We start from the raw sequence: 144,179 nt of genomic DNA, 5'->3' as shown, positions 1-144,179 counted from the left end.
AATCGAAATCAATTCTAGCAGGGTAACGATGCATGATACCATACGATGGTCATATTCTAGGAAATCGGAATCTTTCCTCCTCAGAGAATTGATTACAGTTGATGTAGAGAACAACATGAAATTACTGCCTTTCAAGTAGCATTCTTGACTGGCATTATTAGGAACTGAACATCTAAAGGACACTGATCCAGGAAGTATTTTTAACCACATATACACCCTCACACATAAACACACTCCCAGAGTGCCTGTGGTCCATGAATTATAACTATTTTGGAGTAGGTGAATTTCTGGACTTTCATCTAAGAAAAGTACCTTTCAGCAGAACCCATACTTACGAATAGCTGAAAACACTGGTGATGAGGTGAACGTCTTCAAACCTTCACCGCCCGTGCTTTAATGGACTCTTCAGACCAGAGAAGAAATTATGTTAGATCAACAAGTGCCTGTGGTGTGTCTTTAGGTAACCTTTTGCTCCCTTGGCAGTCCACTAGAACCACACCGAGATCACGTATTCAGGATTAGAAGCAGAAAGCATGGCTCCCTCTGCACCACAGCAACGTCCAGGTGTCCTGTTCTGCTTGGTGAGTTCCCTGCACAAATGACACACAGGCCTGTGGACACTAAAAGCTGTGTGGCACGGTAACTTACGCTAGCTGTGAAGAATGGTATCACCTGATTGTGATGTGCTCAGGTCACCCGTTTGCTCCTGCCACGCGTGCCTCGTATCCCTAGGGCCCAGTTAAAAGTGAAGTCTTCCACACAATACAGGGACACCTACCTCCACCTCCTTCCTGCTTGGCTGGCTGCGCTGCCATAGCAACAGGCCAGGCAGGAGCTGCCTCACGATTCTCCCTTTTCCAGGGGCTGTGTTCCCACTGTGACATCACAGCCATGTCTGGTCCTGATTGGTCAGACCACATGAGCACTGCCTCTACGGCCCCTCTCCCAACAGTCTGCAGCCACTTGTGTGAGAGTTTCCTTGGAAAATCTTCTGATCTGGGGAATGCTTTTCTCCACCAGGTTCCCTCCTCAGATCATTCAAGAGTCAACTGCCAGGACATTTCTATCATATTCCAAACTACTCCTAATCCGGACCCCACACTTTGGAGGACAGGAAGACTTTCACGTGGTGAGTACACAAACACCTCAAGCCCTTTGAAGGTAAATCAGTCGGGAAAACTACCTGAGACTTGGATGAGGCAACTTACTCTCAGAACTACATCTCCAACCATCTAGGAGGGGATTCCCTTACGTGGACCCAAAATATCACAGAGTGAGAACCTGGGGCTGTTTTCCAGCCTACTGTGTTCCTACCTTGAACCTAACACACAAATATACACATTGGCTGCCAACAGCCTCAAGGTGACCCCATGAATTCACTTCCTCTCCACACAGAAATTACTTCACTTTGATCTGAGAAATACATAGGCACACACACGCTATAGACTAGGTTTCTCTAGTCAGTGAAATTTTTACCAAGTCTCGGGAGAATGGCAGGTTTCAGAAACACCATAACCTATGGAAGAAGCACGAAACTCTCAGGCAGGACCCTCAAATCTGCAAAGGTTCTACGAGGGACATCACAGTACACCTTCCATTCAGGGAACCGAAGACCAACTCAGAGACACAAAAGGCAGTTCCTCAAGTGACTTGGAGAAGGAATCTAATTTCCATAAATCAGTGATGGCAAAATGAACAACAAATTTCCCACACACATTCACACACACATAATAAGTGATATACTCATACTTATACTGTATGTGAATTTCTTGCATACTATGGAGTTAACTTCAGCTTTGAGCAAGACCAGAAGTTATGGAACATCACACAGCCTTGTTCATTACATCTATTCCACAGAGTTAATGATAGATTTTGATTCCAAGAGACTTCTGCATGCCTATGCAGCACATACACTCAACGAGTGTCAAATAGTTGCTGGTAGGACAATTTATGAGAAACAGCAAAGAAATTAATACATGAAGATACTATAAATATTAAACACAGACACAAAGACAGACACATACACACAAAGATAAACAGACAGAAACACACACACACACACACACACACACACACACACACACACACACAGACACCCAGGAGCAATGCCTGTATTCAAAGCATGTTGAATGTTATCCCCAATGGATGAAATCCTCGCGTTATCCACTGAATGGACACTTTCAGCCCTTGAGAAGGATCAAACTTAGAAAAACACGTGAAGTGACATCGGTTCCACCAATGTCCTTGGAAGGAAGACCTACTACCACCATTATGCCAAGGAACAACTAAAACCTAATCCAGACTCAGTGCCTGAAGCCATCACTTGAATCGAAATCAGTTCTAGCACGATAACTATGCAGGTACATACATCATGATAGCCTGCCATACACTGGCCATATTCAAGGAACACTGAATCTTTTCTCCTCAGACAATTGATTACAGTTTATCTAGGGAATAGTAACACGGAGAAAAAAACGAAATTACTGCCTTTCAAGTAGCATTCCTGACTGGCATTATTAGGAACTGAGCATCTAACGGACACTGATCCAGGAATTATGTTTATCCACACGTGCGCCCCCACACATAAACACACCCACAGAGTGGCTGTGATCCATGACTATGAACTACTTTGGAGTAAGTGCATTTCTGGACTTTCATCTAAAATAGTACCTTTCAGCAGAACCCATACTTAGGAATACTGGCAAACACTGGTGACGAGGTGAATGTCTTCAAACCTTCACTGCCCGAGGTTGAATGAACCCTGCAGACCACAGAAGAAATTTTGTCAGATCAACAAGTGCCTGTGCTGGGCCACAATGTAACCTTTCCCTCCCTTGCCAGTCCACTGGAACCACACCTTGAGATCACGTGGTCAGGATAAGAAGCAGAAACTAAGGCTGCCTGTGCACCACAGCGACATCAGGCAGCCTGTTCTGCTTGGTGAGTTCCCTGCGCAAATGACACAGAAGCCTGTGGACACTAAAAGCTGTGTGGCACGGTAGCTTACGCTAGCTGTGAAGAATGGAATCACCCGATCCTGATGTGCTCAGTTCACCCTTGTGCTCCTCCCACACGTGCCCCGTGTCCCTAGGACCCAGTTAAAAGAGAAGTCTTCCACACAAGACAGGGCCACCTACCTCCAGCTTCTTCATGCTTGGCTGGCTCTGCTACCATAGCAGCAGACCAGGCAGGAGCTGCCTTAGGAATCTATATGTTCCAGGGTCTGTGATCCCACTGTGACACCACAACCAAGTCTGTCCTGATTGGTAAGCCCTTGTAAGCACTGCCTCTACATCCCTCTCCCTCCAGTCTCCAGCCACTTGTGTGACAGTTTCCTGGCAAGATCTCCTGATCTGAGCAATGCTTTTCTCCACCATGTTCCCTCCTCAGATCATTCAAGCTTCAACTGCCTTCACATTTCTATCATGTTCCAAACTACTGCCAATCTGGAATCCACACTTTGGAGGAAAAGAAGGCTTTCACGTGGTGAGTACACCAACCCATCAACCCTTTGAAGGTAAATCAGCCAGGAAAACATCCGTTACCTTGGATGAGGCAACTTCCTTCTCAGAACTACATCTCCCATCATCTGGGAGGGGATTCCCTTATGGGGACCCAAAATATCACAGAGAGAGGACCCGAGGCTGTTTTCCACCCTATGGTGTTCCTAACTTGAACAGAACACGCAAACGCACATAATGGCTGCCAAGAGACTCCAGGTGATCACATGAATTCTCTTCCTCTCGACACAGAAATTACTTCACTTTGATCTGAGAAGTACACAGGCACACACACACGCTATAGCCAAGGAATGCTTAGGTTTCTCTAGTCACTGAAATGCTTACCACCTCTCAGGAGAATGGCAGGTTTCAGGAACACCACAACCTATGGAATAAACATGAAACTTTCAGGAAGGCCATTCAATACTACAAAGGTTCTCTGAGGGACATCACAGTAACCCTTTCATTCATGGATACGAAGACCTAAAGTCAGAGCCTCACAAGGCTGTTCCTCAAGAGACTTTGGGAAGGAACCTCATTTCTACAAATCAGTGATGGCAAACTGAACAACAAATATCCCAAACACACTCACACACACATAATGAATGATATACTAATACTTATCCTGTATGTGAATTTCTTGCATTCTACAGACTTAATTACAACATTCAGCAAGACCAAAAGACATGGAACATCGCACAGCCTTGTTCATTCCATCTATTTCAACAGACTTACAAGGAGACTTCTGCATGCTTATACAGCGGGTACACTCAACGAGTGGGAAATCATTGCTAGTATGACAATTTATGAGAAAAAGGAAAGAAATTAATACATGAAGACACTACAAGTATTGAACAGAGACACAAAGACAAACACACAGAAAGATAAACAGACAGGTAGACAGACAGACAAACACACATACACACACACACACACACACAAAACGCAGACACCCAGGAGCCCTGACTGTATTCAAAGCATGTCGAATGTTATCTGCAACAGCTGAAATGATCACACTATCCTACTAAGTGGACACTTTCAGCACTTGAGAAAGGGTCAAACCCAGAAAAACACGTGAAATGATGTCGGATCCACCAATTTCCTTGGAAGGAAGACATCCGACCACCATTATGCCAAGGAACAACTAAAGCCTAATCCAGAGTCAGTGCCTGCAGCCATCACTTGAATCGAAATCAATTCTAGCAGGGTAACGATGCATGATACCATACGATGGTCATATTCTAGGAAATCGGAATCTTTCCTCCTCAGAGAATTGATTACAGTTGATGTAGAGAACAACATGAAATTACTGCCTTTCAAGTAGCATTCTTGACTGGCATTATTAGGAACTGAACATCTAAAGGACACTGATCCAGGAAGTATTTTTAACCACATATACACCCTCACACATAAACACACTCCCAGAGTGCCTGTGGTCCATGAATTATAACTATTTTGGAGTAGGTGAATTTCTGGACTTTCACCTAAGAAAAATACCTTTCAGCAGAACCCATACTTACGAATAGCTGAAAACACTGGTGATGAGGTGAACGTCTTCAAACCTTCACCGCCCGTGCTTTAATGGACTCTTCAGACCAGAGAAGAAATTATGTTAGATCAACAAGTGCCTGTGGTGTGTCTTTAGGTAACCTTTTGCTCCCTTGGCAGTCCACTAGAACCACACCGAGATCACGTATTCAGGATTAGAAGCAGAAAGCATGGCTCCCTCTGCACCACAGCAACGTCCAGGTGTCCTGTTCTGCTTGGTGAGTTCCCTGCACAAATGACACACAGGCCTGTGGACACTAAAAGCTGTGTGGCACGGTAACTTACGCTAGCTGTGAAGAATGGTATCACCTGATTGTGATGTGCTCAGGTCACCCGTTTGCTCCTGCCACGCGTGCCTCGTATCCCTAGGGCCCAGTTAAAAGTGAAGTCTTCCACACAATACAGGGACACCTACCTCCACCTCCTTCCTGCTTGGCTGGCTGCGCTGCCATAGCAACAGGCCAGGCAGGAGCTGCCTCACGATTCTCCCTGTTCCAGGGGCTGTGTTCCCACTGTGACATCACAGCCATGTCTGGTCCTGATTGGTCAGACCACATAAGCACTGCCTCTACGGCCCCTCTCCCAACAGTCTGCAGCCACTTGTGTGAGAGTTTCCTTGGAAAATCTTCTGATCTGGGGAATGCTTTTCTCCACCAGGTTCCCTCCTCAGATCATTCAAGAGTCAACTGCCAGGACATTTCTATCATATTCCAAACTACTCCTAATCCGGACCCGACACTTTGGAGGACAGGAAGACTTTCACGTGGTGAGTACACAAACACCTCAAGCCCTTTGAAGGTAAATCAGTCGGGAAAACTACCTGAGACTTGGATGAGGCAACTTACTCTCAGAACTACATCTCCAACCATCTAGGAGGGGATTCCCTTACGTGGACCCAAAATATCACAGAGTGAGAACCTGGGGCTGTTTTCCAGCCTACTGTGTTCCTACCTTGAACCTAACACACAAACATACACATTGGCTGCCAACAGCCTCAAGGTGACCCCATGAATTCACTTCCTCTCCACACAGAAATTACTTCACTTTGATCTGAGAAATACATAGGCACACACACGCTATAGACTAGGATTCTCTAGTCAGTGAAATTTTTACCAAGTCTCGGGAGAATGGCAGGTTTCAGAAACACCATAACCTATGGAAGAAGCACGAAACTCTCAGGCAGGACCTTCAAATCTGCAAAGGTTCTACGAGGGACATCACAGTACACCTTCCATTCAGGGAACCGAAGACCAACTCAGAGACACAAAAGGCAGTTCCTCAAGTGACTTGGAGAAGGAATCTAATTTCCATAAATCAGTGATGGCAAACTGAACAACAAATTTCCCACACACATTCACACACACATAATAAGTGATATACTCATACTTATACTGTATGTGAATTTCTTGCATACTATGGAGTTAACTTCAGCTTTGAGCAAGACCAGAAGTTATGGAACATCACACAGCCTTGTTCATTACATCTATTCCACAGAGTTAATGATAGATTTTGATTCCAAGAGACTTCTGCATGCCTATGCAGCACATACACTCAACGAGTGTCAAATAGTTGCTGGTAGGACAATTTATGAGAAACAGCAAAGAAATTAATACATGAAGATACTATAAATATTAAACACAGACACAAAGACAGACACATACACACAAAGATAAACAGACAGATACACACACACACACACACACACACACACACACACAGACACACACAGACACCCAGGAGCAAAGCCTGTATTCAAAGCATGTTGAATGTTATCCCCAATGGATGAAATCCTCGCGTTATCCACTGAATGGACACTTTCAGCCCTTGAGAAGGATCAAACTTAGAAAAACACGTGAAGTGACATCGGTTCCACCAATGTCCTTGGAAGGAAGACCTACTACCACCATTATGCCAAGGAACAACTAAAACCTAATCCAGACTCAGTGCCTGAAGCCATCACTTGAATCGAAATCACTTCTAGCACGGTAACTATGCATGTACATACATCATGATAGCCTGCCATACACTGGCCATATTCAAGGAACACTGAATCTTTTCTCCTCAGACAATTGATTACACTTTATCTAGGGAATAGTAACACGGAGAAAAAAACGAAATTACTGCCTTTCAAGTAGCATTCCTGACTGGCATTATTAGGAACTGAGCATCTAACGGACACTGATCCAGGAATTATGTTTATCCACACGTGCGCCCCCACACATAAACACACCCACAGAGTGGCTGTGATCCATGACTATGAACTACTTTGGAGTAAGTGCATTTCTGGACTTTCATCTAAAATAGTACCTTTCAGCAGAACCCATACTTAGGAATACTGGCAAACACTGGTGATGAGGTGAATGTCTTCAAACCTTCACTGCCCGAGGTTGAATGAACCCTGCAGACCACAGAAGAAATTTTGTCAGATCAACAAGTGCCTGTGCTGGGCCACAATGTAACCTTTCCCTCCCTTGCCAGTCCACTGGAACCACACCTTGAGATCACGTGGTCAGGATAAGAAGCAGAAACTAAGGCTGCCTGTGCACCACAGCGACATCAGGCAGCCTGTTCTGCTTGGTGAGTTCCCTGCGCAAATGACACAGAAGCCTGTGGACACTAAAAGCTGTGTGGCACGGTAGCTTACGCTAGCTGTGAAGAATGGAATCACCCGATCCTGATGTGCACAGTTCACCCTTGTGCTCCTCCCACACGTGCCCCGTGTCCCTAGGACCCAGTTAAAAGAGAAGTCTTCCACACAAGACAGGGCCACCTACCTCCAGCTTCTTCATGCTTGGCTGGCTCTGCTACCATAGCAGCAGACCAGGCAGGAGCTGCCTTAGGAATCTATATGTTCCAGGGTCTGTGATCCCACTGTGACACCACAACCAAGTCTGTCCTGATTGGTAAGCCCTTGTAAGCACTGCCTCTACATCCCTCTCCCTCCAGTCTCCAGCCACTTGTGTGACAGTTTCCTGGCAAGATCTCCTGATCTGAGCAATGCTTTTCTCCACCATGTTCCCTCTTCAGATCATTCAAGCTTCAACTGCCTTCACATTTCTATCATGTTCCAAACTACTGCCAATCTGGAATCCACACTTTGGAGGAAAAGAAGGCTTTCACGTGGTGAGTACACCAACCCATCAAGCCCTTTGAAGGTAAATCAGCCAGGAAAACATCCGTTACCTTGGATGAGGCAACTTCCTTCTCAGAACTACATCTCCCATCATCTGGGAGGGGATTCCCTTATGGGGACCCAAAATATCACAGAGAGAGGACCCGAGGCTGTTTTCCACCCTACGGTGTTCCTAACTTGAACAGAACACGCAAACGCACATAATGGCTGCCAAGAGACTCCAGGTGATCACATGAATTCTCTTCCTCTCGACACAGAAATTACTTCACTTTGATCTGAGAAGTACACAGGCACACACACACGCTATAGCCAAGGAATGCTTAGGTTTCTCTAGTCACTGAAATGCTTACCACCTCTCAGGAGAATGGCAGGTTTCAGGAACACCACAACCTATGGAATAAACATGAAACTTTCAGGAAGGCCATTCAATACTACAAAGGTTCTCTGAGGGACATCACAGTAACCCTTTCATTCATGGATACGAAGACCTAAAGTCAGAGCCTCACAAGGCTGTTCCTCAAGAGACTTTGGGAAGGAACCTCATTTCTACAAATCAGTGATGGCAAACTGAACAACAAATATCCCAAACACACTCACACACACATAATGAATGATATACTAATACTTATCCTGTATGTGAATTTCTTGCATTCTACAGACTTAATTACAACATTCAGCAAGACCAAAAGACATGGAACATCGCACAGCCTTGTTCATTCCATCTATTTCAACAGACTTACAAGGAGACTTCTGCATGCTTATACAGCGGGTACACTCAACGAGTGGGAAATCATTTCTAGTATGACAATTTATGAGAAAAAGGAAAGAAATTAATACATGAAGACACTACAAGTATTGAACAGAGACACAAAGACAGACACACAGAAAGATAAACAGACAGGTAGACAGACAGACAAACACACACACACACACACACACACACAAACACGCAGACACCCAGGAGCCCTGACTGTATTCAAAGCATGTCGAATGTTATCTGCAACGGCTGAAATGCTCACACTATCCTACTAAGTGGACACTTTCAGCACTTGAGAAAGGGTCAAACCCAGAAAAACACGGATCCACCAATTTCCTTGGAAGGAAGACATCCGACCACCATTATGCCAAGGAACAACTAAAGCCTAATCCAGAGTCAGTGCCTGCAGCCATCACTTGAATCGAAATCAATTCTAGCAGGGTAACGATGCATGATACCATACGATGGTCATATTCTAGGAAATCGGAATCTTTCCTCCTCAGAGAATTGATTACAGTTGATGTAGAGAACAACATGAAATTACTGCCTTTCAAGTAGCATTCTTGACTGGCATTATTAGGAACTGAACATCTAAAGGACACTGATCCAGGAAGTATTTTTAACCACATATACACCCTCACACATAAACACACTCCCAGAGTGCCTGTGGTCCATGAATTATAACTATTTTGGAGTAGGTGAATTTCTGGACTTTCACCTAAGAAAAATACCTTTCAGCAGAACCCATACTTACGAATAGCTGAAAACACTGGTGATGAGGTGAACGTCTTCAAACCTTCACCGCCCGTGCTTTAATGGACTCTTCAGACCAGAGAAGAAATTATGTTAGATCAACAAGTGCCTGTGGTGTGTCTTTAGGTAACCTTTTGCTCCCTTGGCAGTCCACTAGAACCACACCGAGATCACGTATTCAGGATTAGAAGCAGAAAGCATGGCTCCCTCTGCACCACAGCAACGTCCAGGTGTCCTGTTCTGCTTGGTGAGTTCCCTGCACAAATGACACACAGGCCTGTGGACACTAAAAGCTGTGTGGCACGGTAACTTACGCTAGCTGTGAAGAATGGTATCACCTGATTGTGATGTGCTCAGGTCACCCGTTTGCTCCTGCCACGCGTGCCTCGTATCCCTAGGGCCCAGTTAAAAGTGAAGTCTTCCACACAATACAGGGACACCTACCTCCACCTCCTTCCTGCTTGGCTGGCTGCGCTGCCATAGCAACAGGCCAGGCAGGAGCTGCCTCAGGATTCTCCCTGTTCCAGGGGCTGTGTTCCCACTGTGACATCACAGCCATGTCTGGTCCTGATTGGTCAGACCACATAAGCACTGCCTCTACGGCCCCTCTCCCAACAGTCTGCAGCCACTTGTGTGCCAGTTTCCTTGGAAAATCTTCTGATCTGGGGAATGCTTTTCTCCACCAGGTTCCCTCCTCAGATCATTCAAGAGTCAACTGCCAGGACATTTCTATCATATTCCAAACTACTCCTAATCCGGACCCCACACTTTGGAGGACAGGAAGACTTTCACGTGGTGAGTACACAAACACCTCAAGCCCTTTGAAGGTAAATCAGTCGGGAAAACTACCTGAGACTTGGATGAGGCAACTTACTCTCAGAACTACATCTCCAACCATCTAGGAGGGGATTCCCTTACGTGGACCCAAAATATCACAGAGTGAGAACCTGGGGCTGTTTTCCAGGATACTGTGTTCCTACCTTGAACCTAACACACAAACATACACATTGGCTGCCAACAGCCTCAAGGTGACCCCATGAATTCACTTCCTCTCCACACAGAAATTACTTCACTTTGATCTGAGAAATACATAGGCACACACACGCTATAGACTAGGTTTCTCTAGTCAGTGAAATTTTTACCAAGTCTCGGGAGAATGGCAGGTTTCAGAAACACCATAACCTATGGAAGAAGCACGAAACTCTCAGGCAGGACCTTCAAATCTGCAAAGGTTCTACGAGGGACATCACAGTACACCTTCCATTCAGGGAACCGAAGACCAACTCAGAGACATAAAAGGCAGTTCCTCAAGTGACTTGGAGAAGGAATCTAATTTCCATAAATCAGTGATGGCAAACTGAACAACAAATTTCCCACACACATTCACACACACATAATAAGTGATATACTCATACTTATACTGTATGTGAATTTCTTGCATACTATGGAGTTAACTTCAGCTTTGAGCAAGACCAGAAGTTATGGAACATCACACAGCCTTGTTCATTACATCTATTCCACAGAGTTAATGATAGATTTTGATTCCAAGAGACTTCTGCATGCCTATGCAGCACATACACTCAACGAGTGTCAAATAGTTGCTGGTAGGACAATTTATGAGAAACAGCAAAGAAATTAATACATGAAGATACTATAAATATTAAACACAGACACAAAGACAGACACATACACACAAAGATAAACAGACAGATACACACACACACACACACACACACACACACACACACACACAGACACACACAGACACCCAGGAGCAAAGCCTGTATTCAAAGCATGTTGAATGTTATCCCCAATGGATGAAATCCTCGCGTTATCCACTGAATGGACACTTTCAGCCCTTGAGAAGGATCAAACTTAGAAAAACACGTGAAGTGACATCGGTTCCACCAATGTCCTTGGAAGGAAGACCTACTACCACCATTATGCCAAGGAACAACTAAAACCTAATCCAGACTCAGTGCCTGAAGCCATCACTTGAATCGAAATCAGTTCTAGCACGGTAACTATGCATGTACATACATCATGATAGCCTGCCATACACTGGCCATATTCAAGGAACACTGAATCTTTTCTCCTCAGACAATTGATTACAGTTTATCTAGGGAATAGTAACACGGAGAAAAAAACGAAATTACTGCCTTTCAAGTAGCATTCCTGACTGGCATTATTAGGAACTGAGCATCTAACGGACACTGATCCAGGAATTATGTTTATCCACACGTGCGCCCCCACACATAAACACACCCACAGAGTGGCTGTGATCCATGACTATGAACTACTTTGGAGTAAGTGCATTTCTGGACTTTCATCTAAAATAGTACCTTTCAGCAGAACCCATACTTAGGAATACTGGCAAACACTGGTGATGAGGTGAATGTCTTCAAACCTTCACTGCCCGAGGTTGAATGAACCCTGCAGACCACAGAAGAAATTTTGTCAGATCAACAAGTGCCTGTGCTGGGCCACAATGTAACCTTTCCCTCCCTTGCCAGTCCACTGGAACCACACCTTGAGATCACGTGGTCAGGATAAGAAGCAGAAACTAAGGCTGCCTGTGCACCACAGCGACATCAGGCAGCCTGTTCTGCTTGGTGAGTTCCCTGCGCAAATGACACAGAAGCCTGTGGACACTAAAAGCTGTGTGGCACGGTAGCTTACGCTAGCTGTGAAGAATGGAATCACCCGATCCTGATGTGCTCAGTTCACCCTTGTGCTCCTCCCACACGTGCCCCGTGTCCCTAGGACCCAGTTAAAAGAGAAGTCTTCCACACAAGACAGGGCCACCTACCTCCAGCTTCTTCATGCTTGGCTGGCTCTGCTACCATAGCAGCAGACCAGGCAGGAGCTGCCTTAGGAATCTATATGTTCCAGGGTCTGTGATCCCACTGTGACACCACAACCAAGTCTGTCCTGATTGGTAAGCCCTTGTAAGCACTGCCTCTACATCCCTCTCCCTCCAGTCTCCAGCCACTTGTGTGACAGTTTCCTGGCAAGATCTCCTGATCTGAGCAATGCTTTTCTCCACCATGTTCCCTCCTCAGATCATTCAAGCTTCAACTGCCTTCACATTTCTATCATGTTCCAAACTACTGCCAATCTGGAATCCACACTTTGGAGGAAAAGAAGGCTTTCACGTGGTGAGTACACCAACCCATCAAGCCCTTTGAAGGTAAATCAGCCAGGAAAACATCCGTTACCTTGGATGAGGCAACTTCCTTCTCAGAACTACATCTCCCATCATCTGGGAGGGGATTCCCTTATGGGGACCCAAAATATCACAGAGAGAGGACCCGAGGCTGTTTTCCACCCTACGGTGTTCCTAACTTGAACAGAACACGCAAACGCACATAATGGCTGCCAAGAGACTCCAGGTGATCACATGAATTCTCTTCCTCTCGACACAGAAATTACTTCACTTTGATCTGAGAAGTACACAGGCACACACACACGCTATAGCCAAGGAATGCTTACGTTTCTCTAGTCACTGAAATGCTTACCACCTCTCAGGAGAATGGCAGGTTTCAGGAACACCACAACCTATGGAATAAACATGAAACTTTCAGGAAGGCCATTCAATACTACAAAGGTTCTCTGAGGGACATCACAGTAACCCTTTCATTCATGGATACGAAGACCTAAAGTCAGAGCCTCACAAGGCTGTTCCTCAAGAGACTTTGGGAAGGAACCTCATTTCTACAAATCAGTGATGGCAAACTGAACAACAAATATCCCAAACACACTCACACACACATAATGAATGATATACTAATACTTATCCTGTATGTGAATTTCTTGCATTCTACAGACTTAATTACAACATTCAGCAAGACCAAAAGACATGGAACATCGCACAGCCTTGTTCATTCCATCTATTTCAACAGACTTACAAGGAGACTTCTGCATGCTTATACAGCGGGTACACTCAACGAGTGGGAAATCATTTCTAGTATGACAATTTATGAGAAAAAGGAAAGAAATTAATACATGAAGACACTACAAGTATTGAACAGAGACACAAAGACAGACACACAGAAAGATAAACAGACAGGTAGACAGACAAACAAACACACACACACACACACACACACAAACACGCAGACACCCAGGAGCCCTGACTGTATTCAAAGCATGTCGAATGTTATCTGCAACGGCTGAAATGCTCACACTATCCTACTAAGTGGACACTTTCAGCACTTGAGAAAGGGTCAAACCCAGAAAAACACGGATCCACCAATTTCCTTGGAAGGAAGACATCCGACCACCATTATGCCAAGGAACAACTAAAGCCTAATCCAGAGTCAGTGCCTGCAGCCATCACTTGAATCGAAATCAATTCTAGCAGGGTAACGATGCATGATACCATACGATGGTCATATTCTAGGAAATCGGAATCTTTCCTCCTCAGAGAATTGATTACAGTTGATGTAGAGAACAACATGAAATTACTGCCTTTCAAGTAGCATTCTTGACTGGCATTATTAGGAACTGAACATCTAAAGGACACTGATCCAGGAAGTATTTTTAACCACATATACACCCTCACACATAAACACACTCCCAGAGTGCCTGTGGTCCATGAATTATAACTATTTTGGAGTAGGTGAATTTCTGGACTTTCATCTAAGAAAAGTACCTTTCAGCAGAACCCATACTTACAAATAGCTGAAAACACTGGTGATGAGGTGAACGTCTTCAAACCTTCACCGCCCGTGCTTTAATGGACTCTTCAGACCAGAGAAGAAATTATGTTAGATCAACAAGTGCCTGTGGTGTGTCTTTAGGTAACCTTTTGCTCCCTTGGCAGTCCACTAGAACCACACCGAGATCACGTATTCAGGATTAGAAGCAGAAAGCATGGCTCCCTCTGCACCACAGCAACGTCCAGGTGTCCTGTTCTGCTTGGTGAGTTCCCTGCACAAATGACACACAGGCCTGTGGACACTAAAAGCTGTGTGGCACGGTAACTTACGCTAGCTGTGAAGAATGGTATCACCTGATTGTGATGTGCTCAGGTCACCCGTTTGCTCCTGCCACACGTGCCTCGTATCCCTAGGGCCCAGTTAAAAGTGAAGTCTTCCACACAATACAGGGACACCTACCTCCACCTCCTTCCTGCTTGGCTGGCTGCGCTGCCATAGCAACAGGCCAGGCAGGAGCTGCCTCACGATTCTCCCTTTTCCAGGGGCTGTGTTCCCACTGTGACATCACAGCCATGTCTGGTCCTGATTGGTCAGACCACATGAGCACTGCCTCTACGGCCCCTCTCCCAACAGTCTGCAGCCACTTGTGTGAGAGTTTCCTTGGAAAATCTTCTGATCTGGGGAATGCTTTTCTCCACCAGGTTCCCTCCTCAGATCATTCAAGAGTCAACTGCCAGGACATTTCTATCATATTCCAAACTACTCCTAATCCGGACCCCACACTTTGGAGGACAGGAAGACTTTCACGTGGTGAGTACACAAACACCTCAAGCCCTTTGAAGGTAAATCAGTCGGGAAAACTACCTGAGACTTGGATGAGGCAACTTACTCTCAGAACTACATCTCCAACCATCTAGGAGGGGATTCCCTTACGTGGACCCAAAATATCACAGAGTGAGAACCTGGGGCTGTTTTCCAGCCTACTGTGTTCCTACCTTGAACCTAACACACAAACATACACATTGGCTGCCAACAGCCTCAAGGTGACCCCATGAATTCACTTCCTCTCCACACAGAAATTACTTCACTTTGATCTGAGAAATACATAGGCACACACACGCTATAGACTAGGATTCTCTAGTCAGTGAAATTTTTACCAAGTCTCGGGAGAATGGCAGGTTTCAGAAACACCATAACCTATGGAAGAAGCACGAAACTCTCAGGCAGGACCTTCAAATCTGCAAAGGTTCTACGAGGGACATCACAGTACACCTTCCATTCAGGGAACCGAAGACCAACTCAGAGACACAAAAGGCAGTTCCTCAAGTGACTTGGAGAAGGAATCTAATTTCCATAAATCAGTGATGGCAAACTGAACAACAAATTTCCCACACACATTCACACACACATAATAAGTGATATACTCATACTTATACTGTATGTGAATTTCTTGCATACTATGGAGTTAACTTCAGCTTTGAGCAAGACCAGAAGTTATGGAACATCACACAGCCTTGTTCATTACATCTATTCCACAGAGTTAATGATAGATTTTGATTCCAAGAGACTTCTGCATGCCTATGCAGCACATACACTCAACGAGTGTCAAATAGTTGCTGGTAGGACAATTTATGAGAAACAGCAAAGAAATTAATACATGAAGATACTATAAATATTAAACACAGACACAAAGACAGACACATACACACAAAGATAAACAGACAGATACACACACACACACACACACACACACACACACACACAGACACACACAGACACCCAGGAGCAAAGCCTGTATTCAAAGCATGTTGAATGTTATCCCCAATGGATGAAATCCTCGCGTTATCCACTGAATGGACACTTTCAGCCCTTGAGAAGGATCAAACTTAGAAAAACACGTGAAGTGACATCGGTTCCACCAATGTCCTTGGAAGGAAGACCTACTACCACCATTATGCCAAGGAACAACTAAAACCTAATCCAGACTCAGTGCCTGAAGCCATCACTTGAATCGAAATCAGTTCTAGCACGGTAACTATGCATGTACATACATCATGATAGCCTGCCATACACTGGCCATATTCAAGGAACACTGAATCTTTTCTCCTCAGACAATTGATTACAGTTTATCTAGGGAATAGTAACACGGAGAAAAAAACGAAATTACTGCCTTTCAAGTAGCATTCCTGACTGGCATTATTAGGAACTGAGCATCTAACGGACACTGATCCAGGAATTATGTTTATCCACACGTGCGCCCCCACACATAAACACACCCACAGAGTGGCTGTGATCCATGACTATGAACTACTTTGGAGTAAGTGCATTTCTGGACTTTCATCTAAAATAGTACCTTTCAGCAGAACCCATACTTAGGAATACTGGCAAACACTGGTGATGAGGTGAATGTCTTCAAACCTTCACTGCCCGAGGTTGAATGAACCCTGCAGACCACAGAAGAAATTTTGTCAGATCAACAAGTGCCTGTGCTGGGCCACAATGTAACCTTTCCCTCCCTTGCCAGTCCACTGGAACCACACCTTGAGATCACGTGGTCAGGATAAGAAGCAGAAACTAAGGCTGCCTGTGCACCACAGCGACATCAGGCAGCCTGTTCTGCTTGGTGAGTTCCCTGCGCAAATGACACAGAAGCCTGTGGACACTAAAAGCTGTGTGGCACGGTAGCTTACGCTAGCTGTGAAGAATGGAATCACCCGATCCTGATGTGCTCAGTTCACCCTTGTGCTCCTCCCACACGTGCCCCGTGTCCCTAGGACCCAGTTAAAAGAGAAGTCTTCCACACAAGACAGGGCCACCTACCTCCAGCTTCTTCATGCTTGGCTGGCTCTGCTACCATAGCAGCAGACCAGGCAGGAGCTGCCTTAGGAATCTATATGTTCCAGGGTCTGTGATCCCACTGTGACACCACAACCAAGTCTGTCCTGATTGGTAAGCCCTTGTAAGCACTGCCTCTACATCCCTCTCCCTCCAGTCTCCAGCCACTTGTGTGACAGTTTCCTGGCAAGATCTCCTGATCTGAGCAATGCTTTTCTCCACCATGTTCCCTCCTCAGATCATTCAAGCTTCAACTGCCTTCACATTTCTATCATGTTCCAAACTACTGCCAATCTGGAATCCACACTTTGGAGGAAAAGAAGGCTTTCACGTGGTGAGTACACCAACCCATCAAGCCCTTTGAAGGTAAATCAGCCAGGAAAACATCCGTTACCTTGGATGAGGCAACTTCCTTCTCAGAACTACATCTCCCATCATCTGGGAGGGGATTCCCTTATGGGGACCCAAAATATCACAGAGAGAGGACCCGAGGCTGTTTTCCACCCTATGGTGTTCCTAACTTGAACAGAACACGCAAACGCACATAATGGCTGCCAAGAGACTCCAGGTGATCACATGAATTCTCTTCCTCTCGACACAGAAATTACTTCACTTTGATCTGAGAAGTACACAGGCACACACACACGCTATAGCCAAGGAATGCTTAGGTTTCTCTAGTCACTGAAATGCTTACCACCTCTCAGGAGAATGGCAGGTTTCAGGAACACCACAACCTATGGAATAAACATGAAACTTTCAGGAAGGCCATTCAATACTACAAAGGTTCTCTGAGGGACATCACAGTAACCCTTTCATTCATGGATACGAAGACCTAAAGTCAGAGCCTCACAAGGCTGTTCCTCAAGAGACTTTGGGAAGGAACCTCATTTCTACAAATCAGTGATGGCAAACTGAACAACAAATATCCCAAACACACTCACACACACATAATGAATGATATACTAATACTTATCCTGTATGTGAATTTCTTGCATTCTACAGACTTAATTACAACATTCAGCAAGACCAAAAGACATGGAACATCGCACAGCCTTGTTCATTCCATCTATTTCAACAGACTTACAAGGAGACTTCTGCATGCTTATACAGCGGGTACACTCAACGAGTGGGAAATCATTGCTAGTATGACAATTTATGAGAAAAAGGAAAGAAATTAATACATGAAGACACTACAAGTATTGAACAGAGACACAAAGACAGACACACAGAAAGATAAACAGACAGGTAGACAGACAGACAAACACACATACACACACACACACACACACAAAACGCAGACACCCAGGAGCCCTGACTGTATTCAAAGCATGTCGAATGTTATCTGCAACAGCTGAAATGATCACACTATCCTACTAAGTGGACACTTTCAGCACTTGAGAAAGGGTCAAACCCAGAAAAACACGTGAAATGATGTCGGATCCACCAATTTCCTTGGAAGGAAGACATCCGACCACCATTATGCCAAGGAACAACTAAAGCCTAATCCAGAGTCAGTGCCTGCAGCCATCACTTGAATCGAAATCAATTCTAGCAGGGTAACGATGCATGATACCATACGATGGTCATATTCTAGGAAATCGGAATCTTTCCTCCTCAGAGAATTGATTACAGTTGATGTAGAGAACAACATGAAATTACTGCCTTTCAAGTAGCATTCTTGACTGGCATTATTAGGAACTGAACATCTAAAGGACACTGATCCAGGAAGTATTTTTAACCACATATACACCCTCACACATAAACACACTCCCAGAGTGCCTGTGGTCCATGAATTATAACTATTTTGGAGTAGGTGAATTTCTGGACTTTCACCTAAGAAAAATACCTTTCAGCAGAACCCATACTTACGAATAGCTGAAAACACTGGTGATGAGGTGAACGTCTTCAAACCTTCACCGCCCGTGCTTTAATGGACTCTTCAGACCAGAGAAGAAATTATGTTAGATCAACAAGTGCCTGTGGTGTGTCTTTAGGTAACCTTTTGCTCCCTTGGCAGTCCACTAGAACCACACCGAGATCACGTATTCAGGATTAGAAGCAGAAAGCATGGCTCCCTCTGCACCACAGCAACGTCCAGGTGTCCTGTTCTGCTTGGTGAGTTCCCTGCACAAATGACACACAGGCCTGTGGACACTAAAAGCTGTGTGGCACGGTAACTTACGCTAGCTGTGAAGAATGGTATCACCTGATTGTGATGTGCTCAGGTCACCCGTTTGCTCCTGCCACGCGTGCCTCGTATCCCTAGGGCCCAGTTAAAAGTGAAGTCTTCCACACAATACAGGGACACCTACCTCCACCTCCTTCCTGCTTGGCTGGCTGCGCTGCCATAGCAACAGGCCAGGCAGGAGCTGCCTCACGATTCTCCCTGTTCCAGGGGCTGTGTTCCCACTGTGACATCACAGCCATGTCTGGTCCTGATTGGTCAGACCACATAAGCACTGCCTCTACGGCCCCTCTCCCAACAGTCTGCAGCCACTTGTGTGCCAGTTTCCTTGGAAAATCTTCTGATCTGGGGAATGCTTTTCTCCACCAGGTTCCCTCCTCAGATCATTCAAGAGTCAACTGCCAGGACATTTCTATCATATTCCAAACTACTCCTAATCCGGACCCCACACTTTGGAGGACAGGAAGACTTTCACGTGGTGAGTACACAAACACCTCAAGCCCTTTGAAGGTAAATCAGTCGGGAAAACTACCTGAGACTTGGATGAGGCAACTTACTCTCAGAACTACATCTCCAACCATCTAGGAGGGGATTCCCTTACGTGGACCCAAAATATCACAGAGTGAGAACCTGGGGCTGTTTTCCAGCCTACTGTGTTCCTACCTTGAACCTAACACACAAACATACACATTGGCTGCCAACAGCCTCAAGGTGACCCCATGAATTCACTTCCTCTCCACACAGAAATTACTTCACTTTGATCTGAGAAATACATAGGCACACACACGCTATAGACTAGGATTCTCTAGTCAGTGAAATTTTTACCAAGTCTCGGGAGAATGGCAGGTTTCAGAAACACCATAACCTATGGAAGAAGCACGAAACTCTCAGGCAGGACCTTCAAATCTGCAAAGGTTCTACGAGGGACATCACAGTACACCTTCCATTCAGGGAACCGAAGACCAACTCAGAGACACAAAAGGCAGTTCCTCAAGTGACTTGGAGAAGGAATCTAATTTCCATAAATCAGTGATGGCAAACTGAACAACAAATTTCCCACACACATTCACACACACATAATAAGTGATATACTCATACTTATACTGTATGTGAATTTCTTGCATACTATGGAGTTAACTTCAGCTTTGAGCAAGACCAGAAGTTATGGAACATCACACAGCCTTGTTCATTACATCTATTCCACAGAGTTAATGATAGATTTTGATTCCAAGAGACTTCTGCATGCCTATGCAGCACATACACTCAACGAGTGTCAAATAGTTGCTGGTAGGACAATTTATGAGAAACAGCAAAGAAATTAATACATGAAGATACTATAAATATTAAACACAGACACAAAGACAGACACATACACACAAAGATAAACAGACAGATACACACACACACACACACACACACACACAGACACACACAGACACCCAGGAGCAAAGCCTGTATTCAAAGCATGTTGAATGTTATCCCCAATGGATGAAATCCTCGCGTTATCCACTGAATGGACACTTTCAGCCCTTGAGAAGGATCAAACTTAGAAAAACACGTGAAGTGACATCGGTTCCACCAATGTCCTTGGAAGGAAGACCTACTACCACCATTATGCCAAGGAACAACTAAAACCTAATCCAGACTCAGTGCCTGAAGCCATCACTTGAATCGAAATCAGTTCTAGCACGGTAACTATGCATGTACATACATCATGATAGCCTGCCATACACTGGCCATATTCAAGGAACACTGAATCTTTTCTCCTCAGACAATTGATTACAGTTTATCTAGGGAATAGTAACACGGAGAAAAAAACGAAATTACTGCCTTTCAAGTAGCATTCCTGACTGGCATTATTAGGAACTGAGCATCTAACGGACACTGATCCAGGAATTATGTTTATCCACACGTGCGCCCCCACACATAAACACACCCACAGAGTGGCTGTGATCCATGACTATGAACTACTTTGGAGTAAGTGCATTTCTGGACTTTCATCTAAAATAGTACCTTTCAGCAGAACCCATACTTAGGAATACTGGCAAACACTGGTGATGAGGTGAATGTCTTCAAACCTTCACTGCCCGAGGTTGAATGAACCCTGCAGACCACAGAAGAAATTTTGTCAGATCAACAAGTGCCTGTGCTGGGCCACAATGTAACCTTTCCCTCCCTTGCCAGTCCACTGGAACCACACCTTGAGATCACGTGGTCAGGATAAGAAGCAGAAACTAAGGCTGCCTGTGCACCACAGCGACATCAGGCAGCCTGTTCTGCTTGGTGAGTTCCCTGCGCAAATGACACAGAAGCCTGTGGACACTAAAAGCTGTGTGGCACGGTAGCTTACGCTAGCTGTGAAGAATGGAATCACCCGATCCTGATGTGCTCAGTTCACCCTTGTGCTCCTCCCACACGTGCCCCGTGTCCCTAGGACCCAGTTAAAAGAGAAGTCTTCCACACAAGACAGGGCCACCTACCTCCAGCTTCTTCATGCTTGGCTGGCTCTGCTACCATAGCAGCAGACCAGGCAGGAGCTGCCTTAGGAATCTATATGTTCCAGGGTCTGTGATCCCACTGTGACACCACAACCAAGTCTGTCCTGATTGGTAAGCCCTTGTAAGCACTGCCTCTACATCCCTCTCCCTCCAGTCTCCAGCCACTTGTGTCACAGTTTCCTGGCAAGATCTCCTGATCTGAGCAATGCTTTTCTCCACCATGTTCCCTCTTCAGATCATTCAAGCTTCAACTGCCTTCACATTTCTATCATGTTCCAAACTACTGCCAATCTGGAATCCACACTTTGGAGGAAAAGAAGGCTTTCACGTGGTGAGTACACCAACCCATCAAGCCCTTTGAAGGTAAATCAGCCAGGAAAACATCCGTTACCTTGGATGAGGCAACTTCCTTCTCAGAACTACATCTCCCATCATCTGGGAGGGGATTCCCTTATGGGGACCCAAAATATCACAGAGAGAGGACCCGAGGCTGTTTTCCACCCTACGGTGTTCCTAACTTGAACAGAACACGCAAACGCACATAATGGCTGCCAAGAGACTCCAGGTGATCACATGAATTCTCTTCCTCTCGACACAGAAATTACTTCACTTTGATCTGAGAAGTACACAGGCACACACACACGCTATAGCCAAGGAATGCTTAGGTTTCTCTAGTCACTGAAATGCTTACCACCTCTCAGGAGAATGGCAGGTTTCAGGAACACCACAACCTATGGAATAAACATGAAACTTTCAGGAAGGCCATTCAATACTACAAAGGTTCTCTGAGGGACATCACAGTAACCCTTTCATTCATGGATACGAAGACCTAAAGTCAGAGCCTCACAAGGCTGTTCCTCAAGAGACTTTGGGAAGGAACCTCATTTCTACAAATCAGTGATGGCAAACTGAACAACAAATATCCCAAACACACTCACACACACATAATGAATGATATACTAATACTTATCCTGTATGTGAATTTCTTGCATTCTACAGACTTAATTACAACATTCAGCAAGACCAAAAGACATGGAACATCGCACAGCCTTGTTCATTCCATCTATTTCAACAGACTTACAAGGAGACTTCTGCATGCTTATACAGCGGGTACACTCAACGAGTGGGAAATCATTGCTAGTATGACAATTTATGAGAAAAAGGAAAGAAATTAATACATGAAGACACTACAAGTATTGAACAGAGACACAAAGACAGACACACAGAAAGATAAACAGACAGGTAGACAGACAGACAAACACACACACACACACACACACACACAAACACGCAGACACCCAGGAGCCCTGACTGTATTCAAAGCATGTCGAATGTTATCTGCAACGGCTGAAATGCTCACACTATCCTACTAAGTGGACACTTTCAGCACTTGAGAAAGGGTCAAACCCAGAAAAACACGTGAAATGATGTCGGATCCACCAATTTCCTTGGAAGGAAGACATCCGACCACCATTATGCCAAGGAACAACTAAAGCCTAATCCAGAGTCAGTGCCTGCAGCCATCACTTGAATCAAAATCAATTCTAGCAGGGTAACGATGCATGATACCATACGATGGTCATATTCTAGGAAATCGGAATCTTTCCTCCTCAGAGAATTGATTACAGTTGATGTAGAGAACAACATGAAATTACTGCCTTTCAAGTAGCATTCTTGACTGGCATTATTAGGAACTGAACATCTAAAGGACACTGATCCAGGAAGTATTTTTAACCACATATACACCCTCACACATAAACACACTCCCAGAGTGCCTGTGGTCCATGAATTATAACTATTTTGGAGTAGGTGAATTTCTGGACTTTCACCTAAGAAAAATACCTTTCAGCAGAACCCATACTTACGAATAGCTGAAAACACTGGTGATGAGGTGAACGTCTTCAAACCTTCACCGCCCGTGCTTTAATGGACTCTTCAGACCAGAGAAGAAATTATGTTAGATCAACAAGTGCCTGTGGTGTGTCTTTAGGTAACCTTTTGCTCCCTTGGCAGTCCACTAGAACCACACCGAGATCACGTATTCAGGATTAGAAGCAGAAAGCATGGCTCCCTCTGCACCACAGCAACGTCCAGGTGTCCTGTTCTGCTTGGTGAGTTCCCTGCACAAATGACACACAGGCCTGTGGACACTAAAAGCTGTGTGGCACGGTAACTTACGCTAGCTGTGAAGAATGGTATCACCTGATTGTGATGTGCTCAGGTCACCCGTTTGCTCCTGCCACGCGTGCCTCGTATCCCTAGGGCCCAGTTAAAAGTGAAGTCTTCCACACAATACAGGGACACCTACCTCCACCTCCTTCCTGCTTGGCTGGCTGCGCTGCCATAGCAACAGGCCAGGCAGGAGCTGCCTCACGATTCTCCCTGTTCCAGGGGCTGTGTTCCCACTGTGACATCACAGCCATGTCTGGTCCTGATTGGTCAGACCACATAAGCACTGCCTCTACGGCCCCTCTCCCAACAGTCTGCAGCCACTTGTGTGCCAGTTTCCTTGGAAAATCTTCTGATCTGGGGAATGCTTTTCTCCACCAGGTTCCCTCCTCAGATCATTCAAGAGTCAACTGCCAGGACATTTCTATCATATTCCAAACTACTCCTAATCCGGACCCCACACTTTGGAGGACAGGAAGACTTTCACGTGGTGAGTACACAAACACCTCAAGCCCTTTGAAGGTAAATCAGTCGGGAAAACTACCTGAGACTTGGATGAGGCAACTTACTCTCAGAACTACATCTCCAACCATCTAGGAGGGGATTCCCTTACGTGGACCCAAAATATCACAGAGTGAGAACCTGGGGCTGTTTTCCAGCCTACTGTGTTCCTACCTTGAACCTAACACACAAACATACACATTGGCTGCCAACAGCCTCAAGGTGACCCCATGAATTCACTTCCTCTCCACACAGAAATTACTTCACTTTGATCTGAGAAATACATAGGCACACACACGCTATAGACTAGGATTCTCTAGTCAGTGAAATTTTTACCAAGTCTCGGGAGAATGGCAGGTTTCAGAAACACCATAACCTATGGAAGAAGCACGAAACTCTCAGGCAGGACCTTCAAATCTGCAAAGGTTCTACGAGGGACATCACAGTACACCTTCCATTCAGGGAACCGAAGACCAACTCAGAGACACAAAAGGCAGTTCCTCAAGTGACTTGGAGAAGGAATCTAATTTCCATAAATCAGTGATGGCAAACTGAACAACAAATTTCCCACACACATTCACACACACATAATAAGTGACATACTCATACTTATACTGTATGTGAATTTCTTGCATACTATGGAGTTAACTTCAGCTTTGAGCAAGACCAGAAGTTATGGAACATCACACAGCCTTGTTCATTACATCTATTCCACAGAGTTAATGATAGATTTTGATTCCAAGAGACTTCTGCATGCCTATGCAGCACATACACTCAACGAGTGTCAAATAGTTGCTGGTAGGACAATTTATGAGAAACAGCAAAGAAATTAATACATGAAGATACTATAAATATTAAACACAGACACAAAGACAGACACATACACACAAAGATAAACAGACAGATACACACACACACACACACACACACACACACACACAGACACACACAGACACCCAGGAGCAAAGCCTGTATTCAAAGCATGTTGAATGTTATCCCCAATGGATGAAATCCTCGCGTTATCCACTGAATGGACACTTTCAGCCCTTGAGAAGGATCAAACTTAGAAAAACACGTGAAGTGACATCGGTTCCACCAATGTCCTTGGAAGGAAGACCTACTACCACCATTATGCCAAGGAACAACTAAAACCTAATCCAGACTCAGTGCCTGAAGCCATCACTTGAATCGAAATCAGTTCTAGCACGGTAACTATGCATGTACATACATCATGATAGCCTGCCATACACTGGCCATATTCAAGGAACACTGAATCTTTTCTCCTCAGACAATTGATTACAGTTTATCTAGGGAATAGTAACACGGAGAAAAAAACGAAATTACTGCCTTTCAAGTCGCATTCCTGACTGGCATTATTAGGAACTGAGCATCTAACGGACACTGATCCAGGAATTATGTTTATCCACACGTGCGCCCCCACACATAAACACACCCACAGAGTGGCTGTGATCCATGACTATGAACTACTTTGGAGTAAGTGCATTTCTGGACTTTCATCTAAAATAGTACCTTTCAGCAGAACCCATACTTAGGAATACTGGCAAACACTGGTGATGAGGTGAATGTCTTCAAACCTTCACTGCCCGAGGTTGAATGAACCCTGCAGACCACAGAAGAAATTTTGTCAGATCAACAAGTGCCTGTGCTGGGCCACAATGTAACCTTTCCCTCCCTTGCCAGTCCACTGGAACCACACCTTGAGATCACGTGGTCAGGATAAGAAGCAGAAACTAAGGCTGCCTGTGCACCACAGCGACATCAGGCAGCCTGTTCTGCTTGGTGAGTTCCCTGCGCAAATGACACAGAAGCCTGTGGACACTAAAAGCTGTGTGGCACGGTAGCTTACGCTAGCTGTGAAGAATGGAATCACCCGATCCTGATGTGCTCAGTTCACCCTTGTGCTCCTCCCACACGTGCCCCGTGTCCCTAGGACCCAGTTAAAAGAGAAGTCTTCCACACAAGACAGGGCCACCTACCTCCAGCTTCTTCATGCTTGGCTGGCTCTGCTACCATAGCAGCAGACCAGGCAGGAGCTGCCTTAGGAATCTATATGTTCCAGGGTCTGTGATCCCACTGTGACACCACAACCAAGTCTGTCCTGATTGGTAAGCCCTTGTAAGCACTGCCTCTACATCCCTCTCCCTCCAGTCTCCAGCCACTTGTGTCACAGTTTCCTGGCAAGATCTCCTGATCTGAGCAATGCTTTTCTCCACCATGTTCCCTCCTCAGATCATTCAAGCTTCAACTGCCTTCACATTTCTATCATGTTCCAAACTACTGCCAATCTGGAATCCACACTTTGGAGGAAAAGAAGGCTTTCACGTGGTGAGTACACCAACCCATCAAGCCCTTTGAAGGTAAATCAGCCAGGAAAACATCCGTTACCTTGGATGAGGCAACTTCCTTCTCAGAACTACATCTCCCATCATCTGGGAGGGGATTCCCTTATGGGGACCCAAAATATCACAGAGAGAGGACCCGAGGCTGTTTTCCACTCTACGGTGTTCCTAACTTGAACAGAACACGCAAACGCACATAATGGCTGCCAAGAGACTCCAGGTGATCACATGAATTCTCTTCCTCTCGACACAGAAATTACTTCACTTTGATCTGAGAAGTACACAGGCACACACACACGCTATAGCCAAGGAATGCTTAGGTTTCTCTAGTCACTGAAATGCTTACCACCTCTCAGGAGAATGGCAGGTTTCAGGAACACCACAACCTATGGAATAAACATGAAACTTTCAGGAAGGCCATTCAATACTACAAAGGTTCTCTGAGGGACATCACAGTAACCCTTTCATTCATGGATACGAAGACCTAAAGTCAGAGCCTCACAAGGCTGTTCCTCAAGAGACTTTGGGAAGGAACCTCATTTCTACAAATCAGTGATGGCAAACTGAACAACAAATATCCCAAACACACTCACACACACATAATGAATGATATACTAATACTTATCCTGTATGTGAATTTCTTGCATTCTACAGACTTAATTACAACATTCAGCAAGACCAAAAGACATGGAACATCGCACAGCCTTGTTCATTCCATCTATTTCAACAGACTTACAAGGAGACTTCTGCATGCTTATACAGCGGGTACACTCAACGAGTGGGAAATCATTGCTAGTATGACAATTTATGAGAAAAAGGAAAGAAATTAATACATGAAGACACTACAAGTATTGAACAGAGACACAAAGACAGACACACAGAAAGATAAACAGACAGGTAGACAGACAGACAAACACACACACACACACACACACACACACACAAACACGCAGACACCCAGGAGCCCTGACTGTATTCAAAGCATGTCGAATGTTATCTGCAACGGCTGAAATGCTCACATTATCCTACTAAGTGGACACTTTCAGCACTTGAGAAAGGGTCAAACCCAGAAAAACACGTGAAATGATGTCGGATCCACCAATTTCCTTGGAAGGAATACATCCGACCACCATTATGCCAAGGAACAACTAAAGCCTAATCCAGAGTCAGTGCCTGCAGCCATCACTTGAATCGAAATCAATTCTAGCAGGGTAACGATGCATGATACCATACGATGGTCATATTCTAGGAAATCGGAATCTTTCCTCCTCAGAGAATTGATTACAGTTGATGTAGAGAACAACATGAAATTACTGCCTTTCAAGTAGCATTCTTGACTGGCATTATTAGGAACTGAACATCTAAAGGACACTGATCCAGGAAGTATTTTTAACCACATATACACCCTCACACATAAACACACTCCCAGAGTGCCTGTGGTCCATGAATTATAACTATTTTGGAGTAGGTGAATTTCTGGACTTTCACCTAAGAAAAATACCTTTCAGCAGAACCCATACTTACGAATAGCTGAAAACACTGGTGATGAGGTGAACGTCTTCAAACCTTCACCGCCCGTGCTTTAATGGACTCTTCAGACCAGAGAAGAAATTATGTTAGATCAACAAGTGCCTGTGGTGTGTCTTTAGGTAACCTTTTGCTCCCTTGGCAGTCCACTAGAACCACACCGAGATCACGTATTCAGGATTAGAAGCAGAAAGCATGGCTCCCTCTGCACCACAGCAACGTCCAGGTGTCCTGTTCTGCTTGGTGAGTTCCCTGCACATATGACACACAGGCCTGTGGACACTAAAAGCTGTGTGGCACGGTAACTTACGCTAGCTGTGAAGAATGGTATCACCTGATTGTGATGTGCTCAGGTCACCCGTTTGCTCCTGCCACGCGTGCCTCGTATCCCTAGGGCCCAGTTAAAAGTGAAGTCTTCCACACAATACAGGGACACCTACCTCCACCTCCTTCCTGCTTGGCTGGCTGCGCTGCCATAGCAACAGGCCAGGCAGGAGCTGCCTCACGATTCTCCCTGTTCCAGGGGCTGTGTTCCCACTGTGACATCACAGCCATGTCTGGTCCTGATTGGTCAGACCACATAAGCACTGCCTCTACGGCCCCTCTCCCAACAGTCTGCAGCCACTTGTGTGCCAGTTTCCTTGGAAAATCTTCTGATCTGGGGAATGCTTTTCTCCACCAGGTTCCCTCCTCAGATCATTCAAGAGTCAACTGCCAGGACATTTCTATCATATTCCAAACTACTCCTAATCCGGACCCCACACTTTGGAGGACAGGAAGACTTTCACGTGGTGAGTACACAAACACCTCAAGCCCTTTGAAGGTAAATCAGTCGGGAAAACTACCTGAGACTTGGATGAGGCAACTTACTCTCAGAACTACATCTCCAACCATCTAGGAGGGGATTCCCTTACGTGGACCCAAAATATCACAGAGTGAGAACCTGGGGCTGTTTTCCAGCCTACTGTGTTCCTACCTTGAACCTAACACACAAACATACACATTGGCTGCCAACAGCCTCAAGGTGACCCCATGAATTCACTTCCTCTCCACACAGAAATTACTTCACTTTGATCTGAGAAATACATAGGCACACACACGCTATAGACTAGGTTTCTCTAGTCAGTGAAATTTTTACCAAGTCTCGGGAGAATGGCAGGTTTCAGAAACACCATAACCTATGGAAGAAGCACGAAACTCTCAGGCAGGACCTTCAAATCTGCAAAGGTTCTACGAGGGACATCACAGTACACCTTCCATTCAGGGAACCGAAGACCAACTCAGAGACACAAAAGGCAGTTCCTCAAGTGACTTGGAGAAGGAATCTAATTTCCATAAATCAGTGATGGCAAAATGAACAACAAATCTCCCACACACATTCACACACACATAATAAGTGATATACTCATACTTATACTGTATGTGAATTTCTTGCATACTATGGAGTTAACTTCAGCTTTGAGCAAGACCAGAAGTTATGGAACATCACACAGCCTTGTTCATTACATCTATTCCACAGAGTTAATGATAGATTTTGATTCCAAGAGACTTCTGCATGCCTATGCAGCAGATACACTCAACGAGTGTCAAATAGTTGCTGGTAGGACAATTTATGAGAAACAGCAAAGAAATTAATACATGAAGATACTATAAATATTAAACACAGACACAAAGACAGACACATACACACAAAGATAAACAGACAGATACACACACACACACACACACACACACACACACACACACACACACAGACACCCAGGAGCAATGCCTGTATTCAAAGCATGTTGAATGTTATCCCCAATGGATGAAATCCTCGCGTTATCCACTGAATGGACACTTTCAGCCCTTGAGAAGGATCAAACTTAGAAAAACACGTGAAGTGACATCAGTTCCACCAATGTCCTTGGAAGGAAGACCTACTACCACCATTATGCCAAGGAACAACTAAAACCTAATCCAGACTCAGTGCCTGAAGCCATCACTTGAATCGAAATCAGTTCTAGCACGGTAACTATGCATGTACATACATCATGATAGCCTGCCATACACTGGCCATATTCAAGGAACACTGAATCTTTTCTCCTCAGACAATTGATTACAGTTTATCTAGGGAATAGTAACACGGAGAAAAAAACGAAATTACTGCCTTTCAAGTAGCATTCCTGACTGGCATTATTAGGAACTGAGCATCTAATGGACACTGATCCAGGAATTAAGTTTATCCACACGTGCGCCCCCACACATAAACACACCCACAGAGTGGCTGTGATCCATGACTATGAACTACTTTGGAGTAAGTGCATTTCTGGACTTTCATCTAAAATAGTACCTTTCAGCAGAACCCATACTTAGGAATACTGGCAAACACTGGTGATGAGGTGAATGTCTTCAAACCTTCACTGCCCGAGGTTGAATGAACCCTGCAGACCACAGAAGAAATTTTGTCAGATCAACAAGTGCCTGTGCTGGGCCACAATGTAACCTTTCCCTCCCTTGCCAGTCCACTGGAACCACACCTTGAGATCACGTGGTCAGGATAAGAAGCAGAAACTAAGGCTGCCTGTGCACCACAGCGACATCAGGCAGCCTGTTCTGCTTGGTGAGTTCCCTGCGCAAATGACACAGAAGCCTGTGGACACTAAAAGCTGTGTGGCACGGTAGCTTACGCTAGCTGTGAAGAATGGAATCACCCGATCCTGATGTGCTCAGTTCACCCTTGTGCTCCTCCCACACGTGCCCCGTGTCCCTAGGACCCAGTTAAAAGAGAAGTCTTCCACACAAGACAGGGCCACCTACCTCCAGCTTCTTCATGCTTGGCTGGCTCTGCTACCATAGCAGCAGACCAGGCAGGAGCTGCCTTAGGAATCTATATGTTCCAGGGTCTGTGATCCCACTGTGACACCACAACCAAGTCTGTCCTGATTGGTAAGCCCTTGTAAGCACTGCCTCTACATCCCTCTCCCTCCAGTCTCCAGCCACTTGTGTGACAGTTTCCTGGCAAGATCTCCTGATCTGAGCAATGCTTTTCTCCACCATGTTCCCTCCTCAGATCATTCAAGCTTCAACTGCCTTCACATTTCTATCATGTTCCAAACTACTGCCAATCTGGAATCCACACTTTGGAGGAAAAGAAGGCTTTCACGTGGTGAGTACACCAACCCATCAAGCCCTTTGAAGGTAAATCAGCCAGGAAAACATCCGTTACCTTGGATGAGGCAACTTCCTTCTCAGAACTACATCTCCCATCATCTGGGAGGGGATTCCCTTATGGGGACCCAAAATATCACAGAGAGAGGACCCGAGGCTGTTTTCCACCCTACGGTGTTCCTAACTTGAACAGAACACGCAAACGCACATAATGGCTGCCAAGAGACTCCAGGTGATCACATGAATTCTCTTCCTCTCGACACAGAAATTACTTCACTTTGATCTGAGAAGTACACAGGCACACACACACGCTATAGCCAAGGAATGCTTAGGTTTCTCTAGTCACTGAAATGCTTACCACCTCTCAGGAGAATGGCAGGTTTCAGGAACACCACAACCTATGGAATAAACATGAAACTTTCAGGAAGGCCATTCAATACTACAAAGGTTCTCTGAGGGACATCACAGTAACCCTTTCATTCATGGATACGAAGACCTAAAGTCAGAGCCTCACAAGGCTGTTCCTCAAGAGACTTTGGGAAGGAACCTCATTTCTACAAATCAGTGATGGCAAACTGAACAACAAATATCCCAAACACACTCACACACACATAATGAATGATATACTAATACTTATCCTGTATGTGAATTTCTTGCATTCTACAGACTTAATTACAACATTCAGCAAGACCAAAAGACATGGAACATCGCACAGCCTTGTTCATTCCATCTATTTCAACAGACTTACAAGGAGACTTCTGCATGCTTATACAGCGGGTACACTCAACGAGTGGGAAATCATTTCTAGTATGACAATTTATGAGAAAAAGGAAAGAAATTAATACATGAAGACACTACAAGTATTGAACAGAGACACAAAGACAGACACACAGAAAGATAAAGAGACAGGTAGACAGACAGACAAACACACACACACACACACACACACACAAACACGCAGACACCCAGGAGCCCTGACTGTATTCAAAGCATGTCGAATGTTATCTGCAACGGCTGAAATGCTCACACTATCCTACTAAGTGGACACTTTCAGCACTTGAGAAAGGGTCAAACCCAGAAAAACACGTGAAATGATGTCGGATCCACCAATTTCCTTGGAAGGAAGACATCCGACCACCATTATGCCAAGGAACAACTAAAGCCTAATCCAGAGTCAGTGCCTGCAGCCATCACTTGAATCGAAATCAATTCTAGCAGGGTAACGATGCATGATACCATACGATGGTCATATTCTAGGAAATCGGAATCTTTCCTCCTCAGAGAATTGATTACAGTTGATGTAGAGAACAACATGAAATTACTGCCTTTCAAGTAGCATTCTTGACTGGCATTATTAGGAACTGAACATCTAAAGGACACTGATCCAGGAAGTATTTTTAACCACATATACACCCTCACACATAAACACACTCCCAGAGTGCCTGTGGTCCATGAATTATAACTATTTTGGAGTAGGTGAATTTCTGGACTTTCATCTAAGAAAAGTACCTTTCAGCAGAACCCATACTTACAAATAGCTGAAAACACTGGTGATGAGGTGAACGTCTTCAAACCTTCACCGCCCGTGCTTTAATGGACTCTTCAGACCAGAGAAGAAATTATGTTAGATCAACAAGTGCCTGTGGTGTGTCTTTAGGTAACCTTTTGCTCCCTTGGCAGTCCACTAGAACCACACCGAGATCACGTATTCAGGATTAGAAGCAGAAAGCATGGCTCCCTCTGCACCACAGCAACGTCCAGGTGTCCTGTTCTGCTTGGTGAGTTCCCTGCACAAATGACACACAGGCCTGTGGACACTAAAAGCTGTGTGGCACGGTAACTTACGCTAGCTGTGAAGAATGGTATCACCTGATTGTGATGTGCTCAGGTCACCCGTTTGCTCCTGCCACACGTGCCTCGTATCCCTAGGGCCCAGTTAAAAGTGAAGTCTTCCACACAATACAGGGACACCTACCTCCACCTCCTTCCTGCTTGGCTGGCTGCGCTGCCATAGCAACAGGCCAGGCAGGAGCTGCCTCACGATTCTCCCTGTTCCAGGGGCTGTGTTCCCACTGTGACATCACAGCCATGTCTGGTCCTGATTGGTCAGACCACATGAGCACTGCCTCTACGGCCCCTCTCCCAACAGTCTGCAGCCACTTGTGTGAGAGTTTCCTTGGAAAATCTTCTGATCTGGGGAATGCTTTTCTCCACCAGGTTCCCTCCTCAGATCATTCAAGAGTCAACTGCCAGGACATTTCTATCATATTCCAAACTACTCCTAATCCGGACCCGACACTTTGGAGGACAGGAAGACTTTCACGTGGTGAGTACACAAACACCTCAAGCCCTTTGAAGGTAAATCAGTCGGGAAAACTACCTGAGACTTGGATGAGGCAACTTACTCTCAGAACTACATCTCCAACCATCTAGGAGGGGATTCCCTTACGTGGACCCAAAATATCACAGAGTGAGAACCTGGGGCTGTTTTCCAGCCTACTGTGTTCCTACCTTGAACCTAACACACAAACATACACATTGGCTGCCAACAGCCTCAAGGTGACCCCATGAATTCACTTCCTCTCCACACAGAAATTACTTCACTTTGATCTGAGAAATACATAGGCACACACACGCTATAGACTAGGATTCTCTAGTCAGTGAAATTTTTACCAAGTCTCGGGAGAATGGCAGGTTTCAGAAACACCATAACCTATGGAAGAAGCACGAAACTCTCAGGCAGGACCTTCAAATCTGCAAAGGTTCTACGAGGGACATCACAGTACACCTTCCATTCAGGGAACCGAAGACCAACTCAGAGACACAAAAGGCAGTTCCTCAAGTGACTTGGAGAAGGAATCTAATTTCCATAAATCAGTGATGGCAAACTGAACAACAAATTTCCCACACACATTCACACACACATAATAAGTGATATACTCATACTTATACTGTATGTGAATTTCTTGCATACTATGGAGTTAACTTCAGCTTTGAGCAAGACCAGAAGTTATGGAACATCACACAGCCTTGTTCATTACATCTATTCCACAGAGTTAATGATAGATTTTGATTCCAAGAGACTTCTGCATGCCTATGCAGCACATACACTCAACGAGTGTCAAATAGTTGCTGGTAGGACAATTTATGAGAAACAGCAAAGAAATTAATACATGAAGATACTATAAATATTAAACACAGACACAAAGACAGACACATACACACAAAGATAAACAGACAGATACACACACACACACACACACACACACACACACACAGACACACACAGACACCCAGGAGCAAAGCCTGTATTCAAAGCATGTTGAATGTTATCCCCAATGGATGAAATCCTCGCGTTATCCACTGAATGGACACTTTCAGCCCTTGAGAAGGATCAAACTTAGAAAAACACGTGAAGTGACATCGGTTCCACCAATGTCCTTGGAAGGAAGACCTACTAGCACCATTATGCCAAGGAACAACTAAAACCTAATCCAGACTCAGTGCCTGAAGCCATCACTTGAATCGAAATCAGTTCTAGCACGGTAACTATGCATGTACATACATCATGATAGCCTGCCATACACTGGCCATATTCAAGGAACACTGAATCTTTTCTCCTCAGACAATTGATTACAGTTTATCTAGGGAATAGTAACACGGAGAAAAAAACGAAATTACTGCCTTTCAAGTAGCATTCCTGACTGGCATTATTAGGAACTGAGCATCTAATGGACACTGATCCAGGAATTATGTTTATCCACACGTGCGCCCCCACACATAAACACACCCACAGAGTGGCTGTGATCCATGACTATGAACTACTTTGGAGTAAGTGCATTTCTGGACTTTCATCTAAAATAGTACCTTTCAGCAGAACCCATACTTAGGAATACTGGCAAACACTGGTGATGAGGTGAATGTCTTCAAACCTTCACTGCCCGAGGTTGAATGAACCCTGCAGACCACAGAAGAAATTTTGTCAGATCAACAAGTGCCTGTGCTGGGCCACAATGTAACCTTTCCCTCCCTTGCCAGTCCACTGGAACCACACCTTGAGATCACGTGGTCAGGATAAGAAGCAGAAACTAAGGCTGCCTGTGCACCACAGCGACATCAGGCAGCCTGTTCTGCTTGGTGAGTTCCCTGCGCAAATGACACAGAAGCCTGTGGACACTAAAAGCTGTGTGGCACGGTAGCTTACGCTAGCTGTGAAGAATGGAATCACCCGATCCTGATGTGCTCAGTTCACCCTTGTGCTCCTCCCACACGTGCCCCGTGTCCCTAGGACCCAGTTAAAAGAGAAGTCTTCCACACAAGACAGGGCCACCTACCTCCAGCTTCTTCATGCTTGGCTGGCTCTGCTACCATAGCAGCAGACCAGGCAGGAGCTGCCTTAGGAATCTATATGTTCCAGGGTCTGTGATCCCACTGTGACACCACAACCAAGTCTGTCCTGATTGGTAAGCCCTTGTAAGCACTGCCTCTACATCCCTCTCCCTCCAGTCTCCAGCCACTTGTGTGACAGTTTCCTGGCAAGATCTCCTGATCTGAGCAATGCTTTTCTCCACCATGTTCCCTCCTCAGATCATTCAAGCTTCAACTGCCTTCACATTTCTATCATGTTCCAAACTACTGCCAATCTGGAATCCACACTTTGGAGGAAAAGAAGGCTTTCACGTGGTGAGTACACCAACCCATCAAGCCCTTTGAAGGTAAATCAGCCAGGAAAACATCCGTTACCTTGGATGAGGCAACTTCCTTCTCAGAACTACATCTCCCATCATCTGGGAGGGGATTCCCTTATGGGGACCCAAAATATCACAGAGAGAGGACCCGAGGCTGTTTTCCACCCTACGGTGTTCCTAACTTGAACAGAACACGCAAACGCACATAATGGCTGCCAAGAGACTCCAGGTGATCACATGAATTCTCTTCCTCTCGACACAGAAATTACTTCACTTTGATCTGAGAAGTACACAGGCACACACACACGCTATAGCCAAGGAATGCTTAGGTTTCTCTAGTCACTGAAATGCTTACCACCTCTCAGGAGAATGGCAGGTTTCAGGAACACCACAACCTATGGAATAAACATGAAACTTTCAGGAAGGCCATTCAATACTACAAAGGTTCTCTGAGGGACATCACAGTAACCCTTTCATTCATGGATACGAAGACCTAAAGTCAGAGCCTCACAAGGCTGTTCCTCAAGAGACTTTGGGAAGGAACCTCATTTCTACAAATCAGTGATGGCAAACTGAACAACAAATATCCCAAACACACTCACACACACATAATGAATGATATACTAATACTTATCCTGTATGTGAATTTCTTGCATTCTACAGACTTAATTACAACATTCAGCAAGACCAAAAGACATGGAACATCGCACAGCCTTGTTCATTCCATCTATTTCAACAGACTTACAAGGAGACTTCTGCATGCTTATACAGCGGGTACACTCAACGAGTGGGAAATCATTTCTAGTATGACAATTTATGAGAAAAAGGAAAGAAATTAATACATGAAGACACTACAAGTATTGAACAGAGACACAAAGACAGACACACAGAAAGATAAACAGACAGGTAGACAGACAGACAAACACACACACACACACACACACACACACACAAACACGCAGACACCCAGGAGCCCTGACTGTATTCAAAGCATGTCGAATGTTATCTGCAACGGCTGAAATGCTCACACTATCCTACTAAGTGGACACTTTCAGCACTTGAGAAAGGGTCAAACCCAGAAAAACACGTGAAATGATGTCGGATCCACCAATTTCCTTGGAAGGAAGACATCCGACCACCATTATGCCAAGGAACAACTAAAGCCTAATCCAGAGTCAGTGCCTGCAGCCATCACTTGAATCGAAATCAATTCTAGCAGGGTAACGATGCATGACACCATACGATGGTCATATTCTAGGAAATCGGAATCTTTCCTCCTCAGAGAATTGATTACAGTTGATGTAGAGAACAACATGAAATTACTGCCTTTCAAGTAGCATTCTTGACTGGCATTATTAGGAACTGAACATCTAAAGGACACTGATCCAGGAAGTATTTTTAACCACATATACACCCTCACACATAAACACACTCCCAGAGTGCCTGTGGTCCATGAATTATAACTATTTTGGAGTAGGTGAATTTCTGGACTTTCATCTAAGAAAAGTACCTTTCAGCAGAACCCATACTTACAAATAGCTGAAAACACTGGTGATGAGGTGAACGTCTTCAAACCTTCACCGCCCGTGCTTTAATGGACTCTTCAGACCAGAGAAGAAATTATGTTAGATCAACAAGTGCCTGTGGTGTGTCTTTAGGTAACCTTTTGCTCCCTTGGCAGTCCACTAGAACCACACCGAGATCACGTATTCAGGATTAGAAGCAGAAAGCATGGCTCCCTCTGCACCACAGCAACGTCCAGGTGTCCTGTTCTGCTTGGTGAGTTCCCTGCACAAATGACACACAGGCCTGTGGACACTAAAAGCTGTGTGGCACGGTAACTTACGCTAGCTGTGAAGAATGGTATCACCTGATTGTGATGTGCTCAGGTCACCCGTTTGCTCCTGCCACACGTGCCTCGTATCCCTAGGGCCCAGTTAAAAGTGAAGTCTTCCACACAATACAGGGACACCTACCTCCACCTCCTTCCTGCTTGGCTGGCTGCGCTGCCATAGCAACAGGCCAGGCAGGAGCTGCCTCACGATTCTCCCTTTTCCAGGGGCTGTGTTCCCACTGTGACATCACAGCCATGTCTGGTCCTGATTGGTCAGACCACATGAGCACTGCCTCTACGGCCCCTCTCCCAACAGTCTGCAGCCACTTGTGTGAGAGTTTCCTTGGAAAATCTTCTGATCTGGGGAATGCTTTTCTCCACCAGGTTCCCTCCTCAGATCATTCAAGAGTCAACTGCCAGGACATTTCTATCATATTCCAAACTACTCCTAATCCGGACCCCACACTTTGGAGGACAGGAAGACTTTCACGTGGTGAGTACACAAACACCTCAAGCCCTTTGAAGGTAAATCAGTCGGGAAAACTACCTGAGACTTGGATGAGGCAACTTACTCTCAGAACTACATCTCCAACCATCTAGGAGGGGATTCCCTTACGTGGACCCAAAATATCACAGAGTGAGAACCTGGGGCTGTTTTCCAGCCTACTGTGTTCCTACCTTGAACCTAACACACAAACATACACATTGGCTGCCAACAGCCTCAAGGTGACCCCATGAATTCACTTCCTCTCCACACAGAAATTACTTCACTTTGATCTGAGAAATACATAGGCACACACACGCTATAGACTAGGATTCTCTAGTCAGTGAAATTTTTACCAAGTCTCGGGAGAATGGCAGGTTTCAGAAACACCATAACCTATGGAAGAAGCACGAAACTCTCAGGCAGGACCTTCAAATCTGCAAAGGTTCTACGAGGGACATCACAGTACACCTTCCATTCAGGGAACCGAAGACCAACTCAGAGACACAAAAGGCAGTTCCTCAAGTGACTTGGAGAAGGAATCTAATTTCCATAAATCAGTGATGGCAAACTGAACAACAAATTTCCCACACACATTCACACACACATAATAAGTGATATACTCATACTTATACTGTATGTGAATTTCTTGCATACTATGGAGTTAACTTCAGCTTTGAGCAAGACCAGAAGTTATGGAACATCACACAGCCTTGTTCATTACATCTATTCCACAGAGTTAATGATAGATTTTGATTCCAAGAGACTTCTGCATGCCTATGCAGCACATACACTCAACGAGTGTCAAATAGTTGCTGGTAGGACAATTTATGAGAAACAGCAAAGAAATTAATACATGAAGATACTATAAATATTAAACACAGACACAAAGACAGACACATACACACAAAGATAAACAGACAGATACACACACACACACACACACACACACACACACACACAGACACACACAGACACCCAGGAGCAAAGCCTGTATTCAAAGCATGTTGAATGTTATCCCCAATGGATGAAATCCTCGCGTTATCCACTGAATGGACACTTTCAGCCCTTGAGAAGGATCAAACTTAGAAAAACACGTGAAGTGACATCGGTTCCACCAATGTCCTTGGAAGGAAGACCTACTAGCACCATTATGCCAAGGAACAACTAAAACCTAATCCAGACTCAGTGCCTGAAGCCATCACTTGAATCGAAATCAGTTCTAGCACGGTAACTATGCATGTACATACATCATGATAGCCTGCCATACACTGGCCATATTCAAGGAACACTGAATCTTTTCTCCTCAGACAATTGATTACAGTTTATCTAGGGAATAGTAACACGGAGAAAAAAACGAAATTAATGCCTTTCAAGTAGCATTCCTGACTGGCATTATTAGGAACTGAGCATCTAATGGACACTGATCCAGGAATTATGTTTATCCACACGTGCGCCCCCACACATAAACACACCCACAGAGTGGCTGTGATCCATGACTATGAACTACTTTGGAGTAAGTGCATTTCTGGACTTTCATCTAAAATAGTACCTTTCAGCAGAACCCATACTTAGGAATACTGGCAAACACTGGTGATGAGGTGAATGTCTTCAAACCTTCACTGCCCGAGGTTGAATGAACCCTGCAGACCACAGAAGAAATTTTGTCAGATCAACAAGTGCCTGTGCTGGGCCACAATGTAACCTTTCCCTCCCTTGCCAGTCCACTGGAACCACACCTTGAGATCACGTGGTCAGGATAAGAAGCAGAAACTAAGGCTGCCTGTGCACCACAGCGACATCAGGCAGCCTGTTCTGCTTGGTGAGTTCCCTGCGCAAATGACACAGAAGCCTGTGGACACTAAAAGCTGTGTGGCACGGTAGCTTACGCTAGCTGTGAAGAATGGAATCACCCGATCCTGATGTGCTCAGTTCACCCTTGTGCTCCTCCCACACGTGCCCCGTGTCCCTAGGACCCAGTTAAAAGAGAAGTCTTCCACACAAGACAGGGCCACCTACCTCCAGCTTCTTCATGCTTGGCTGGCTCTGCTACCATAGCAGCAGACCAGGCAGGAGCTGCCTTAGGAATCTATATGTTCCAGGGTCTGTGATCCCACTGTGACACCACAACCAAGTCTGTCCTGATTGGTAAGCCCTTGTAAGCACTGCCTCTACATCCCTCTCCCTCCAGTCTCCAGCCACTTGTGTGACAGTTTCCTGGCAAGATCTCCTGATCTGAGCAATGCTTTTCTCCACCATGTTCCCTCCTCAGATCATTCAAGCTTCAACTGCCTTCACATTTCTATCATGTTCCAAACTACTGCCAATCTGGAATCCACACTTTGGAGGAAAAGAAGGCTTTCACGTGGTGAGTACACCAACCCATCAAGCCCTTTGAAGGTAAATCAGCCAGGAAAACATCCGTTACCTTGGATGAGGCAACTTCCTTCTCAGAACTACATCTCCCATCATCTGGGAGGGGATTCCCTTATGGGGACCCAAAATATCACAGAGAGAGGACCCGAGGCTGTTTTCCACCCTACGGTGTTCCTAACTTGAACAGAACACGCAAACGCACATAATGGCTGCCAAGAGACTCCAGGTGATCACATGAATTCTCTTCCTCTCGACACAGAAATTACTTCACTTTGATCTGAGAAGTACACAGGCACACACACACGCTATAGCCAAGGAATGCTTAGGTTTCTCTAGTCACTGAAATGCTTACCACCTCTCAGGAGAATGGCAGGTTTCAGGAACACCACAACCTATGGAATAAACATGAAACTTTCAGGAAGGCCATTCAATACTACAAAGGTTCTCTGAGGGACATCACAGTAACCCTTTCATTCATGGATACGAAGACCTAAAGTCAGAGCCTCACAAGGCTGTTCCTCAAGAGACTTTGGGAAGGAACCTCATTTCTACAAATCAGTGATGGCAAACTGAACAACAAATATCCCAAACACACTCACACACACATAATGAATGATATACTAATACTTATCCTGTATGTGAATTTCTTGCATTCTACAGACTTAATTACAACATTCAGCAAGACCAAAAGACATGGAACATCGCACAGCCTTGTTCATTCCATCTATTTCAACAGACTTACAAGGAGACTTCTGCATGCTTATACAGCGGGTACACTCAACGAGTGGGAAATCATTTCTAGTATGACAATTTATGAGAAAAAGGAAAGAAATTAATACATGAAGACACTACAAGTATTGAACAGAGACACAAAGACAGACACACAGAAAGATAAACAGACAGGTAGACAGACAGACAAACACACACACACACACACACACACACACACAAACACGCAGACACCCAGGAGCCCTGACTGTATTCAAAGCATGTCGAATGTTATCTGCAACGGCTGAAATGCTCACACTATCCTACTAAGTGGACACTTTCAGCACTTGAGAAAGGGTCAAACCCAGAAAAACACGTGAAATGATGTCGGATCCACCAATTTCCTTGGAAGGAAGACATCCGACCACCATTATGCCAAGGAACAACTAAAGCCTAATCCAGAGTCAGTGCCTGCAGCCATCACTTGAATCGAAATCAATTCTAGCAGGGTAACGATGCATGATACCATACGATGGTCATATTCTAGGAAATCGGAATCTTTCCTCCTCAGAGAATTGATTACAGTTGATGTAGAGAACAACATGAAATTACTGCCTTTCAAGTAGCATTCTTGACTGGCATTATTAGGAACTGAACATCTAAAGGACACTGATCCAGGAAGTATTTTTAACCACATATACACCCTCACACATAAACACACTCCCAGAGTGCCTGTGGTCCATGAATTATAACTATTTTGGAGTAGGTGAATTTCTGGACTTTCATCTAAGAAAAGTACCTTTCAGCAGAACCCATACTTACAAATAGCTGAAAACACTGGTGATGAGGTGAACGTCTTCAAACCTTCACCGCCCGTGCTTTAATGGACTCTTCAGACCAGAGAAGAAATTATGTTAGATCAACAAGTGCCTGTGGTGTGTCTTTAGGTAACCTTTTGCTCCCTTGGCAGTCCACTAGAACCACACCGAGATCACGTATTCAGGATTAGAAGCAGAAAGCATGGCTCCCTCTGCACCACAGCAACGTCCAGGTGTCCTGTTCTGCTTGGTGAGTTCCCTGCACAAATGACACACAGGCCTGTGGACACTAAAAGCTGTGTGGCACGGTAACTTACGCTAGCTGTGAAGAATGGTATCACCTGATTGTGATGTGCTCAGGTCACCCGTTTGCTCCTGCCACACGTGCCTCGTATCCCTAGGGCCCAGTTAAAAGTGAAGTCTTCCACACAATACAGGGACACCTACCTCCACCTCCTTCCTGCTTGGCTGGCTGCGCTGCCATAGCAACAGGCCAGGCAGGAGCTGCCTCACGATTCTCCCTTTTCCAGGGGCTGTGTTCCCACTGTGACATCACAGCCATGTCTGGTCCTGATTGGTCAGACCACATGAGCACTGCCTCTACGGCCCCTCTCCCAACAGTCTGCAGCCACTTGTGTGAGAGTTTCCTTGGAAAATCTTCTGATCTGGGGAATGCTTTTCTCCACCAGGTTCCCTCCTCAGATCATTCAAGAGTCAACTGCCAGGACATTTCTATCATATTCCAAACTACTCCTAATCCTGACCCCACACTTTGGAGGACAGGAAGACTTTCACGTGGTGAGTACACAAACACCTCAAGCCCTTTGAAGGTAAATCAGTCGGGAAAACTACCTGAGACTTGGATGAGGCAACTTACTCTCAGAACTACATCTCCAACCATCTAGGAGGGGATTCCCTTACGTGGACCCAAAATATCACAGAGTGAGAACCTGGGGCTGTTTTCCAGCCTACTGTGTTCCTACCTTGAACCTAACACACAAACATACACATTGGCTGCCAACAGCCTCAAGGTGACCCCATGAATTCACTTCCTCTCCACACAGAAATTACTTCACTTTGATCTGAGAAATACATAGGCACACACACGCTATAGACTAGGATTCTCTAGTCAGTGAAATTTTTACCAAGTCTCGGGAGAATGGCAGGTTTCAGAAACACCATAACCTATGGAAGAAGCACGAAACTCTCAGGCAGGACCTTCAAATCTGCAAAGGTTCTACGAGGGACATCACAGTACACCTTCCATTCAGGGAACCGAAGACCAACTCAGAGACACAAAAGGCAGTTCCTCAAGTGACTTGGAGAAGGAATCTAATTTCCATAAATCAGTGATGGCAAACTGAACAACAAATTTCCCACACACATTCACACACACATAATAAGTGATATACTCATACTTATACTGTATGTGAATTTCTTGCATACTATGGAGTTAACTTCAGCTTTGAGCAAGACCAGAAGTTATGGAACATCACACAGCCTTGTTCATTACATCTATTCCACAGAGTTAATGATAGATTTTGATTCCAAGAGACTTCTGCATGCCTATGCAGCACATACACTCAACGAGTGTCAAATAGTTGCTGGTAGGACAATTTATGAGAAACAGCAAAGAAATTAATACATGAAGATACTATAAATATTAAACACAGACACAAAGACAGACACATACACACAAAGATAAACAGACAGATACACACACACACACACACACACACACACACACACACACAGACACACACAGACACCCAGGAGCAAAGCCTGTATTCAAAGCATGTTGAATGTTATCCCCAATGGATGAAATCCTCGCGTTATCCACTGAATGGACACTTTCAGCCCTTGAGAAGGATCAAACTTAGAAAAACACGTGAAGTGACATCGGTTCCACCAATGTCCTTGGAAGGAAGACCTACTACCACCATTATGCCAAGGAACAACTAAAACCTAATCCAGACTCAGTGCCTGAAGCCATCACTTGAATCGAAATCAGTTCTAGCACGGTAACTATGCATGTACATACATCATGATAGCCTGCCATACACTGGCCATATTCAAGGAACACTGAATCTTTTCTCCTCAGACAATTGATTACAGTTTATCTAGGGAATAGTAACACGGAGAAAAAAACGAAATTACTGCCTTTCAAGTAGCATTCCTGACTGGCATTATTAGGAACTGAGCATCTAATGGACACTGATCCAGGAATTATGTTTATCCACACGTGCGCCCCCACACATAAACACACCCACAGAGTGGCTGTGATCCATGACTATGAACTACTTTGGAGTAAGTGCATTTCTGGACTTTCATCTAAAATAGTACCTTTCAGCAGAACCCATACTTAGGAATACTGGCAAACACTGGTGATGAGGTGAATGTCTTCAAACCTTCACTGCCCGAGGTTGAATGAACCCTGCAGACCACAGAAGAAATTTTGTCAGATCAACAAGTGCCTGTGCTGGGCCACAATGTAACCTTTCCCTCCCTTGCCAGTCCACTGGAACCACACCTTGAGATCACGTGGTCAGGATAAGAAGCAGAAACTAAGGCTGCCTGTGCACCACAGCGACATCAGGCAGCCTGTTCTGCTTGGTGAGTTCCCTGCGCAAATGACACAGAAGCCTGTGGACACTAAAAGCTGTGTGGCACGGTAGCTTACGCTAGCTGTGAAGAATGGAATCACCCGATCCTGATGTGCTCAGTTCACCCTTGTGCTCCTCCCACACGTGCCCCGTGTCCCTAGGACCCAGTTAAAAGAGAAGTCTTCCACACAAGACAGGGCCACCTACCTCCAGCTTCTTCATGCTTGGCTGGCTCTGCTACCATAGCAGCAGACCAGGCAGGAGCTGCCTTAGGAATCTATATGTTCCAGGGTCTGTGATCCCACTGTGACACCACAACCAAGTCTGTCCTGATTGGTAAGCCCTTGTAAGCACTGCCTCTACATCCCTCTCCCTCCAGTCTCCAGCCACTTGTGTGACAGTTTCCTGGCAAGATCTCCTGATCTGAGCAATGCTTTTCTCCACCATGTTCCCTCCTCAGATCATTCAAGCTTCAACTGCCTTCACATTTCTATCATGTTCCAAACTACTGCCAATCTGGAATCCACACTTTGGAGGAAAAGAAGGCTTTCACGTGGTGAGTACACCAACCCATCAAGCCCTTTGAAGGTAAATCAGCCAGGAAAACATCCGTTACCTTGGATGAGGCAACTTCCTTCTCAGAACTACACCTCCCATCATCTGGGAGGGGATTCCCTTATGGGGACCCAAAATATCACAGAGAGAGGACCCGAGGCTGTTTTCCACCCTACGGTGTTCCTAACTTGAACAGAACACGCAAACGCACATAATGGCTGCCAAGAGACTCCAGGTGATCACATGAATTCTCTTCCTCTCGACACAGAAATTACTTCACTTTGATCTGAGAAGTACACAGGCACACACACACGCTATAGCCAAGGAATGCTTAGGTTTCTCTAGTCACTGAAATGCTTACAACCTCTCAGGAGAATGGCAGGTTTCAGGAACACCACAACCTATGGAATAAACATGAAACTTTCAGGAAGGCCATTCAATACTACAAAGGTTCTCTGAGGGACATCACAGTAACCCTTTCATTCATGGATACGAAGACCTAAAGTCAGAGCCTCACAAGGCTGTTCCTCAAGAGACTTTGGGAAGGAACCTCATTTCTACAAATCAGTGATGGCAAACTGAACAACAAATATCCCAAACACACTCACACACACATAATGAATGATATACTAATACTTATCCTGTATGTGAATTTCTTGCATTCTACAGACTTAATTACAACATTCAGCAAGACCAAAAGACATGGAACATCGCACAGCCTTGTTCATTCCATCTATTTCAACAGACTTACAAGGAGACTTCTGCATGCTTATACAGCGGGTACACTCAACGAGAGGGAAATCATTTCTAGTATGACAATTTATGAGAAAAAGGAAAGAAATTAATACATGAAGACACTACAAGTATTGAACAGAGACACAAAGACAGACACACAGAAAGATAAACAGACAGGTAGACAGACAGACAAACACACACACACACACACACACAAACACGCAGACACCCAGGAGCCCTGACTGTATTCAAAGCATGTCGAATGTTATCTGCAACGGCTGAAATGCTCACACTATCCTACTAAGTGGACACTTTCAGCACTTGAGAAAGGGTCAAACCCAGAAAAACACGTGAAATGATGTCGGATCCACCAATTTCCTTGGAAGGAAGACATCCGACCACCATTATGCCAAGGAACAACTAAAGCCTAATCCAGAGTCAGTGCCTGCAGCCATCACTTGAATCGAAATCAATTCTAGCAGGGTAACGATGCATGATACCATACGATGGTCATATTCTAGGAAATCGGAATCTTTCCTCCTCAGAGAATTGATTACAGTTGATGTAGAGAACAACATGAAATTACTGCCTTTCAAGTAGCATTCTTGACTGGCATTATTAGGAACTGAACATCTAAAGGACACTGATCCAGGAAGTATTTTTAACCACATATACACCCTCACACATAAACACACTCCCAGAGTGCCTGTGGTCCATGAATTATAACTATTTTGGAGTAGGTGAATTTCTGGACTTTCATCTAAGAAAAGTACCTTTCAGCAGAACCCATACTTACGAATAGCTGAAAACACTGGTGATGAGGTGAACGTCTTCAAACCTTCACCGCCCGTGCTTTAATGGACTCTTCAGACCAGAGAAGAAATTATGTTAGATCAACAAGTGCCTGTGGTGTGTCTTTAGGTAACCTTTTGCTCCCTTGGCAGTCCACTAGAACCACACCGAGATCACGTATTCAGGATTAGAAGCAGAAAGCATGGCTCCCTCTGCACCACAGCAACGTCCAGGTGTCCTGTTCTGCTTGGTGAGTTCCCTGCACAAATGACACACAGGCCTGTGGACACTAAAAGCTGTGTGGCACGGTAACTTACGCTAGCTGTGAAGAATGGTATCACCTGATTGTGATGTGCTCAGGTCACCCGTTTGCTCCTGCCACACGTGCCTCGTATCCCTAGGGCCCAGTTAAAAGTGAAGTCTTCCACACAATACAGGGACACCTACCTCCACCTCCTTCCTGCTTGGCTGGCTGCGCTGCCATAGCAACAGGCCAGGCAGGAGCTGCCTCACGATTCTCCCTTTTCCAGGGGCTGTGTTCCCACTGTGACATCACAGCCATGTCTGGTCCTGATTGGTCAGACCACATGAGCACTGCCTCTACGGCCCCTCTCCCAACAGTCTGCAGCCACTTGTGTGAGAGTTTCCTTGGAAAATCTTCTGATCTGGGGAATGCTTTTCTCCACCAGGTTCCCTCCTCAGATCATTCAAGAGTCAACTGCCAGGACATTTCTATCATATTCCAAACTACTCCTAATCCGGACCCCACACTTTGGAGGACAGGAAGACTTTCACGTGGTGAGTACACAAACACCTCAAGCCCTTTGAAGGTAAATCAGTCGGGAAAACTACCTGAGACTTGGATGAGGCAACTTACTCTCAGAACTACATCTCCAACCATCTAGGAGGGGATTCCCTTACGTGGACCCAAAATATCACAGAGTGAGAACCTGGGGCTGTTTTCCAGCCTACTGTGTTCCTACCTTGAACCTAACACACAAACATACACATTGGCTGCCAACAGCCTCAAGGTGACCCCATGAATTCACTTCCTCTCCACACAGAAATTACTTCACTTTGATCTGAGAAATACATAGGCACACACACGCTATAGACTAGGATTCTCTAGTCAGTGAAATTTTTACCAAGTCTCGGGAGAATGGCAGGTTTCAGAAACACCATAACCTATGGAAGAAGCACGAAACTCTCAGGCAGGACCTTCAAATCTGCAAAGGTTCTACGAGGGACATCACAGTACACCTTCCATTCAGGGAACCGAAGACCAACTCAGAGACACAAAAGGCAGTTCCTCAAGTGACTTGGAGAAGGAATCTAATTTCCATAAATCAGTGATGGCAAACTGAACAACAAATTTCCCACACACATTCACACACACATAATAAGTGATATACTCATACTTATACTTTATGTGAATTTCTTGCATACTATGGAGTTAACTTCAGCTTTGAGCAAGACCAGAAGTTATGGAACATCACACAGCCTTGTTCATTACATCTATTCCACAGAGTTAATGATAGATTTTGATTCCAAGAGACTTCTGCATGCCTATGCAGCACATACACTCAACGAGTGTCAAATAGTTGCTGGTAGGACAATTTATGAGAAACAGCAAAGAAATTAATACATGAAGATACTATAAATATTAAACACAGACACAAAGACAGACACATACACACAAAGATAAACAGACAGATACACACACACACACACACACACACACACACACACACAGACACACACAGACACCCAGGAGCAAAGCCTGTATTCAAAGCATGTTGAATGTTATCCCCAATGGATGAAATCCTCGCGTTATCCACTGAATGGACACTTTCAGCCCTTGAGAAGGATCAAACTTAGAAAAACACGTGAAGTGACATCGGTTCCACCAATGTCCTTGGAAGGAAGACCTACTACCACCATTATGCCAAGGAACAACTAAAACCTAATCCAGACTCAGTGCCTGAAGCCATCACTTGAATCGAAATCAGTTCTAGCACGGTAACTATGCATGTACATACATCATGATAGCCTGCCATACACTGGCCATATTCAAGGAACACTGAATCTTTTCTCCTCAGACAATTGATTACAGTTTATCTAGGGAATAGTAACACGGAGAAAAAAACGAAATTACTGCCTTTCAAGTAGCATTCCTGACTGGCATTATTAGGAACTGAGCATCTAACGGACACTGATCCAGGAATTATGTTTATCCACACGTGCGCCCCCACACATAAACACACCCACAGAGTGGCTGTGATCCATGACTATGAACTACTTTGGAGTAAGTGCATTTCTGGACTTTCATCTAAAATAGTACCTTTCAGCAGAACCCATACTTAGGAATACTGGCAAACACTGGTGATGAGGTGAATGTCTTCAAACCTTCACTGCCCGAGGTTGAATGAACCCTGCAGACCACAGAAGAAATTTTGTCAGATCAACAAGTGCCTGTGCTGGGCCACAATGTAACCTTTCCCTCCCTTGCCAGTCCACTGGAACCACACCTTGAGATCACGTGGTCAGGATAAGAAGCAGAAACTAAGGCTGCCTGTGCACCACAGCGACATCAGGCAGCCTGTTCTGCTTGGTGAGTTCCCTGCGCAAATGACACAGAAGCCTGTGGACACTAAAAGCTGTGTGGCACGGTAGCTTACGCTAGCTGTGAAGAATGGAATCACCCGATCCTGATGTGCTCAGTTCACCCTTGTGCTCCTCCCACACGTGCCCCGTGTCCCTAGGACCCAGTTAAAAGAGAAGTCTTCCACACAAGACAGGGCCACCTACCTCCAGCTTCTTCATGCTTGGCTGGCTCTGCTACCATAGCAGCAGACCAGGCAGGAGCTGCCTTAGGAATCTATATGTTCCAGGGTCTGTGATCCCACTGTGACACCACAACCAAGTCTGTCCTGATTGGTAAGCCCTTGTAAGCAATGCCTCTACATCCCTCTCCCTCCAGTCTCCAGCCACTTGTGTGACAGTTTCCTGGCAAGATCTCCTGATCTGAGCAATGCTTTTCTCCACCATGTTCCCTCTTCAGATCATTCAAGCTTCAACTGCCTTCACATTTCTATCATGTTCCAAACTACTGCCAATCTGGAATCCACACTTTGGAGGAAAAGAAGGCTTTCACGTGGTGAGTACACCAACCCATCAAGCCCTTTGAAGGTAAATCAGCCAGGAAAACATCCGTTACCTTGGATGAGGCAACTTCCTTCTCAGAACTACATCTCCCATCATCTGGGAGGGGATTCCCTTATGGGGACCCAAAATATCACAGAGAGAGGACCCGAGGCTGTTTTCCACCCTACGATGTTCCTAACTTGAACAGAACACGCAAACGCACATAATGGCTGCCAAGAGACTCCAGGTGATCACATGAATTCTCTTCCTCTCGACACAGAAATTACTTCACTTTGATCTGAGAAGTACACAGGCACACACACACGCTATAGCCAAGGAATGCTTAGGTTTCTCTAGTCACTGAAATGCTTACCACCTCTCAGGAGAATGGCAGGTTTCAGGAACACCACAACCTATGGAATAAACATGAAACTTTCAGGAAGGCCATTCAATACTACAAAGGTTCTCTGAGGGACATCACAGTAACCCTTTCATTCATGGATACGAAGACCTAAAGTCAGAGCCTCACAAGACTGTTCCTCAAGAGACTTTGGGAAGGAACCTCATTTCTACAAATCAGTGATGGCAAACTGAACAACAAATATCCCAAACACACTCACACACACATAATGAATGATATACTAATACATATCCTGTATGTGAATTTCTTGCATTCTACAGACTTAATTACAACATTCAGCAAGACCAAAAGACATGGAACATCGCACAGCCTTGTTCATTCCATCTATTTCAACAGACTTACAAGGAGACTTCTGCATGCTTATACAGCGGGTACACTCAACGAGTGGGAAATCATTTCTAGTATGACAATTTATGAGAAAAAGGAAAGAAATTAATACATGAAGACACTACAAGTATTGAACAGAGACACAAAGACAGACACACAGAAAGATAAACAGACAGGTAGACAGACAGACAAACACACACACACACACACACACACAAACACGCAGACACCCAGGAGCCCTGACTGTATTCAAAGCATGTCGAATGTTATCTGCAACGGCTGAAATGCTCACACTATCCTACTAAGTGGACACTTTCAGCACTTGAGAAAGGGTCAAACCCAGAAAAACACGGATCCACCAATTTCCTTGGAAGGAAGACATCCGACCACCATTATGCCAAGGAACAACTAAAGCCTAATCCAGAGTCAGTGCCTGCAGCCATCACTTGAATCGAAATCAATTCTAGCAGGGTAACGATGCATGATACCATACGATGGTCATATTCTAGGAAATCGGAATCTTTCCTCCTCAGAGAATTGATTACAGTTGATGTAGAGAACAACATGAAATTACTGCCTTTCAAGTAGCATTCTTGACTGGCATTATTAGGAACTGAACATCTAAAGGACACTGATCCAGGAAGTATTTTTAACCACATATACACCCTCACACATAAACACACTCCCAGAGTGCCTGTGGTCCATGAATTATAACTATTTTGGAGTAGGTGAATTTCTGGACTTTCACCTAAGAAAAATACCTTTCAGCAGAACCCATACTTACGAATAGCTGAAAACACTGGTGATGAGGTGAACGTCTTCAAACCTTCACCGCCCATGCTTTAATGGACTCTTCAGACCAGAGAAGAAATTATGTTAGATCAACAAGTGCCTGTGGTGTGTCTTTAGGTAACCTTTTGCTCCCTTGGCAGTCCACTAGAACCACACCGAGATCACGTATTCAGGATTAGAAGCAGAAAGCATGGCTCCCTCTGCACCACAGCAACGTCCAGGTGTCCTGTTCTGCTTGGTGAGTTCCCTGCACAAATGACACACAGGCCTGTGGACACTAAAAGCTGTGTGGCACGGTAACTTACGCTAGCTGTGAAGAATGGTATCACCTGATTGTGATGTGCTCAGGTCACCCGTTTGCTCCTGCCACGCGTGCCTCGTATCCCTAGGGCCCAGTTAAAAGTGAAGTCTTCCACACAATACAGGGACACCTACCTCCACCTCCTTCCTGCTTGGCTGGCTGCGCTGCCATAGCAACAGGCCAGGCAGGAGCTGCCTCACGATTCTCCCTGTTCCAGGGGCTGTGTTCCCACTGTGACATCACAGCCATGTCTGGTCCTGATTGGTCAGACCACATAAGCACTGCCTCTACGGCCCCTCTCCCAACAGTCTGCAGCCACTTGTGTGCCAGTTTCCTTGGAAAATCTTCTGATCTGGGGAATGCTTTTCTCCACCAGGTTCCCTCCTCAGATCATTCAAGAGTCAACTGCCAGGACATTTCTATCATATTCCAAACTACTCCTAATCCGGACCCCACACTTTGGAGGACAGGAAGACTTTCACGTGGTGAGTACACAAACACCTCAAGCCCTTTGAAGGTAAATCAGTCGGGAAAACTACCTGAGACTTGGATGAGGCAACTTACTCTCAGAACTACATCTCCAACCATCTAGGAGGGGATTCCCTTACGTGGACCCAAAATATCACAGAGTGAGAACCTGGGGCTGTTTTCCAGCCTACTGTGTTCCTACCTTGAACCTAACACACAAACATACACATTGGCTGCCAACAGCCTCAAGGTGACCCCATGAATTCACTTCCTCTCCACACAGAAATTACTTCACTTTGATCTGAGAAATACATAGGCACACACACGCTATAGACTAGGATTCTCTAGTCAGTGAAATTTTTACCAAGTCTCGGGAGAATGGCAGGTTTCAGAAACACCATAACCTATGGAAGAAGCACGAAACTCTCAGGCAGGACCTTCAAATCTGCAAAGGTTCTACGAGGGACATCACAGTACACCTTCCATTCAGGGAACCGAAGACCAACTCAGAGACACAAAAGGCAGTTCCTCAAGTGACTTGGAGAAGGAATCTAATTTCCATAAATCAGTGATGGCAAACTGAACAACAAATTTCCCACACACATTCACACACACATAATAAGTGATATACTCATACTTATACTGTATGTGAATTTCTTGCATACTATGGAGTTAACTTCAGCTTTGAGCAAGACCAGAAGTTATGGAACATCACACAGCCTTGTTCATTACATCTATTCCACAGAGTTAATGATAGATTTTGATTCCAAGAGACTTCTGCATGCCTATGCAGCACATACACTCAACGAGTGTCAAATAGTTGCTGGTAGGACAATTTATGAGAAACAGCAAAGAAATTAATACATGAAGATACTATAAATATTAAACACAGACACAAAGACAGACACATACACACAAAGATAAACAGACAGATACACACACACACACACACACACACACACACACACACAGACACACACAGACACCCAGGAGCAAAGCCTGTATTCAAAGCATGTTGAATGTTATCCCCAATGGATGAAATCCTCGCGTTATCCACTGAATGGACACTTTCAGCCCTTGAGAAGGATCAAACTTAGAAAAACACGTGAAGTGACATCGGTTCCACCAATGTCCTTGGAAGGAAGACCTACTACCACCATTATGCCAAGGAACAACTAAAACCTAATCCAGACTCAGTGCCTGAAGCCATCACTTGAATCGAAATCAGTTCTAGCACGGTAACTATGCATGTACATACATCATGATAGCCTGCCATACACTGGCCATATTCAAGGAACACTGAATCTTTTCTCCTCAGACAATTGATTACAGTTTATCTAGGGAATAGTAACACGGAGAAAAAAACGAAATTACTGCCTTTCAAGTAGCATTCCTGACTGGCATTATTAGGAACTGAGCATCTAACGGACACTGATCCAGGAATTATGTTTATCCACACGTGCGCCCCCACACATAAACACACCCACAGAGTGGCTGTGATCCATGACTATGAACTACTTTGGAGTAAGTGCATTTCTGGACTTTCATCTAAAATAGTACCTTTCAGCAGAACCCATACTTAGGAATACTGGCAAACACTGGTGATGAGGTGAATGTCTTCAAACCTTCACTGCCCGAGGTTGAATGAACCCTGCAGACCACAGAAGAAATTTTGTCAGATCAACAAGTGCCTGTGCTGGGCCACAATGTAACCTTTCCCTCCCTTGCCAGTCCACTGGAACCACACCTTGAGATCACGTGGTCAGGATAAGAAGCAGAAACTAAGGCTGCCTGTGCACCACAGCGACATCAGGCAGCCTGTTCTGCTTGGTGAGTTCCCTGCGCAAATGACACAGAAGCCTGTGGACACTAAAAGCTGTGTGGCACGGTAGCTTACGCTAGCTGTGAAGAATGGAATCACCCGATCCTGATGTGCTCAGTTCACCCTTGTGCTCCTCCCACACGTGCCCCGTGTCCCTAGGACCCAGTTAAAAGAGAAGTCTTCCACACAAGACAGGGCCACCTACCTCCAGCTTCTTCATGCTTGGCTGGCTCTGCTACCATAGCAGCAGACCAGGCAGGAGCTGCCTTAGGAATCTATATGTTCCAGGGTCTGTGATCCCACTGTGACACCACAACCAAGTCTGTCCTGATTGGTAAGCCCTTGTAAGCAATGCCTCTACATCCCTCTCCCTCCAGTCTCCAGCCACTTGTGTGACAGTTTCCTGGCAAGATCTCCTGATCTGAGCAATGCTTTTCTCCACCATGTTCCCTCTTCAGATCATTCAAGCTTCAACTGCCTTCACATTTCTATCATGTTCCAAACTACTGCCAATCTGGAATCCACACTTTGGAGGAAAAGAAGGCTTTCACGTGGTGAGTACACCAACCCATCAAGCCCTTTGAAGGTAAATCAGCCAGGAAAACATCCGTTACCTTGGATGAGGCAACTTCCTTCTCAGAACTACATCTCCCATCATCTGGGAGGGGATTCCCTTATGGGGACCCAAAATATCACAGAGAGAGGACCCGAGGCTGTTTTCCACCCTACGGTGTTCCTAACTTGAACAGAACACGCAAACGCACATAATGGCTGCCAAGAGACTCCAGGTGATCACATGAATTCTCTTCCTCTCGACACAGAAATTACTTCACTTTGATCTGAGAAGTACACAGGCACACACACACGCTATAGCCAAGGAATGCTTAGGTTTCTCTAGTCACTGAAATGCTTACCACCTCTCAGGAGAATGGCAGGTTTCAGGAACACCACAACCTATGGAATAAACATGAAACTTTCAGGAAGGCCATTCAATACTACAAAGGTTCTCTGAGGGACATCACAGTAACCCTTTCATTCATGGATACGAAGACCTAAAGTCAGAGCCTCACAAGACTGTTCCTCAAGAGACTTTGGGAAGGAACCTCATTTCTACAAATCAGTGATGGCAAACTGAACAACAAATATCCCAAACACACTCACACACACATAATGAATGATATACTAATACATATCCTGTATGTGAATTTCTTGCATTCTACAGACTTAATTACAACATTCAGCAAGACCAAAAGACATGGAACATCGCACAGCCTTGTTCATTCCATCTATTTCAACAGACTTACAAGGAGACTTCTGCATGCTTATACAGCGGGTACACTCAACGAGTGGGAAATCATTTCTAGTATGACAATTTATGAGAAAAAGGAAAGAAATTAATACATGAAGACACTACAAGTATTGAACAGAGACACAAAGACAGACACACAGAAAGATAAACAGACAGGTAGACAGACAGACAAACACACACACACACACACACACACAAACACGCAGACACCCAGGAGCCCTGACTGTATTCAAAGCATGTCGAATGTTATCTGCAACGGCTGAAATGCTCACACTATCCTACTAAGTGGACACTTTCAGCACTTGAGAAAGGGTCAAACCCAGAAAAACACGGATCCACCAATTTCCTTGGAAGGAAGACATCCGACCACCATTATGCCAAGGAACAACTAAAGCCTAATCCAGAGTCAGTGCCTGCAGCCATCACTTGAATCGAAATCAATTCTAGCAGGGTAACGATGCATGATACCATACGATGGTCATATTCTAGGAAATCGGAATCTTTCCTCCTCAGAGAATTGATTACAGTTGATGTAGAGAACAACATGAAATTACTGCCTTTCAAGTAGCATTCTTGACTGGCATTATTAGGAACTGAACATCTAAAGGACACTGATCCAGGAAGTATTTTTAACCACATATACACCCTCACACATAAACACACTCCCAGAGTGCCTGTGGTCCATGAATTATAACTATTTTGGAGTAGGTGAATTTCTGGACTTTCACCTAAGAAAAATACCTTTCAGCAGAACCCATACTTACGAATAGCTGAAAACACTGGTGATGAGGTGAACGTCTTCAAACCTTCACCGCCCGTGCTTTAATGGACTCTTCAGACCAGAGAAGAAATTATGTTAGATCAACAAGTGCCTGTGGTGTGTCTTTAGGTAACCTTTTGCTCCCTTGGCAGTCCACTAGAACCACACCGAGATCACGTATTCAGGATTAGAAGCAGAAAGCATGGCTCCCTCTGCACCACAGCAACGTCCAGGTGTCCTGTTCTGCTTGGTGAGTTCCCTGCACAAATGACACACAGGCCTGTGGACACTAAAAGCTGTGTGGCACGGTAACTTACGCTAGCTGTGAAGAATGGTATCACCTGATTGTGATGTGCTCAGGTCACCCGTTTGCTCCTGCCACGCGTGCCTCGTATCCCTAGGGCCCAGTTAAAAGTGAAGTCTTCCACACAATACAGGGACACCTACCTCCACCTCCTTCCTGCTTGGCTGGCTGCGCTGCCATAGCAACAGGCCAGGCAGGAGCTGCCTCACGATTCTCCCTGTTCCAGGGGCTGTGTTCCCACTGTGACATCACAGCCATGTCTGGTCCTGATTGGTCAGACCACATAAGCACTGCCTCTACGGCCCCTCTCCCAACAGTCTGCAGCCACTTGTGTGCCAGTTTCCTTGGAAAATCTTCTGATCTGGGGAATGCTTTTCTCCACCAGGTTCCCTCCTCAGATCATTCAAGAGTCAACTGCCAGGACATTTCTATCATATTCCAAACTACTCCTAATCCGGACCCCACACTTTGGAGGACAGGAAGACTTTCACGTGGTGAGTACACAAACACCTCAAGCCCTTTGAAGGTAAATCAGTCGGGAAAACTACCTGAGACTTGGATGAGGCAACTTACTCTCAGAACTACATCTCCAACCATCTAGGAGGGGATTCCCTTACGTGGACCCAAAATATCACAGAGTGAGAACCTGGGGCTGTTTTCCAGCCTACTGTGTTCCTACCTTGAACCTAACACACAAACATACACATTGGCTGCCAACAGCCTCAAGGTGACCCCATGAATTCACTTCCTCTCCACACAGAAATTACTTCACTTTGATCTGAGAAATACATAGGCACACACACGCTATAGACTAGGATTCTCTAGTCAGTGAAATTTTTACCAAGTCTCGGGAGAATGGCAGGTTTCAGAAACACCATAACCTATGGAAGAAGCACGAAACTCTCAGGCAGGACCTTCAAATCTGCAAAGGTTCTACGAGGGACATCACAGTACACCTTCCATTCAGGGAACCGAAGACCAACTCAGAGACACAAAAGGCAGTTCCTCAAGTGACTTGGAGAAGGAATCTAATTTCCATAAATCAGTGATGGCAAACTGAACAACAAATTTCCCACACACATTCACACACACATAATAAGTGACATACTCATACTTATACTGTATGTGAATTTCTTGCATACTATGGAGTTAACTTCAGCTTTGAGCAAGACCAGAAGTTATGGAACATCACACAGCCTTGTTCATTACATCTATTCCACAGAGTTAATGATAGATTTTGATTCCAAGAGACTTCTGCATGCCTATGCAGCACATACACTCAACGAGTGTCAAATAGTTGCTGGTAGGACAATTTATGAGAAACAGCAAAGAAATTAATACATGAAGATACTATAAATATTAAACACAGACACAAAGACAGACACATACACACAAAGATAAACAGACAGATACACACACACACACACACACACACACACACACACACACAGACACACACAGACACCCAGGAGCAAAGCCTGTATTCAAAGCATGTTGAATGTTATCCCCAATGGATGAAATCCTCGCGTTATCCACTGAATGGACACTTTCAGCCCTTGAGAAGGATCAAACTTAGAAAAACACGTGAAGTGACATCGGTTCCACCAATGTCCTTGGAAGGAAGACCTACTACCACCATTATGCCAAGGAACAACTAAAACCTAATCCAGACTCAGTGCCTGAAGCCATCACTTGAATCGAAATCAGTTCTAGCACGGTAACTATGCATGTACATACATCATGATAGCCTGCCATACACTGGCCATATTCAAGGAACACTGAATCTTTTCTCCTCAGACAATTGATTACAGTTTATCTAGGGAATAGTAACACGGAGAAAAAAACGAAATTACTGCCTTTCAAGTCGCATTCCTGACTGGCATTATTAGGAACTGAGCATCTAACGGACACTGATCCAGGAATTATGTTTATCCACACGTGCGCCCCCACACATAAACACACCCACAGAGTGGCTGTGATCCATGACTATGAACTACTTTGGAGTAAGTGCATTTCTGGACTTTCATCTAAAATAGTACCTTTCAGCAGAACCCATACTTAGGAATACTGGCAAACACTGGTGATGAGGTGAATGTCTTCAAACCTTCACTGCCCGAGGTTGAATGAACCCTGCAGACCACAGAAGAAATTTTGTCAGATCAACAAGTGCCTGTGCTGGGCCACAATGTAACCTTTCCCTCCCTTGCCAGTCCACTGGAACCACACCTTGAGATCACGTGGTCAGGATAAGAAGCAGAAACTAAGGCTGCCTGTGCACCACAGCGACATCAGGCAGCCTGTTCTGCTTGGTGAGTTCCCTGCGCAAATGACACAGAAGCCTGTGGACACTAAAAGCTGTGTGGCACGGTAGCTTACGCTAGCTGTGAAGAATGGAATCACCCGATCCTGATGTGCTCAGTTCACCCTTGTGCTCCTCCCACACGTGCCCCGTGTCCCTAGGACCCAGTTAAAAGAGAAGTCTTCCACACAAGACAGGGCCACCTACCTCCAGCTTCTTCATGCTTGGCTGGCTCTGCTACCATAGCAGCAGACCAGGCAGGAGCTGCCTTAGGAATCTATATGTTCCAGGGTCTGTGATCCCACTGTGACACCACAACCAAGTCTGTCCTGATTGGTAAGCCCTTGTAAGCACTGCCTCTACATCCCTCTCCCTCCAGTCTCCAGCCACTTGTGTGACAGTTTCCTGGCAAGATCTCCTGATCTGAGCAATGCTTTTCTCCACCATGTTCCCTCCTCAGATCATTCAAGCTTCAACTGCCTTCACATTTCTATCATGTTCCAAACTACTGCCAATCTGGAATCCACACTTTGGAGGAAAAGAAGGCTTTCACGTGGTGAGTACACCAACCCATCAAGCCCTTTGAAGGTAAATCAGCCAGGAAAACATCCGTTACCTTGGATGAGGCAACTTCCTTCTCAGAACTACATCTCCCATCATCTGGGAGGGGACTCCCTTATGGGGACCCAAAATATCACAGAGAGAGGACCCGAGGCTGTTTTCCACCCTACGGTGTTCCTAACTTGAACAGAACACGCAAACGCACATAATGGCTGCCAAGAGACTCCAGGTGATCACATGAATTCTCTTCCTCTCGACACAGAAATTACTTCACTTTGATCTGAGAAGTACACAGGCACACACACACGCTATAGCCAAGGAATGCTTAGGTTTCTCTAGTCACTGAAATGCTTACCACCTCTCAGGAGAATGGCAGGTTTCAGGAACACCACAACCTATGGAATAAACATGAAACTTTCAGGAAGGCCATTCAATACTACAAAGGTTCTCTGAGGGACATCACAGTAACCCTTTCATTCATGGATACGAAGACCTAAAGTCAGAGCCTCACAAGGCTGTTCCTCAAGAGACTTTGGGAAGGAACCTCATTTCTACAAATCAGTGATGGCAAACTGAACAACAAATATCCCAAACACACTCACACACACATAATGAATGATATACTAATACTTATCCTGTATGTGAATTTCTTGCATTCTACAGACTTAATTACAACATTCAGCAAGACCAAAAGACATGGAACATCGCACAGCCTTGTTCATTCCATCTATTTCAACAGACTTACAAGGAGACTTCTGCATGCTTATACAGCGGGTACACTCAACGAGTGGGAAATCATTGCTAGTATGACAATTTATGAGAAAAAGGAAAGAAATTAATACATGAAGACACTACAAGTATTGAACAGAGACACAAAGACAGACACACAGAAAGATAAACAGACAGGTAGACAGACAGACAAACACACACACACACACACACACACACACAAACACGCAGACACCCAGGAGCCCTGACTGTATTCAAAGCATGTCGAATGTTATCTGCAACGGCTGAAATGCTCACATTATCCTACTAAGTGGACACTTTCAGCACTTGAGAAAGGGTCAAACCCAGAAAAACACGTGAAATGATGTCGGATCCACCAATTTCCTTGGAAGGAATACATCCGACCACCATTATGCCAAGGAACAACTAAAGCCTAATCCAGAGTCAGTGCCTGCAGCCATCACTTGAATCGAAATCAATTCTAGCAGGGTAACGATGCATGATACCATACGATGGTCATATTCTAGGAAATCGGAATCTTTCCTCCTCAGAGAATTGATTACAGTTGATGTAGAGAACAACATGAAATTACTGCCTTTCAAGTAGCATTCTTGACTGGCATTATTAGGAACTGAACATCTAAAGGACACTGATCCAGGAAGTATTTTTAACCACATATACACCCTCACACATAAACACACTCCCAGAGTGCCTGTGGTCCATGAATTATAACTATTTTGGAGTAGGTGAATTTCTGGACTTTCACCTAAGAAAAATACCTTTCAGCAGAACCCATACTTACGAATAGCTGAAAACACTGGTGATGAGGTGAACGTCTTCAAACCTTCACCGCCCGTGCTTTAATGGACTCTTCAGACCAGAGAAGAAATTATGTTAGATCAACAAGTGCCTGTGGTGTGTCTTTAGGTAACCTTTTGCTCCCTTGGCAGTCCACTAGAACCACACCGAGATCACGTATTCAGGATTAGAAGCAGAAAGCATGGCTCCCTCTGCACCACAGCAACGTCCAGGTGTCCTGTTCTGCTTGGTGAGTTCCCTGCACATATGACACACAGGCCTGTGGACACTAAAAGCTGTGTGGCACGGTAACTTACGCTAGCTGTGAAGAATGGTATCACCTGATTGTGATGTGCTCAGGTCACCCGTTTGCTCCTGCCACGCGTGCCTCGTATCCCTAGGGCCCAGTTAAAAGTGAAGTCTTCCACACAATACAGGGACACCTACCTCCACCTCCTTCCTGCTTGGCTGGCTGCACTGCCATAGCAACAGGCCAGGCAGGAGCTGCCTCACGATTCTCCCTGTTCCAGGGGCTGTGTTCCCACTGTGACATCACAGCCATGTCTGGTCCTGATTGGTCAGACCACATAAGCACTGCCTCTACGGCCCCTCTCCCAACAGTCTGCAGCCACTTGTGTGCCAGTTTCCTTGGAAAATCTTCTGATCTGGGGAATGCTTTTCTCCACCAGGTTCCCTCCTCAGATCATTCAAGAGTCAACTGCCAGGACATTTCTATCATATTCCAAACTACTCCTAATCCGGACCCCACACTTTGGAGGACAGGAAGACTTTCACGTGGTGAGTACACAAACACCTCAAGCCCTTTGAAGGTAAATCAGTCGGGAAAACTACCTGAGACTTGGATGAGGCAACTTACTCTCAGAACTACATCTCCAACCATCTAGGAGGGGATTCCCTTACGTGGACCCAAAATATCACAGAGTGAGAACCTGGGGCTGTTTTCCAGGATACTGTGTTCCTACCTTGAACCTAACACACAAACATACACATTGGCTGCCAACAGCCTCAAGGTGACCCCATGAATTCACTTCCTCTCCACACAGAAATTACTTCACTTTGATCTGAGAAATACATAGGCACACACACGCTATAGACTAGGTTTCTCTAGTCAGTGAAATTTTTACCAAGTCTCGGGAGAATGGCAGGTTTCAGAAACACCATAACCTATGGAAGAAGCACGAAACTCTCAGGCAGGACCTTCAAATCTGCAAAGGTTCTACGAGGGACATCACAGTACACCTTCCATTCAGGGAACCGAAGACCAACTCAGAGACACAAAAGGCAGTTCCTCAAGTGACTTGGAGAAGGAATCTAATTTCCATAAATCAGTGATGGCAAACTGAACAACAAATTTCCCACACACATTCACACACACATAATAAGTGACATACTCATACTTATACTGTATGTGAATTTCTTGCATACTATGGAGTTAACTTCAGCTTTGAGCAAGACCAGAAGTTATGGAACATCACACAGCCTTGTTCATTACATCTATTCCACAGAGTTAATGATAGATTTTGATTCCAAGAGACTTCTGCATGCCTATGCAGCACATACACTCAACGAGTGTCAAATAGTTGCTGGTAGGACAATTTATGAGAAACAGCAAAGAAATTAATACATGAAGATACTATAAATATTAAACACAGACACAAAGACAGACACATACACACAAAGATAAACAGACAGATACACACACACACACACACACACACACACACACACACACAGACACACACAGACACCCAGGAGCAAAGCCTGTATTCAAAGCATGTTGAATGTTATCCCCAATGGATGAAATCCTCGCGTTATCCACTGAATGGACACTTTCAGCCCTTGAGAAGGATCAAACTTAGAAAAACACGTGAAGTGACATCGGTTCCACCAATGTCCTTGGAAGGAAGACCTACTACCACCATTATGCCAAGGAACAACTAAAACCTAATCCAGACTCAGTGCCTGAAGCCATCACTTGAATCGAAATCAGTTCTAGCACGGTAACTATGCATGTACATACATCATGATAGCCTGCCATACACTGGCCATATTCAAGGAACACTGAATCTTTTCTCCTCAGACAATTGATTACAGTTTATCTAGGGAATAGTAACACGGAGAAAAAAACGAAATTACTGCCTTTCAAGTCGCATTCCTGACTGGCATTATTAGGAACTGAGCATCTAACGGACACTGATCCAGGAATTATGTTTATCCACACGTGCGCCCCCACACATAAACACACCCACAGAGTGGCTGTGATCCATGACTATGAACTACTTTGGAGTAAGTGCATTTCTGGACTTTCATCTAAAATAGTACCTTTCAGCAGAACCCATACTTAGGAATACTGGCAAACACTGGTGATGAGGTGAATGTCTTCAAACCTTCACTGCCCGAGGTTGAATGAACCCTGCAGACCACAGAAGAAATTTTGTCAGATCAACAAGTGCCTGTGCTGGGCCACAATGTAACCTTTCCCTCCCTTGCCAGTCCACTGGAACCACACCTTGAGATCACGTGGTCAGGATAAGAAGCAGAAACTAAGGCTGCCTGTGCACCACAGCGACATCAGGCAGCCTGTTCTGCTTGGTGAGTTCCCTGCGCAAATGACACAGAAGCCTGTGGACACTAAAAGCTGTGTGGCACGGTAGCTTACGCTAGCTGTGAAGAATGGAATCACCCGATCCTGATGTGCTCAGTTCACCCTTGTGCTCCTCCCACACGTGCCCCGTGTCCCTAGGACCCAGTTAAAAGAGAAGTCTTCCACACAAGACAGGGCCACCTACCTCCAGCTTCTTCATGCTTGGCTGGCTCTGCTACCATAGCAGCAGACCAGGCAGGAGCTGCCTTAGGAATCTATATGTTCCAGGGTCTGTGATCCCACTGTGACACCACAACCAAGTCTGTCCTGATTGGTAAGCCCTTGTAAGCACTGCCTCTACATCCCTCTCCCTCCAGTCTCCAGCCACTTGTGTCACAGTTTCCTGGCAAGATCTCCTGATCTGAGCAATGCTTTTCTCCACCATGTTCCCTCCTCAGATCATTCAAGCTTCAACTGCCTTCACATTTCTATCATGTTCCAAACTACTGCCAATCTGGAATCCACACTTTGGAGGAAAAGAAGGCTTTCACGTGGTGAGTACACCAACCCATCAAGCCCTTTGAAGGTAAATCAGCCAGGAAAACATCCGTTACCTTGGATGAGGCAACTTCCTTCTCAGAACTACATCTCCCATCATCTGGGAGGGGATTCCCTTATGGGGACCCAAAATATCACAGAGAGAGGACCCGAGGCTGTTTTCCACCCTACGGTGTTCCTAACTTGAACAGAACACGCAAACGCACATAATGGCTGCCAAGAGACTCCAGGTGATCACATGAATTCTCTTCCTCTCGACACAGAAATTACTTCACTTTGATCTGAGAAGTACACAGGCACACACACACGCTATAGCCAAGGAATGCTTAGGTTTCTCTAGTCACTGAAATGCTTACCACCTCTCAGGAGAATGGCAGGTTTCAGGAACACCACAACCTATGGAATAAACATGAAACTTTCAGGAAGGCCATTCAATACTACAAAGGTTCTCTGAGGGACATCACAGTAACCCTTTCATTCATGGATACGAAGACCTAAAGTCAGAGCCTCACAAGGCTGTTCCTCAAGAGACTTTGGGAAGGAACCTCATTTCTACAAATCAGTGATGGCAAACTGAACAACAAATATCCCAAACACACTCACACACACATAATGAATGATATACTAATACTTATCCTGTATGTGAATTTCTTGCATTCTACAGACTTAATTACAACATTCAGCAAGACCAAAAGACATGGAACATCGCACAGCCTTGTTCATTCCATCTATTTCAACAGACTTACAAGGAGACTTCTGCATGCTTATACAGCGGGTACACTCAACGAGTGGGAAATCATTGCTAGTATGACAATTTATGAGAAAAAGGAAAGAAATTAATACATGAAGACACTACAAGTATTGAACAGAGACACAAAGACAGACACACAGAAAGATAAACAGACAGGTAGACAGACAGACAAACACACACACACACACACACACACACACAAACACGCAGACACCCAGGAGCCCTGACTGTATTCAAAGCATGTCGAATGTTATCTGCAACGGCTGAAATGCTCACATTATCCTACTAAGTGGACACTTTCAGCACTTGAGAAAGGGTCAAACCCAGAAAAACACGTGAAATGATGTCGGATCCACCAATTTCCTTGGAAGGAATACATCCGACCACCATTATGCCAAGGAACAACTAAAGCCTAATCCAGAGTCAGTGCCTGCAGCCATCACTTGAATCGAAATCAATTCTAGCAGGGTAACGATGCATGATACCATACGATGGTCATATTCTAGGAAATCGGAATCTTTCCTCCTCAGAGAATTGATTACAGTTGATGTAGAGAACAACATGAAATTACTGCCTTTCAAGTAGCATTCTTGACTGGCATTATTAGGAACTGAACATCTAAAGGACACTGATCCAGGAAGTATTTTTAACCACATATACACACTCACACATAAACACACTCCCAGAGTGCCTGTGGTCCATGAATTATAACTATTTTGGAGTAGGTGAATTTCTGGACTTTCACCTAAGAAAAATACCTTTCAGCAGAACCCATACTTACGAATAGCTGAAAACACTGGTGATGAGGTGAACGTCTTCAAACCTTCACCGCCCGTGCTTTAATGGACTCTTCAGACCAGAGAAGAAATTATGTTAGATCAACAAGTGCCTGTGGTGTGTCTTTAGGTAACCTTTTGCTCCCTTGGCAGTCCACTAGAACCACACCGAGATCACGTATTCAGGATTAGAAGCAGAAAGCATGGCTCCCTCTGCACCACAGCAACGTCCAGGTGTCCTGTTCTGCTTGGTGAGTTCCCTGCACATATGACACACAGGCCTGTGGACACTAAAAGCTGTGTGGCACGGTAACTTACGCTAGCTGTGAAGAATGGTATCACCTGATTGTGATGTGCTCAGGTCACCCGTTTGCTCCTGCCACGCGTGCCTCATATCCCTAGGGCCCAGTTAAAAGTGAAGTCTTCCACACAATACAGGGACACCTACCTCCACCTCCTTCCTGCTTGGCTGGCTGCGCTGCCATAGCAACAGGCCAGGCAGGAGCTGCCTCACGATTCTCCCTGTTCCAGGGGCTGTGTTCCCACTGTGACATCACAGCCATGTCTGGTCCTGATTGGTCAGACCACATAAGCACTGCCTCTACGGCCCCTCTCCCAACAGTCTGCAGCCACTTGTGTGCCAGTTTCCTTGGAAAATCTTCTGATCTGGGGAATGCTTTTCTCCACCAGGTTCCCTCCTCAGATCATTCAAGAGTCAACTGCCAGGACATTTCTATCATATTCCAAACTACTCCTAATCCGGACCCCACACTTTGGAGGACAGGAAGACTTTCACGTGGTGAGTACACAAACACCTCAAGCCCTTTGAAGGTAAATCAGTCGGGAAAACTACCTGAGACTTGGATGAGGCAACTTACTCTCAGAACTACATCTCCAACCATCTAGGAGGGGATTCCCTTACGTGGACCCAAAATATCACAGAGTGAGAACCTGGGGCTGTTTTCCAGGATACTGTGTTCCTACCTTGAACCTAACACACAAACATACACATTGGCTGCCAACAGCCTCAAGGTGACCCCATGAATTCACTTCCTCTCCACACAGAAATTACTTCACTTTGATCTGAGAAATACATAGGCACACACACGCTATAGACTAGGTTTCTCTAGTCAGTGAAATTTTTACCAAGTCTCGGGAGAATGGCAGGTTTCAGAAACACCATAACCTATGGAAGAAGCACGAAACTCTCAGGCAGGACCTTCAAATCTGCAAAGGTTCTACGAGGGACATCACAGTACACCTTCCATTCAGGGAACCGAAGACCAACTCAGAGACACAAAAGGCAGTTCCTCAAGTGACTTGGAGAAGGAATCTAATTTCCATAAATCAGTGATGGCAAAATGAACAACAAATCTCCCACACACATTCACACACACATAATAAGTGATATACTCATACTTATACTGTATGTGAATTTCTTGCATACTATGGAGTTAACTTCAGCTTTGAGCAAGACCAGAAGTTATGGAACATCACACAGCCTTGTTCATTACATCTATTCCACAGAGTTAATGATAGATTTTGATTCCAAGAGACTTCTGCATGCCTATGCAGCAGATACACTCAACGAGTGTCAAATAGTTGCTGGTAGGACAATTTATGAGAAACAGCAAAGAAATTAATACATGAAGATACTATAAATATTAAACACAGACACAAAGACAGACACATACACACAAAGATAAACAGACAGATACACACACACACACACACACACACACACACACACACACACACACAGACACCCAGGAGCAATGCCTGTATTCAAAGCATGTTGAATGTTATCCCCAATGGATGAAATCCTCGCGTTATCCACTGAATGGACACTTTCAGCCCTTGAGAAGGATCAAACTTAGAAAAACACGTGAAGTGACATCAGTTCCACCAATGTCCTTGGAAGGAAGACCTACTACCACCATTATGCCAAGGAACAACTAAAACCTAATCCAGACTCAGTGCCTGAAGCCATCACTTGAATCGAAATCAGTTCTAGCACGGTAACTATGCATGTACATACATCATGATAGCCTGCCATACACTGGCCATATTCAAGGAACACTGAATCTTTTCTCCTCAGACAATTGATTACAGTTTATCTAGGGAATAGTAACACGGAGAAAAAAACGAAATTACTGCCTTTCAAGTAGCATTCCTGACTGGCATTATTAGGAACTGAGCATCTAATGGACACTGATCCAGGAATTAAGTTTATCCACACGTGCGCCCCCACACATAAACACACCCACAGAGTGGCTGTGATCCATGACTATGAACTACTTTGGAGTAAGTGCATTTCTGGACTTTCATCTAAAATAGTACCTTTCAGCAGAACCCATACTTAGGAATACTGGCAAACACTGGTGATGAGGTGAATGTCTTCAAACCTTCACTGCCCGAGGTTGAATGAACCCTGCAGACCACAGAAGAAATTTTGTCAGATCAACAAGTGCCTGTGCTGGGCCACAATGTAACCTTTCCCTCCCTTGCCAGTCCACTGGAACCACACCTTGAGATCACGTGGTCAGGATAAGAAGCAGAAACTAAGGCTGCCTGTGCACCACAGCGACATCAGGCAGCCTGTTCTGCTTGGTGAGTTCCCTGCGCAAATGACACAGAAGCCTGTGGACACTAAAAGCTGTGTGGCACGGTAGCTTACGCTAGCTGTGAAGAATGGAATCACCCGATCCTGATGTGCTCAGTTCACCCTTGTGCTCCTCCCACACGTGCCCCGTGTCCCTAGGACCCAGTTAAAAGAGAAGTCTTCCACACAAGACAGGGCCACCTACCTCCAGCTTCTTCATGCTTGGCTGGCTCTGCTACCATAGCAGCAGACCAGGCAGGAGCTGCCTTAGGAATCTATATGTTCCAGGGTCTGTGATCCCACTGTGACACCACAACCAAGTCTGTCCTGATTGGTAAGCCCTTGTAAGCACTGCCTCTACATCCCTCTCCCTCCAGTCTCCAGCCACTTGTGTGACAGTTTCCTGGCAAGATCTCCTGATCTGAGCAATGCTTTTCTCCACCATGTTCCCTCCTCAGATCATTCAAGCTTCAACTGCCTTCACATTTCTATCATGTTCCAAACTACTGCCAATCTGGAATCCACACTTTGGAGGAAAAGAAGGCTTTCACGTGGTGAGTACACCAACCCATCAAGCCCTTTGAAGGTAAATCAGCCAGGAAAACATCCGTTACCTTGGATGAGGCAACTTCCTTCTCAGAACTACATCTCCCATCATCTGGGAGGGGATTCCCTTATGGGGACCCAAAATATCACAGAGAGAGGACCCGAGGCTGTTTTCCACCCTACGGTGTTCCTAACTTGAACAGAACACGCAAACGCACATAATGGCTGCCAAGAGACTCCAGGTGATCACATGAATTCTCTTCCTCTCGACACAGAAATTACTTCACTTTGATCTGAGAAGTACACAGGCACACACACACGCTATAGCCAAGGAATGCTTAGGTTTCTCTAGTCACTGAAATGCTTACCACCTCTCAGGAGAATGGCAGGTTTCAGGAACACCACAACCTATGGAATAAACATGAAACTTTCAGGAAGGCCATTCAATACTACAAAGGTTCTCTGAGGGACATCACAGTAACCCTTTCATTCATGGATACGAAGACCTAAAGTCAGAGCCTCACAAGGCTGTTCCTCAAGAGACTTTGGGAAGGAACCTCATTTCTACAAATCAGTGATGGCAAACTGAACAACAAATATCCCAAACACACTCACACACACATAATGAATGATATACTAATACTTATCCTGTATGTGAATTTCTTGCATTCTACAGACTTAATTACAACATTCAGCAAGACCAAAAGACATGGAACATCGCACAGCCTTGTTCATTCCATCTATTTCAACAGACTTACAAGGAGACTTCTGCATGCTTATACAGCGGGTACACTCAACGAGTGGGAAATCATTTCTAGTATGACAATTTATGAGAAAAAGGAAAGAAATTAATACATGAAGACACTACAAGTATTGAACAGAGACACAAAGACAGACACACAGAAAGATAAAGAGACAGGTAGACAGACAGACAAACACACACACACACACACACACACACAAACACGCAGACACCCAGGAGCCCTGACTGTATTCAAAGCATGTCGAATGTTATCTGCAACGGCTGAAATGCTCACACTATCCTACTAAGTGGACACTTTCAGCACTTGAGAAAGGGTCAAACCCAGAAAAACACGTGAAATGATGTCGGATCCACCAATTTCCTTGGAAGGAAGACATCCGACCACCATTATGCCAAGGAACAACTAAAGCCTAATCCAGAGTCAGTGCCTGCAGCCATCACTTGAATCGAAATCAATTCTAGCAGGGTAACGATGCATGATACCATACGATGGTCATATTCTAGGAAATCGGAATCTTTCCTCCTCAGAGAATTGATTACAGTTGATGTAGAGAACAACATGAAATTACTGCCTTTCAAGTAGCATTCTTGACTGGCATTATTAGGAACTGAACATCTAAAGGACACTGATCCAGGAAGTATTTTTAACCACATATACACCCTCACACATAAACACACTCCCAGAGTGCCTGTGGTCCATGAATTATAACTATTTTGGAGTAGGTGAATTTCTGGACTTTCATCTAAGAAAAGTACCTTTCAGCAGAACCCATACTTACAAATAGCTGAAAACACTGGTGATGAGGTGAACGTCTTCAAACCTTCACCGCCCGTGCTTTAATGGACTCTTCAGACCAGAGAAGAAATTATGTTAGATCAACAAGTGCCTGTGGTGTGTCTTTAGGTAACCTTTTGCTCCCTTGGCAGTCCACTAGAACCACACCGAGATCACGTATTCAGGATTAGAAGCAGAAAGCATGGCTCCCTCTGCACCACAGCAACGTCCAGGTGTCCTGTTCTGCTTGGTGAGTTCCCTGCACAAATGACACACAGGCCTGTGGACACTAAAAGCTGTGTGGCACGGTAACTTACGCTAGCTGTGAAGAATGGTATCACCTGATTGTGATGTGCTCAGGTCACCCGTTTGCTCCTGCCACGCGTGCCTCGTATCCCTAGGGCCCAGTTAAAAGTGAAGTCTTCCACACAATACAGGGACACCTACCTCCACCTCCTTCCTGCTTGGCTGGCTGCACTGCCATAGCAACAGGCCAGGCAGGAGCTGCCTCACGATTCTCCCTGTTCCAGGGGCTGTGTTCCCACTGTGACATCACAGCCATGTCTGGTCCTGATTGGTCAGACCACATAAGCACTGCCTCTACGGCCCCTCTCCCAACAGTCTGCAGCCACTTGTGTGCCAGTTTCCTTGGAAAATCTTCTGATCTGGGGAATGCTTTTCTCCACCAGGTTCCCTCCTCAGATCATTCAAGAGTCAACTGCCAGGACATTTCTATCATATTCCAAACTACTCCTAATCCGGACCCCACACTTTGGAGGACAGGAAGACTTTCACGTGGTGAGTACACAAACACCTCAAGCCCTTTGAAGGTAAATCAGTCGGGAAAACTACCTGAGACTTGGATGAGGCAACTTACTCTCAGAACTACATCTCCAACCATCTAGGAGGGGATTCCCTTACGTGGACCCAAAATATCACAGAGTGAGAACCTGGGGCTGTTTTCCAGGATACTGTGTTCCTACCTTGAACCTAACACACAAACATACACATTGGCTGCCAACAGCCTCAAGGTGACCCCATGAATTCACTTCCTCTCCACACAGAAATTACTTCACTTTGATCTGAGAAATACATAGGCACACACACGCTATAGACTAGGTTTCTCTAGTCAGTGAAATTTTTACCAAGTCTCGGGAGAATGGCAGGTTTCAGAAACACCATAACCTATGGAAGAAGCACGAAACTCTCAGGCAGGACCTTCAAATCTGCAAAGGTTCTACGAGGGACATCACAGTACACCTTCCATTCAGGGAACCGAAGACCAACTCAGAGACACAAAAGGCAGTTCCTCAAGTGACTTGGAGAAGGAATCTAATTTCCATAAATCAGTGATGGCAAACTGAACAACAAATTTCCCACACACATTCACACACACATAATAAGTGACATACTCATACTTATACTGTATGTGAATTTCTTGCATACTATGGAGTTAACTTCAGCTTTGAGCAAGACCAGAAGTTATGGAACATCACACAGCCTTGTTCATTACATCTATTCCACAGAGTTAATGATAGATTTTGATTCCAAGAGACTTCTGCATGCCTATGCAGCACATACACTCAACGAGTGTCAAATAGTTGCTGGTAGGACAATTTATGAGAAACAGCAAAGAAATTAATACATGAAGATACTATAAATATTAAACACAGACACAAAGACAGACACATACACACAAAGATAAACAGACAGATACACACACACACACACACACACACACACACACACACACAGACACACACAGACACCCAGGAGCAAAGCCTGTATTCAAAGCATGTTGAATGTTATCCCCAATGGATGAAATCCTCGCGTTATCCACTGAATGGACACTTTCAGCCCTTGAGAAGGATCAAACTTAGAAAAACACGTGAAGTGACATCGGTTCCACCAATGTCCTTGGAAGGAAGACCTACTACCACCATTATGCCAAGGAACAACTAAAACCTAATCCAGACTCAGTGCCTGAAGCCATCACTTGAATCGAAATCAGTTCTAGCACGGTAACTATGCATGTACATACATCATGATAGCCTGCCATACACTGGCCATATTCAAGGAACACTGAATCTTTTCTCCTCAGACAATTGATTACAGTTTATCTAGGGAATAGTAACACGGAGAAAAAAACGAAATTACTGCCTTTCAAGTCGCATTCCTGACTGGCATTATTAGGAACTGAGCATCTAACGGACACTGATCCAGGAATTATGTTTATCCACACGTGCGCCCCCACACATAAACACACCCACAGAGTGGCTGTGATCCATGACTATGAACTACTTTGGAGTAAGTGCATTTCTGGACTTTCATCTAAAATAGTACCTTTCAGCAGAACCCATACTTAGGAATACTGGCAAACACTGGTGATGAGGTGAATGTCTTCAAACCTTCACTGCCCGAGGTTGAATGAACCCTGCAGACCACAGAAGAAATTTTGTCAGATCAACAAGTGCCTGTGCTGGGCCACAATGTAACCTTTCCCTCCCTTGCCAGTCCACTGGAACCACACCTTGAGATCACGTGGTCAGGATAAGAAGCAGAAACTAAGGCTGCCTGTGCACCACAGCGACATCAGGCAGCCTGTTCTGCTTGGTGAGTTCCCTGCGCAAATGACACAGAAGCCTGTGGACACTAAAAGCTGTGTGGCACGGTAGCTTACGCTAGCTGTGAAGAATGGAATCACCCGATCCTGATGTGCTCAGTTCACCCTTGTGCTCCTCCCACACGTGCCCCGTGTCCCTAGGACCCAGTTAAAAGAGAAGTCTTCCACACAAGACAGGGCCACCTACCTCCAGCTTCTTCATGCTTGGCTGGCTCTGCTACCATAGCAGCAGACCAGGCAGGAGCTGCCTTAGGAATCTATATGTTCCAGGGTCTGTGATCCCACTGTGACACCACAACCAAGTCTGTCCTGATTGGTAAGCCCTTGTAAGCACTGCCTCTACATCCCTCTCCCTCCAGTCTCCAGCCACTTGTGTCACAGTTTCCTGGCAAGATCTCCTGATCTGAGCAATGCTTTTCTCCACCATGTTCCCTCCTCAGATCATTCAAGCTTCAACTGCCTTCACATTTCTATCATGTTCCAAACTACTGCCAATCTGGAATCCACACTTTGGAGGAAAAGAAGGCTTTCACGTGGTGAGTACACCAACCCATCAAGCCCTTTGAAGGTAAATCAGCCAGGAAAACATCCGTTACCTTGGATGAGGCAACTTCCTTCTCAGAACTACATCTCCCATCATCTGGGAGGGGATTCCCTTATGGGGACCCAAAATATCACAGAGAGAGGACCCGAGGCTGTTTTCCACTCTACGGTGTTCCTAACTTGAACAGAACACGCAAACGCACATAATGGCTGCCAAGAGACTCCAGGTGATCACATGAATTCTCTTCCTCTCGACACAGAAATTACTTCACTTTGATCTGAGAAGTACACAGGCACACACACACGCTATAGCCAAGGAATGCTTAGGTTTCTCTAGTCACTGAAATGCTTACCACCTCTCAGGAGAATGGCAGGTTTCAGGAACACCACAACCTATGGAATAAACATGAAACTTTCAGGAAGGCCATTCAATACTACAAAGGTTCTCTGAGGGACATCACAGTAACCCTTTCATTCATGGATACGAAGACCTAAAGTCAGAGCCTCACAAGGCTGTTCCTCAAGAGACTTTGGGAAGGAACCTCATTTCTACAAATCAGTGATGGCAAACTGAACAACAAATATCCCAAACACACTCACACACACATAATGAATGATATACTAATACTTATCCTGTATGTGAATTTCTTGCATTCTACAGACTTAATTACAACATTCAGCAAGACCAAAAGACATGGAACATCGCACAGCCTTGTTCATTCCATCTATTTCAACAGACTTACAAGGAGACTTCTGCATGCTTATACAGCGGGTACACTCAACGAGTGGGAAATCATTGCTAGTATGACAATTTATGAGAAAAAGGAAAGAAATTAATACATGAAGACACTACAAGTATTGAACAGAGACACAAAGACAGACACACAGAAAGATAAACAGACAGGTAGACAGACAGACAAACACACACACACACACACACACACACACAAACACGCAGACACCCAGGAGCCCTGACTGTATTCAAAGCATGTCGAATGTTATCTGCAACGGCTGAAATGCTCACATTATCCTACTAAGTGGACACTTTCAGCACTTGAGAAAGGGTCAAACCCAGAAAAACACGTGAAATGATGTCGGATCCACCAATTTCCTTGGAAGGAATACATCCGACCACCATTATGCCAAGGAACAACTAAAGCCTAATCCAGAGTCAGTGCCTGCAGCCATCACTTGAATCGAAATCAATTCTAGCAGGGTAACGATGCATGATACCATACGATGGTCATATTCTAGGAAATCGGAATCTTTCCTCCTCAGAGAATTGATTACAGTTGATGTAGAGAACAACATGAAATTACTGCCTTTCAAGTAGCATTCTTGACTGGCATTATTAGGAACTGAACATCTAAAGGACACTGATCCAGGAAGTATTTTTAACCACATATACACACTCACACATAAACACACTCCCAGAGTGCCTGTGGTCCATGAATTATAACTATTTTGGAGTAGGTGAATTTCTGGACTTTCACCTAAGAAAAATACCTTTCAGCAGAACCCATACTTACGAATAGCTGAAAACACTGGTGATGAGGTGAACGTCTTCAAACCTTCACCGCCCGTGCTTTAATGGACTCTTCAGACCAGAGAAGAAATTATGTTAGATCAACAAGTGCCTGTGGTGTGTCTTTAGGTAACCTTTTGCTCCCTTGGCAGTCCACTAGAACCACACCGAGATCACGTATTCAGGATTAGAAGCAGAAAGCATGGCTCCCTCTGCACCACAGCAACGTCCAGGTGTCCTGTTCTGCTTGGTGAGTTCCCTGCACATATGACACACAGGCCTGTGGACACTAAAAGCTGTGTGGCACGGTAACTTACGCTAGCTGTGAAGAATGGTATCACCTGATTGTGATGTGCTCAGGTCACCCGTTTGCTCCTGCCACGCGTGCCTCATATCCCTAGGGCCCAGTTAAAAGTGAAGTCTTCCACACAATACAGGGACACCTACCTCCACCTCCTTCCTGCTTGGCTGGCTGCGCTGCCATAGCAACAGGCCAGGCAGGAGCTGCCTCACGATTCTCCCTGTTCCAGGGGCTGTGTTCCCACTGTGACATCACAGCCATGTCTGGTCCTGATTGGTCAGACCACATAAGCACTGCCTCTACGGCCCCTCTCCCAACAGTCTGCAGCCACTTGTGTGCCAGTTTCCTTGGAAAATCTTCTGATCTGGGGAATGCTTTTCTCCACCAGGTTCCCTCCTCAGATCATTCAAGAGTCAACTGCCAGGACATTTCTATCATATTCCAAACTACTCCTAATCCGGACCCCACACTTTGGAGGACAGGAAGACTTTCACGTGGTGAGTACACAAACACCTCAAGCCCTTTGAAGGTAAATCAGTCGGGAAAACTACCTGAGACTTGGATGAGGCAACTTACTCTCAGAACTACATCTCCAACCATCTAGGAGGGGATTCCCTTACGTGGACCCAAAATATCACAGAGTGAGAACCTGGGGCTGTTTTCCAGGATACTGTGTTCCTACCTTGAACCTAACACACAAACATACACATTGGCTGCCAACAGCCTCAAGGTGACCCCATGAATTCACTTCCTCTCCACACAGAAATTACTTCACTTTGATCTGAGAAATACATAGGCACACACACGCTATAGACTAGGTTTCTCTAGTCAGTGAAATTTTTACCAAGTCTCGGGAGAATGGCAGGTTTCAGAAACACCATAACCTATGGAAGAAGCACGAAACTCTCAGGCAGGACCTTCAAATCTGCAAAGGTTCTACGAGGGACATCACAGTACACCTTCCATTCAGGGAACCGAAGACCAACTCAGAGACACAAAAGGCAGTTCCTCAAGTGACTTGGAGAAGGAATCTAATTTCCATAAATCAGTGATGGCAAAATGAACAACAAATCTCCCACACACATTCACACACACATAATAAGTGATATACTCATACTTATACTGTATGTGAATTTCTTGCATACTATGGAGTTAACTTCAGCTTTGAGCAAGACCAGAAGTTATGGAACATCACACAGCCTTGTTCATTACATCTATTCCACAGAGTTAATGATAGATTTTGATTCCAAGAGACTTCTGCATGCCTATGCAGCAGATACACTCAACGAGTGTCAAATAGTTGCTGGTAGGACAATTTATGAGAAACAGCAAAGAAATTAATACATGAAGATACTATAAATATTAAACACAGACACAAAGACAGACACATACACACAAAGATAAACAGACAGATACACACACACACACACACACACACACACACACACACACACACACAGACACCCAGGAGCAATGCCTGTATTCAAAGCATGTTGAATGTTATCCCCAATGGATGAAATCCTCGCGTTATCCACTGAATGGACACTTTCAGCCCTTGAGAAGGATCAAACTTAGAAAAACACGTGAAGTGACATCAGTTCCACCAATGTCCTTGGAAGGAAGACCTACTACCACCATTATGCCAAGGAACAACTAAAACCTAATCCAGACTCAGTGCCTGAAGCCATCACTTGAATCGAAATCAGTTCTAGCACGGTAACTATGCATGTACATACATCATGATAGCCTGCCATACACTGGCCATATTCAAGGAACACTGAATCTTTTCTCCTCAGACAATTGATTACAGTTTATCTAGGGAATAGTAACACGGAGAAAAAAACGAAATTACTGCCTTTCAAGTAGCATTCCTGACTGGCATTATTAGGAACTGAGCATCTAATGGACACTGATCCAGGAATTAAGTTTATCCACACGTGCGCCCCCACACATAAACACACCCACAGAGTGGCTGTGATCCATGACTATGAACTACTTTGGAGTAAGTGCATTTCTGGACTTTCATCTAAAATAGTACCTTTCAGCAGAACCCATACTTAGGAATACTGGCAAACACTGGTGATGAGGTGAATGTCTTCAAACCTTCACTGCCCGAGGTTGAATGAACCCTGCAGACCACAGAAGAAATTTTGTCAGATCAACAAGTGCCTGTGCTGGGCCACAATGTAACCTTTCCCTCCCTTGCCAGTCCACTGGAACCACACCTTGAGATCACGTGGTCAGGATAAGAAGCAGAAACTAAGGCTGCCTGTGCACCACAGCGACATCAGGCAGCCTGTTCTGCTTGGTGAGTTCCCTGCGCAAATGACACAGAAGCCTGTGGACACTAAAAGCTGTGTGGCACGGTAGCTTACGCTAGCTGTGAAGAATGGAATCACCCGATCCTGATGTGCTCAGTTCACCCTTGTGCTCCTCCCACACGTGCCCCGTGTCCCTAGGACCCAGTTAAAAGAGAAGTCTTCCACACAAGACAGGGCCACCTACCTCCAGCTTCTTCATGCTTGGCTGGCTCTGCTACCATAGCAGCAGACCAGGCAGGAGCTGCCTTAGGAATCTATATGTTCCAGGGTCTGTGATCCCACTGTGACACCACAACCAAGTCTGTCCTGATTGGTAAGCCCTTGTAAGCACTGCCTCTACATCCCTCTCCCTCCAGTCTCCAGCCACTTGTGTGACAGTTTCCTGGCAAGATCTCCTGATCTGAGCAATGCTTTTCTCCACCATGTTCCCTCCTCAGATCATTCAAGCTTCAACTGCCTTCACATTTCTATCATGTTCCAAACTACTGCCAATCTGGAATCCACACTTTGGAGGAAAAGAAGGCTTTCACGTGGTGAGTACACCAACCCATCAAGCCCTTTGAAGGTAAATCAGCCAGGAAAACATCCGTTACCTTGGATGAGGCAACTTCCTTCTCAGAACTACATCTCCCATCATCTGGGAGGGGATTCCCTTATGGGGACCCAAAATATCACAGAGAGAGGACCCGAGGCTGTTTTCCACCCTACGGTGTTCCTAACTTGAACAGAACACGCAAACGCACATAATGGCTGCCAAGAGACTCCAGGTGATCACATGAATTCTCTTCCTCTCGACACAGAAATTACTTCACTTTGATCTGAGAAGTACACAGGCACACACACACGCTATAGCCAAGGAATGCTTAGGTTTCTCTAGTCACTGAAATGCTTACCACCTCTCAGGAGAATGGCAGGTTTCAGGAACACCACAACCTATGGAATAAACATGAAACTTTCAGGAAGGCCATTCAATACTACAAAGGTTCTCTGAGGGACATCACAGTAACCCTTTCATTCATGGATACGAAGACCTAAAGTCAGAGCCTCACAAGGCTGTTCCTCAAGAGACTTTGGGAAGGAACCTCATTTCTACAAATCAGTGATGGCAAACTGAACAACAAATATCCCAAACACACTCACACACACATAATGAATGATATACTAATACTTATCCTGTATGTGAATTTCTTGCATTCTACAGACTTAATTACAACATTCAGCAAGACCAAAAGACATGGAACATCGCACAGCCTTGTTCATTCCATCTATTTCAACAGACTTACAAGGAGACTTCTGCATGCTTATACAGCGGGTACACTCAACGAGTGGGAAATCATTTCTAGTATGACAATTTATGAGAAAAAGGAAAGAAATTAATACATGAAGACACTACAAGTATTGAACAGAGACACAAAGACAGACACACAGAAAGATAAAGAGACAGGTAGACAGACAGACAAACACACACACACACACACACACACACAAACACGCAGACACCCAGGAGCCCTGACTGTATTCAAAGCATGTCGAATGTTATCTGCAACGGCTGAAATGCTCACACTATCCTACTAAGTGGACACTTTCAGCACTTGAGAAAGGGTCAAACCCAGAAAAACACGTGAAATGATGTCGGATCCACCAATTTCCTTGGAAGGAAGACATCCGACCACCATTATGCCAAGGAACAACTAAAGCCTAATCCAGAGTCAGTGCCTGCAGCCATCACTTGAATCGAAATCAATTCTAGCAGGGTAACGATGCATGATACCATACGATGGTCATATTCTAGGAAATCGGAATCTTTCCTCCTCAGAGAATTGATTACAGTTGATGTAGAGAACAACATGAAATTACTGCCTTTCAAGTAGCATTCTTGACTGGCATTATTAGGAACTGAACATCTAAAGGACACTGATCCAGGAAGTATTTTTAACCACATATACACCCTCACACATAAACACACTCCCAGAGTGCCTGTGGTCCATGAATTATAACTATTTTGGAGTAGGTGAATTTCTGGACTTTCATCTAAGAAAAGTACCTTTCAGCAGAACCCATACTTACAAATAGCTGAAAACACTGGTGATGAGGTGAACGTCTTCAAACCTTCACCGCCCGTGCTTTAATGGACTCTTCAGACCAGAGAAGAAATTATGTTAGATCAACAAGTGCCTGTGGTGTGTCTTTAGGTAACCTTTTGCTCCCTTGGCAGTCCACTAGAACCACACCGAGATCACGTATTCAGGATTAGAAGCAGAAAGCATGGCTCCCTCTGCACCACAGCAACGTCCAGGTGTCCTGTTCTGCTTGGTGAGTTCCCTGCACAAATGACACACAGGCCTGTGGACACTAAAAGCTGTGTGGCACGGTAACTTACGCTAGCTGTGAAGAATGGTATCACCTGATTGTGATGTGCTCAGGTCACCCGTTTGCTCCTGCCACACGTGCCTCGTATCCCTAGGGCCCAGTTAAAAGTGAAGTCTTCCACACAATACAGGGACACCTACCTCCACCTCCTTCCTGCTTGGCTGGCTGCGCTGCCATAGCAACAGGCCAGGCAGGAGCTGCCTCACGATTCTCCCTGTTCCAGGGGCTGTGTTCCCACTGTGACATCACAGCCATGTCTGGTCCTGATTGGTCAGACCACATGAGCACTGCCTCTACGGCCCCTCTCCCAACAGTCTGCAGCCACTTGTGTGCCAGTTTCCTTGGAAAATCTTCTGATCTGGGGAATGCTTTTCTCCACCAGGTTCCCTCCTCAGATCATTCAAGAGTCAACTGCCAGGACATTTCTATCATATTCCAAACTACTCCTAATCCGGACCCGACACTTTGGAGGACAGGAAGACTTTCACGTGGTGAGTACACAAACACCTCAAGCCCTTTGAAGGTAAATCAGTCGGGAAAACTACCTGAGACTTGGATGAGGCAACTTACTCTCAGAACTACATCTCCAACCATCTAGGAGGGGATTCCCTTACGTGGACCCAAAATATCACAGAGTGAGAACCTGGGGCTGTTTTCCAGCCTACTGTGTTCCTACCTTGAACCTAACACACAAACATACACATTGGCTGCCAACAGCCTCAAGGTGACCCCGTGAATTCACTTCCTCTCCACACAGAAATTACTTCACTTTGATCTGAGAAATACATAGGCACACACACGCTATAGACTAGGATTCTCTAGTCAGTGAAATTTTTACCAAGTCTCGGGAGAATGGCAGGTTTCAGAAACACCATAACCTATGGAAGAAGCACGAAACTCTCAGGCAGGACCTTCAAATCTGCAAAGGTTCTACGAGGGACATCACAGTACACCTTCCATTCAGGGAACCGAAGACCAACTCAGAGACACAAAAGGCAGTTCCTCAAGTGACTTGGAGAAGGAATCTAATTTCCATAAATCAGTGATGGCAAACTGAACAACAAATTTCCCACACACATTCACACACACATAATAAGTGATATACTCATACTTATACTGTATGTGAATTTCTTGCATACTATGGAGTTAACTTCAGCTTTGAGCAAGACCAGAAGTTATGGAACATCACACAGCCTTGTTCATTACATCTATTCCACAGAGTTAATGATAGATTTTGATTCCAAGAGACTTCTGCATGCCTATGCAGCACATACACTCAACGAGTGTCAAATAGTTGCTGGTAGGACAATTTATGAGAAACAGCAAAGAAATTAATACATGAAGATACTATAAATATTAAACACAGACACAAAGACAGACACATACACACAAAGATAAACAGACAGATACACACACACACACACACACACACACACACACACACAGACACACACAGACACCCAGGAGCAAAGCCTGTATTCAAAGCATGTTGAATGTTATCCCCAATGGATGAAATCCTCGCGTTATCCACTGAATGGACACTTTCAGCCCTTGAGAAGGATCAAACTTAGAAAAACACGTGAAGTGACATCGGTTCCACCAATGTCCTTGGAAGGAAGACCTACTACCACCATTATGCCAAGGAACAACTAAAACCTAATCCAGACTCAGTGCCTGAAGCCATCACTTGAATCGAAATCAGTTCTAGCACGGTAACTATGCATGTACATACATCATGATAGCCTGCCATACACTGGCCATATTCAAGGAACACTGAATCTTTTCTCCTCAGACAATTGATTACAGTTTATCTAGGGAATAGTAACACGGAGAAAAAAACGAAATTACTGCCTTTCAAGTAGCATTCCTGACTGGCATTATTAGGAACTGAGCATCTAATGGACACTGATCCAGGAATTATGTTTATCCACACGTGCGCCCCCACACATAAACACACCCACAGAGTGGCTGTGATCCATGACTATGAACTACTTTGGAGTAAGTGCATTTCTGGACTTTCATCTAAAATAGTACCTTTCAGCAGAACCCATACTTAGGAATACTGGCAAACACTGGTGATGAGGTGAATGTCTTCAAACCTTCACTGCCCGAGGTTGAATGAACCCTGCAGACCACAGAAGAAATTTTGTCAGATCAACAAGTGCCTGTGCTGGGCCACAATGTAACCTTTCCCTCCCTTGCCAGTCCACTGGAACCACACCTTGAGATCACGTGGTCAGGATAAGAAGCAGAAACTAAGGCTGCCTGTGCACCACAGCGACATCAGGCAGCCTGTTCTGCTTGGTGAGTTCCCTGCGCAAATGACACAGAAGCCTGTGGACACTAAAAGCTGTGTGGCACGGTAGCTTACGCTAGCTGTGAAGAATGGAATCACCCGATCCTGATGTGCTCAGTTCACCCTTGTGCTCCTCCCACACGTGCCCCGTGTCCCTAGGACCCAGTTAAAAGAGAAGTCTTCCACACAAGACAGGGCCACCTACCTCCAGCTTCTTCATGCTTGGCTGGCTCTGCTACCATAGCAGCAGACCAGGCAGGAGCTGCCTTAGGAATCTATATGTTCCAGGGTCTGTGATCCCACTGTGACACCACAACCAAGTCTGTCCTGATTGGTAAGCCCTTGTAAGCACTGCCTCTACATCCCTCTCCCTCCAGTCTCCAGCCACTTGTGTGACAGTTTCCTGGCAAGATCTCCTGATCTGAGCAATGCTTTTCTCCACCATGTTCCCTCCTCAGATCATTCAAGCTTCAACTGCCTTCACATTTCTATCATGTTCCAAACTACTGCCAATCTGGAATCCACACTTTGGAGGAAAAGAAGGCTTTCACGTGGTGAGTACACCAACCCATCAATCCCTTTGAAGGTAAATCAGCCAGGAAAACATCCGTTACCTTGGATGAGGCAACTTCCTTCTCAGAACTACATCTCCCATCATCTGGGAGGGGATTCCCTTATGGGGACCCAAAATATCACAGAGAGAGGACCCGAGGCTGTTTTCCACCCTACGGTGTTCCTAACTTGAACAGAACACGCAAACGCACATAATGGCTGCCAAGAGACTCCAGGTGATCACATGAATTCTCTTCCTCTCGACACAGAAATTACTTCACTTTGATCTGAGAAGTACACAGGCACACACACACGCTATAGCCAAGGAATGCTTAGGTTTCTCTAGTCACTGAAATGCTTACCACCTCTCAGGAGAATGGCAGGTTTCAGGAACACCACAACCTATGGAATAAACATGAAACTTTCAGGAAGGCCATTCAATACTACAAAGGTTCTCTGAGGGACATCACAGTAACACTTTCATTCATGGATACGAAGACCTAAAGTCAGAGCCTCACAAGGCTGTTCCTCAAGAGACTTTGGGAAGGAACCTCATTTCTACAAATCAGTGATGGCAAACTGAACAACAAATATCCCAAACACACTCACACACACATAATGAATGATATACTAATACTTATCCTGTATGTGAATTTCTTGCATTCTACAGACTTAATTACAACATTCAGCAAGACCAAAAGACATGGAACATCGCACAGCCTTGTTCATTCCATCTATTTCAACAGACTTACAAGGAGACTTCTGCATGCTTATACAGCGGGTACACTCAACGAGTGGGAAATCATTGCTAGTATGACAATTTATGAGAAAAAGGAAAGAAATTAATACATGAAGACACTACAAGTATTGAACAGAGACACAAAGACAGACACACAGAAAGATAAACAGACAGGTAGACAGACAGACAAACACACACACACACACACACACACACACACACAAACACGCAGACACCCAGGAGCCCTGATTGTATTCAAAGCATGTCGAATGTTATCTGCAACGGCTGAAATGCTCACACTATCCTACTAAGTGGACACTTTCAGCACTTGAGAAAGGGTCAAACCCAGAAAAACACGTGAAATGATGTCGGATCCACCAATTTCCTTGGAAGGAAGACATCCGACCACCATTATGCCAAGGAACAACTAAAGCCTAATCCAGAGTCAGTGCCTGCAGCCATCACTTGAATCGAAATCAATTCTAGCAGGGTAACGATGCATGACACCATACGATGGTCATATTCTAGGAAATCGGAATCTTTCCTCCTCAGAGAATTGATTACAGTTGATGTAGAGAACAACATGAAATTACTGCCTTTCAAGTAGCATTCTTGACTGGCATTATTAGGAACTGAACATCTAAAGGACACTGATCCAGGAAGTATTTTTAACCACATATACACCCTCACACATAAACACACTCCCAGAGTGCCTGTGGTCCATGAATTATAACTATTTTGGAGTAGGTGAATTTCTGGACTTTCATCTAAGAAAAGTACCTTTCAGCAGAACCCATACTTACAAATAGCTGAAAACACTGGTGATGAGGTGAACGTCTTCAAACCTTCACCGCCCGTGCTTTAATGGACTCTTCAGACCAGAGAAGAAATTATGTTAGATCAACAAGTGCCTGTGGTGTGTCTTTAGGTAACCTTTTGCTCCCTTGGCAGTCCACTAGAACCACACCGAGATCACGTATTCAGGATTAGAAGCAGAAAGCATGGCTCCCTCTGCACCACAGCAACGTCCAGGTGTCCTGTTCTGCTTGGTGAGTTCCCTGCACAAATGACACACAGGCCTGTGGACACTAAAAGCTGTGTGGCACGGTAACTTACGCTAGCTGTGAAGAATGGTATCACCTGATTGTGATGTGCTCAGGTCACCCGTTTGCTCCTGCCACACGTGCCTCGTATCCCTAGGGCCCAGTTAAAAGTGAAGTCTTCCACACAATACAGGGACACCTACCTCCACCTCCTTCCTGCTTGGCTGGCTGCGCTGCCATAGCAACAGGCCAGGCAGGAGCTGCCTCACGATTCTCCCTTTTCCAGGGGCTGTGTTCCCACTGTGACATCACAGCCATGTCTGGTCCTGATTGGTCAGACCACATGAGCACTGCCTCTACGGCCCCTCTCCCAACAGTCTGCAGCCACTTGTGTGAGAGTTTCCTTGGAAAATCTTCTGATCTGGGGAATGCTTTTCTCCACCAGGTTCCCTCCTCAGATCATTCAAGAGTCAACTGCCAGGACATTTCTATCATATTCCAAACTACTCCTAATCCGGACCCCACACTTTGGAGGACAGGAAGACTTTCACGTGGTGAGTACACAAACACCTCAAGCCCTTTGAAGGTAAATCAGTCGGGAAAACTACCTGAGACTTGGATGAGGCAACTTACTCTCAGAACTACATCTCCAACCATCTAGGAGGGGATTCCCTTACGTGGACCCAAAATATCACAGAGTGAGAACCTGGGGCTGTTTTCCAGCCTACTGTGTTCCTACCTTGAACCTAACACACAAACATACACATTGGCTGCCAACAGCCTCAAGGTGACCCCATGAATTCACTTCCTCTCCACACAGAAATTACTTCACTTTGATCTGAGAAATACATAGGCACACACACGCTATAGACTAGGATTCTCTAGTCAGTGAAATTTTTACCAAGTCTCGGGAGAATGGCAGGTTTCAGAAACACCATAACCTATGGAAGAAGCACGAAACTCTCAGGCAGGACCTTCAAATCTGCAAAGGTTCTACGAGGGACATCACAGTACACCTTCCATTCAGGGAACCGAAGACCAACTCAGAGACACAAAAGGCAGTTCCTCAAGTGACTTGGAGAAGGAATCTAATTTCCATAAATCAGTGATGGCAAACTGAACAACAAATTTCCCACACACATTCACACACACATAATAAGTGATATACTCATACTTATACTGTATGTGAATTTCTTGCATACTATGGAGTTAACTTCAGCTTTGAGCAAGACCAGAAGTTATGGAACATCACACAGCCTTGTTCATTACATCTATTCCACAGAGTTAATGATAGATTTTGATTCCAAGAGACTTCTGCATGCCTATGCAGCACATACACTCAACGAGTGTCAAATAGTTGCTGGTAGGACAATTTATGAGAAACAGCAAAGAAATTAATACATGAAGATACTATAAATATTAAACACAGACACAAAGACAGACACATACACACAAAGATAAACAGACAGATACACACACACACACACACACACACACACACACACACAGACACACACAGACACCCAGGAGCAAAGCCTGTATTCAAAGCATGTTGAATGTTATCCCCAATGGATGAAATCCTCGCGTTATCCACTGAATGGACACTTTCAGCCCTTGAGAAGGATCAAACTTAGAAAAACACGTGAAGTGACATCGGTTCCACCAATGTCCTTGGAAGGAAGACCTACTAGCACCATTATGCCAAGGAACAACTAAAACCTAATCCAGACTCAGTGCCTGAAGCCATCACTTGAATCGAAATCAGTTCTAGCACGGTAACTATGCATGTACATACATCATGATAGCCTGCCATACACTGGCCATATTCAAGGAACACTGAATCTTTTCTCCTCAGACAATTGATTACAGTTTATCTAGGGAATAGTAACACGGAGAAAAAAACGAAATTACTGCCTTTCAAGTAGCATTCCTGACTGGCATTATTAGGAACTGAGCATCTAATGGACACTGATCCAGGAATTATGTTTATCCACACGTGCGCCCCCACACATAAACACACCCACAGAGTGGCTGTGATCCATGACTATGAACTACTTTGGAGTAAGTGCATTTCTGGACTTTCATCTAAAATAGTACCTTTCAGCAGAACCCATACTTAGGAATACTGGCAAACACTGGTGATGAGGTGAATGTCTTCAAACCTTCACTGCCCGAGGTTGAATGAACCCTGCAGACCACAGAAGAAATTTTGTCAGATCAACAAGTGCCTGTGCTGGGCCACAATGTAACCTTTCCCTCCCTTGCCAGTCCACTGGAACCACACCTTGAGATCACGTGGTCAGGATAAGAAGCAGAAACTAAGGCTGCCTGTGCACCACAGCGACATCAGGCAGCCTGTTCTGCTTGGTGAGTTCCCTGCGCAAATGACACAGAAGCCTGTGGACACTAAAAGCTGTGTGGCACGGTAGCTTACGCTAGCTGTGAAGAATGGAATCACCCGATCCTGATGTGCTCAGTTCACCCTTGTGCTCCTCCCACACGTGCCCCGTGTCCCTAGGACCCAGTTAAAAGAGAAGTCTTCCACACAAGACAGGGCCACCTACCTCCAGCTTCTTCATGCTTGGCTGGCTCTGCTACCATAGCAGCAGACCAGGCAGGAGCTGCCTTAGGAATCTATATGTTCCAGGGTCTGTGATCCCACTGTGACACCACAACCAAGTCTGTCCTGATTGGTAAGCCCTTGTAAGCACTGCCTCTACATCCCTCTCCCTCCAGTCTCCAGCCACTTGTGTGACAGTTTCCTGGCAAGATCTCCTGATCTGAGCAATGCTTTTCTCCACCATGTTCCCTCCTCAGATCATTCAAGCTTCAACTGCCTTCACATTTCTATCATGTTCCAAACTACTGCCAATCTGGAATCCACACTTTGGAGGAAAAGAAGGCTTTCACGTGGTGAGTACACCAACCCATCAAGCCCTTTGAAGGTAAATCAGCCAGGAAAACATCCGTTACCTTGGATGAGGCAACTTCCTTCTCAGAACTACATCTCCCATCATCTGGGAGGGGATTCCCTTATGGGGACCCAAAATATCACAGAGAGAGGACCCGAGGCTGTTTTCCACCCTACGGTGTTCCTAACTTGAACAGAACACGCAAACGCACATAATGGCTGCCAAGAGACTCCAGGTGATCACATGAATTCTCTTCCTCTCGACACAGAAATTACTTCACTTTGATCTGAGAAGTACACAGGCACACACACACGCTATAGCCAAGGAATGCTTAGGTTTCTCTAGTCACTGAAATGCTTACCACCTCTCAGGAGAATGGCAGGTTTCAGGAACACCACAACCTATGGAATAAACATGAAACTTTCAGGAAGGCCATTCAATACTACAAAGGTTCTCTGAGGGACATCACAGTAACCCTTTCATTCATGGATACGAAGACCTAAAGTCAGAGCCTCACAAGGCTGTTCCTCAAGAGACTTTGGGAAGGAACCTCATTTCTACAAATCAGTGATGGCAAACTGAACAACAAATATCCCAAACACACTCACACACACATAATGAATGATATACTAATACTTATCCTGTATGTGAATTTCTTGCATTCTACAGACTTAATTACAACATTCAGCAAGACCAAAAGACATGGAACATCGCACAGCCTTGTTCATTCCATCTATTTCAACAGACTTACAAGGAGACTTCTGCATGCTTATACAGCGGGTACACTCAACGAGTGGGAAATCATTTCTAGTATGACAATTTATGAGAAAAAGGAAAGAAATTAATACATGAAGACACTACAAGTATTGAACAGAGACACAAAGACAGACACACAGAAAGATAAACAGACAGGTAGACAGACAGACAAACACACACACACACACACACACACACACACAAACACGCAGACACCCAGGAGCCCTGACTGTATTCAAAGCATGTCGAATGTTATCTGCAACGGCTGAAATGCTCACACTATCCTACTAAGTGGACACTTTCAGCACTTGAGAAAGGGTCAAACCCAGAAAAACACGTGAAATGATGTCGGATCCACCAATTTCCTTGGAAGGAAGACATCCGACCACCATTATGCCAAGGAACAACTAAAGCCTAATCCAGAGTCAGTGCCTGCAGCCATCACTTGAATCGAAATCAATTCTAGCAGGGTAACGATGCATGATACCATACGATGGTCATATTCTAGGAAATCGGAATCTTTCCTCCTCAGAGAATTGATTACAGTTGATGTAGAGAACAACATGAAATTACTGCCTTTCAAGTAGCATTCTTGACTGGCATTATTAGGAACTGAACATCTAAAGGACACTGATCCAGGAAGTATTTTTAACCACATATACACCCTCACACATAAACACACTCCCAGAGTGCCTGTGGTCCATGAATTATAACTATTTTGGAGTAGGTGAATTTCTGGACTTTCATCTAAGAAAAGTACCTTTCAGCAGAACCCATACTTACAAATAGCTGAAAACACTGGTGATGAGGTGAACGTCTTCAAACCTTCACCGCCCGTGCTTTAATGGACTCTTCAGACCAGAGAAGAAATTATGTTAGATCAACAAGTGCCTGTGGTGTGTCTTTAGGTAACCTTTTGCTCCCTTGGCAGTCCACTAGAACCACACCGAGATCACGTATTCAGGATTAGAAGCAGAAAGCATGGCTCCCTCTGCACCACAGCAACGTCCAGGTGTCCTGTTCTGCTTGGTGAGTTCCCTGCACAAATGACACACAGGCCTGTGGACACTAAAAGCTGTGTGGCACGGTAACTTACGCTAGCTGTGAAGAATGGTATCACCTGATTGTGATGTGCTCAGGTCACCCGTTTGCTCCTGCCACACGTGCCTCGTATCCCTAGGGCCCAGTTAAAAGTGAAGTCTTCCACACAATACAGGGACACCTACCTCCACCTCCTTCCTGCTTGGCTGGCTGCGCTGCCATAGCAACAGGCCAGGCAGGAGCTGCCTCACGATTCTCCCTTTTCCAGGGGCTGTGTTCCCACTGTGACATCACAGCCATGTCTGGTCCTGATTGGTCAGACCACATGAGCACTGCCTCTACGGCCCCTCTCCCAACAGTCTGCAGCCACTTGTGTGAGAGTTTCCTTGGAAAATCTTCTGATCTGGGGAATGCTTTTCTCCACCAGGTTCCCTCCTCAGATCATTCAAGAGTCAACTGCCAGGACATTTCTATCATATTCCAAACTACTCCTAATCCGGACCCCACACTTTGGAGGACAGGAAGACTTTCACGTGGTGAGTACACAAACACCTCAAGCCCTTTGAAGGTAAATCAGTCGGGAAAACTACCTGAGACTTGGATGAGGCAACTTACTCTCAGAACTACATCTCCAACCATCTAGGAGGGGATTCCCTTACGTGGACCCAAAATATCACAGAGTGAGAACCTGGGGCTGTTTTCCAGCCTACTGTGTTCCTACCTTGAACCTAACACACAAACATACACATTGGCTGCCAACAGCCTCAAGGTGACCCCATGAATTCACTTCCTCTCCACACAGAAATTACTTCACTTTGATCTGAGAAATACATAGGCACACACACGCTATAGACTAGGATTCTCTAGTCAGTGAAATTTTTACCAAGTCTCGGGAGAATGGCAGGTTTCAGAAACACCATAACCTATGGAAGAAGCACGAAACTCTCAGGCAGGACCTTCAAATCTGCAAAGGTTCTACGAGGGACATCACAGTACACCTTCCATTCAGGGAACCGAAGACCAACTCAGAGACACAAAAGGCAGTTCCTCAAGTGACTTGGAGAAGGAATCTAATTTCCATAAATCAGTGATGGCAAAATGAACAACAAATTTCCCACACACATTCACACACACATAATAAGTGATATACTCATACTTATACTGTATGTGAATTTCTTGCATACTATGGAGTTAACTTCAGCTTTGAGCAAGACCAGAAGTTATGGAACATCACACAGCCTTGTTCATTACATCTATTCCACAGAGTTAATGATAGATTTTGATTCCAAGAGACTTCTGCATGCCTATGCAGCACATACACTCAACGAGTGTCAAATAGTTGCTGGTAGGACAATTTATGAGAAACAGCAAAGAAATTAATACATGAAGATACTATAAATATTAAACACAGACACAAAGACAGACACATACACACAAAGATAAACAGACAGATACACACACACACACACACACACACACACACACACACAGACACACACAGACACCCAGGAGCAAAGCCTGTATTCAAAGCATGTTGAATGTTATCCCCAATGGATGAAATCCTCGCGTTATCCACTGAATGGACACTTTCAGCCCTTGAGAAGGATCAAACTTAGAAAAACACGTGAAGTGACATCGGTTCCACCAATGTCCTTGGAAGGAAGACCTACTACCACCATTATGCCAAGGAACAACTAAAACCTAATCCAGACTCAGTGCCTGAAGCCATCACTTGAATCGAAATCAGTTCTAGCACGGTAACTATGCATGTACATACATCATGATAGCCTGCCATACACTGGCCATATTCAAGGAACACTGAATCTTTTCTCCTCAGACAATTGATTACAGTTTATCTAGGGAATAGTAACACGGAGAAAAAAACGAAATTACTGCCTTTCAAGTAGCATTCCTGACTGGCATTATTAGGAACTGAGCATCTAACGGACACTGATCCAGGAATTATGTTTATCCACACGTGCGCCCCCACACATAAACACACCCACAGAGTGGCTGTGATCCATGACTATGAACTACTTTGGAGTAAGTGCATTTCTGGACTTTCATCTAAAATAGTACCTTTCAGCAGAACCCATACTTAGGAATACTGGCAAACACTGGTGATGAGGTGAATGTCTTCAAACCTTCACTGCCCGAGGTTGAATGAACCCTGCAGACCACAGAAGAAATTTTGTCAGATCAACAAGTGCCTGTGCTGGGCCACAATGTAACCTTTCCCTCCCTTGCCAGTCCACTGGAACCACACCTTGAGATCACGTGGTCAGGATAAGAAGCAGAAACTAAGGCTGCCTGTGCACCACAGCGACATCAGGCAGCCTGTTCTGCTTGGTGAGTTCCCTGCGCAAATGACACAGAAGCCTGTGGACACTAAAAGCTGTGTGGCACGGTAGCTTACGCTAGCTGTGAAGAATGGAATCACCCGATCCTGATGTGCTCAGTTCACCCTTGTGCTCCTCCCACACGTGCCCCGTGTCCCTAGGACCCAGTTAAAAGAGAAGTCTTCCACACAAGACAGGGCCACCTACCTCCAGCTTCTTCATGCTTGGCTGGCTCTGCTACCATAGCAGCAGACCAGGCAGGAGCTGCCTTAGGAATCTATATGTTCCAGGGTCTGTGATCCCACTGTGACACCACAACCAAGTCTGTCCTGATTGGTAAGCCCTTGTAAGCACTGCCTCTACATCCCTCTCCCTCCAGTCTCCAGCCACTTGTGTGACAGTTTCCTGGCAAGATCTCCTGATCTGAGCACTGCTTTTCTCCACCATGTTCCCTCCTCAGATCATTCAAGCTTCAACTGCCTTCACATTTCTATCATGTTCCAAACTACTGCCAATCTGGAATCCACACTTTGGAGGAAAAGAAGGCTTTCACGTGGTGAGTACACCAACCCATCAAGCCCTTTGAAGGTAAATCAGCCAGGAAAACATCCGTTACCTTGGATGAGGCAACTTCCTTCTCAGAACTACATCTCCCATCATCTGGGAGGGGATTCCCTTATGGGGACCCAAAATATCACAGAGAGAGGACCCGAGGCTGTTTTCCACCCTATGGTGTTCCTAACTTGAACAGAACACGCAAACGCACATAATGGCTGCCAAGAGACTCCAGGTGATCACATGAATTCTCTTCCTCTCGACACAGAAATTACTTCACTTTGATCTGAGAAGTACACAGGCACACACACACGCTATAGCCAAGGAATGCTTAGGTTTCTCTAGTCACTGAAATGCTTACCACCTCTCAGGAGAATGGCAGGTTTCAGGAACACCACAACCTATGGAATAAACATGAAACTTTCAGGAAGGCCATTCAATACTACAAAGGTTCTCTGAGGGACATCACAGTAACCCTTTCATTCATGGATACGAAGACCTAAAGTCAGAGCCTCACAAGGCTGTTCCTCAAGAGACTTTGGGAAGGAACCTCATTTCTACAAATCAGTGATGGCAAACTGAACAACAAATATCCCAAACACACTCACACACACATAATGAATGATATACTAATACTTATCCTGTATGTGAATTTCTTGCATTCTACAGACTTAATTACAACATTCAGCAAGACCAAAAGACATGGAACATCGCACAGCCTTGTTCATTCCATCTATTTCAACAGACTTACAAGGAGACTTCTGCATGCTTATACAGCGGGTACACTCAACGAGAGGGAAATCATTTCTAGTATGACAATTTATGAGAAAAAGGAAAGAAATTAATACATGAAGACACTACAAGTATTGAACAGAGACACAAAGACAGACACACAGAAAGATAAACAGACAGGTAGACAGACAGACAAACACACACACACACACACACACAAACACGCAGACACCCAGGAGCCCTGACTGTATTCAAAGCATGTCGAATGTTATCTGCAACGGCTGAAATGCTCACACTATCCTACTAAGTGGACACTTTCAGCACTTGAGAAAGGGTCAAACCCAGAAAAACACGTGAAATGATGTCGGATCCACCAATTTCCTTGGAAGGAAGACATCCGACCACCATTATGCCAAGGAACAACTAAAGCCTAATCCAGAGTCAGTGCCTGCAGCCATCACTTGAATCGAAATCAATTCTAGCAGGGTAACGATGCATGATACCATACGATGGTCATATTCTAGGAAATCGGAATCTTTCCTCCTCAGAGAATTGATTACAGTTGATGTAGAGAACAACATGAAATTACTGCCTTTCAAGTAGCATTCTTGACTGGCATTATTAGGAACTGAACATCTAAAGGACACTGATCCAGGAAGTATTTTTAACCACATATACACCCTCACACATAAACACACTCCCAGAGTGCCTGTGGTCCATGAATTATAACTATTTTGGAGTAGGTGAATTTCTGGACTTTCATCTAAGAAAAGTACCTTTCAGCAGAACCCATACTTACAAATAGCTGAAAACACTGGTGATGAGGTGAACGTCTTCAAACCTTCACCGCCCGTGCTTTAATGGACTCTTCAGACCAGAGAAGAAATTATGTTAGATCAACAAGTGCCTGTGGTGTGTCTTTAGGTAACCTTTTGCTCCCTTGGCAGTCCACTAGAACCACACCGAGATCACGTATTCAGGATTAGAAGCAGAAAGCATGGCTCCCTCTGCACCACAGCAACGTCCAGGTGTCCTGTTCTGCTTGGTGAGTTCCCTGCACAAATGACACACAGGCCTGTGGACACTAAAAGCTGTGTGGCACGGTAACTTACGCTAGCTGTGAAGAATGGTATCACCTGATTGTGATGTGCTCAGGTCACCCGTTTGCTCCTGCCACACGTGCCTCGTATCCCTAGGGCCCAGTTAAAAGTGAAGTCTTCCACACAATACAGGGACACCTACCTCCACCTCCTTCCTGCTTGGCTGGCTGCGCTGCCATAGCAACAGGCCAGGCAGGAGCTGCCTCACGATTCTCCCTTTTCCAGGGGCTGTGTTCCCACTGTGACATCACAGCCATGTCTGGTCCTGATTGGTCAGACCACATGAGCACTGCCTCTACGGCCCCTCTCCCAACAGTCTGCAGCCACTTGTGTGAGAGTTTCCTTGGAAAATCTTCTGATCTGGGGAATGCTTTTCTCCACCAGGTTCCCTCCTCAGATCATTCAAGAGTCAACTGCCAGGACATTTCTATCATATTCCAAACTACTCCTAATCCGGACCCCACACTTTGGAGGACAGGAAGACTTTCACGTGGTGAGTACACAAACACCTCAAGCCCTTTGAAGGTAAATCAGTCGGGAAAACTACCTGAGACTTGGATGAGGCAACTTACTCTCAGAACTACATCTCCAACCATCTAGGAGGGGATTCCCTTACGTGGACCCAAAATATCACAGAGTGAGAACCTGGGGCTGTTTTCCAGCCTACTGTGTTCCTACCTTGAACCTAACACACAAACATACACATTGGCTGCCAACAGCCTCAAGGTGACCCCATGAATTCACTTCCTCTCCACACAGAAATTACTTCACTTTGATCTGAGAAATACATAGGCACACACACGCTATAGACTAGGATTCTCTAGTCAGTGAAATTTTTACCAAGTCTCGGGAGAATGGCAGGTTTCAGAAACACCATAACCTATGGAAGAAGCACGAAACTCTCAGGCAGGACCTTCAAATCTGCAAAGGTTCTACGAGGGACATCACAGTACACCTTCCATTCAGGGAACCGAAGACCAACTCAGAGACACAAAAGGCAGTTCCTCAAGTGACTTGGAGAAGGAATCTAATTTCCATAAATCAGTGATGGCAAAATGAACAACAAATTTCCCACACACATTCACACACACATAATAAGTGATATACTCATACTTATACTGTATGTGAATTTCTTGCATACTATGGAGTTAACTTCAGCTTTGAGCAAGACCAGAAGTTATGGAACATCACACAGCCTTGTTCATTACATCTATTCCACAGAGTTAATGATAGATTTTGATTCCAAGAGACTTCTGCATGCCTATGCAGCACATACACTCAACGAGTGTCAAATAGTTGCTGGTAGGACAATTTATGAGAAACAGCAAAGAAATTAATACATGAAGATACTATAAATATTAAACACAGACACAAAGACAGACACATACACACAAAGATAAACAGACAGATACACACACACACACACACACACACACACACACACACAGACACACACAGACACCCAGGAGCAAAGCCTGTATTCAAAGCATGTTGAATGTTATCCCCAATGGATGAAATCCTCGCGTTATCCACTGAATGGACACTTTCAGCCCTTGAGAAGGATCAAACTTAGAAAAACACGTGAAGTGACATCGGTTCCACCAATGTCCTTGGAAGGAAGACCTACTACCACCATTATGCCAAGGAACAACTAAAACCTAATCCAGACTCAGTGCCTGAAGCCATCACTTGAATCGAAATCAGTTCTAGCACGGTAACTATGCATGTACATACATCATGATAGCCTGCCATACACTGGCCATATTCAAGGAACACTGAATCTTTTCTCCTCAGACAATTGATTACAGTTTATCTAGGGAATAGTAACACGGAGAAAAAAACGAAATTACTGCCTTTCAAGTAGCATTCCTGACTGGCATTATTAGGAACTGAGCATCTAACGGACACTGATCCAGGAATTATGTTTATCCACACGTGCGCCCCCACACATAAACACACCCACAGAGTGGCTGTGATCCATGACTATGAACTACTTTGGAGTAAGTGCATTTCTGGACTTTCATCTAAAATAGTACCTTTCAGCAGAACCCATACTTAGGAATACTGGCAAACACTGGTGATGAGGTGAATGTCTTCAAACCTTCACTGCCCGAGGTTGAATGAACCCTGCAGACCACAGAAGAAATTTTGTCAGATCAACAAGTGCCTGTGCTGGGCCACAATGTAACCTTTCCCTCCCTTGCCAGTCCACTGGAACCACACCTTGAGATCACGTGGTCAGGATAAGAAGCAGAAACTAAGGCTGCCTGTGCACCACAGCGACATCAGGCAGCCTGTTCTGCTTGGTGAGTTCCCTGCGCAAATGACACAGAAGCCTGTGGACACTAAAAGCTGTGTGGCACGGTAGCTTACGCTAGCTGTGAAGAATGGAATCACCCGATCCTGATGTGCTCAGTTCACCCTTGTGCTCCTCCCACACGTGCCCCGTGTCCCTAGGACCCAGTTAAAAGAGAAGTCTTCCACACAAGACAGGGCCACCTACCTCCAGCTTCTTCATGCTTGGCTGGCTCTGCTACCATAGCAGCAGACCAGGCAGGAGCTGCCTTAGGAATCTATATGTTCCAGGGTCTGTGATCCCACTGTGACACCACAACCAAGTCTGTCCTGATTGGTAAGCCCTTGTAAGCACTGCCTCTACATCCCTCTCCCTCCAGTCTCCAGCCACTTGTGTGACAGTTTCCTGGCAAGATCTCCTGATCTGAGCACTGCTTTTCTCCACCATGTTCCCTCCTCAGATCATTCAAGCTTCAACTGCCTTCACATTTCTATCATGTTCCAAACTACTGCCAATCTGGAATCCACACTTTGGAGGAAAAGAAGGCTTTCACGTGGTGAGTACACCAACCCATCAAGCCCTTTGAAGGTAAATCAGCCAGGAAAACATCCGTTACCTTGGATGAGGCAACTTCCTTCTCAGAACTACATCTCCCATCATCTGGGAGGGGATTCCCTTATGGGGACCCAAAATATCACAGAGAGAGGACCCGAGGCTGTTTTCCACCCTATGGTGTTCCTAACTTGAACAGAACACGCAAACGCACATAATGGCTGCCAAGAGACTCCAGGTGATCACATGAATTCTCTTCCTCTCGACACAGAAATTACTTCACTTTGATCTGAGAAGTACACAGGCACACACACACGCTATAGCCAAGGAATGCTTAGGTTTCTCTAGTCACTGAAATGCTTACCACCTCTCAGGAGAATGGCAGGTTTCAGGAACACCACAACCTATGGAATAAACATGAAACTTTCAGGAAGGCCATTCAATACTACAAAGGTTCTCTGAGGGACATCACAGTAACCCTTTCATTCATGGATACGAAGACCTAAAGTCAGAGCCTCACAAGGCTGTTCCTCAAGAGACTTTGGGAAGGAACCTCATTTCTACAAATCAGTGATGGCAAACTGAACAACAAATATCCCAAACACACTCACACACACATAATGAATGATATACTAATACTTATCCTGTATGTGAATTTCTTGCATTCTACAGACTTAATTACAACATTCAGCAAGACCAAAAGACATGGAACATCGCACAGCCTTGTTCATTCCATCTATTTCAACAGACTTACAAGGAGACTTCTGCATGCTTATACAGCGGGTACACTCAACGAGTGGGAAATCATTGCTAGTATGACAATTTATGAGAAAAAGGAAAGAAATTAATACATGAAGACACTACAAGTATTGAACAGAGACACAAAGACAGACACACAGAAAGATAAACAGACAGGTAGACAGACAGACAAACACACATACACACACACACACACACACAAAACGCAGACACCCAGGAGCCCTGACTGTATTCAAAGCATGTCGAATGTTATCTGCAACAGCTGAAATGATCACACTATCCTACTAAGTGGACACTTTCAGCACTTGAGAAAGGGTCAAACCCAGAAAAACACGTGAAATGATGTCGGATCCACCAATTTCCTTGGAAGGAAGACATCCGACCACCATTATGCCAAGGAACAACTAAAGCCTAATCCAGAGTCAGTGCCTGCAGCCATCACTTGAATCGAAATCAATTCTAGCAGGGTAACGATGCATGATACCATACGATGGTCATATTCTAGGAAATCGGAATCTTTCCTCCTCAGAGAATTGATTACAGTTGATGTAGAGAACAACATGAAATTACTGCCTTTCAAGTAGCATTCTTGACTGGCATTATTAGGAACTGAACATCTAAAGGACACTGATCCAGGAAGTATTTTTAACCACATATACACCCTCACACATAAACACACTCCCAGAGTGCCTGTGGTCCATGAATTATAACTATTTTGGAGTAGGTGAATTTCTGGACTTTCACCTAAGAAAAGTACCTTTCAGCAGAACCCATACTTACGAATAGCTGAAAACACTGGTGATGAGGTGAACGTCTTCAAACCTTCACCGCCCGTGCTTTAATGGACTCTTCAGACCAGAGAAGAAATTATGTTAGATCAACAAGTGCCTGTGGTGTGTCTTTAGGTAACCTTTTGCTCCCTTGGCAGTCCACTAGAACCACACCGAGATCACGTATTCAGGATTAGAAGCAGAAAGCATGGCTCCCTCTGCACCACAGCAACGTCCAGGTGTCCTGTTCTGCTTGGTGAGTTCCCTGCACAAATGACACACAGGCCTGTGGACACTAAAAGCTGTGTGGCACGGTAACTTACGCTAGCTGTGAAGAATGGTATCACCTGATTGTGATGTGCTCAGGTCACCCGTTTGCTCCTGCCACGCGTGCCTCGTATCCCTAGGGCCCAGTTAAAAGTGAAGTCTTCCACACAATACAGGGACACCTACCTCCACCTCCTTCCTGCTTGGCTGGCTGCGCTGCCATAGCAACAGGCCAGGCAGGAGCTGCCTCAGGATTCTCCCTGTTCCAGGGGCTGTGTTCCCACTGTGACATCACAGCCATGTCTGGTCCTGATTGGTCAGACCATATAAGCACTGCCTCTACGGCCCCTCTCCCAACAGTCTGCAGCCACTTGTGTGCCAGTTTCCTTGGAAAATCTTCTGATCTGGGGAATGCTTTTCTCCACCAGGTTCCCTCCTCAGATCATTCAAGAGTCAACTGCCAGGACATTTCTATCATATTCCAAACTACTCCTAATCCGGACCCCACACTTTGGAGGACAGGAAGACTTTCACGTGGTGAGTACACAAACACCTCAAGCCCTTTGAAGGTAAATCAGTCGGGAAAACTACCTGAGACTTGGATGAGGCAACTTACTCTCAGAACTACATCTCCAACCATCTAGGAGGGGATTCCCTTACGTGGACCTAAAATATCACAGAGTGAGAACCTGGGGCTGTTTTCCAGCCTACTGTGTTCCTACCTTGAACCTAACACACAAACATACACATTGGCTGCCAACAGCCTCAAGGTGACCCCATGAATTCACTTCCTCTCCACACAGAAATTACTTCACTTTGATCTGAGAAATACATAGGCACACACACGCTATAGACCAGGTTTCTCTAGTCAGTGAAATTTTTACCAAGTCTCGGGAGAATGGCAGGTTTCAGAAACACCATAACCTATGGAAGAAGCACGAAACTCTCAGGCAGGACCTTCAAATCTGCAAAGGTTCTACGAGGGACATCACAGTACACCTTCCATTCAGGGAACCGAAGACCAACTCAGAGACACAAAAGGCAGTTCCTCAAGTGACTTGGAGAAGGAATCTAATTTCCATAAATCAGTGATGGCAAAATGAACAACAAATTTCCCACACACATTCACACACACATAATAAGTGATATACTCATACTTATACTGTATGTGAATTTCTTGCATACTATGGAGTTAACTTCAGCTTTGAGCAAGACCAGAAGTTATGGAACATCACACAGCCTTGTTCATTACATCTATTCCACAGAGTTAATGATAGATTTTGATTCCAAGAGACTTCTGCATGCCTATGCAGCACATACACTCAACGAGTGTCAAATAGTTGCTGGTAGGACAATTTATGAGAAACAGCAAAGAAATTAATACATGAAGATACTATAAATATTAAACACAGACACAAAGACAGACACATACACACAAAGATAAACAGACAGATACACACACACACACACACACACACACACACACACACACACACAGACACCCAGGAGCAATGCCTGTATTCAAAGCATGTTGAATGTTATCCCCAATGGATGAAATCCTCGCGTTATCCACTGAATGGACACTTTCAGCCCTTGAGAAGGATCAAACTTAGAAAAACACGTGAAGTGACATCAGTTCCACCAATGTCCTTGGAAGGAAGACCTACTACCACCATTATGCCAAGGAACAACTAAAACCTAATCCAGACTCAGTGCCTGAAGCCATCACTTGAATCGAAATCAGTTCTAGCACGGTAACTATGCATGTACATACATCATGATAGCCTGCCATACACTGGCCATATTCAAGGAACACTGAATCTTTTCTCCTCAGACAATTGATTACAGTTTATCTAGGGAATAGTAACACGGAGAAAAAAACGAAATTACTGCCTTTCAAGTAGCATTCCTGACTGGCATTATTAGGAACTGAGCATCTAACGGACACTGATCCAGGAATTATGTTTATCCACACGTGCGCCCCCACACATAAACACACCCACAGAGTGGCTGTGATCCATGACTATGAACTACTTTGGAGTAAGTGCATTTCTGGACTTTCATCTAAAATAGTACCTTTCAGCAGAACCCATACTTAGGAATACTGGCAAACACTGGTGATGAGGTGAATGTCTTCAAACCTTCACTGCCCGAGGTTGAATGAACCCTGCAGACCACAGAAGAAATTTTGTCAGATCAACAAGTGCCTGTGCTGGGCCACAATGTAACCTTTCCCTCCCTTGCCAGTCCACTGGAACCACACCTTGAGATCACGTGGTCAGGATAAGAAGCAGAAACTAAGGCTGCCTGTGCACCACAGCGACATCAGGCAGCCTGTTCTGCTTGGTGAGTTCCCTGCACAAATGACACAGAAGCCTGTGGACACTAAAAGCTGTGTGGCACGGTAGCTTACGCTAGCTGTGAAGAATGGAATCACCCGATCCTGATGTGCTCAGTTCACCCTTGTGCTCCTCCCACACGTGCCCCGTGTCCCTAGGACCCAGTTAAAAGAGAAGTCTTCCACACAAGACAGGGCCACCTACCTCCAGCTTCTTCATGCTTGGCTGGCTCTGCTACCATAGCAGCAGACCAGGCAGGAGCTGCCTTAGGAATCTATATGTTCCAGGGTCTGTGATCCCACTGTGACACCACAACCAAGTCTGTCCTGATTGGTAAGCCCTTGTAAGCACTGCCTCTACATCCCTCTCCCTCCAGTCTCCAGCCACTTGTGTGACAGTTTCCTGGCAAGATCTCCTGATCTGAGCAATGCTTTTCTCCACCATGTTCCCTCCTCAGATCATTCAAGCTTCAACTGCCTTCACATTTCTATCATGTTCCAAACTACTGCCAATCTGGAATCCACACTTTGGAGGAAAAGAAGGCTTTCACGTGGTGAGTACACCAACCCATCAAGCCCTTTGAAGGTAAATCAGCCAGGAAAACATCCGTTACCTTGGATGAGGCAACTTCCTTCTCAGAACTACATCTCCCATCATCTGGGAGGGGATTCCCTTATGGGGACCCAAAATATCACAGAGAGAGGACCCGAGGCTGTTTTCCACCCTACGGTGTTCCTAACTTGAACAGAACACGCAAACGCACATAATGGCTGCCAAGAGACTCCAGGTGATCACATGAATTCTCTTCCTCTCGACACAGAAATTACTTCACTTTGATCTGAGAAGTACACAGGCACACACACACGCTATAGCCAAGGAATGCTTAGGTTTCTCTAGTCACTGAAATGCTTACCACCTCTCAGGAGAATGGCAGGTTTCAGGAACACCACAACCTATGGAATAAACATGAAACTTTCAGGAAGGCCATTCAATACTACAAAGGTTCTCTGAGGGACATCACAGTAACCCTTTCATTCATGGATACGAAGACCTAAAGTCAGAGCCTCACAAGGCTGTTCCTCAAGAGACTTTGGGAAGGAACCTCATTTCTACAAATCAGTGATGGCAAACTGAACAACAAATATCCCAAACACACTCACACACACATAATGAATGATATACTAATACTTATCCTGTATGTGAATTTCTTGCATTCTACAGACTTAATTACAACATTCAGCAAGACCAAAAGACATGGAACATCGCACAGCCTTGTTCATTCCATCTATTTCAACAGACTTACAAGGAGACTTCTGCATGCTTATACAGCGGGTACACTCAACGAGTGGGAAATCATTGCTAGTATGACAATTTATGAGAAAAAGGAAAGAAATTAATACATGAAGACACTACAAGTATTGAACAGAGACACAAAGACAGACACACAGAAAGATAAACAGACAGGTAGACAGACAGACAAACACACATACACACACACACACACACACACAAAACGCAGACACCCAGGAGCCCTGTCTGTATTCAAAGCATGTCGAATGTTATCTGCAACAGCTGAAATGATCACACTATCCTACTAAGTGGACACTTTCAGCACTTGAGAAAGGGTCAAACCCAGAAAAACACGTGAAATGATGTCGGATCCACCAATTTCCTTGGAAGGAAGACATCCGACCACCATTATGCCAAGGAACAACTAAAGCCTAATCCAGAGTCAGTGCCTGCAGCCATCACTTGAATCGAAATCAATTCTAGCAGGGTAACGATGCATGATACCATACGATGGTCATATTCTAGGAAATCGGAATCTTTCCTCCTCAGAGAATTGATTACAGTTGATGTAGAGAACAACATGAAATTACTGCCTTTCAAGTAGCATTCTTGACTGGCATTATTAGGAACTGAACATCTAAAGGACACTGATCCAGGAAGTATTTTTAACCACATATACACCCTCACACATAAACACACTCCCAGAGTGCCTGTGGTCCATGAATTATAACTATTTTGGAGTAGGTGAATTTCTGGACTTTCATCTAAGAAAAGTACCTTTCAGCAGAACCCATACTTACAAATAGCTGAAAACACTGGTGATGAGGTGAACGTCTTCAAACCTTCACCGCCCGTGCTTTAATGGACTCTTCAGACCAGAGAAGAAATTATGTTAGATCAACAAGTGCCTGTGGTGTGTCTTTAGGTAACCTTTTGCTCCCTTGGCAGTCCACTAGAACCACACCGAGATCACGTATTCAGGATTAGAAGCAGAAAGCATGGCTCCCTCTGCACCACAGCAACGTCCAGGTGTCCTGTTCTGCTTGGTGAGTTCCCTGCACAAATGACACACAGGCCTGTGGACACTAAAAGCTGTGTGGCACGGTAACTTACGCTAGCTGTGAAGAATGGTATCACCTGATTGTGATGTGCTCAAGTCACCCGTTTGCTCCTGCCACGCGTGCCTCGTATCCCTAGGGCCCAGTTAAAAGTGAAGTCTTCCACACAATACAGGGACACCTACCTCCACCTCCTTCCTGCTTGGCTGGCTGCGCTGCCATAGCAACAGGCCAGGCAGGAGCTGCCTCAGGATTCTCCCTGTTCCAGGGGCTGTGTTCCCACTGTGACATCACAGCCATGTCTGGTCCTGATTGGTCAGACCACATAAGCACTGCCTCTACGGCCCCTCTCCCAACAGTCTGCAGCCACTTGTGTGCCAGTTTCCTTGGAAAATCTTCTGATCTGGGGAATGCTTTTCTCCACCAGGTTCCCTCCTCAGATCATTCAAGAGTCAACTGCCAGGACATTTCTATCATATTCCAAACTACTCCTAATCCGGACCCCACACTTTGGAGGACAGGAAGACTTTCACGTGGTGAGTACACAAACACCTCAAGCCCTTTGAAGGTAAATCAGTCGGGAAAACTACCTGAGACTTGGATGAGGCAACTTACTCTCAGAACTACATCTCCAACCATCTAGGAGGGGATTCCCTTACGTGGACCCAAAATATCACAGAGTGAGAACCTGGTGCTGTTTTCCAGGATACTGTGTTCCTACCTTGAACCTAACACACAAACATACACATTGGCTGCCAACAGCCTCAAGGTGACCCCATGAATTCACTTCCTCTCCACACAGAAATTACTTCACTTTGATCTGAGAAATACATAGGCACACACACGCTATAGACCAGGTTTCTCTAGTCAGTGAAATTTTTACCAAGTCTCGGGAGAATGGCAGGTTTCAGAAACAGCATAACCTATGGAAGAAGCACGAAACTCTCAGGCAGGACCTTCAAATCTGCAAAGGTTCTACGAGGGACATCACAGTACACCTTCCATTCAGGGAACCGAAGACCAACTCAGAGACACAAAAGGCAGTTCCTCAAGTGACTTGGAGAAGGAATCTAATTTCCATAAATCAGTGATGGCAAAATGAACAACAAATTTCCCACACACATTCACACACACATAATAAGTGATATACTCATACTTATACTGTATGTGAATTTCTTGCATACTATGGAGTTAACTTCAGCTTTGAGCAAGACCAGAAGTTATGGAACATCACACAGCCTTGTTCATTACATCTATTCCACAGAGTTAATGATAGATTTTGATTCCAAGAGACTTCTGCATGCCTATGCAGCAGATACACTCAACGAGTGTCAAATAGTTGCTGGTAGGACAATTTATGAGAAACAGCAAAGAAATTAATACATGAAGATACTATAAATATTAAACACAGACACAAAGACAGACACATACACACAAAGATAAACAGACAGATACACACACACACACACACACACACACACACACACACACACACACAGACACCCAGGAGCAATGCCTGTATTCAAAGCATGTTGAATGTTATCCCCAATGGATGAAATCCTCGCGTTATCCACTGAATGGACACTTTCAGCCCTTGAGAAGGATCAAACTTAGAAAAACACGTGAAGTGACATCAGTTCCACCAATGTCCTTGGAAGGAAGACCTACTACCACCATTATGCCAAGGAACAACTAAAACCTAATCCAGACTCAGTGCCTGAAGCCATCACTTGAATCGAAATCAGTTCTAGCACGGTAACTATGCATGTACATACATCATGATAGCCTGCCATACACTGGCCATATTCAAGGAACACTGAATCTTTTCTCCTCAGACAATTGATTACAGTTTATCTAGGGAATAGTAACACGGAGAAAAAAACGAAATTACTGCCTTTCAAGTAGCATTCCTGACTGGCATTATTAGGAACTGAGCATCTAACGGACACTGATCCAGGAATTATGTTTATCCACACGTGCGCCCCCACACATAAACACACCCACAGAGTGGCTGTGATCCATGACTATGAACTACTTTGGAGTAAGTGCATTTCTGGACTTTCATCTAAAATAGTACCTTTCAGCAGAACCCATACTTAGGAATACTGGCAAACACTGGTGATGAGGTGAATGTCTTCAAACCTTCACTGCCCGAGGTTGAATGAACCCTGCAGACCACAGAAGAAATTTTGTCAGATCAACAAGTGCCTGTGCTGGGCCACAATGTAACCTTTCCCTCCCTTGCCAGTCCACTGGAACCACACCTTGAGATCACGTGGTCAGGATAAGAAGCAGAAACTAAGGCTGCCTGTGCACCACAGCGACATCAGGCAGCCTGTTCTGCTTGGTGAGTTCCCTGCACAAATGACACAGAAGCCTGTGGACACTAAAAGCTGTGTGGCACGGTAGCTTACGCTAGCTGTGAAGAATGGAATCACCCGATCCTGATGTGCTCAGTTCACCCTTGTGCTCCTCCCACACGTGCCCCGTGTCCCTAGGACCCAGTTAAAAGAGAAGTCTTCCACACAAGACAGGGCCACCTACCTCCAGCTTCTTCATGCTTGGCTGGCTCTGCTACCATAGCAGCAGACCAGGCAGGAGCTGCCTTAGGAATCTATATGTTCCAGGGTCTGTGATCCCACTGTGACACCACAACCAAGTCTGTCCTGATTGGTAAGCCCTTGTAAGCACTGCCTCTACATCCCTCTCCCTCCAGTCTCCAGCCACTTGTGTGACAGTTTCCTGGCAAGATCTCCTGATCTGAGCAATGCTTTTCTCCACCATGTTCCCTCCTCAGATCATTCAAGCTTCAACTGCCTTCACATTTCTATCATGTTCCAAACTACTGCCAATCTGGAATCCACACTTTGGAGGAAAAGAAGGCTTTCACGTGGTGAGTACACCAACCCATCAAGCCCTTTGAAGGTAAATCAGCCAGGAAAACATCCGTTACCTTGGATGAGGCAACTTCCTTCTCAGAACTACATCTCCCATCATCTGGGAGGGGATTCCCTTATGGGGACCCAAAATATCACAGAGAGAGGACCCGAGGCTGTTTTCCACCCTACGGTGTTCCTAACTTGAACAGAACACGCAAACGCACATAATGGCTGCCAAGAGACTCCAGGTCATCACATGAATTCTCTTCCTCTCGACACAGAAATTACTTCACTTTGATCTGAGAAGTACACAGGCACACACACACGCTATAGCCAAGGAATGCTTAGGTTTCTCTAGTCACTGAAATGCTTACCACCTCTCAGGAGAATGGCAGGTTTCAGGAACACCACAACCTATGGAATAAACATGAAACTTTCAGGAAGGCCATTCAATACTACAAAGGTTCTCTGAGGGACATCACAGTAACCCTTTCATTCATGGATACGAAGACCTAAAGTCAGAGCCTCACAAGGCTGTTCCTCAAGAGACTTTGGGAAGGAACCTCATTTCTACAAATCAGTGATGGCAAACTGAACAACAAATATCCCAAACACACTCACACACACATAATGAATGATATACTAATACTTATCCTGTATGTGAATTTCTTGCATTCTACAGACTTAATTACAACATTCAGCAAGACCAAAAGACATGGAACATCGCACAGCCTTGTTCATTCCATCTATTTCAACAGACTTACAAGGAGACTTCTGCATGCTTATACAGCGGGTACACTCAACGAGTGGGAAATCATTGCTAGTATGACAATTTATGAGAAAAAGGAAAGAAATTAATACATGAAGACACTACAAGTATTGAACAGAGACACAAAGACAGACACACAGAAAGATAAACAGACAGGTAGACAGACAGACAAACACACATACACACACACACACACACACACAAAACGCAGACACCCAGGAGCCCTGACTGTATTCAAAGCATGTCGAATGTTATCTGCAACAGCTGAAATGATCACACTATCCTACTAAGTGGACACTTTCAGCACTTGAGAAAGGGTCAAACACAGAAAAACACGTGAAATGATGTCGGATCCACCAATTTCCTTGGAAGGAAGACATCCGACCACCATTATGCCAAGGAACAACTAAAGCCTAATCCAGAGTCAGTGCCTGCAGCCATCACTTGAATCGAAATCAATTCTAGCAGGGTAACGATGCATGATACCATACGATGGTCATATTCTAGGAAATCGGAATCTTTCCTCCTCAGAGAATTGATTACAGTTGATGTAGAGAACAACATGAAATTACTGCCTTTCAAGTAGCATTCTTGACTGGCATTATTAGGAACTGAACATCTAAAGGACACTGATCCAGGAAGTATTTTTAACCACATATACACCCTCACACATAAACACACTCCCAGAGTGCCTGTGGTCCATGAATTATAACTATTTTGGAGTAGGTGAATTTCTGGACTTTCATCTAAGAAAAGTACCTTTCAGCAGAACCCATACTTACAAATAGCTGAAAACACTGGTGATGAGGTGAACGTCTTCAAACCTTCACCGCCCGTGCTTTAATGGACTCTTCAGACCAGAGAAGAAATTATGTTAGATCAACAAGTGCCTGTGGTGTGTCTTTAGGTAACCTTTTGCTCCCTTGGCAGTCCACTAGAACCACACCGAGATCACGTATTCAGGATTAGAAGCAGAAAGCATGGCTCCCTCTGCACCACAGCAACGTCCAGGTGTCCTGTTCTGCTTGGTGAGTTCCCTGCACAAATGACACACAGGCCTGTGGACACTAAAAGCTGTGTGGCACGGTAACTTACGCTAGCTGTGAAGAATGGTATCACCTGATTGTGATGTGCTCAAGTCACCCGTTTGCTCCTGCCACGCGTGCCTCGTATCCCTAGGGCCCAGTTAAAAGTGAAGTCTTCCACACAATACAGGGACACCTACCTCCACCTCCTTCCTGCTTGGCTGGCTGCGCTGCCATAGCAACAGGCCAGGCAGGAGCTGCCTCAGGATTCTCCCTGTTCCAGGGGCTGTGTTCCCACTGTGACATCACAGCCATGTCTGGTCCTGATTGGTCAGACCACATAAGCACTGCCTCTACGGCCCCTCTCCCAACAGTCTGCAGCCACTTGTGTGCCAGTTTCCTTGGAAAATCTTCTGATCTGGGGAATGCTTTTCTCCACCAGGTTCCCTCCTCAGATCATTCAAGAGTCAACTGCCAGGACATTTCTATCATATTCCAAACTACTCCTAATCCGGACCCCACACTTTGGAGGACAGGAAGACTTTCACGTGGTGAGTACACAAACACCTCAAGCCCTTTGAAGGTAAATCAGTCGGGAAAACTACCTGAGACTTGGATGAGGCAACTTACTCTCAGAACTACATCTCCAACCATCTAGGAGGGGATTCCCTTACGTGGACCCAAAATATCACAGAGTGAGAACCTGGTGCTGTTTTCCAGGATACTGTGTTCCTACCTTGAACCTAACACACAAACATACACATTGGCTGCCAACAGCCTCAAGGTGACCCCATGAATTCACTTCCTCTCCACACAGAAATTACTTCACTTTGATCTGAGAAATACATAGGCACACACACGCTATAGACCAGGTTTCTCTAGTCAGTGAAATTTTTACCAAGTCTCGGGAGAATGGCAGGTTTCAGAAACACCATAACCTATGGAAGAAGCACGAAACTCTCAGGCAGGACCTTCAAATCTGCAAAGGTTCTACGAGGGACATCACAGTACACCTTCCATTCAGGGAACCGAAGACCAACTCAGAGACACAAAAGGCAGTTCCTCAAGTGACTTGGAGAAGGAATCTAATTTCCATAAATCAGTGATGGCAAAATGAACAACAAATTTCCCACACACATTCACACACACATAATAAGTGATATACTCATACTTATACTGTATGTGAATTTCTTGCATACTATGGAGTTAACTTCAGCTTTGAGCAAGACCAGAAGTTATGGAACATCACACAGCCTTGTTCATTACATCTATTCCACAGAGTTAATGATAGATTTTGATTCCAAGAGACTTCTGCATGCCTATGCAGCAGATACACTCAACGAGTGTCAAATAGTTGCTGGTAGGACAATTTATGAGAAACAGCAAAGAAATTAATACATGAAGATACTATAAATATTAAACACAGACACAAAGACAGACACATACACACAAAGATAAACAGACAGATACACACACACACACACACACACACACACACACACACACACACACAGACACCCAGGAGCAATGCCTGTATTCAAAGCATGTTGAATGTTATCCCCAATGGATGAAATCCTCGCGTTATCCACTGAATGGACACTTTCAGCCCTTGAGAAGGATCAAACTTAGAAAAACACGTGAAGTGACATCAGTTCCACCAATGTCCTTGGAAGGAAGACCTACTACCACCATTATGCCAAGGAACAACTAAAACCTAATCCAGAATCAGTGCCTGAAGCCATCACTTGAATCGAAATCAGTTCTAGCACGGTAACTATGCATGTACATACATCATGATAGCCTGCCATACACTGGCCATATTCAAGGAACACTGAATCTTTTCTCCTCAGACAATTGATTACAGTTTATCTAGGGAATAGTAACACGGAGAAAAAAACGAAATTACTGCCTTTCAAGTAGCATTCCTGACTGGCATTATTAGGAACTGAGCATCTAACGGACACTGATCCAGGAATTATGTTTATCCACACGTGCGCCCCCACACATAAACACACCCACAGAGTGGCTGTGATCCATGACTATGAACTACTTTGGAGTAAGTGCATTTCTGGACTTTCATCTAAAATAGTACCTTTCAGCAGAACCCATACTTAGGAATACTGGCAAACACTGGTGATGAGGTGAATGTCTTCAAACCTTCACTGCCCGAGGTTGAATGAACCCTGCAGACCACAGAAGAAATTTTGTCAGATCAACAAGTGCCTGTGCTGGGCCACAATGTAACCTTTCCCTCCCTTGCCAGTCCACTGGAACCACACCTTGAGATCACGTGGTCAGGATAAGAAGCAGAAACTAAGGCTGCCTGTGCACCACAGCGACATCAGGCAGCCTGTTCTGCTTGGTGAGTTCCCTGCGCAAATGACACAGAAGCCTGTGGACACTAAAAGCTGTGTGGCACGGTAGCTTACGCTAGCTGTGAAGAATGGAATCACCCGATCCTGATGTGCTCAGTTCACCCTTGTGCTCCTCCCACACGTGCCCCGTGTCCCTAGGACCCAGTTAAAAGAGAAGTCTTCCACACAAGACAGGGCCACCTACCTCCAGCTTCTTCATGCTTGGCTGGCTCTGCTACCATAGCAGCAGACCAGGCAGGAGCTGCCTTAGGAATCTATATGTTCCAGGGTCTGTGATCCCACTGTGACACCACAACCAAGTCTGTCCTGATTGGTAAGCCCTTGTAAGCACTGCCTCTACATCCCTCTCCCTCCAGTCTCCAGCCACTTGTGTGACAGTTTCCTGGCAAGATCTCCTGATCTGAGCAATGCTTTTCTCCACCATGTTCCCTCCTCAGATCATTCAAGCTTCAACTTCCTTCACATTTCTATCATGTTCCAAACTACTGCCAATCTGGAATCCACACTTTGGAGGAAAAGAAGGCTTTCACGTGGTGAGTACACCAACCCATCAAGCCCTTTGAAGGTAAATCAGCCAGGAAAACATCCGTTACCTTGGATGAGGCAACTTCCTTCTCAGAACTACATCTCCCATCATCTGGGAGGGGATTCCCTTATGGGGACCCAAAATATCACAGAGAGAGGACCCGAGGCTGTTTTCCACCCTACGGTGTTCCTAACTTGAACAGAACACGCAAACGCACATAATGGCTGCCAAGAGGCTCCAGGTGATCACATGAATTCTCTTCCTCTCGACACAGAAATTACTTCACTTTGATCTGAGAAGTACACAGGCACACACACACGCTATAGCCAAGGAATGCTTAGGTTTCTCTAGTCACTGAAATGCTTACCACCTCTCAGGAGAATGGCAGGTTTCAGGAACACCACAACCTATGGAATAAACATGAAACTTTCAGGAAGGCCATTCAATACTACAAAGGTTCTCTGAGGGACATCACAGTAACCCTTTCATTCATGGATACGAAGACCTAAAGTCAGAGCCTCACAAGGCTGTTCCTCAAGAGACTTTGGGAAGGAACCTCATTTCTACAAATCAGTGATGGCAAACTGAACAACAAATATCCCAAACACACTCACACACACATAATGAATGATATACTAATACTTATCCTGTATGTGAATTTCTTGCATTCTACAGACTTAATTACAACATTCAGCAAGACCAAAAGACATGGAACATCGCACAGCCTTGTTCATTCCATCTATTTCAACAGACTTACAAGGAGACTTCTGCATGCTTATACAGCGGGTACACTCAACGAGTGGGAAATCATTTCTAGTATGACAATTTATGAGAAAAAGGAAAGAAATTAATACATGAAGACACTACAAGTATTGAACAGAGACACAAAGACAGACACACAGAAAGATAAACAGACAGGTAGACAGACAGACAAACACACACACACACACACACACACACAAACACGCAGACACCCAGGAGCCCTGACTGTATTCAAAGCATGTCGAATGTTATCTGCAACAGCTGAAATGCTCACACTATCCTACTAAGTGGACACTTTCAGCACTTGAGAAAGGGTCAAACCCAGAAAAACACGTGAAATGATGTCGGATCCACCAATTTCCTTGGAAGGAAGACATCCGACCACCATTATGCCAAGGAACAACTAAAGCCTAATCCAGAGTCAGTGCCTGCAGCCATCACTTGAATCGAAATCAATTCTAGCAGGGTAACGATGCATGATACCATACGATGGTCATATTCTAGGAAATCGGAATCTTTCCTCCTCAGAGAATTGATTACAGTTGATGTAGAGAACAACATGAAATTACTGCCTTTCAAGTAGCATTCTTGACTGGCATTATTAGGAACTGAACATCTAAAGGACACTGATCCAGGAAGTATTTTTAACCACATATACACCCTCACACATAAACACACTCCCAGAGTGCCTGTGGTCCATGAATTATAACTATTTTGGAGTAGGTGAATTTCTGGACTTTCATCTAAGAAAAGTACCTTTCAGCAGAACCCATACTTACAAATAGCTGAAAACACTGGTGATGAGGTGAACGTCTTCAAACCTTCACCGCCCGTGCTTTAATGGACTCTTCAGACCAGAGAAGAAATTATGTTAGATCAACAAGTGCCTGTGGTGTGTCTTTAGGTAACCTTTTGCTCCCTTGGCAGTCCACTAGAACCACACCGAGATCACGTATTCAGGATTAGAAGCAGAAAGCATGGCTCCCTCTGCACCACAGCAACGTCCAGGTGTCCTGTTCTGCTTGGTGAGTTCCCTGCACAAATGACACACAGGCCTGTGGACACTAAAAGCTGTGTGGCACGGTAACTTACGCTAGCTGTGAAGAATGGTATCACCTGATTGTGATGTGCTCAGGTCACCCGTTTGCTCCTGCCACACGTGCCTCGTATCCCTAGGGCCCAGTTAAAAGTGAAGTCTTCCACACAATACAGGGACACCTACCTCCACCTCCTTCCTGCTTGGCTGGCTGCGCTGCCATAGCAACAGGCCAGGCAGGAGCTGCCTCACGATTCTCCCTGTTCCAGGGGCTGTGTTCCCACTGTGACATCACAGCCATGTCTGGTCCTGATTGGTCAGACCACATGAGCACTGCCTCTACGGCCCCTCTCCCAACAGTCTGCAGCCACTTGTGTGAGAGTTTCCTTGGAAAATCTTCTGATCTGGGGAATGCTTTTCTCCACCAGGTTCCCTCCTCAGATCATTCAAGAGTCAACTGCCAGGACATTTCTATCATATTCCAAACTACTCCTAATCCGGACCCGACACTTTGGAGGACAGGAAGACTTTCACGTGGTGAGTACACAAACACCTCAAGCCCTTTGAAGGTAAATCAGTCGGGAAAACTACCTGAGACTTGGATGAGGCAACTTACTCTCAGAACTACATCTCCAACCATCTAGGAGGGGATTCCCTTACGTGGACCCAAAATATCACAGAGTGAGAACCTGGGGCTGTTTTCCAGCCTACTGTGTTCCTACCTTGAACCTAACACACAAACATACACATTGGCTGCCAACAGCCTCAAGGTGACCCCATGAATTCACTTCCTCTCCACACAGAAATTACTTCACTTTGATCTGAGAAATACATAGGCACACACACGCTATAGACTAGGATTCTCTAGTCAGTGAAATTTTTACCAAGTCTCGGGAGAATGGCAGGTTTCAGAAACACCATAACCTATGGAAGAAGCACGAAACTCTCAGGCAGGACCTTCAAATCTGCAAAGGTTCTACGAGGGACATCACAGTACACCTTCCATTCAGGGAACCAAAGACCAACTCAGAGACACAAAAGGCAGTTCCTCAAGTGACTTGGAGAAGGAATCTAATTTCCATAAATCAGTGATGGCAAACTGAACAACAAATTTCCCACACACATTCACACACACATAATAAGTGATATACTCATACTTATACTGTATGTGAATTTCTTGCATACTATGGAGTTAACTTCAGCTTTGAGCAAGACCAGAAGTTATGGAACATCACACAGCCTTGTTCATTACATCTATTCCACAGAGTTAATGATAGATTTTGATTCCAAGAGACTTCTGCATGCCTATGCAGCACATACACTCAACCAGTGTCAAATAGTTGCTGGTAGGACAATTTATGAGAAACAGCAAAGAAATTAATACATGAAGATACTATAAATATTAAACACAGACACAAAGACAGACACATACACACAAAGATAAACAGACAGATACACACACACACACACACACACACACACACACACACACACACACAGACACACACAGACACCCAGGAGCAAAGCCTGTATTCAAAGCATGTTGAATGTTATCCCCAATGGATGAAATCCTCGCGTTATCCACTGAATGGACACTTTCAGCCCTTGAGAAGGATCAAACTTAGAAAAACACGTGAAGTGACATCAGTTCCACCAATGTCCTTGGAAGGAAGACCTACTACCACCATTATGCCAAGGAACAACTAAAACCTAATCCAGACTCAGTGCCTGAAGCCATCACTTGAATCGAAATCAGTTCTAGCACGGTAACTATGCATGTACATACATCATGATAGCCTGCCATACACTGGCCATATTCAAGGTACACTGAATCTTTTCTCCTCAGACAATTGATTACACTTTATCTAGGGAATAGTAACACGGAGAAAAAAACGAAATTACTGTCTTTCAAGTAGCATTCCTGACTGGCATTATTAGGAACTGAACATCTAATGGACACTAATCCAGGAATTATGTTTATCCACACGTGCGCCCCCACACATAAACACACCCACAGAGTGGCTGTGTTCCATGACTATGAACTACTTTGGAGTAAGTGCATTTCTGGACTTTCATCTAAAATAGTACCTTTCAGCAGAACCCATACTTAGGAATACTGGCAAACACTGGTGATGAGGTGAATGTCTTCATACCTTCACTGCCCGAGGTTGAATGAACCCTGCAGACCACAGAAGAAATTTTGTCAGATCAACAAGTGCCTGTGCTGGGCCACAATGTAACCTTTCCCTCCCTTGCCAGTCCACTGGAACCACACCTTGAGATCACGTGGTCAGGATAAGAAGCAGAAACTAAGGCTGCCTGTGCACCACAGCGACATCAGGCAGCCTGTTCTGCTTGGTGAGTTCCCTGCGCAAATGACACAGAAGCCTGTGGACACTAAAAGCTGTGTGGCACGGTAGCTTACGCTAGCTGTCAAGAATGGAATCACCCGATCCTGATGTGCTCAGTTCACCCTTGTGCTCCTCCCACACGTGCCCCGTGTCCCTAGGACCCAGTTAAAAGAGAAGTCTTCCACACAAGACAGGGCCACCTACCTCCAGCTTCTTCATGCTTGGCTGGCTCTGCTACCATAGCAGCAGACCAGGCAGGAGCTGCCTTAGGAATCTATATGTTCCAGGGTCTGTGATCCCACTGTGACACCACAACCAAGTCTGTCCTGATTGGTAAGCCCTTGTAAGCACTGCCTCTACATCCCTCTCCCTCCAGTCTCCAGCCACTTGTGTGACAGTTTCCTGGCAAGATCTCCTGATCTGAGCAATGCTTTTCTCCACCATGTTCCCTCCTCAGATCATTCAAGCTTCAACTGCCTTCACATTTCTATCATGTTCCAAACTACTGCCAATCTGGAATCCACACTTTGGAGGAAAAGAAGGCTTTCACGTGGTGAGTACACCAACCCATCAAGCCCTTTGAAGGTAAATCAGCCAGGAAAACATCCGTTACCTTGGATGAGGCAACTTCCTTCTCAGAACTACATCTCCCATCATCTGGGAGGGGATTCCCTTATGGGGACCCAAAATATCACAGAGAGAGGACCCGAGGCTGTTTTCCACCCTACGGTGTTCCTAACTTGAACAGAACACGCAAACGCACATAATGGCTGCCAAGAGACTCCAGGTGATCACATGAATTCTCTTCCTCTCGACACAGAAATTACTTCACTTTGATCTGAGAAGTACACAGGCACACACACACGCTATAGCCAAGGAATGCTTAGGTTTCTCTAGTCACTGAAATGCTTACCACCTCTCAGGAGAATGGCAGGTTTCAGGAACACCACAACCTATGGAATAAACATGAAACTTTGAGGAAGGCCATTCAATACTACAAAGGTTCTCTGAGGGACATCACAGTAACCCTTTCATTCATGGATACGAAGACCTAAAGTCAGAGCCTCACAAGGCTGTTCCTCAAGAGACTTTGGGAAGGAACCTCATTTCTACAAATCAGTGATGGCAAACTGAACAACAAATATCCCAAACACACTCACACACACATAATGAATGATATACTAATACTTATCCTGTATGTGAATTTCTTGCATTCTACAGACTTAATTACAACATTCAGCAAGACCAAAAGACATGGAACATCGCACAGCCTTGTTCATTCCATCTATTTCAACAGACTTACAAGGAGACTTCTGCATGCTTATACAGCGGGTACACTCAACGAGTGGGAAATCATTGCTAGTATGACAATTTATGAGAAAAAGGAAAGAAATTAATACATGAAGACACTACAAGTATTGAACAGAGACACAAAGACAGACACACAGAAAGATAAACAGACAGGTAGACAGACAGACAAACACACATACACACACACACACACACACAAACACGCAGACACCCAGGAGCCCTGACTGTATTCAAAGCATGTCGAATGTTATCTGCAACAGCTGAAATGATCACATTATCCTACTAAGTGGACACTTTCAGCACTTGAGAAAGGGTCAAACCCAGAAAAACACGTGAAATGATGTCGGATCCACCAATTTCCTTGGAAGGAAGACATCCGACCACCATTATGCCAAGGAACAACTAAAGCCTAATCCAGAGTCAGTGCCTGCAGCCATCACTTGAATCGAAATCAATTCTAGCAGGGTAACGATGCATGATACCATACGATGGTCATATTCTAGGAAATCGGAATCTTTCCTCCTCAGAGAATTGATTACAGTTGATGTAGAGAACAACATGAAATTACTGCCTTTCAAGTAGCATTCTTGACTGGCATTATTAGGAACTGAACATCTAAAGGACACTGATCCAGGAAGTATTTTTAACCACATATACACCCTCACACATAAACACACTCCCAGAGTGCCTGTGGTCCATGAATTATAACTATTTTGGAGTAGGTGAATTTCTGTACTTTCACCTAAGAAAAATACCTTTCAGCAGAACCCATACTTACGAATAGCTGAAAACACTGGTGATGAGGTGAACGTCTTCAAACCTTCACCGCCCGTGCTTTAATGGACTCTTCAGACCAGAGAAGAAATTATGTTAGATCAACAAGTGCCTGTGGTGTGTCTTTAGGTAACCTTTTGCTCCCTTGGCAGTCCACTAGAACCACACCGAGATCACGTATTCAGGATTAGAAGCAGAAAGCATGGCTCCCTCTGCACCACAGCAACGTCCAGGTGTCCTGTTCTGCTTGGTGAGTTCCCTGCACAAATGACACACAGGCCTGTGGACACTAAAAGCTGTGTGGCACGGTAACTTACGCTAGCTGTGAAGAATGGTATCACCTGATTGTGATGTGCTCAGGTCACCCGTTTGCTCCTGCCACGCGTGCCTCGTATCCCTAGGGCCCAGTTAAAAGTGAAGTCTTCCACACAATACAGGGACACCTACCTCCACCTCCTTCCTGCTTGGCTGGCTGCGCTGCCATAGCAACAGGCCAGGCAGGAGCTGCCTCAGGATTCTCCCTGTTCCAGGGGCTGTGTTCCCACTGTGACATCACAGCCATGTCTGGTCCTGATTGGTCAGACCACATAAGCACTGCCTCTACGGCCCCTCTCCCAACAGTCTGCAGCCACTTGTGTGCCAGTTTCCTTGGAAAATCTTCTGATCTGGGGAATGCTTTTCTCCACCAGGTTCCCTCCTCAGATCATTCAAGAGTCAACTGCCAGGACATTTCTATCATATTCCAAACTACTCCTAATCCGGACCCCACACTTTGGAGGACAGGAAGACTTTCACGTGGTGAGTACACAAACACCTCAAGCCCTTTGAAGGTAAATCAGTCGGGAAAACTACCTGAGACTTGGATGAGGCAACTTACTCTCAGAACTACATCTCCAACCATCTAGGAGGGGATTCCCTTACGTGGACCCAAAATATCACAGAGTGAGAACCTGGGGCTGTTTTCCAGCCTACTGTGTTCCTACCTTGAACCTAACACACAAACATACACATTGGCTGCCAACAGCCTCAAGGTGACCCCATGAATTCACTTCCTCTCCACACAGAAATTACTTCACTTTGATCTGAGAAATACATAGGCACACACACGCTATAGACTAGGTTTCTCTAGTCAGTGAAATTTTTACCAAGTCTCGGGAGAATGGCAGGTTTCAGAAACACCATAACCTATGGAAGAAGCACGAAACTCTCAGGCAGGACCTTCAAATCTGCAAAGGTTCTACGAGGGACATCACAGTACACCTTCCATTCAGGGAACCGAAGACCAACTCAGAGACACAAAAGGCAGTTCCTCAAGTGACTTGGAGAAGGAATCTAATTTCCATAAATCAGTGATGGCAAACTGAACAACAAATTTCCCACACACATTCACACACACATAATAAGTGATATACTCATACTTATACTGTATGTGAATTTCTTGCATACTATGGAGTTAACTTCAGCTTTGAGCAAGACCAGAAGTTATGGAACATCACACAGCCTTGTTCATTACATCTATTCCACAGAGTTAATGATAGATTTTGATTCCAAGAGACTTCTGCATGCCTATGCAGCACATACACTCAACGAGTGTCAAATAGTTGCTGGTAGGACAATTTATGAGAAACAGCAAAGAAATTAATACATGAAGATACTATAAATATTAAACACAGACACAAAGACAGACACATACACACAAAGATAAACAGACAGATACACACACACACACACACACACACACACACACACAGACACACACAGACACCCAGGAGCAAAGCCTGTATTCAAAGCATGTTGAATGTTATCCCCAATGGATGAAATCCTCGCGTTATCCACTGAATGGACACTTTCAGCCCTTGAGAAGGATCAAACTTAGAAAAACACGTGAAGTGACATCAGTTCCACCAATGTCCTTGGAAGGAAGACCTACTACCACCATTATGCCAAGGAACAACTAAAACCTAATCCAGACTCAGTGCCTGAAGCCATCACTTGAATCGAAATCAGTTCTAGCACGGTAACTATGCATGTACATACATCATGATAGCCTGCCATACACTGGCCATATTCAAGGAACACTGAATCTTTTCTCCTCAGACAATTGATTACAGTTTATCTAGGGAATAGTAACACGGAGAAAAAAACGAAATTACTGCCTTTCAAGTAGCATTCCTGACTGGCATTATTAGGAACTGAGCATCTAACGGACACTGATCCAGGAATTATGTTTATCCACACGTGCGCCCCCACACATAAACACACCCACAGAGTGGCTGTGATCCATGACTATGAACTACTTTGGAGTAAGTGCATTTCTGGACTTTCATCTAAAATAGTACCTTTCAGCAGAACCCATACTTAGGAATACTGGCAAACACTGGTGATGAGGTGAATGTCTTCAAACCTTCACTGCCCGAGGTTGAATGAACCCTGCAGACCACAGAAGAAATTTTGTCAGATCAACAAGTGCCTGTGCTGGGCCACAATGTAACCTTTCCCTCCCTTGCCAGTCCACTGGAACCACACCTTGAGATCACGTGGTCAGGATAAGAAGCAGAAACTAAGGCTGCCTGTGCACCACAGTGACATCAGGCAGCCTGTTCTGCTTGGTGAGTTCCCTGCGCAAATGACACAGAAGCCTGTGGACACTAAAAGCTGTGTGGCACGGTAGCTTACGCTAGCTGTGAAGAATGGAATCACCCGATCCTGATGTGTTCAGTTCACCCTTGTGCTCCTCCCACACGTGCCCCGTGTCCCTAGGACCCAGTTAAAAGAGAAGTCTTCCACACAAGACAGGGCCACCTACCTCCAGCTTCTTCATGCTTGGCTGGCTCTGCTACCATAGCAGCAGACCAGGCAGGAGCTGCCTTAGGAATCTATATGTTCCAGGGTCTGTGATCCCACTGTGACACCACAACCAAGTCTGTCCTGATTGGTAAGCCCTTGTAAGCACTGCCTCTACATCCCTCTCCCTCCAGTCTCCAGCCACTTGTGTGACAGTTTCCTGGCAAGATCTCCTGATCTGAGCAATGCTTTTCTCCACCATGTTCCCTCCTCAGATCATTCAAGCTTCAACTGCCTTCACATTTCTATCATGTTCCAAACTACTGCCAATCTGGAATCCACACTTTGGAGGAAAAGAAGGCTTTCACCTGGTGAGTACACCAACCCATCAAGCACTTTGAAGGTAAATCAGCCAGGAAAACATCCGTTACCTTGGATGAGGCAACTTCCTTCTCAGAACTACATCTCCCATCATCTGGGAGGGGATTCCCTTATGGGGACCCAAAATATCACAGAGAGAGGACCCGAGGCTGTTTTCCACCCTACGGTGTTCCTAACTTGAACAGAACACGCAAACGCACATAATGGCTGCCAAGAGACTCCAGGTGATCACATGAATTCTCTTCCTCTCGACACAGAAATTACTTCACTTTGATCTGAGAAGTACACAGGCACACACACACGCTATAGCCAAGGAATGCTTAGGTTTCTCTAGTCACTGAAATGCTTACCACCTCTCAGGAGAATGGCAGGTTTCAGGAACACCACAACCTATGGAATAAACATGAAACTTTGAGGAAGGCCATTCAATACTACAAAGGTTCTCTGAGGGACATCACAGTAACCCTTTCATTCATGGATACGAAGACCTAAAGTCAGAGCCTCACAAGGCTGTTCCTCAAGAGACTTTGGGAAGGAACCTCATTTCTACAAATCAGGATGGCAAACTGAACAACAAATATCCCAAACACACTCACACACACATAATGAATGATATACTAATACTTATCCTGTATGTGAATTTCTTGCATTCTACAGACTTAATTACAACATTCAGCAAGACCAAAAGACATGGAACATCGCACAGCCTTGTTCATTCCATCTATTTCAACAGACTTACAAGGAGACTTCTACATGCTTATACAGCGGGTACACTCAACGAGTGGGAAATCATTGCTAGTATGACAATTTATGAGAAAAAGGAAAGAAATTAATACATGAAGACACTACAAGTATTGAACAGAGACACAAAGACAGACACACAGAAAGATAAACAGACAGGTAGACAGACAGACAAACACACATACACACACACACACACACACAAACACGCAGACACCCAGGAGCCCTGACTGTATTCAAAGCATGTCGAATGTTATCTGCAACAGCTGAAATGATCACATTATCCTACTAAGTGGACACTTTCAGCACTTGAGAAAGGGTCAAACCCAGAAAAACACGTGAAATGATGTCGGATCCACCAATTTCCTTGGAAGGAAGACATCCGACCACCATTATGCCAAGGAATAACTAAAGCCTAATCCAGAGTCAGTGCCTGCAGCCATCACTTGAATCGAAATCAATTCTAGCAGGGTAACGATGCATGATACCATACGATGGTCATATTCTAGGAAATCGGAATCTTTCCTCCTCAGAGAATTGATTACAGTTGATGTAGAGAACAACATGAAATTACTGCCTTTCAAGTAGCATTCTTGACTGGCATTATTAGGAACTGAACATCTAAAGGACACTGATCCAGGAAGTATTTTTAACCACATATACACCCTCACACATAAACACACTCCCAGAGTGCCTGTGGTCCATGAATTATAACTATTTTGGAGTAGGTGAATTTCTGTACTTTCACCTAAGAAAAATACCTTTCAGCAGAACCCATACTTACGAATAGCTGAAAACACTGGTGATGAGGTGAACGTCTTCAAACCTTCACCGCCCGTGCTTTAATGGACTCTTCAGACCAGAGAAGAAATTATGTTAGATCAACAAGTGCCTGTGGTGTGTCTTTAGGTAACCTTTTGCTCCCTTGGCAGTCCACTAGGACCACACCGAGATCACGTATTCAGGATTAGAAGCAGAAAGCATGGCTCCCTCTGCACCACAGCAACGTCCAGGTGTCCTGTTCTGCTTGGTGAGTTCCCTGCACAAATGACACACAGGCCTGTGGACACTAAAAGCTGTGTGGCACGGTAACTTACGCTAGCTGTGAAGAATGGTATCACCTGATTGTGATGTGCTCAAGTCACCCGTTTGCTCCTGCCACGCGTGCCTCGTATCCCTAGGGCCCAGTTAAAAGTGAAGTCTTCCACACAATACAGGGACACCTACCTCCACCTCCTTCCTGCTTGGCTGGCTGCGCTGCCATAGCAACAGGCCAGGCAGGAGCTGCCTCAGGATTCTCCCTGTTCCAGGGGCTGTGTTCCCACTGTGACATCACAGCCATGTCTGGTCCTGATTGGTCAGACCACATAAGCACTGCCTCTACGGCCCCTCTCCCAACAGTCTGCAGCCACTTGTGTGCCAGTTTCCTTGGAAAATCTTCTGATCTGGGGAATGCTTTTCTCCACCAGGTTCCCTCCTCAGATCATTCAAGAGTCAACTGCCAGGACATTTCTATCATATTCCAAACTACTCCTAATCCGGACCCCACACTTTGGAGGACAGGAAGACTTTCACGTGGTGAGTACACAAACACCTCAAGCCCTTTGAAGGTAAATCAGTCGGGAAAACTACCTGAGACTTGGATGAGGCAACTTACTCTCAGAACTACATCTCCAACCATCTAGGAGGGGATTCCCTTACGTGGACCCAAAATATCACAGAGTGAGAACCTGGTGCTGTTTTCCAGGATACTGTGTTCCTACCTTGAACCTAACACACAAACATACACATTGGCTGCCAACAGCCTCAAGGTGACCCCATGAATTCACTTCCTCTCCACACAGAAATTACTTCACTTTGATCTGAGAAATACATAGGCACACACACGCTATAGACCAGGTTTCTCTAGTCAGTGAAATTTTTACCAAGTCTCGGGAGAATGGCAGGTTTCAGAAACACCATAACCTATGGAAGAAGCACGAAACTCTCAGGCAGGACCTTCAAATCTGCAAAGGTTCTACGAGGGACATCACAGTACACCTTCCATTCAGGGAACCGAAGACCAACTCAGAGACACAAAAGGCAGTTCCTCAAGTGACTTGGAGAAGGAATCTAATTTCCATAAATCAGTGATGGCAAAATGAACAACAAATTTCCCACACACATTCACACACACATAATAAGTGATATACTCATACTTATACTGTATGTGAATTTCTTGCATACTATGGAGTTAACTTCAGCTTTGAGCAAGACCAGAAGTTATGGAACATCACACAGCCTTGTTCATTACATCTATTCCACAGAGTTAATGATAGATTTTGATTCCAAGAGACTTCTGCATGCCTATGCAGCAGATACACTCAACGAGTGTCAAATAGTTGCTGGTAGGACAATTTATGAGAAACAGCAAAGAAATTAATACATGAAGATACTATAAATATTAAACACAGACACAAAGACAGACACATACACACAAAGATAAACAGACAGATACACACACACACACACACACACACACACACACACACACACACACACAGACACCCAGGAGCAATGCCTGTATTCAAAGCATGTTGAATGTTATCCCCAATGGATGAAATCCTCGCGTTATCCACTGAATGGACACTTTCAGCCCTTGAGAAGGATCAAACTTAGAAAAACACGTGAAGTGACATCAGTTCCACCAATGTCCTTGGAAGGAAGACCTACTACCACCATTATGCCAAGGAACAACTAAAACCTAATCCAGACTCAGTGCCTGAAGCCATCACTTGAATCGAAATCAGTTCTAGCACGGTAACTATGCATGTACATACATCATGATAGCCTGCCATACACTGGCCATATTCAAGGAATACTGAATCTTTTCTCCTCAGACAATTGATTACAGTTTATCTAGGGAATAGTAACACGGAGAAAAAAACGAAATTACTGCCTTTCAAGTAGCATTCCTGACTGGCATTATTAGGAACTGAGCATCTAACGGACACTGATCCAGGAATTATGTTTATCCACACGTGCGCCCCCACACATAAACACACCCACAGAGTGGCTGTGATCCATGACTATGAACTACTTTGGAGTAAGTGCATTTCTGGACTTTCATCTAAAATAGTACCTTTCAGCAGAACCCATACTTAGGAATACTGGCAAACACTGGTGATGAGGTGAATGTCTTCAAACCTTCACTGCCCGAGGTTGAATGAACCCTGCAGACCACAGAAGAAATTTTGTCAGATCAACAAGTGCCTGTGCTGGGCCACAATGTAACCTTTCCCTCCCTTGCCAGTCCACTGGAACCACACCTTGAGATCACGTGGTCAGGATAAGAAGCAGAAACTAAGGCTGCCTGTGCACCACAGCGACATCAGGCAGCCTGTTCTGCTTGGTGAGTTCCCTGCGCAAATGACACAGAAGCCTGTGGACACTAAAAGCTGTGTGGCACGGTAGCTTACGCTAGCTGTGAAGAATGGAATCACCCGATCCTGATGTGCTCAGTTCACCCTTGTGCTCCTCCCACACGTGCCCCGTGTCCCTAGGACCCAGTTAAAAGAGAAGTCTTCCACACAAGACAGGGCCACCTACCTCCAGCTTCTTCATGCTTGGCTGGCTCTGCTACCATAGCAGCAGACCAGGCAGGAGCTGCCTTAGGAATCTATATGTTCCAGGGTCTGTGATCCCACTGTGACACCACAACCAAGTCTGTCCTGATTGGTAAGCCCTTGTAAGCACTGCCTCTACATCCCTCTCCCTCCAGTCTCCAGCCACTTGTGTGACAGTTTCCTGGCAAGATCTCCTGATCTGAGCAATGCTTTTCTCCACCATGTTCCCTCCTCAGATCATTCAAGCTTCAACTTCCTTCACATTTCTATCATGTTCCAAACTACTGCCAATCTGGAATCCACACTTTGGAGGAAAAGAAGGCTTTCACGTGGTGAGTACACCAACCCATCAAGCCCTTTGAAGGTAAATCAGCCAGGAAAACATCCGTTACCTTGGATGAGGCAACTTCCTTCTCAGAACTACATCTCCCATCATCTGGGAGGGGATTCCCTTATGGGGACCCAAAATATCACAGAGAGAGGACCCGAGGCTGTTTTCCACCCTACGGTGTTCCTAACTTGAACAGAACACGCAAACGCACATAATGGCTGCCAAGAGGCTCCAGGTGATCACATGAATTCTCTTCCTCTCGACACAGAAATTACTTCACTTTGATCTGAGAAGTACACAGGCACACACACACGCTATAGCCAAGGAATGCTTAGGTTTCTCTAGTCACTGAAATGCTTACCACCTCTCAGGAGAATGGCAGGTTTCAGGAACACCACAACCTATGGAATAAACATGAAACTTTCAGGAAGGCCATTCAATACTACAAAGGTTCTCTGAGGGACATCACAGTAACCCTTTCATTCATGGATACGAAGACCTAAAGTCAGAGCCTCACAAGGCTGTTCCTCAAGAGACTTTGGGAAGGAACCTCATTTCTACAAATCAGTGATGGCAAACTGAACAACAAATATCCCAAACACACTCACACACACATAATGAATGATATACTAATACTTATCCTGTATGTGAATTTCTTGCATTCTACAGACTTAATTACAACATTCAGCAAGACCAAAAGACATGGAACATCGCACAGCCTTGTTCATTCCATCTATTTCAACAGACTTACAAGGAGACTTCTGCATGCTTATACAGCGGGTACACTCAACGAGTGGGAAATCATTTCTAGTATGACAATTTATGAGAAAAAGGAAAGAAATTAATACATGAAGACACTACAAGTATTGAACAGAGACACAAAGACAGACACACAGAAAGATAAACAGACAGGTAGACAGACAGACAAACACACACACACACACACACACACACAAACACGCAGACACCCAGGAGCCCTGACTGTATTCAAAGCATGTCGAATGTTATCTGCAACAGCTGAAATGCTCACACTATCCTACTAAGTGGACACTTTCAGCACTTGAGAAAGGGTCAAACCCAGAAAAACACGTGAAATGATGTCGGATCCACCAATTTCCTTGGAAGGAAGACATCCGACCACCATTATGCCAAGGAACAACTAAAGCCTAATCCAGAGTCAGTGCCTGCAGCCATCACTTGAATCGAAATCAATTCTAGCAGGGTAACGATGCATGATACCATACGATGGTCATATTCTAGGAAATCGGAATCTTTCCTCCTCAGAGAATTGATTACAGTTGATGTAGAGAACAACATGAAATTACTGCCTTTCAAGTAGCATTCTTGACTGGCATTATTAGGAACTGAACATCTAAAGGACACTGATCCAGGAAGTATTTTTAACCACATATACACCCTCACACATAAACACACTCCCAGAGTGCCTGTGGTCCATGAATTATAACTATTTTGGAGTAGGTGAATTTCTGGACTTTCATCTAAGAAAAGTACCTTTCAGCAGAACCCATACTTACAAATAGCTGAAAACACTGGTGATGAGGTGAACGTCTTCAAACCTTCACCGCCCGTGCTTTAATGGACTCTTCAGACCAGAGAAGAAATTATGTTAGATCAACAAGTGCCTGTGGTGTGTCTTTAGGTAACCTTTTGCTCCCTTGGCAGTCCACTAGAACCACACCGAGATCACGTATTCAGGATTAGAAGCAGAAAGCATGGCTCCCTCTGCACCACAGCAACGTCCAGGTGTCCTGTTCTGCTTGGTGAGTTCCCTGCACAAATGACACACAGGCCTGTGGACACTAAAAGCTGTGTGGCACGGTAACTTACGCTAGCTGTGAAGAATGGTATCACCTGATTGTGATGTGCTCAGGTCACCCGTTTGCTCCTGCCACACGTGCCTCGTATCCCTAGGGCCCAGTTAAAAGTGAAGTCTTCCACACAATACAGGGACACCTACCTCCACCTCCTTCCTGCTTGGCTGGCTGCGCTGCCATAGCAACAGGCCAGGCAGGAGCTGCCTCACGATTCTCCCTGTTCCAGGGGCTGTGTTCCCACTGTGACATCACAGCCATGTCTGGTCCTGATTGGTCAGACCACATGAGCACTGCCTCTACGGCCCCTCTCCCAACAGTCTGCAGCCACTTGTGTGAGAGTTTCCTTGGAAAATCTTCTGATCTGGGGAATGCTTTTCTCCACCAGGTTCCCTCCTCAGATCATTCAAGAGTCAACTGCCAGGACATTTCTATCATATTCCAAACTACTCCTAATCCGGACCCGACACTTTGGAGGACAGGAAGACTTTCACGTGGTGAGTACACAAACACCTCAAGCCCTTTGAAGGTAAATCAGTCGGGAAAACTACCTGAGACTTGGATGAGGCAACTTACTCTCAGAACTACATCTCCAACCATCTAGGAGGGGATTCCCTTACGTGGACCCAAAATATCACAGAGTGAGAACCTGGGGCTGTTTTCCAGCCTACTGTGTTCCTACCTTGAACCTAACACACAAACATACACATTGGCTGCCAACAGCCTCAAGGTGACCCCATGAATTCACTTCCTCTCCACACAGAAATTACTTCACTTTGATCTGAGAAATACATAGGCACACACACGCTATAGACTAGGATTCTCTAGTCAGTGAAATTTTTACCAAGTCTCGGGAGAATGGCAGGTTTCAGAAACACCATAACCTATGGAAGAAGCACGAAACTCTCAGGCAGGACCTTCAAATCTGCAAAGGTTCTACGAGGGACATCACAGTACACCTTCCATTCAGGGAACCAAAGACCAACTCAGAGACACAAAAGGCAGTTCCTCAAGTGACTTGGAGAAGGAATCTAATTTCCATAAATCAGTGATGGCAAACTGAACAACAAATTTCCCACACACATTCACACACACATAATAAGTGATATACTCATACTTATACTGTATGTGAATTTCTTGCATACTATGGAGTTAACTTCAGCTTTGAGCAAGACCAGAAGTTATGGAACATCACACAGCCTTGTTCATTACATCTATTCCACAGAGTTAATGATAGATTTTGATTCCAAGAGACTTCTGCATGCCTATGCAGCACATACACTCAACCAGTGTCAAATAGTTGCTGGTAGGACAATTTATGAGAAACAGCAAAGAAATTAATACATGAAGATACTATAAATATTAAACACAGACACAAAGACAGACACATACACACAAAGATAAACAGACAGATACACACACACACACACACACACACACACACACACACACACACACAGACACACACAGACACCCAGGAGCAAAGCCTGTATTCAAAGCATGTTGAATGTTATCCCCAATGGATGAAATCCTCGCGTTATCCACTGAATGGACACTTTCAGCCCTTGAGAAGGATCAAACTTAGAAAAACACGTGAAGTGACATCAGTTCCACCAATGTCCTTGGAAGGAAGACCTACTACCACCATTATGCCAAGGAACAACTAAAACCTAATCCAGACTCAGTGCCTGAAGCCATCACTTGAATCGAAATCAGTTCTAGCACGGTAACTATGCATGTACATACATCATGATAGCCTGCCATACACTGGCCATATTCAAGGTACACTGAATCTTTTCTCCTCAGACAATTGATTACACTTTATCTAGGGAATAGTAACACGGAGAAAAAAACGAAATTACTGTCTTTCAAGTAGCATTCCTGACTGGCATTATTAGGAACTGAACATCTAATGGACACTAATCCAGGAATTATGTTTATCCACACGTGCGCCCCCACACATAAACACACCCACAGAGTGGCTGTGTTCCATGACTATGAACTACTTTGGAGTAAGTGCATTTCTGGACTTTCATCTAAAATAGTACCTTTCAGCAGAACCCATACTTAGGAATACTGGCAAACACTGGTGATGAGGTGAATGTCTTCATACCTTCACTGCCCGAGGTTGAATGAACCCTGCAGACCACAGAAGAAATTTTGTCAGATCAACAAGTGCCTGTGCTGGGCCACAATGTAACCTTTCCCTCCCTTGCCAGTCCACTGGAACCACACCTTGAGATCACGTGGTCAGGATAAGAAGCAGAAACTAAGGCTGCCTGTGCACCACAGCGACATCAGGCAGCCTGTTCTGCTTGGTGAGTTCCCTGCGCAAATGACACAGAAGCCTGTGGACACTAAAAGCTGTGTGGCACGGTAGCTTACGCTAGCTGTCAAGAATGGAATCACCCGATCCTGATGTGCTCAGTTCACCCTTGTGCTCCTCCCACACGTGCCCCGTGTCCCTAGGACCCAGTTAAAAGAGAAGTCTTCCACACAAGACAGGGCCACCTACCTCCAGCTTCTTCATGCTTGGCTGGCTCTGCTACCATAGCAGCAGACCAGGCAGGAGCTGCCTTAGGAATCTATATGTTCCAGGGTCTGTGATCCCACTGTGACACCACAACCAAGTCTGTCCTGATTGGTAAGCCCTTGTAAGCACTGCCTCTACATCCCTCTCCCTCCAGTCTCCAGCCACTTGTGTGACAGTTTCCTGGCAAGATCTCCTGATCTGAGCAATGCTTTTCTCCACCATGTTCCCTCCTCAGATCATTCAAGCTTCAACTGCCTTCACATTTCTATCATGTTCCAAACTACTGCCAATCTGGAATCCACACTTTGGAGGAAAAGAAGGCTTTCACGTGGTGAGTACACCAACCCATCAAGCCCTTTGAAGGTAAATCAGCCAGGAAAACATCCGTTACCTTGGATGAGGCAACTTCCTTCTCAGAACTACATCTCCCATCATCTGGGAGGGGATTCCCTTATGGGGACCCAAAATATCACAGAGAGAGGACCCGAGGCTGTTTTCCACCCTACGGTGTTCCTAACTTGAACAGAACACGCAAACGCACATAATGGCTGCCAAGAGACTCCAGGTGATCACATGAATTCTCTTCCTCTCGACACAGAAATTACTTCACTTTGATCTGAGAAGTACACAGGCACACACACACGCTATAGCCAAGGAATGCTTAGGTTTCTCTAGTCACTGAAATGCTTACCACCTCTCAGGAGAATGGCAGGTTTCAGGAACACCACAACCTATGGAATAAACATGAAACTTTGAGGAAGGCCATTCAATACTACAAAGGTTCTCTGAGGGACATCACAGTAACCCTTTCATTCATGGATACGAAGACCTAAAGTCAGAGCCTCACAAGGCTGTTCCTCAAGAGACTTTGGGAAGGAACCTCATTTCTACAAATCAGTGATGGCAAACTGAACAACAAATATCCCAAACACACTCACACACACATAATGAATGATATACTAATACTTATCCTGTATGTGAATTTCTTGCATTCTACAGACTTAATTACAACATTCAGCAAGACCAAAAGACATGGAACATCGCACAGCCTTGTTCATTCCATCTATTTCAACAGACTTACAAGGAGACTTCTGCATGCTTATACAGCGGGTACACTCAACGAGTGGGAAATCATTGCTAGTATGACAATTTATGAGAAAAAGGAAAGAAATTAATACATGAAGACACTACAAGTATTGAACAGAGACACAAAGACAGACACACAGAAAGATAAACAGACAGGTAGACAGACAGACAAACACACATACACACACACACACACACACAAACACGCAGACACCCAGGAGCCCTGACTGTATTCAAAGCATGTCGAATGTTATCTGCAACAGCTGAAATGATCACATTATCCTACTAAGTGGACACTTTCAGCACTTGAGAAAGGGTCAAACCCAGAAAAACACGTGAAATGATGTCGGATCCACCAATTTCCTTGGAAGGAAGACATCCGACCACCATTATGCCAAGGAACAACTAAAGCCTAATCCAGAGTCAGTGCCTGCAGCCATCACTTGAATCGAAATCAATTCTAGCAGGGTAACGATGCATGATACCATACGATGGTCATATTCTAGGAAATCGGAATCTTTCCTCCTCAGAGAATTGATTACAGTTGATGTAGAGAACAACATGAAATTACTGCCTTTCAAGTAGCATTCTTGACTGGCATTATTAGGAACTGAACATCTAAAGGACACTGATCCAGGAAGTATTTTTAACCACATATACACCCTCACACATAAACACACTCCCAGAGTGCCTGTGGTCCATGAATTATAACTATTTTGGAGTAGGTGAATTTCTGTACTTTCACCTAAGAAAAATACCTTTCAGCAGAACCCATACTTACGAATAGCTGAAAACACTGGTGATGAGGTGAACGTCTTCAAACCTTCACCGCCCGTGCTTTAATGGACTCTTCAGACCAGAGAAGAAATTATGTTAGATCAACAAGTGCCTGTGGTGTGTCTTTAGGTAACCTTTTGCTCCCTTGGCAGTCCACTAGAACCACACCGAGATCACGTATTCAGGATTAGAAGCAGAAAGCATGGCTCCCTCTGCACCACAGCAACGTCCAGGTGTCCTGTTCTGCTTGGTGAGTTCCCTGCACAAATGACACACAGGCCTGTGGACACTAAAAGCTGTGTGGCACGGTAACTTACGCTAGCTGTGAAGAATGGTATCACCTGATTGTGATGTGCTCAGGTCACCCGTTTGCTCCTGCCACGCGTGCCTCGTATCCCTAGGGCCCAGTTAAAAGTGAAGTCTTCCACACAATACAGGGACACCTACCTCCACCTCCTTCCTGCTTGGCTGGCTGCGCTGCCATAGCAACAGGCCAGGCAGGAGCTGCCTCAGGATTCTCCCTGTTCCAGGGGCTGTGTTCCCACTGTGACATCACAGCCATGTCTGGTCCTGATTGGTCAGACCACATAAGCACTGCCTCTACGGCCCCTCTCCCAACAGTCTGCAGCCACTTGTGTGCCAGTTTCCTTGGAAAATCTTCTGATCTGGGGAATGCTTTTCTCCACCAGGTTCCCTCCTCAGATCATTCAAGAGTCAACTGCCAGGACATTTCTATCATATTCCAAACTACTCCTAATCCGGACCCCACACTTTGGAGGACAGGAAGACTTTCACGTGGTGAGTACACAAACACCTCAAGCCCTTTGAAGGTAAATCAGTCGGGAAAACTACCTGAGACTTGGATGAGGCAACTTACTCTCAGAACTACATCTCCAACCATCTAGGAGGGGATTCCCTTACGTGGACCCAAAATATCACAGAGTGAGAACCTGGGGCTGTTTTCCAGCCTACTGTGTTCCTACCTTGAACCTAACACACAAACATACACATTGGCTGCCAACAGCCTCAAGGTGACCCCATGAATTCACTTCCTCTCCACACAGAAATTACTTCACTTTGATCTGAGAAATACATAGGCACACACACGCTATAGACTAGGTTTCTCTAGTCAGTGAAATTTTTACCAAGTCTCGGGAGAATGGCAGGTTTCAGAAACACCATAACCTATGGAAGAAGCACGAAACTCTCAGGCAGGACCTTCAAATCTGCAAAGGTTCTACGAGGGACATCACAGTACACCTTCCATTCAGGGAACCGAAGACCAACTCAGAGACACAAAAGGCAGTTCCTCAAGTGACTTGGAGAAGGAATCTAATTTCCATAAATCAGTGATGGCAAACTGAACAACAAATTTCCCACACACATTCACACACACATAATAAGTGATATACTCATACTTATACTGTATGTGAATTTCTTGCATACTATGGAGTTAACTTCAGCTTTGAGCAAGACCAGAAGTTATGGAACATCACACAGCCTTGTTCATTACATCTATTCCACAGAGTTAATGATAGATTTTGATTCCAAGAGACTTCTGCATGCCTATGCAGCACATACACTCAACGAGTGTCAAATAGTTGCTGGTAGGACAATTTATGAGAAACAGCAAAGAAATTAATACATGAAGATACTATAAATATTAAACACAGACACAAAGACAGACACATACACACAAAGATAAACAGACAGATACACACACACACACACACACACACACACACACACACACAGACACACACAGACACCCAGGAGCAAAGCCTGTATTCAAAGCATGTTGAATGTTATCCCCAATGGATGAAATCCTCGCGTTATCCACTGAATGGACACTTTCAGCCCTTGAGAAGGATCAAACTTAGAAAAACACGTGAAGTGACATCAGTTCCACCAATGTCCTTGGAAGGAAGACCTACTACCACCATTATGCCAAGGAACAACTAAAACCTAATCCAGACTCAGTGCCTGAAGCCATCACTTGAATCGAAATCAGTTCTAGCACGGTAACTATGCATGTACATACATCATGATAGCCTGCCATACACTGGCCATATTCAAGGAACACTGAATCTTTTCTCCTCAGACAATTGATTACAGTTTATCTAGGGAATAGTAACACGGAGAAAAAAACGAAATTACTGCCTTTCAAGTAGCATTCCTGACTGGCATTATTAGGAACTGAGCATCTAACGGACACTGATCCAGGAATTATGTTTATCCACACGTGCGCCCCCACACATAAACACACCCACAGAGTGGCTGTGATCCATGACTATGAACTACTTTGGAGTAAGTGCATTTCTGGACTTTCATCTAAAATAGTACCTTTCAGCAGAACCCATACTTAGGAATACTGGCAAACACTGGTGATGAGGTGAATGTCTTCAAACCTTCACTGCCCGAGGTTGAATGAACCCTGCAGACCACAGAAGAAATTTTGTCAGATCAACAAGTGCCTGTGCTGGGCCACAATGTAACCTTTCCCTCCCTTGCCAGTCCACTGGAACCACACCTTGAGATCACGTGGTCAGGATAAGAAGCAGAAACTAAGGCTGCCTGTGCACCACAGCGACATCAGGCAGCCTGTTCTGCTTGGTGAGTTCCCTGCGCAAATGACACAGAAGCCTGTGGACACTAAAAGCTGTGTGGCACGGTAGCTTACGCTAGCTGTGAAGAATGGAATCACCCGATCCTGATGTGCTCAGTTCACCCTTGTGCTCCTCCCACACGTGCCCCGTGTCCCTAGGACCCAGTTAAAAGAGAAGTCTTCCACACAAGACAGGGCCACCTACCTCCAGCTTCTTCATGCTTGGCTGGCTCTGCTACCATAGCAGCAGACCAGGCAGGAGCTGCCTTAGGAATCTATATGTTCCAGGGTCTGTGATCCCACTGTGACACCACAACCAAGTCTGTCCTGATTGGTAAGCCCTTGTAAGCACTGCCTCTACATCCCTCTCCCTCCAGTCTCCAGCCACTTGTGTGACAGTTTCCTGGCAAGATCTCCTGATCTGAGCAATGCTTTTCTCCACCATGTTCCCTCCTCAGATCATTCAAGCTTCAACTTCCTTCACATTTCTATCATGTTCCAAACTACTGCCAATCTGGAATCCACACTTTGGAGGAAAAGAAGGCTTTCACGTGGTGAGTACACCAACCCATCAAGCCCTTTGAAGGTAAATCAGCCAGGAAAACATCCGTTACCTTGGATGAGGCAACTTCCTTCTCAGAACTACATCTCCCATCATCTGGGAGGGGATTCCCTTATGGGGACCCAAAATATCACAGAGAGAGGACCCGAGGCTGTTTTCCACCCTACGGTGTTCCTAACTTGAACAGAACACGCAAACGCACATAATGGCTGCCAAGAGGCTCCAGGTGATCACATGAATTCTCTTCCTCTCGACACAGAAATTACTTCACTTTGATCTGAGAAGTACACAGGCACACACACACGCTATAGCCAAGGAATGCTTAGGTTTCTCTAGTCACTGAAATGCTTACCACCTCTCAGGAGAATGGCAGGTTTCAGGAACACCACAACCTATGGAATAAACATGAAACTTTCAGGAAGGCCATTCAATACTACAAAGGTTCTCTGAGGGACATCACAGTAACCCTTTCATTCATGGATACGAAGACCTAAAGTCAGAGCCTCACAAGGCTGTTCCTCAAGAGACTTTGGGAAGGAACCTCATTTCTACAAATCAGTGATGGCAAACTGAACAACAAATATCCCAAACACACTCACACACACATAATGAATGATATACTAATACTTATCCTGTATGTGAATTTCTTGCATTCTACAGACTTAATTACAACATTCAGCAAGACCAAAAGACATGGAACATCGCACAGCCTTGTTCATTCCATCTATTTCAACAGACTTACAAGGAGACTTCTACATGCTTATACAGCGGGTACACTCAACGAGTGGGAAATCATTGCTAGTATGACAATTTATGAGAAAAAGGAAAGAAATTAATACATGAAGACACTACAAGTATTGAACAGAGACACAAAGACAGACACACAGAAAGATAAACAGACAGGTAGACAGACAGACAAACACACATACACACACACACACACACACAAACACGCAGACACCCAGGAGCCCTGACTGTATTCAAAGCATGTCGAATGTTATCTGCAACAGCTGAAATGATCACATTATCCTACTAAGTGGACACTTTCAGCACTTGAGAAAGGGTCAAACCCAGAAAAACACGTGAAATGATGTCGGATCCACCAATTTCCTTGGAAGGAAGACATCCGACCACCATTATGCCAAGGAATAACTAAAGCCTAATCCAGAGTCAGTGCCTGCAGCCATCACTTGAATCGAAATCAATTCTAGCAGGGTAACGATGCATGATACCATACGATGGTCATATTCTAGGAAATCGGAATCTTTCCTCCTCAGAGAATTGATTACAGTTGATGTAGAGAACAACATGAAATTACTGCCTTTCAAGTAGCATTCTTGACTGGCATTATTAGGAACTGAACATCTAAAGGACACTGATCCAGGAAGTATTTTTAACCACATATACACCCTCACACATAAACACACTCCCAGAGTGCCTGTGGTCCATGAATTATAACTATTTTGGAGTAGGTGAATTTCTGTACTTTCACCTAAGAAAAATACCTTTCAGCAGAACCCATACTTACGAATAGCTGAAAACACTGGTGATGAGGTGAACGTCTTCAAACCTTCACCGCCCGTGCTTTAATGGACTCTTCAGACCAGAGAAGAAATTATGTTAGATCAACAAGTGCCTGTGGTGTGTCTTTAGGTAACCTTTTGCTCCCTTGGCAGTCCACTAGGACCACACCGAGATCACGTATTCAGGATTAGAAGCAGAAAGCATGGCTCCCTCTGCACCACAGCAACGTCCAGGTGTCCTGTTCTGCTTGGTGAGTTCCCTGCACAAATGACACACAGGCCTGTGGACACTAAAAGCTGTGTGGCACGGTAACTTACGCTAGCTGTGAAGAATGGTATCACCTGATTGTGATGTGCTCAGGTCACCCGTTTGCTCCTGCCACGCGTGCCTCGTATCCCTAGGGCCCAGTTAAAAGTGAAGTCTTCCACACAATACAGGGACACCTACCTCCACCTCCTTCCTGCTTGGCTGGCTGCGCTGCCATAGCAACAGGCCAGGCAGGAGCTGCCTCAGGATTCTCCCTGTTCCAGGGGCTGTGTTCCCACTGTGACATCACAGCCATGTCTGGTCCTGATTGGTCAGACCACATAAGCACTGCCTGTACGGCCCCTCTCCCAACAGTCTGCAGCCACTTGTGTGCCAGTTTCCTTGGAAAATCTTCTGATCTGGGGAATGCTTTTCTCCACCAGGTTCCCTCCTCAGATCATTCAAGAGTCAACTGCCAGGACATTTCTATCATATTCCAAACTACTCCTAATCCGGACCCCACACTTTGGAGGACAGGAAGACTTTCACGTGGTGAGTACACAAACACCTCAAGCCCTTTGAAGGTAAATCAGTCGGGAAAACTACCTGAGACTTGGATGAGGCAACTTACTCTCAGAACTACATCTCCAACCATCTAGGAGGGGATTCCCTTACGTGGACCCAAAATATCACAGAGTGAGAACCTGGTGCTGTTTTCCAGGATACTGTGTTCCTACCTTGAACCTAACACACAAACATACACATTGGCTGCCAACAGCCTCAAGGTGACCCCATGAATTCACTTCCTCTCCACACAGAAATTACTTCACTTTGATCTGAGAAATACATAGGCACACACACGCTATAGACCAGGTTTCTCTAGTCAGTGAAATTTTTACCAAGTCTCGGGAGAATGGCAGGTTTCAGAAACACCATAACCTATGGAAGAAGCACGAAACTCTCAGGCAGGACCTTCAAATCTGCAAAGGTTCTACGAGGGACATCACAGTACACCTTCCATTCAGGGAACCGAAGACCAACTCAGAGACACAAAAGGCAGTTCCTCAAGTGACTTGGAGAAGGAATCTAATTTCCATAAATCAGTGATGGCAAAATGAACAACAAATTTCCCACACACATTCACACACACATAATAAGTGATATACTCATACTTATACTGTATGTGAATTTCTTGCATACTATGGAGTTAACTTCAGCTTTGAGCAAGACCAGAAGTTATGGAACATCACACAGCCTTGTTCATTACATCTATTCCACAGAGTTAATGATAGATTTTGATTCCAAGAGACTTCTGCATGCCTATGCAGCACATACACTCAACCAGTGTCAAATAGTTGCTGGTAGGACAATTTATGAGAAACAGCAAAGAAATTAATACATGAAGATACTATAAATATTAAACACAGACACAAAGACAGACACATACACACAAAGATAAACAGACAGATACACACACACACACACACACACACACACACACACACACACACACAGACACCCAGGAGCAATGCCTGTATTCAAAGCATGTTGAATGTTATCCCCAATGGATGAAATCCTCGCGTTATCCACTGAATGGACACTTTCAGCCCTTGAGAAGGATCAAACTTAGAAAAACACGTGAAGTGACATCAGTTCCACCAATGTCCTTGGAAGGAAGACCTACTACCACCATTATGCCAAGGAACAACTAAAACCTAATCCAGACTCAGTGCCTGAAGCCATCACTTGAATCGAAATCAGTTCTAGCACGGTAACTATGCATGTACATACATCATGATAGCCTGCCATACACTGGCCATATTCAAGGAACACTGAATCTTTTCTCCTCAGACAATTGATTACAGTTTATCTAGGGAATAGTAACACGGAGAAAAAAACGAAATTACTGCCTTTCAAGTAGCATTCCTGACTGGCATTATTAGGAACTGAGCATCTAACGGACACTGATCCAGGAATTATGTTTATCCACACGTGCGCCCCCACACATAAACACACCCACAGAGTGGCTGTGATCCATGACTATGAACTACTTTGGAGTAAGTGCATTTCTGGACTTTCATCTAAAATAGTACCTTTCAGCAGAACCCATACTTAGGAATACTGGCAAACACTGGTGATGAGGTGAATGTCTTCAAACCTTCACTGCCCGAGGTTGAATGAACCCTGCAGACCACAGAAGAAATTTTGTCAGATCAACAAGTGCCTGTGCTGGGCCACAATGTAACCTTTCCCTCCCTTGCCAGTCCACTGGAACCACACCTTGAGATCACGTGGTCAGGATAAGAAGCAGAAACTAAGGCTGCCTGTGCACCACAGCGACATCAGGCAGCCTGTTCTGCTTGGTGAGTTCCCTGCGCAAATGACACAGAAGCCTGTGGACACTAAAAGCTGTGTGGCACGGTAGCTTACGCTAGCTGTGAAGAATGGAATCACCCGATCCTGATGTGCTCAGTTCACCCTTGTGCTCCTCCCACACGTGCCCCGTGTCCCTAGGACCCAGTTAAAAGAGAAGTCTTCCACACAAGACAGGGCCACCTACCTCCAGCTTCTTCATGCTTGGCTGGCTCTGCTACCATAGCAGCAGACCAGGCAGGAGCTGCCTTAGGAATCTATATGTTCCAGGGTCTGTGATCCCACTGTGACACCACAACCAAGTCTGTCCTGATTGGTAAGCCCTTGTAAGCACTGCCTCTACATCCCTCTCCCTCCAGTCTCCAGCCACTTGTGTGACAGTTTCCTGGCAAGATCTCCTGATCTGAGCAATGCTTTTCTCCACCATGTTCCCTCCTCAGATCATTCAAGCTTCAACTTCCTTCACATTTCTATCATGTTCCAAACTACTGCCAATCTGGAATCCACACTTTGGAGGAAAAGAAGGCTTTCACGTGGTGAGTACACCAACCCATCAAGCCCTTTGAAGGTAAATCAGCCAGGAAAACATCCGTTACCTTGGATGAGGCAACTTCCTTCTCAGAACTACATCTCCCATCATCTGGGAGGGGATTCCCTTATGGGGACCCAAAATATCACAGAGAGAGGACCCGAGGCTGTTTTCCACCCTACGGTGTTCCTAACTTGAACAGAACACGCAAACGCACATAATGGCTGCCAAGAGGCTCCAGGTGATCACATGAATTCTCTTCCTCTCGACACAGAAATTACTTCACTTTGATCTGAGAAGTACACAGGCACACACACACGCTATAGCCAAGGAATGCTTAGGTTTCTCTAGTCACTGAAATGCTTACCACCTCTCAGGAGAATGGCAGGTTTCAGGAACACCACAACCTATGGAATAAACATGAAACTTTCAGGAAGGCCATTCAATACTACAAAGGTTCTCTGAGGGACATCACAGTAACCCTTTCATTCATGGATACGAAGACCTAAAGTCAGAGCCTCACAAGGCTGTTCCTCAAGAGACTTTGGGAAGGAACCTCATTTCTACAAATCAGTGATGGCAAACTGAACAACAAATATCCCAAACACACTCACACACACATAATGAATGATATACTAATACTTATCCTGTATGTGAATTTCTTGCATTCTACAGACTTAATTACAACATTCAGCAAGACCAAAAGACATGGAACATCGCACAGCCTTGTTCATTCCATCTATTTCAACAGACTTACAAGGAGACTTCTGCATGCTTATACAGCGGGTACACTCAACGAGTGGGAAATCATTTCTAGTATGACAATTTATGAGAAAAAGGAAAGAAATTAATACATGAAGACACTACAAGTATTGAACAGAGACACAAAGACAGACACACAGAAAGATAAACAGACAGGTAGACAGACAGACAAACACACACACACACACACACACACACAAACACGCAGACACCCAGGAGCCCTGACTGTATTCAAAGCATGTCGAATGTTATCTGCAACAGCTGAAATGCTCACACTATCCTACTAAGTGGACACTTTCAGCACTTGAGAAAGGGTCAAACCCAGAAAAACACGTGAAATGATGTCGGATCCACCAATTTCCTTGGAAGGAAGACATCCGACCACCATTATGCCAAGGAACAACTAAAGCCTAATCCAGAGTCAGTGCCTGCAGCCATCACTTGAATCGAAATCAATTCTAGCAGGGTAACGATGCATGATACCATACGATGGTCATATTCTAGGAAATCGGAATCTTTCCTCCTCAGAGAATTGATTACAGTTGATGTAGAGAACAACATGAAATTACTGCCTTTCAAGTAGCATTCTTGACTGGCATTATTAGGAACTGAACATCTAAAGGACACTGATCCAGGAAGTATTTTTAACCACATATACACCCTCACACATAAACACACTCCCAGAGTGCCTGTGGTCCATGAATTATAACTATTTTGGAGTAGGTGAATTTCTGGACTTTCATCTAAGAAAAGTACCTTTCAGCAGAACCCATACTTACAAATAGCTGAAAACACTGGTGATGAGGTGAACGTCTTCAAACCTTCACCGCCCGTGCTTTAATGGACTCTTCAGACCAGAGAAGAAATTATGTTAGATCAACAAGTGCCTGTGGTGTGTCTTTAGGTAACCTTTTGCTCCCTTGGCAGTCCACTAGAACCACACCGAGATCACGTATTCAGGATTAGAAGCAGAAAGCATGGCTCCCTCTGCACCACAGCAACGTCCAGGTGTCCTGTTCTGCTTGGTGAGTTCCCTGCACAAATGACACACAGGCCTGTGGACACTAAAAGCTGTGTGGCACGGTAACTTACGCTAGCTGTGAAGAATGGTATCACCTGATTGTGATGTGCTCAGGTCACCCGTTTGCTCCTGCCACACGTGCCTCGTATCCCTAGGGCCCAGTTAAAAGTGAAGTCTTCCACACAATACAGGGACACCTACCTCCACCTCCTTCCTGCTTGGCTGGCTGCGCTGCCATAGCAACAGGCCAGGCAGGAGCTGCCTCACGATTCTCCCTGTTCCAGGGGCTGTGTTCCCACTGTGACATCACAGCCATGTCTGGTCCTGATTGGTCAGACCACATGAGCACTGCCTCTACGGCCCCTCTCCCAACAGTCTGCAGCCACTTGTGTGAGAGTTTCCTTGGAAAATCTTCTGATCTGGGGAATGCTTTTCTCCACCAGGTTCCCTCCTCAGATCATTCAAGAGTCAACTGCCAGGACATTTCTATCATATTCCAAACTACTCCTAATCCGGACCCGACACTTTGGAGGACAGGAAGACTTTCACGTGGTGAGTACACAAACACCTCAAGCCCTTTGAAGGTAAATCAGTCGGGAAAACTACCTGAGACTTGGATGAGGCAACTTACTCTCAGAACTACATCTCCAACCATCTAGGAGGGGATTCCCTTACGTGGACCCAAAATATCACAGAGTGAGAACCTGGGGCTGTTTTCCAGCCTACTGTGTTCCTACCTTGAACCTAACACACAAACATACACATTGGCTGCCAACAGCCTCAAGGTGACCCCATGAATTCACTTCCTCTCCACACAGAAATTACTTCACTTTGATCTGAGAAATACATAGGCACACACACGCTATAGACTAGGATTCTCTAGTCAGTGAAATTTTTACCAAGTCTCGGGAGAATGGCAGGTTTCAGAAACACCATAACCTATGGAAGAAGCACGAAACTCTCAGGCAGGACCTTCAAATCTGCAAAGGTTCTACGAGGGACATCACAGTACACCTTCCATTCAGGGAACCAAAGACCAACTCAGAGACACAAAAGGCAGTTCCTCAAGTGACTTGGAGAAGGAATCTAATTTCCATAAATCAGTGATGGCAAACTGAACAACAAATTTCCCACACACATTCACACACACATAATAAGTGATATACTCATACTTATACTGTATGTGAATTTCTTGCATACTATGGAGTTAACTTCAGCTTTGAGCAAGACCAGAAGTTATGGAACATCACACAGCCTTGTTCATTACATCTATTCCACAGAGTTAATGATAGATTTTGATTCCAAGAGACTTCTGCATGCCTATGCAGCACATACACTCAACCAGTGTCAAATAGTTGCTGGTAGGACAATTTATGAGAAACAGCAAAGAAATTAATACATGAAGATACTATAAATATTAAACACAGACACAAAGACAGACACATACACACAAAGATAAACAGACAGATACACACACACACACACACACACACACACACACACACACACACACAGACACCCAGGAGCAATGCCTGTATTCAAAGCATGTTGAATGTTATCCCCAATGGATGAAATCCTCGCGTTATCCACTGAATGGACACTTTCAGCCCTTGAGAAGGATCAAACTTAGAAAAACACGTGAAGTGACATCAGTTCCACCAATGTCCTTGGAAGGAAGACCTACTACCACCATTATGCCAAGGAACAACTAAAACCTAATCCAGACTCAGTGCCTGAAGCCATCACTTGAATCGAAATCAGTTCTAGCACGGTAACTATGCATGTACATACATCATGATAGCCTGCCATACACTGGCCATATTCAAGGAACACTGAATCTTTTCTCCTCAGACAATTGATTACAGTTTATCTAGGGAATAGTAACACGGAGAAAAAAACGAAATTACTGCCTTTCAAGTAGCATTCCTGACTGGCATTATTAGGAACTGAGCATCTAACGGACACTGATCCAGGAATTATGTTTATCCACACGTGCGCCCCCACACATAAACACACCCACAGAGTGGCTGTGATCCATGACTATGAACTACTTTGGAGTAAGTGCATTTCTGGACTTTCATCTAAAATAGTACCTTTCAGCAGAACCCATACTTAGGAATACTGGCAAACACTGGTGATGAGGTGAATGTCTTCAAACCTTCACTGCCCGAGGTTGAATGAACCCTGCAGACCACAGAAGAAATTTTGTCAGATCAACAAGTGCCTGTGCTGGGCCACAATGTAACCTTTCCCTCCCTTGCCAGTCCACTGGAACCACACCTTGAGATCACGTGGTCAGGATAAGAAGCAGAAACTAAGGCTGCCTGTGCACCACAGCGACATCAGGCAGCCTGTTCTGCTTGGTGAGTTCCCTGCGCAAATGACACAGAAGCCTGTGGACACTAAAAGCTGTGTGGCACGGTAGCTTACGCTAGCTGTGAAGAATGGAATCACCCGATCCTGATGTGCTCAGTTCACCCTTGTGCTCCTCCCACACGTGCCCCGTGTCCCTAGGACCCAGTTAAAAGAGAAGTCTTCCACACAAGACAGGGCCACCTACCTCCAGCTTCTTCATGCTTGGCTGGCTCTGCTACCATAGCAGCAGACCAGGCAGGAGCTGCCTTAGGAATCTATATGTTCCAGGGTCTGTGATCCCACTGTGACACCACAACCAAGTCTGTCCTGATTGGTAAGCCCTTGTAAGCACTGCCTCTACATCCCTCTCCCTCCAGTCTCCAGCCACTTGTGTGACAGTTTCCTGGCAAGATCTCCTGATCTGAGCAATGCTTTTCTCCACCATGTTCCCTCCTCAGATCATTCAAGCTTCAACTTCCTTCACATTTCTATCATGTTCCAAACTACTGCCAATCTGGAATCCACACTTTGGAGGAAAAGAAGGCTTTCACGTGGTGAGTACACCAACCCATCAAGCCCTTTGAAGGTAAATCAGCCAGGAAAACATCCGTTACCTTGGATGAGGCAACTTCCTTCTCAGAACTACATCTCCCATCATCTGGGA

This window comes from Castor canadensis, chromosome 8 (genome assembly GCF_047511655.1).
Source record: "Castor canadensis chromosome 8, mCasCan1.hap1v2, whole genome shotgun sequence".
Lineage (NCBI taxonomy): Eukaryota > Metazoa > Chordata > Mammalia > Rodentia > Castoridae > Castor > Castor canadensis.
The sequence above is the reverse complement of the archived record's forward strand: the minus strand, read 5'-3'. Positions refer to the sequence as shown.